At 49.9% G+C, this 139,209-nt stretch overlaps 5 protein-coding genes across 7 annotated transcripts; 2 read left to right on the top strand and 3 right to left on the bottom strand.

Moving 5' to 3' along the window:
* Positions 1–13,453: 13,453 nt before the first annotated feature.
* On the bottom strand, positions 13,454–23,568 carry LOC311591120 (cell adhesion molecule CEACAM3-like; the record flags this gene model as incomplete). The annotated part of the gene is made up of 5 exons (XM_084770488.1): positions 13,454–13,737; positions 14,778–15,125; positions 18,134–18,490; positions 19,887–20,246; positions 23,217–23,568. 5 exons carry the CDS (start codon positions 23,566–23,568, stop codon positions 13,454–13,456), a joined length of 1,701 nt encoding a protein of 566 aa, XP_084626614.1.
* Positions 23,569–52,343: 28,775 nt separating this feature from the next.
* HIF3A (hypoxia inducible factor 3 subunit alpha) lies at positions 52,344–83,406 on the top strand. 3 transcript variants are annotated; one of them, XM_084770755.1, is made up of 15 exons: positions 52,344–52,412; positions 59,068–59,258; positions 61,570–61,715; positions 64,350–64,434; positions 65,293–65,405; positions 65,764–65,972; positions 66,936–67,042; positions 67,284–67,431; positions 70,760–70,872; positions 71,545–71,735; positions 73,610–73,711; positions 75,344–75,615; positions 77,851–77,962; positions 79,762–79,843; positions 81,179–83,406. In XM_084770755.1, exons 1-15 carry the CDS (start codon positions 52,387–52,389, stop codon positions 81,274–81,276), a joined length of 1,995 nt encoding a protein of 664 aa, XP_084626881.1. In that variant the 5' UTR covers positions 52,344–52,386; the 3' UTR covers positions 81,277–83,406. The 3 variants fall into 3 exon arrangements, with proteins under 3 accessions (XP_084626881.1, XP_084626880.1, XP_084626882.1); XM_084770754.1 differs by lacking the exon at positions 52,344–52,412 and adding an exon at positions 58,669–58,938; XM_084770756.1 differs by lacking the exons at positions 52,344–52,412; positions 59,068–59,258 and having other exon boundaries at positions 61,625–62,525.
* A 6,828-nt stretch (positions 83,407–90,234) lies between these two features.
* Positions 90,235–115,219, top strand: PPP5C (protein phosphatase 5 catalytic subunit). The gene is made up of 13 exons (XM_084770757.1): positions 90,235–90,449; positions 95,883–96,124; positions 102,790–102,937; positions 108,397–108,518; positions 111,044–111,109; positions 111,401–111,499; positions 112,328–112,433; positions 112,839–112,981; positions 113,071–113,158; positions 113,819–113,859; positions 113,955–114,133; positions 114,518–114,599; positions 114,688–115,219. Exons 1-13 carry the CDS (start codon positions 90,329–90,331, stop codon positions 114,748–114,750), a joined length of 1,500 nt encoding a protein of 499 aa, XP_084626883.1. The 5' UTR covers positions 90,235–90,328; the 3' UTR covers positions 114,751–115,219.
* Positions 115,220–122,996: 7,777 nt separating this feature from the next.
* Positions 122,997–126,230, bottom strand: CCDC8 (coiled-coil domain containing 8). Its single transcript, XM_084770859.1, has one exon. It carries the CDS (start codon positions 125,396–125,398, stop codon positions 123,263–123,265), a length of 2,136 nt encoding a protein of 711 aa, XP_084626985.1. The 5' UTR covers positions 125,399–126,230; the 3' UTR covers positions 122,997–123,262.
* On the bottom strand, positions 125,813–138,153 carry PNMA8C (PNMA family member 8C; the record flags this gene model as incomplete). Its single annotated transcript, XM_084770487.1, is given in 6 exon segments — positions 125,813–126,085; positions 137,587–137,682; positions 137,686–137,766; positions 137,768–137,888; positions 137,890–138,005; positions 138,009–138,153. Coding segments are annotated over 6 exon segments (789 nt in total). The 5' UTR covers positions 138,111–138,153.
* Between the last annotated feature and the right edge of the window lie 1,056 nt (positions 138,154–139,209).

Below are 139,209 nucleotides of genomic sequence, written 5' to 3'. Positions count from 1 at the left end.
AAGACGTTGGTTAATGACATTATTTCTTGACTTAGTTTCTGTTTCAATGAGCTATCCTTCAGTGAAAGTGGGGTATTGAAGTCTCCCACTATTAATGTGTGGGGATCGATGAGTGGTTTAAGATTGTTAATAGTTCTTTTACAAATGTGGGTGCCCTTGTACTGGGAGCGTAGATGTACAGAATTGTGATGTTATCTTGGCTGACTTTACTTTTGATGAGTATGAAGTGTCCTTCCTCATCTCTTTTGAATAATTTTGGTTGAAAGTCTATTTTATTAGATATTAGAATGGCTACACCAGCTTGTTTCTTGTGTCCATTTGCTTGGAATATCTTTTCCCAGCCTTTTACCCTGAGGTAATGTCTATCCTTGTGGCTGAGATGTGTTTCTTGAATGCAGAAGAACATTGGATCTTGTTTATGCACCCATTCAGTTAGTCTGTGTCTTTTTATTGGAGAATTGAGACTATTAATGTTGAGAGATATTAGTGACCAGTGACTGTTAAGTCCCTTGATTTTGATGCTGGTTGCAATAGAGTGCTTGTGTGGTTATATTTTTGTGATGGTATAGTTATCTATTTCCCGAGTAGTTTTGGTTGTTTGGAGCTTGTAGATATCAGAAGCGGGTGTTTTGTGTTCTGGATCTGGAGTTACAGATAGTTGTGAGGCACTATTTGTCTGTTGGGAATCAAATTATACTGCCCTTGCTCTTAACTACTAAGCCATCTCATTGGTCCTCTAACAGATCTTTGAAAACAACAAAAACCAATTATTCTCAAGTTATTCTATAACCTAGACAAATTTTCTCCAAAGCTAGCATCATAGTGATAGCAAAGCCAGAAAGATACACAATAAAAATAAAATTATAGATTTAACTTCCTGATGAACACAGCCAAATCTTTGCAGTAAGACACTTTTACATGTATTTTAGTAAATACATCAACATGTGCCAATTTTACAAAAAGTGATGGACTGTGAAGAAGTGCCTAGATGTTTAGAGTAAAATAGACAAGCGTGTACAGAGTCAGTAGAAGTAGTTAAATCTGCACATTTGATATCACCGTAATTCAAAGTGTGGTTTCATACACTGACTGAAAAATGGTTTTTCTGGTTGACATTTGGTTATAAGATGAAGTCCTAAGTTCTCAGTAACTTAGGATGCAGCTCATTATGCATTGAACTGGTATACAATAATCTTCAAAGAAGGTTACATCAAATGCAAAGAAATTATAGCTCTTCAGAATAAAAATAAATATCAAAAGCAAGCATGACAAATTTGTGAAAGTTTAAGGACTTCAGAAACAAAATGATATATTGACACAAATTTGGCTCTATCGAACATCAAATTTACAAAACGTTCAGAAAAACCTTAAACTTTACACTTAGGACTCTTGAATTTCTTCATCAGAACACGTAATTGATAGAGGAAATAAATTTTCTTGGAATCTAGTTTTCAAATTAATATAGTATGTGAGTGATCCAAGTGGAAGAACTCACAAATTAGGATTTCATCATCAAACTATATCTAACACAAAAGTAATAGTGAATGCCAGAGGAGGACTCAAAATGCAACATATATTTCTTTTTTGTTTTTTTTTTTTTTAATTTCCAAGATGTCAGCACCGATTGCACACTGCATCTGATCAGCAGGAAATACAGGACTGCACAGCGACCTAAAGACCAAACTGAGAACTACAAAACACCAGTGCTTCTGATTCTCAGGTGAGAGGGATCCAAATTGTGTGTGGCATGGGTGGGTCTGACCCTTGCCACCCAGCTAACCCATGGAAAAATCCCTGGGAACACCCCACATTAGCTGCCATCCTGGGAAGGAATGTGGGAAACCCCTGCAGCTTCAGGCCCTCACTGACTACTACCACTTGTGGACCCCAGACCGAAAAACTGTGAGATATACTTACAGCTCTGGGCTCTCACCCCACCCCACCCCCGGCCTCTGTCTGCTGCTTGCTGGATCTGGGATAGGGAGAGAACAGGCAGAGCTTAGTCCTGGCAAGGGACACAATCCACATTAGCTGCCTCCTGAGAAAAGAGTGAGGGATGTGCAAATACCTCTGAGCTCTGAGCTTTCTCAGACCCCCAGCTCCTTGCCAGCCTAGACTGGCTGGCTGGGTCATGGAACAGATAAATATACCTCTGCCAGGCTGGAGAGATGGCTCAGAGGTTAAGGCCACTGACTGCTCCTCCAGAGGTCCTGAGTTCAGTTCCTAGCAACCACATGGTGGCTCACAACCATCTCTAATGTGATCTAATGCCCTCTTCTGGCATACAGGTGTACATGCAGTCAGAGCACCATATATATGATAATAAATAAATAATAAATCATATATATATACCTCTGCCATCCCAAGAGGGTGTATGGAACTTAAGAACAGCTTGGAGACCTGATCTCTTACAACACCCTCACTGCTTACTAGCTGGGAACAAACCTTGTAACTGGCAGAGCTGAATCCAGCTCCGGCCACAATCCACATTAGCCGCCATCCTATGAGCAACTTCAGGCCTTGGTCTGTATAGGCACACCGGCCTGAAGCATACCACTCAGATACAGATAAGACATAAGGCAAGCCCACTGAGCAGAGACCAGCTTGGGCCACATTACTCATTAACTGCAATCCTGCTAGCAGTGTCTGGCCCTGATCTCACCCCACCCACCCCAGCCTATTGGCCAGGTCCACCTAGGTCACAGACCAGAGATATGTGCAGGCCACACCCCACATTTGCTGCTGTTTCATGAGAAGCTTGGAGCTCTAATCTCTCTCCACTGGCCTTACCCAAATAGGGCACAGAGAACCATCTGTAACACAGCAGATAGACAGAGTCTTGCCATCCATAGGGTTCCTGAGCAACTTTGGGCTTAGAAATATGTCAGCTCAATCCTCCCCTGCCTGACCCAAGTGGGATACAGTCAGGGAACCCAGTGGAGCTGACCTGGTGCAGCTTCTAACACCCACTGTCCAACAAACTAATGAGGCTTCTGGGGAGCTTATCAAACAACCTTTGGCTTGGAATTCTCCTTACTTGCTCTCAATCTGCCTGGCCAACCTGGGACAGATATCAACCTCATTGGAGGAACTCCCATGCCTGCTAACACCAGAGACAGCCATATGACTAGAGGACATCACAAGAAGACTAGCAACAAAACTGAGAGCCTTATAACAACACAGGAAACCAGTGATCCTAACGCAACAAGTCCTGGAGATATGAACATCCAAGAAACACAAAAAGAAGACTTTAAATCCGAGGTGATGAAAATGATAGAAGCTTTGAAAGAGGAAAATAAATCACTCAAAGAAACACAGGAAAATACACCCAATCAGATGAAGGAGTTGAATAAATCCTATAAAGAACTACAGAAAAATGCATCCAAAGAGATCAAAGAGATGAAAGAATTGAATAAATCCTATAAAGAATTACAGGGAAGTACATCCAAACAGATGAAGGAATTTAATAAATCCCATAAAGAACTACAGGAAAATACATCCAAAGAGATGAAGGAATTGAATAAACCCCATCAAGAATTACAGGAAAATTCAGTCAAACGGGAGAAAGGAATGATTAAGACTATTCAAGACCTAAACAGGAAATTAGAAGCAACAAAGAAAGCACCATCTGAGGCAATCTCAGAGTTGGAAAACATAGGGAAGAGGACAGGAACCATGGACATAAGCCACACCAACCAAATCCAAGAAATGGAAGAGAGAATCTCAAGTGTGGAAGATATGATCGAAGTTATCGATACATCAGTCAAAGAAAATGTTAAAACTAAAAAGCTCCTGACACAAAACACCCAAGAAATCTGGCACACTATAAAAATCCCAAATCTCAGAATAATAGGAATAGAAGAAGGAGAAGACTCCAAGTTCCAAGGCCCAGAAAACATTTTTAACAAAATCATAGGAGAAAACTTCCCCATCCTAAAGAAAGAAATTCCCATTAGCATACAAGAAGCCTACAGAACTCCAAATAGATTCGACCAAAAAGGAAAATCTTTCCACCACATAATCATCAAAACATTAAATGTACAGAACAATACTAAAGCTGCAAGAGGAAAAGGTCATGTCATATATAAAGGCAAACCCATCAGAATTACACCTGACTTCTCAACAGAGACTAGGAAAGCTACAAGGTCCTGGACAGAAGTCATGCAAACATTGAGAGACCACAGATGCCAACCCAGACTACCATACCCAGCAAAACTTTCAGTCACCATAGATGGTGAAAACAAGATATTCCATGACAACACCAAGTTGAATCAGTACCAAACCAAAAATCCAACCCTACAGAAGGTACTAGAAGGAAAACTCCAACCCAAGAAGACTAACTAAACCCAGGAAATAAATAACTCCACATCCACAAATCCAAAACACAGAAACACACACACTCTATCACCATCATTATCAAAACAAAAGGAACTAACAAACACAGGTCATTAATATCTCTTAACATCAATGGCCTCAATTCCCCAGTAAAAAGACACAGGCTGACAGAATGGATGCAAAAACAGGATGCATCATTCTGCTTCATACAGGAAACACACCTCATCAATAAAGATAAACATTACCTCAGAGTAAAGGGTTGGAAAACTGTATTCCAAGTAAATGGACCTAAGAAACAAGCTCTAGTATCTGACAAATTAGACTTTCAACCAAAACTAATCAAAAGAGATAGGGAAGGTCACTACATCCTGATCAAAGGAAAATATGCCAAGATCATTTCTCAATTCTGAATATCTATGCCCCAAACGCAGGAGCACCCACATTTGTAAAAGAAACATTACTAAAACTTAGCCACACATTGAATTCTGCACATTAATAGTAGGAGACTTCAACACCCGACTCTCACCAATAGACAGATCATCAGGATAGAAACTAAATAGAGAAACAAGGAAACTAACAGACATCATGAAACAAATGGACGTACCTGATGTCTACAGAACAATTCACCCAAACACAAAAGATTATACCTTCTTTTCTGCACCTCACGGAACCTTCTCCAAAATTGACCACATACTTGACCACAAAGCAAACCTCAACAGATACAAAAAAATAGAAACAATCTCTTGCATCTTATCAGACCACCATGGATTAAAGATGGAACTCAACAACCAAAGAAACAATTGAAAGCCTACAAACTCATGGAAACTGAACAACTCCCTACTCAATGACATCTGGGTAAGGGAGAAAAGAAAAAGAGAAATTTAAAAACTTCCTAGAATTCAATGAAACAGAAGACACAACATACCAAAACCAATGGGACATAATGAAAGCAGTGCTAAGAGGAAAGCACAAGGCACTAAGTGCCTTTATAAATAAAATGGAGAGATCTCATACTAGCAACTTAACAACACACCTGAAAGTTTTAGAACAAAAGGAAGCAGACACACCCAAGAGTAGTAGATGGCTGGAAATCATCAAACTCAGGGCTCAAATCAATAAATTGGAAAGAAAGAAAACAATTCAAAGAATCAATTAAACCAAGAACTGGTTCTTCGAGAAAATCAACAAGATTGACAAACCTTTAGCCAAACTAACTAAAAGGCAGAAGGAGAGTATTCAAATCAACCAAATCAGAAATGAAAAGGGAGAGATAAGGACAGACACTGAGGAAATCCAAAGAATCATCAGGTCTTACTTCAAAAGCCTATATGCCACAAAATTCAAAAACCTAAATGAAATGGACAATTTTCTTGATAGAGACCAACTACTAAAATTGAATAAAGATCAGGTAAACAAATTGAATCATCCTATCACACCTGGGGAAATAGAAGCAGTCATCAAAAGTCTCTCAACAAAAAAAATGCCCAGGACCAGATGGATTCAGCGCAGAATTCTTCCAAACCTTCAGAGAAGAGCTAAAACCAATTTTCTTCAAACCATTCCATAAAATAGAAACAGAAGGAACATTACCAATCTCATTCTATGAGGCCACAGTCACCTTGATACATAAGCCACAGAAAGACTCGGCAAAGAGAGAGAATTTCACACCAGTTTCTCTTATGAACATTGATGCAAAAATACTCAATAAGATACTCACAAACTGAATTCAAGAACACATCAAAATTCACCATGACCAAGTACGCTTCATCCCAAGCATGCAGAGGTGGTTTAATATGTGGAAATCCAGCAATGCAATTCATCATATCAACAAACCGAAAGAAAAAACCCACATGATCATCTCCTTAGATGCTGAAAAAGCATTTGACAAAATTTAATCACGTTAAAAGTCCTAGAGAAAGCAGGGATACAAGGCCCATAATAAAGGCAATATACAGCAAGCTTAAAGCCAACATAAAACTAAATGGAGAGAAACTTAAATCAATCCCACTGAAATCAGGGAGAAGACAACGCTGTCTGCTCTCTCCATATCTCTTCAATATAGTACTTGAAATTCTAGCTAGAGCAATAAGACAAAGGAGATCAAGGGGATACAAATCAGAAAAGAAGAAGTTAAACTATCACTATTTGCAGATGACATGATAGTTTCCATAAGTAACCTCAAAAATCTATCAAGGAACTCCTACAGCTGATAAACACCTTCAGCAAAGTGTCTGGATACAAAATAAACTAAAAAAAAATCAGTAGCCCTCCTGTATACAAGTGACAAGCAGGTGGAGAAAGAAGTTAGGGAAACAATACCCTTAAAAATAGCCACAAAAAATCTAAGAATCTTGGTATAACTCTAACCAAGAAAGTGAAAGACTTGTATGAAAAAAAAACTTCAAATCTCTGAAGAAAGATTTTGAAGAATATTTTAGAACATGGAGAGATCTCCCATGCTCATGGCTCTGGAGAATCAACATAGTAAAAATGGCCATCTTACCAAAAGCAATCTACAGATTCAATGCAATTCCCGTCAAATACCCACACAATTCGTTACTGATCTTGAAAGAGCAATTCTCAACTTCATATGGAAAAACAGAAGACTCAGACTAGCTAAAATGATCCCATACAATAAAAAAAAATCTGGAAGAATCTCAATCCCGGATCTCAAGATATACTATATAGCAACAGTAGTAAAAACAGCATGGTACTTGCATAGAAATAGTCTGGTTGCTCCATGGAATTGAATTAAAAACCCAGAAATAAGCCCACATACCTATGGACACTTGATTTTTTGACAAAGAAGCCAAATCCATACAATAGAAAAATGATAGCATCTTCAACAAATGGTGCTGGTCTAACTGGATGTCTACATGTAGAAAAATAAAAATAGATATATATCTATCACCATGCACATACTGAAGTCCAAATGGATTAAAGACCTCAACATAAAACCAGACACACTAAATCTGTTAGAAGAAAAAGTAGGGAAGACCCTTAAGCTCATCAGCACAGGAAACAACTTCCTGAACAGAACATCAACAGCTCAGGCCCTAAGATCAACCATCAAGAAATAGGACCTTATGAACCTGAAATGCTTCTGTAAGGTGAAGGGCACTGTCAACAGAACAAAATGACAGCCTATAGACTTGAAAAAGTTCTTCACCAACCTGACATGAGACATAGGGCTAATATCCAAAATATATAAAGAACTGAAGAAATTAAATACCATCAAACCAAATAATCCAATTTTTTAAAAATGAGGTAGAGAACTAAACAGTGAATTCTCTATAAAGGAATATAGAAGGGTCAAGAAACAGTTAAAGAAATGCTCAACATCCCTAGTTACCAGGGAAATGCAACCCAAAACAACTCTGAGATTCCATCTTACACCCATCTGAATGGCTAGGATCAAAAACTCAGGTGACGGTACATGCTGGCGAGGATGTGGAGGAAGGGGAACACTCCTCCATTGATGGTGGGAGTGCAAAGTTGTACAACCACTTTGGAAATCAATCTGGTCCTTTCTTGGGAAATTGAGAATAACTCTACCTCAGGACCCAGCCATACCACTCTTGGGAATATACCCAAATGATGCTACACCATACAACAAGGACATTTGTTCAACAATGCTCATAGCAGCTGTGTTTGTAATAGCCAGAATCTGGAAGCAACCTAAGCCCCTCAACCTAAGAATGGATAAAGAAACTGCGGTACATCTACACAATGCAATACTATTCAGCTCTTAAAAACAAGAAAATTTTGATATTCGCAGGCAAATGGATGAAACTGGAAAAGATCATCCTGAGTGAGGCAACCCGGACCCAGAAAGACACATATGGTATATACTCATTCATAATCAGGCATTAGCCACATAATACAGGATAACTGCACTACAGAACAGAGTCAGAAACATCAACCAAGGACCAGGTATGATGTGGACCTAGACCCACTGCTCGGACGTAGCAGCACAGTCTCGTTGTGGATCCCATATCTGGTGAGTAGGGACTACTTCAGGCATGCTCTCTGGCCACCGAACTTAGATCACTTCCCCCTGGCAAGATGGCCATGTCAGGCTACAGAGGAAGAGGCTACAGCTAATATAGATGAGACCTGATAGGCTGAGGTCAGATATTAGGGGTAGAGGGCTCCCCTGTCTGAGTACTATGGAAAGGAGGGAGAAGGGATGAGGGAGGGAATGAGGGAGGGGGCTACAATCAGGACGTGAAGAATTTAAACTGCAGAAGAAGCAGGTGACTTATGTTGCTAATTCAGCCACATGGGAGTAGCTCTGAGACTGGCTGGAACGTGACTGTCTAGGCATAGACAATGGTTCTTGTTGACTAAAGAACCCCTATGAGTTACTATCAGATGCCATTCTTCATATGGCAAGAATGAAAATGTACAGATATTTTCTTTTCCTGCTCATCCAAAGAGCAGAAACCCAGCCTTGATTGTTCCATGCATCACGCACACCTTTTATATGCTTGTCATTTTAGGACTGTAAAATGCTTGTGAGACATTACAGGCTTTCAGAACAAAAGAGGCAGACACTGACATTCGCCAGCGCTGACAGGACGCATTCCTCGCAGCATACTGGACATTGACATCCTGATTGGAGAAAGTGGTTGAAAAGAAAGAAGAGGTTAATATAGAAATGTACAGGAAAGATAGAACAAAAAAAAATAGATTAGTGAATCTACTCCTCAACTTAATGCCTCAATTGTCACTCACAAGATATTTTTAATTCACTGATATAGAATTTTGTATATAGATGCCAATAAGTTGTAGATAGAGTGGTATAGAATTCAAATGTAAGATTATATACATTATATATATATACATACATACATATATATATTCTAATATGAGCTATTGTACCCATATATCTAAATTATAATACAAGATTTACTTCCAATGCTTTGAAAGTGCTATCAAGCTGTTTAGAGGAAATGTTAATGCAAGTTAAATGGTAGAAGGTTAAATCATGGTCATGTCAATTGCTAGTCTACTTTTATCAAAAGAACATACATCTTAGGTATAGCAGATAGATATGACTCTATAGAAAGACAAGGTCTTCAAAAACCCCAGAGACATGCAGAATATGGCATTTTTAAAATGTTTTATTACATTAAAGATTCATTGACAATGAGACAGGTTAACTTCTGGCAACACCCAGCCTACCTCAAAGAAGATGATGAACATCAAAGAACCTCCTTATGGAGATGGCTTCAAATGTGGCAAACTAGCATTGGGTAAATGGTCCTCATTTCTACCACAGACAAAATTCTGCCTAAATATAGGGCAAGTTTGGATGCAGGCAGAGTTGATGGCCAAACTCTGCCAAGACAGAGTAAGCAAGTCCTCAATAGTTCCTGCCTCACAAATATGTCTATCAGATATATTGGGCCAGAAGGCTGAAGAAGATGCTACAACATTATAGAGAGTTTTGGGTGATTATTCAGGTAGAAAATTATCTCTGTCATCTTTTTATGTGGAAAACTACTAACCTGCACTCCCAGCATACTCAGATAATCAAGTTTACTCCTTCTCAAGTCTCTGAGGGAGTTGAAGACCAGGTAGTTTAATTTTACAATGAAGCTTAATTGTTTATGGTTTAAGATGTTTTTAGGTCTAGATGGGTGATCTAAGTTGATAATGACAATACGTGCTAGAGATTGATTTACATTCAGAAATTTAGATGCACCAAGATAGGAAAGATGTCTTCTTCAAGGCTGTCAAATACAAATAGCCAAAACACTAAGAATGCAAAATTTATATAATTCCTGATTGTGTCATAATGTGAATCTATAAGTACAAAAATCAAATAATTAAGAAAATTTATTCTTCATTTATATATTCACTTTATATCCTGATCATAGCTCTCTTCCTCTTCTCTTCTGCAGGACCAAGGACCCAGACATGACCCCCAGGGGCAGTACAGGCCAGGACCCCATGATTGTCCCAAGTGGCATCACTACCTACTCACATCAGTCTGGTTCTCTCTACTTGAGTCTCTGGTTTTGCCTCTCTTTCATTGCGTCTACATCCTTCTGTTTCTCTATCTCTTCCATTTCTCCACTAAGCAGAGCCAGGGTCTCTGAGTGTCTGAGGTCATCTCAGGAGTGGCCTTACCAGTACTATGTCCCACTGCAATGGCAGCAGGTAGGGGTCATCTCATGCAACATCTTCCCTGCCAGGTCTATGGAGGCATTGGACTGGTGGTCATCTTAGGCTAGCTCCATGTCCAGGCCTGCTGGCAATGGTGTGGTCATCATATAGGGCTTGCTCCTTGCTAATCACACCCAGTTACCCCATTCAAGGATATTCTGTCTCACACTCACTCCTACCCAGGTCCAAAGTCTCAGGTGGGGTTCCTCTAGTCTACAGCCTTCTCCCTATCCTGGGAGCTTGCCTGGGCCTGTGAAGTAATGGACTCAGTTGCCTCGGGGTAGTTTCCTATCTGGGGCCCCTGGCAAAGAACTGGTGATCATCTCAAGCTTGCTTCTTCATGGAATGTTAGGCTACTGATCATTCAGATGTTAACAGGTCAGAGCACTGAGCATAGAGATAGCTTCACTGCTCTCTGCTTTACTTTGACTTCTTCCTTTCCAGTTTGTGTCCCCTTTATCTCCTTTAGTTGTCCTAAAACTACAAGTACTATACTAAACGGACATGAACAGAGCGGACAGTTTTGTCTTGTTCCTGATTTTAATTGAATTCCTTCAAGTGTCTCTCCATTTAATTTGATGTTGACTCTTGGCTTGCTTTTTATTATGTTTAGGTACCCGCCGTGTATCCCCGATCTCTCCAACACATTTTTAATCATGAAGAGGTGTTAAATTTTTGTCGAAGGTTTTTCTCAGTATCTGGTGAGATATGGTTGTGTGTGTTTTCCCTGCCAGTTTGTTTATATTGTGGGTTACATTGATGGATTTTCTTTTTTTCTCTCCTTTATTAATTTATTCTTGTTACATCTCAATGGTTATCCCATCCCTTGTATCTTCCCATTCTTCCCTCCCTCCCATTTTCCCCTTATTCCCCTCCCCTATGACTGTTCCGATGGATTTTCATATATTTAACTGTGCCTGCATCTCTGGAAGGAAGCCTACTTGGTCATGGTGGGTGATGTTTATGGTTATGTTCTTTTATTTGGTTTGGGAGTATTTTATTGAATATCATTGCATCGATGTTTATAAGGAAATGGGTCTGAAATTCTCTTTCATTACTCCGTCTTTGTATGGTTTAGTCTCAGTCACATGGTGACTGTGACCTCACAAAACAAATTTAGCAATGTTCCTTCTGGTTTTTTTTTTGTGTGTGGAATAATTTGAGGAGCATTGGTATTAGCTCTTCTTTGAAAGTCTGGCAGAATTTTGTTCTAAAATCATCTGGCCCAGGGCTTTTCGGGGGAGATTTTAATGACTACTTCCACTTCCGGGGAGTTTATAGGACTATTGAAATAGTTTGTCCGATCTTGATTTAACTTTGGTAAGTGGCATCTATCAAGAAAATTCAGGTTTTCTAATTTTGTGGGGGACATTTTTTTAAGGAAGACCTAATGATTCTTTGGATTTCCTCAATGTCTGCTATTATACTTCCCCTTTCATTTCTGATTTTGTTAATCTTGATACTGTCTCTCTGCCTTTTATTTAGCTTGGCTAAGGGATTGTCAATCTTGTTGATTTTTCTCAAAGAACCAGCTCTTCGTTTTGTTGATTCTTTGTGTTGTATTATTTGTATTCCTTTTGTTCCTATTTTATTAATTTCAGCAGCAAGTTTGATTATTTTCTGCCATCTACTCCTCTAGTGTGTGTTTGATTTTTTTATGTACTATAGCTGTCGGGTGTACTGTTTAGTCATTAGAATGCGATCTCACTTATGTCTTTATGAAGGCACTTAGTCCTATGAAGTTTCCCCTTAGTGCTGCTTTCATTGTCTCTCATAAGCTTGTGTATGTTGTGCCTTCATTTTCATTGCATTCTAGAAAGTCATTAATTTCTTTTCTTATTTCCTCATTGACCCAGCGGTCATTCATAGAGAATTGTTCCATTTCCATGGGCTTGTAGGCTTTCTATTGTTTCTATTGCTGTTGAAGTCCAGCTTTAATCCATGGTGGTCTGATAAGATATGGGGGATTATTTCAGTTTTCTTGCATCTATTGAGACTTTCTTTGAGACCAAATGTATAGTCAGTTTTGGAGAAGGGCCCATGAGGTGCTGAGAAGGTACATTCTTTTGTGTTTGGGTAAAATTATCTGCAGACAGCCGTTAGGTCCATTAGAGTCATAAGTTCCATTATATCTCTGCTTAATTTCTGTCTTGATATCCTGTCAATTGGTGAGAGCGAGGTGTTGAAGTCTCCCACTATAAATGTGAGGGGATCGATACGTGATTTAGGCTTTACTAATGTTTCTTTTATGAATGTTAGTGCCCTTGTATATGGGGAACAGATATTCAGAATTGAGATGTCACATGGACAAGATTTTCCTTTGATGCATATGCAGTTTTCTTCTCCATATCTTTTCATTAATTTTGGTTGACCGCCTACTTTATTAGATATCATAATAACTACACTATCTTGCTTCTTAGGCCCATTTGCTGGGAAAATCTTTTTCCGGCCCTTTTCTCTGAGGTAATGTTTTCCTTTGTCACTGAGGTGTTTTTCTTGTGTGCTGCAGGAGGATGGATTCTACTTCATGCCTTCAGTTAGCCTGTGCCTTTTTATTAGGGAACTGAGTCCACTGATGTTGAGGAATACTAATGACCACTGATTGTTAATTCCTGTTACTTTGACATTGGTGGTGTTTTTTGCATGTGTGTGTGCGTGTGTGTGTGTGTGTGTGTGTGTGTGTGTGTGTGTGTGTGTGTGCTTTTTTTTGGTTTATCTGCTGTGAAATTACTTATTTCCTGTGTTTTCTTGGTTGTAGTTAACCTCCTTGGGTGCAGTTTTCCTTCTAGTGTCTACTGTGAGAATGGATTTGGGGATAGATATTAATTTTGGTTTTGTCTTGGAATATCCTGTTTTCTCCATCTCTACCATGTAACCTTTTTCCAATTTTTGTATCCAATAGATAGAGAAATGCTCCCAGTCTACTGTAGGATGAGAGGAGGGGTCACTCATTCATAATGGTCAGGCTGACTCGGAGACTGGTCTGCAAACTGACTGGGTTGGAGACCTCACACTGATACTCTCCAGCATCCTCCATCCTCACAGGATCTATGGTGAGCTGGCACTTTGTCGGGGACAGCGTCATCCTCTCTGTGAGCTGCAGATTCTGGTTATTGAAGAACCACTGGATGGAGATTCCAATATCGGATGAGACACAAGTGAGGACCACAGAGCTCTGGACTCTGACTGTGGTGTTGGTGACCTGAATAGTGGGCTGTGTCACGGGCTCTGTGAAGAAACAGAGGAGGGCAGCAGATGACAGTCATCCTTCAGAGAGCTCAACCATCCCCTGTGTAGTCAACAGACACCTCAAAGAGCCTCCAGGGTGGAGACATTAGGACTGTGAGAACAGACAAATTTCTTCTGCTTTGGACCTGCCACCCACAGCCTGTGTGACCCTGATTCTGACACAGAGTCTGATGTGCCTCAGTTTACCTATACTTGGGCACATGGTATATAATCATTGCTGTGCCCACGAGTTACATTTAGATATGAGCAACAGCCTAACCTTGGGATGGGGTAGCTGCTCATATGAACAACGTCCATTACCATTTACCTGCAGAAAAGAATTCGCTGGTCTGGACCCATGAGGACAAGGAGCCTCCTGGAGAACCATCTCCTCTGTCCCTCTCCTTGAGAACATGTCCTTCTTATAAGTCTCCTAAGCCCATCAGATCAGTTGGCTTATGACCTGTTACCTCTCCACTGCGACTCAAGAAAAAGAGATACCCAGCTGACCTACCTAACTGCAGCTGTCAGGGCAGTGCACAGCTGCTCCCACACTCTATGGGACTTGGACAGTCAATAAAGCCCTGTTCCCTGTCAGCTCTAGCAGGAAGTCTTCTAGCTCTGAAGTGGTGATCACTAGGGACAGTTAGAGTTGAGTCTGGGACAGAAACCTGGACCCGTGACTTCCTGATAGTCACCTCATAATAATGAAACCATTGTTCTTGCATCTAGTCCCTGCCTGACTTCTGTAGAATCTTTCTCAGGGCCATGTTTGTGGTGAGAGCCCCAAGGGTCTGAGGCTAACTGGCATCCTTGGGCTGAGATACCCAACACATGTCGTCCTGTGCAAATGGAGTCAGGTGAGGGATTCTTATCTATTTCAGTATTTCCACTCGGTGTGTGTCCTTCAATGAGTGCTCAAACACCAATGTAGAGACACAAAATAGAGGGGAGCCAGGCATAGTCCACACTTGACAGTCCTGTGTGTGTAAAGGGAAATCAACCCCACCAGCACCCAGATATCACTGAGAGTCACTTACTGTATATGTGGAGCTGCACGTGTGTCTCCTGGTCTTCATACTGCATGTTTAAGGTCCGTAAGGTATAGAATCCAGTGTCCTCCTGGGTGACATTGTGCAGTAGCAGTGACCCATTGGGGTACACTGTCTCTCTACCACTGTATGCAGGTCCCAGCATTCTTCTATTTGTGGTTATTACATCCCCTGAAATTAAACTTTTGTAGAGAATGCCTACCCATTTGTACCAGTAAAAGGCATGAAGTTTCTCTGGCATGTTATGAACAAGCAGGAGAGCGTTGCTCCCGTCAACAATGTTGAGAGGCACAGGTTCGATAATGAGCTGCCCAGTGGTGGAAGGGTGAATGCAGTCTAAAAGGGAGGATAGAAGGGAAAACACATAGGTTTTATCAATATTGAGACATTTATCATTGGTGAAAAGATGGGCCCTGGGTCCCGAAAGCCTACATCCATCAGTCAGAGGAGGTTGTTGGGAGTGTCTGGCCACTCAGAGGAAGTGAGCAAATAACGTTTTGATGCAGCTGATCATGTCACTTCCTCTATGTTGAAATCTCTCCTAATGAAGTGTCTAACCCTCAGTGTCCTCACATGCCTGCTCACACTAGGGAAATGTGGGAGGGGGCGCCTTCCCTGACCTCTTATTCCTCTACAGACCCCCAGGCTTCACCTTTTGACCTCTTCCACTTTCTGCTTTCCTTGTTTCAACCAACCCCTGACTTCCCTACAATGAGGAATTTATTCTCTGTCTTCCAGTCCACTAGAGCTAGGGTCTTGTTAGGAAAAACTAGTTTGATGTTTCTGGATGGTCCAGAGGTTGGACAGGCTCAGACACATGGGGGTGGTGAGAGGGCATGGGTGGTGCACACCTTTAATCCCAGCACTCAAGAGGCAAAGGTAGGCAGGTCTTTGTGAGTTCAAGGCCATCATGGACAGCCAGGGCTACAAAGAGAATCCCTGCTTCAAAAAAACAAAAGTGAATTCGGAGGAAGCCTGGGGACTCTGGTACAGAAGCCTGACGGACATGTTCACCATCCCACCTTCAACCAGGATGGCTCTATTTCCCTGTGTTTTAGATGGAAACTTCCCCATGAAATTTCATAAGCAAAAAAAAATTAAAAAGTTTTATACTGAAAACAAAAAAAAAACTCAAAAAAACAAAAAACAAAAGTGGGTGGTGAATGAAAGTCCTTGGCCTTTGCAAGTGCAGGTGTTAATGAAATTCTCTTATCTGGAAGTACTGACACTGCTTAAGCCTCCTGCTCACATTAACTTATTTTTCCTGTGGGGAGTGGGTGTGTGGGTGTGGGTGGGTAGGAGTAAATGTGTTTGCTAAGGTATAGGCAAAATTGTGTGTTGGGTCGGTGCTTGTCACTGAACCTAGATGGAGGTCAGAGAACAACTTAAGGGAGCTTTCCTTATCCTTCCCCCAGGCTCTGAGCACCCCTCCCCCTCCTCCCCTACCATCTGGCAGTGTTATCTGGGTTGGGAGGTCAGCTGAAGCCACTACCAGAAGCTGTACCCTTTGCAAGGAAGTACACAGTGGGGCCACATGTCCCCTGCTGCTTGCCCTGCCCTCCCTCTGTGGAGAACAGCATTTGATCTAGCTCTATCCCCAAGCTCTGCTGTCTTTCTCCCTCGGAGCTCAGCTCAGCCTCCTCCCAGGTAGGAGCCCTTCCCAGGGTAATGCTGGCTGTTGTCAAGGATGGTGTCCTAGGTACATCTCTGTTCCTTCCACACATATTTCTGCCTTGTTTCCTATTTGGTAGATAGAAAGAAAGAAAGAAAGATGATAGATGGATAGATAGATAGATAGATAGATAGATAGATAGATAGATGAGGGAGAGAGAGAGAGAGAGAGAGAGAGAGAGAGAGAGAGAGAGAGAGAGAGGTTTCAGTCCTCCAGACCACACTTAAGCAACAAGGCTGATGGCCATCGCTGTGCCATAGGACAACAACAGCTCACCAGAGAGATGCCCTCTCTGTGTTCTCCTAACGTGTCCTTTCAAACACAGGATGCTACCTGAGCACCTAGTCTGCCCTGTGTTCCCAAGGACCTGCAGGAAGGTGACATGACTGGAAAGAGAACAAGCCGAGTGCTGCCATGGGAAAGGGACAGAGCTGTTCTCCCTGGAGTAACCAGTCAGAGTGCATTGTAATGAAGCCCAGGAGCTTCATGAGTCCAGGAATTTTGCATGTGCGTGGGAAGCCAGAGACTTGAGTCTTGAAGAGAGGACACTGACTCTATCTGACTAGGAAAGACTTTCAGAGGGGACTCTCCATCTTCCTGTGCTTGCTGAGCCATGCAATGGGTCTGCCCATGCCCTTCCTGGGATGCAGACATCCTCTGTCTAGATTTCCCCATGGGAGGTGCCAGGAGAGAGGTGTGACTACACAGGATCCTCTGGCAGAGTGCTGCTTAGAAATCCAGGAGCAGCCAGTAGGTCTGAGAAGGTTGGGCCCGAGGCCTCAGGTCTGTAGGGATAGAAGTGGGAGCCAGGCTACAGTTAATCTCCTGGCTCCTGGAAATAATTTTCTAGGTGGTGAGTGTGTTTCCTTCTATAGCCACCTAGTGAATACTGGGGGAACTGCACCTCAGGTCGGGGAGCTGTCCGCATCAGCACCTCTGTTACCAGCTGCCTGCAGGAGAGAATTCCAGAGCTGGACCCCTAGAACAATCACTTGCAAGGAGGACTTTTACCTTTTATCCCTCCCCTTGGTGAACCTGACTTTTCTGTGGGGTCTCATGAGTCCATCAAGACAGTTAGTTTATGGCTTGGGCACCTGTCCAGCTAATTTCCCTGCTGAGTCACTGGAGAAGATGACCAGAGGACCCACCTCAACCATGGCTCTCATGGCAGTGTGCTGGCAGGTTCCACAGGCCAATAAAGGTTTGTCCCATGTCCTCTCTAATAGAAAGGCAAGACCAAGCAGGGAGATAAGGCTTCTAATGTCATCTGGAGTCCAGCCAAGGATAGAGATTTGCTCTTTATGGGGACCCAGAGGCTTTCTCGGCCAGATCCTGCCTGACTTCCATAGACGTTTTCAGGTCCATGGGCACAGTGAGGGACCCAAGTGTGTGGGCTGAGTCTGAAAACCTTGGCCTGAGTTTACCCCAGGACAGGTGAGGGGTCCTGATCTAATGCTGTTGGTCGACCCCATGTGTGTCCTGTACTAAGTGCCCAGTCCTCAGTGTGGAGACATGTGCTGAGAGAGAGAGAGAGAGAGAGAGAGAGAGAGAAGGATGGAGGGAGGGAGAGAGGGAGGAAAGGAGGGAGGGAGGAAGAGCAGGCAGTGCCCATCCCTCACAGTTTGGTGTATAAAGCAGGATACAACATACCCATATACTAGAAGCCACTTACTTATATGAAGTTGCGTGTGCGTTGTTGCAATTTTGAACCCACTGTTTTCCGTTTCTAGTGTGTAGAATCCTGCATCTTTCTCAGTGACATTTTGGAGCAGCAGGGATCCGTTGGTGTACACTGTCATTCTTCTGCTAAGTGCAGGGCCCCTGATGATGGAATTCGTGGCTCTGCTGTATTGTACAATTTTTAAAAGGTGGCTTCTATATGCAGATTTGTACCAGGAAAAGGCTCGCAGATCTTGTGGCAGATTATGAACTTGGAGAAAAACGCTTTCCCCTTTAGCAACATTCTGCGGCACTTGATCGATCATGAGTCGGGCAGAGGTGAGATGGTTACAGCAGGTAGAAAGGGAGGCTGGTATGGAAAGGAGAAAAACACATAACATGGGTTCATTGTATTTGGTGGAAAGATGGCCATCTCCATCCTGACCAGATGGATTGACTCATCACTCAGCCTAGAGATACAAGTGTGGATGAGTCTATCTCACATGGTGGAGGTCAGCAACAGGACGTCCTCCATTCCCTCAGTGACCTGGAATGTGTCATCTCCTCTGCATGGAGGTCTCTCCTCAGGTGTCTCCATGGCTGCCAGACACTGCACACATTCATGGACACTTTAGGTTGGGATTATGCCTCCCCAGAATTTTTCTCTACAGACCCATCTTCATTCTCTGACTTTTTTTTTTTTTTTGAGTTTCCTTTGTGGCTCCAGTCAACCCCTGATTCCACCTTATAGATGTTTTTGTTGCTCTGCTCTGGAGCTCACAGGTTGGGATGGGTGAAGGCAGGGAGCAGTCTGGTTTGTGGCAGGTTCAATTATTTGAAAAAGCTCAGGGACTATGCTGGCTGGCTTTATGAGAGCTTCACACTAGCAAGAGTAGGTCTAAAGCTCGGCAAAGTGACACACACCTGTAATCCCAGCACTCAGGGAGGCAGAGCCAGGCAGATCTCTGTGAATTTGAGGCCAACCTGGTCTACAAAATGAGGGCAGGAAAGCCAAGGCTACAAGGAGAACTGTCTAGAAATGCCAAAACTTAAAAGAAAAAAAGTAGATTTCAAAGATGGTGCATCAATTAAAAATGCCACTACTGATTGATATGGGAGGGTCCAGTCCACTGCAAGGAGTTTCACTCCTATCCTAATGGATGCTGGGACTACAAGAATCAATAATCAAGGTTAAACATGTAATGAGGAGCAAGCCAGTAAGCAGCACTCCTCCACACTTTCTGAAACAGTTCATAGTTTTGATTTATGACCCTCACATTTGAAGAATATAAACACATCAGTCTGACATGGACATCCAACACCATTGTCCCCTGTCAATGCCAAGAGGTATTAACTAATAGTCCAGCCCCAGCAAAATCCTCCCTAGAATCACTAGAAATTGAACCTAGCGTGGATGAGTACAGCCAGGGTTTCCTGGTGGCCACCTCTCTTAGGATGCCATAGTTTCCCCCCAACCAGCCCCTTCCTGATGCCCACAGGGTCTTTCTTAGCAAAACATGCATTGAGATTCCCACAAGACTGGATAGTGTCTGACATTCTAGGCTGTGTTACTTTCCACGAAGATCATATTTAATGCAAGAGGGAGCCAAACAATGGAGTCTGGTCTATGCCCATTTGTCTCCACCATCTGCGTCTTGCTCTAAGTACTCACACCTCAACATGGAGATGGTATTCAAATACCAGAAGACACAGTACTGTGTTTCTGAGCCCCACCCAGCACTGGCTGATCACAGACAATCACTTACCATCCACCTGGAGTAGCACATGCCTCACTCGAGCTTTCGGATCTGTGCTCAGAGTGCGCAGGGTGTAGAACCCACTGTCTTCCCAGGTGACATTGTGGATCAGCAGAGACCCATTGCTGTACACTGTCTCTCTACCGCTGTGTGCAGGTCCCTCCACACTTGAATTTGTGGCTATAACATACCGAGAAACCTCTCCTTTCTTGAACACAACCAGCCCTTTGTACCAGAAGAGCATTTGAAGATTGCTTGGGAGATTGCGAACGAGTAGAAGAACACTTCCCCCTTCAGCAACATGGGGTGGCACTGACTCAATACTGAGCTCAGTAGAGGTGGGAAGGTGTCCACAGGGCAAAAAGGAGGCTAGAAGGGAAGAGAGACATCCATCAATATTACGACCTTTTTATTTGCCTAAGATGGTACCCTGTGTCTTGAGCAGAGGTATCCATTGCTCTGCAGAAGTATGTGGGCAAGCATCTTGTCCTTTGCAGTGGAGGTCAGCACAATACCTGCACTTGTCATTTACCTTGTATGGCACTATCTCCTCAGGTGTCAACATGGCCCTGGCTCACTGCACTTTAATCCCTGTTCACACTCAGTGTAAATTGGTGGAGGGGTGATGCCTCACTGACTTCCTTCCCCTTGGACTTTGTGTCTGGGGTCTCTAAATCTTGTTGTTGTTGTTGTGGTGGTGGTGGTGGTGGTGGTTGTTGTTGTTGTTTTCCTTTAATGGCTACAGTACCCACATGACTTCAGCTTCTAGCTTCCTCCACTGGCTTCGCTTCCGGTCTACTTGGAATAGAGTCTTGTGAGGATCAGTCTCTGTCTTAAATATTCTTGTGGGGGGAAAAAATGGTGCCTAGAAAAAAAACTCAGATACCTCTTAGGAATGAATGAGAGAATGAATGGAAATTCATGAGAGACTGATGGTCCTAAACTCCAGCTTGTCAAGGGTTTTACTTATGAAAGGGCTCAGCTTTGGGATGGGTGAATACCCCACTTTGATTTAATTCTTTTACTTTTATATCTATTACGTATGTGTGTGAATACATGCAGGAGTGAACCACATGCATTCCTGCATAGACGTATATATGGCTGGGTGGACGCACCAGTATCTCTGTGTGTGGCAAGGGACAACCGTGAGGGATCAGAGAGTTCTCTCCTTCTATCATGTGGGAGCTGAGGATTTACCTCAGGTCCTCTGGCCTGGCAGATTTGCCTTCACTCTTTGAGACACCTCACCAGCCTATTCTGGCCAATTTTTTTTTTCTGAGTCACTCCATCATAGTCAGGAACAGCACTCTGCAGGATGTAGTGGCCAATGTGATTGACTTTGAATAGAGAACAATCTGGTTTTTGTGCACACCCCTTACTATTTCCTGTTCACTGAGAACTTCCTGCTGCTGAACCTCTGTCCACCTCTGTGTCAACTCCACTCATGGGCAAGCAGACACCTTGAATTCCTTCAGACTCTAGTCCTCCTTGGAGACTCCATCCAGGGCCTGAGGTCTACCCTACCACACGCTGTCAGGGAATTCTCTCTTCACTTAGAGTACCAGCCCTTGCCCATGGTGCCCCTTGGAGGGAGGAACAGTAAGTGCTCCACAGTCTCTGGTACATGTGCCATTGCCACACAATATAGAGGAGCTTCTGATTCAGCACCTCTGTGGTCCTGCCTCCATCTGAGCTGAGTCTGCACTAAGGCAAAAATCTCTCCCAGAGTCACATGGCTGAGGGTGGGGTGCTTGTCTGAGGCACTGCTGTCTCCCCCCCCCCCCTCCCGCTCAGTGTTGCCAGATGTTTCTCTCCCTCTCTCCCTCTCTTTATGTTTCAGTCTCCAGACTACATAGTGAGCAATAGGCTGATAAGCAACCCTGTGAGCCAGAATCAAACATCTCACCCTAGGACAGTCCTCTTGTTTGTGCTGGCCTTGTCTCCCTCACCACCAAGAAGGGGACCCTGTGCTCCCTATGCATCCTTGGTGACACAGAAACGCCATTAAGAACCAAGTAATCTCCATGTCCTCAAATCTGGGAAAGTGGAATTTATACATAGCCAGAAGGTGGTGCAGATGTCTGTGAGGGCTGAAAAGGGACCAGCTGGGTGACACCAGGGATAGGACACTCATCAATAATCACTAGTGTTACCATTCAGGGTCTGATCCAGGACAAACATTCAGGATCAGTTAGTTGTATCAGGAGATCCATGTTCTTCGTGTGCAGCAGAAGGTCACCTGAGGCCTGGTGAGGAGTGAGCTCACTCTGAGGTGGAGGATTTCAGTGAGGAACCTGAGTTCCAGTCTCCTATGTTGGCTGAGACATTGTTTAGATCTGCTCACATCCACCCTGACTTTTTAGGGATGCATCTGTCCTTAGATTGGCAATTCCACTGTCGTCACTCTCCCCAACTCAAGATGCTAGAGGGGAGAATGTGGGACAGGGTCCCCTAGCACTTTTCTGGGATACAGGAAACAGCCTAGATCAAACTGTCCTTGTGGGATGGAGCTCCATGTCTGTTGGGACAGAAGTGGAAACCATTTCTTTCATCTTCTCCAGGAAGCCAGCTTCTCAGTGTTTGACTGTGAGATAATACTGCCTCCCTGTTACAATTTGGCTACAGGAGGGAATTTCCTGGGCTGGACCTCAGAGGACAAGCACTTGCCAGGAGGACTTATGTCCTCTGTTTCTCCCCTTCAGTACCCTGAACTTCCTGTAAGGTCTCATAAGCCGATGTGGACAGTTGGCTCATGGCCTGGTGACCTGGTCAGCTCTGCTGTTAATGCCAAGTCTCAGGAGGTGCCTAGGTGACCTTGCTCAGCTGAGGCTCTCAAATCAGTACACTGGTTTCCTATGAAAGATGGATGGTCAAAAACCATTGATCCCTGTCAGCTGCTACAGTAAGACTCCAGCCCTGGCAAAATACTTTTCAGGATCATTTGTAGTCCAAGCTAGAACAGAGGGCTGGAGCCAAGGATTCCTGGTGCTCAATCTCTGTGAGGATACAAAATCTGCCTGATGCCAACAGGATCTCTCAATGCCGTGTTCATGGTGAGAACCTCAAGAAACTAGACTGAGTCCAATGTTCCTTGAATAAGGCCCCTTTCCTATTATTCTATCTATCTGTCTGTCTGTCTGTCTGTCTATCTATCTATCTATTTATCTCTATCTCTATCTGTCATCTATGAAAGGGGAATCAGAAACGGAGTCTAATCTATGTCATTTTTCTCCACCATGTGTGTCCAGCACTAAGCGCTCAAACTCCAACATAGAGACACAGTACAGAGGAAGAGATGGTCACCCACGCAGCACTGACTGATCACAGACAATCACTTACCACCCACCAGGAGTTGCACATGCACCACTTCCTCTTTCAGATCTGTGATCAGAGTTCGTAGGGTATAGAATCCAGTGTCCTTCCCGGTAACATTGTGGATCAGCAAGGACCCATCGCTGTACACGGTCTCTCTACCGCTGTGTGCAGGTCCATCCACACTTGCATCCTTGGCTATTACATACCGAGAAACCTCTTCGTTCTTGAACACGCCTACCCCCTTGTACCAGAAAATTTCTTGAATCTTCTCTGGGAGGTTGTGAACGCGTAGAAGAACACTTCCTCCTTTAGCAACATTGGGAGGCACTAATTCAATGGTGGGCTGAGCAGAGGTGGGAGGGCATCCACTTGTCATAAGGGAAGCTAGAAGGAAAGACAGAGATCCGTCTTAGCACTTTATTATTTGGTTAAGCTGGAGCCCCGTGTCCTGAGATGTGTTCATTCCTCAGGCAAACTGTGTGGGTGAGCATCTCCCTGCCCTACTTTATGGATGTCTGCGAATTACTTCCATGAGCTCAGTGTCCCTGCACTTGGTGTTTCATGTACATGGAGCTCTCACTGGTGTATAGGTATCACTATAGCTCTAGCTCAGGGCCCTCATTTCCCTGCTCACACTCCATGTAGATTGATATTAGGTGATTCCTCCACTGATTCCTTCCCTACAAGATCTGGAACTTCACTCTCTAACTCTTATTTTTTGTTATTCTGTTCCTCTTGTAGTTTTTGTCAACACCTCACCTCACCTTTTAGCTTCATTTACCTTAAGCTAATTATGATTAAGTTACTGTGAGAACTGAGATCTGTCTACTTTTTTTTAAAACGCTGCTCTTAAGAATTCAGGCATTCTACTGGCCATTAAGGAGATGAAAAGGAACAAAACGTGATGTCTCGCAGTACATACAATTATCAGCATGTCATTTTACTAAGACCCAGCTCAACCTTCATTTCCAGGGGTGGCAGTCACTAGGTACTACCAAGACAGCAGCCACTTTCTTTTGGGACTACCAGAGGCCTGCATCCATCACAGACTTCCAGATCTACCTGCAATCCCAGAGGCCAACTTCCATCAGGTTCCACCTGGCCTGCCAACACCAGAGAAAGCCATATGGCTAAAGACCAGTGTAAGAACACAGTCAACAAAATCCAGTGCGCTATGTAATCACCAGAACCCAGTTATCCTACTAAAACTAGCCATAGATATCCTAACACAGCAAAAGAGCAAGAAAACCTCCTTAAATCTAATCTTATAAAGATGATGGAGGTTTTAAAGAGGAAATGAATAAATCCCTCAAAGAAATTCAGGAAAATATAATCAAACAGATGAAAGAAATGAATAAATCCTTTAAAGAAATACAGGAAAAATAAAAAATTAATTTAAAAATATTTTTAAAGAAATACAGGAAAAATACAAGTAAGCAGGAGAAGAAAATTAATAAATCTGTCCAAAACATGAAAATGAAAATAGAAGCAATAAAGGAAACAAACTGAGGCAATCCTAGAAATGGAAACCTAGGAAAGAGAACAAGAACTACAGACACAAGCATCACCAACAGAATAGAAAAGATGGGAGAGAATATTAGGATTAGAAGATTTGATATAAGAAACTGATACATCAGTCAAAGAAAATGCTAGAATTTTCTAGAATTCAATGGAAATGAGGACACAGCATACCCAAATCTATGGGACGCATTAAAGCAGCTATAACAGGAATGCTCATAGCACTAAGTGCCTTCATAAAGACAGTGGAGAGATCCAAAACTAATGACTTAACAGCACACCTGAAAACAAGAACAACAACAACAAAAAACACAACCAAGAGGGGTAGGTGGCAGTTAATAATCAAACTCAAGGCTGAAATCAATAAATTAGAAACAAAGAAAAGAATACAAAGAATCAACGCTAACAAAAGATGGTTCTTTGAGAAAATCAACAAGATAGATAAACCCTTAGCCCAACTAATTAAGAGGCAAAGAGACAGTATCCAAATTAACAAAATAAGAAATGAAAAGGGGGACATAAAACAAACACTGAGGAAATCCAGAGAATCATTAGGTCTTATGTCAAAACCCTGTAATTCACAAAATTGGAAAATCTGAACAAAATGGACAAATTTCTAGATAGATACCACTTACCAAAGTTAAATCAAGATCAGGCAAAACATTTAAATAGTCCTATGACACCTAAGGAAATAGAAGTGGTTATTAAAATATCTCCCAACCAAAATAAAAGCCCAGGTACAGATGTGTTTAGAGCAAAATTCTTTCAGATTTTAAAAACAATAATGCACAAAATATTCCACAAGATAAAAACAGAAGGAACATTTCCAGATTCATCCTAAGAAGTTGTAGTCACCCTGATAACTAAACCATACAAAGATTCAAATAAGAAAGAAAATCCCAGACCAATGTCTCTCATGAACCTTGATGCAAAAATACTCACTAAAATACTTGCAAACAAAATCCAAGAATACATCAAAGATATCATACACCACGATCAACTAAGGTTCATCTCAGGGATGCAGGTGGGTTACAACATATGAAAATCCATCAATGTCATCCACTATATAAACAAACTAAAAGAAAAAAAGCACATAATCATCTCACTAGATTCTGAAAAATCCTTTGACAAAATCCAACAACACTTCATGATAAAAATCTTAAAGGGATCAGGGATAGAGGTACCTAAACACAAGAAAGACAAAAACTAGCATCAAATTAAGTGGAGAGAAACTTAAAACAATCCCACTATAACCAAGGACAAGTCTGCCCACACTCTCCATAGCTATTCGACATAGTACTTAAATTTCTAGCTAGAGCAGTAGACAACTAAAGGAGATCAGGGGATACAAACTGGAAAAAAAGGAGTCAAAGTATCACTATTCACAGATGATATGACAGTACACATAAGTGACCCCATAATTCTACCAGACAACTCCTACAGATGATAAACACCTTCAGCAAAGTGGCTGGATGCAAATGTAACTCAAAAAAATCAGTACCCCTCCTTTATGCAAATAATAAAAGGACTGAGAAAGAAGCAGGGGAAGGGGCTGGAGAGATGGCTCCATGGTTAAGAGCATTGACTGCCCTTCCAGAAGTCCTGAGTTCAATACCCAGCAACCACATCGTGGCTCACAACCATCTATAATGTGATCTGATCTACTGTAAAAATAAATAAATCTTTTTTTAAAAAAAAAAGCAGCTGGGGAAACAACATCCTTCACAATAGCCAGGAAAAATACAAAATATCTTGGTGTAACTCTAACCAAGCAAGTGAAAAACCCATATGATGAAACCTTCAAGACTTGAGAGAAGAAATTGAAGAAGATATCAGAAAATGCAAAAATCTCCTATGCTCATGGACTGATAGGATTAACATAGTAAAAATGGCCATCTTAACAAGAGACATCTGTATATTCAATACAATTCCCATCAACATACCAACACAATTCTTGGTAGACCTCAAAAGAGAAATTCTCAACTTCATATGGAAAAATAAATAACCCAGGATAGCTGAAACAATCCTTCACAATAAAAGATCTTCTGGAGGTATCACCATCCCAATTTCAAGTGGTTTGACAAAGGAATAGTAATAAAAAAACTGCATAGTATTAGCATGAAAACAGACACATATATCAACTGAATCAAATCAAAGACCCAGAAATAAAGCCCACACACCAATTGACACCTGACTTTAGACAAAGAAGCCAAAAACATACAATGGAAAAAAAGAAAGAATCTTCAACAAATGGTGCTGTTCTAACACTGGATGTCGGCATGTAGAAGACTGCAAATAGACCCATATCTGTGACTATGACTCTGAACAAACTCAAGTCCAAGTGGATCAGAGACCTCAACATAAAAACAGATGCACTAAATCTATTAGAATGGGAAGTGGGGAATAGTATTGAACTCATTAGTACAAGAGACAACTGTCTGAACAGAACACCAACAGCTTAAGCACTAAGATCAACAATTAATAAGTGGGACCTCATGAAACTGAAAAGGTTCTGCAAGGCAAAGGGCATGGTCAATAGGGAAAAATGACAGCTTACAGAATGAGAAAAGATCTTCACCAACCCTACATCTGACAGATGGCTAATATCCAAGATATAAAAAAAATTTTCAAGAAATTAAACACCAACAAACCAAATAACCGAATTTGAAAATGGGATACAAAGCCAAACAGGATTTTCAACAGAGGAATCCCTAATGACTGAGAAGCGCTTTTTTAAAAATGTTCAATATCCTTAATTGTCAGGGAAATGCAAATCAAAACAACTCCAAGAATCCGTCTTATACCTGTCAGAATAGCCAAGATCGGAAACTCAAGGGACAGCACATGTTGGTGAAGATGTAGAGCAAAGGGTACACTCCTCCATTGTGAGTACAAGTGCAAACTTGTACAGCCACTGTGGAAATCAGTATGGCACTTTCTCAGAAAAGTGGGTATAGATCTACCTCAAGACCCAGCTATCCAATTCCTGGGCATATAGCCAAAAGATGCTCCACCATACCACAAGTACACTTGCTCAACAATGCTCATAACAGCTTTATTCATAATAGCCAGAAACTAGAAACAACCTAGATGGTTCTCCACTGAAAAAAATGGATAAAGAAAATGTAGCACATTTGTCCAATGCAATACCACCCAGCTATTCAAAACAAAGATATCATGCAATTTGCAGGCAAATACATGGAACTAGAAAAGATCATCCTGAGTGTGGTAACCCAAATCCAGAAAGACGTGCATGGAATGTGCTCACTTGTAAGTGGATATTAGCCATAAAGTACAGGATAACCATGATACTATCCACAGACAAAAAAAAATGAAAAGCCCTAGGGAAGATGCTGAATCTCACTCAGACAAGGAAATAAAACAAACATCTGAAGTAGATGGGGGAGGAAACTACGTGGAAGAAGGGGCCAGGAGGGTAACTGGATGGGAATCATGGGCTCAGAGAGTGGAAGGAGGACTGGGAGAGAGAACAAAAATGGGGGGAGGCATCTCTGGGACATGGGAGGGTCCCAGGAATCTATGGTCTTTGCTGAGACTTCTAGCACCGAGGGTTAAGGATCCTAAAGTAGCCAGCTCCTGTAGCCAGGTGGGACTTGCAGTGGAGGGAGAAGGATAGCATCCCACCCATAAAAACCTTTGACCCAAAATTTGTCTCACTTACATGATGTGTTAGGCATAAAGATGGAGCGGAGATTGAGGGAATGGCAAACCAATGACAGACCCAACGTGAGATCCACCCTACGGGAGAGAGCCAGCCCCTGAAACTATTAGTGACACTTGTGGAAAGGATTGTAAGCTTTGTCACAGGTGAAAGCAGTCTTGGCAGGCTTTGCCCTTGGAAACACCATGGATACTCCCTGAGATTAACCTTGAGATAAACTGGGTGGAGCCGTCCTGGGCCTGGAATTCAAGAAGCGACCTGGGGATTCGACCTGGACTATTGTGCTTTAATCGACCCTCAATGGGAGAGGGAGACCGCCCCTTGCATGTGACAGACAGGCAGGCAGAGAGGACAGAGAGGAGCAGCAGGTGGAGACCAGGCTTGAGTTCATGTGGAACACGAAGAGGATCAATGAACAGGCTGGACCAGCGCGCAGGTCAGAGACACCAAGGGACCCGTCCCATGGAACAGACACAGAAAGGTGCACTCTTTTTTTCCCTTTAACATTTTTTTCCCTCTTGGGTAAGCTAGTTGGGTTGTGTAATAAAGTTTAATTGTTAAGAAACAGAGCCAACAGACACTCTCCTATGCCTGCAGTCAGGAGCCTAGAATAATCAGTCTTCTGAGAGGCTTCATCCAGCATTGGATGGAAACATATGCAGAGACTCACAGGCAAACAATAGGCGGTGCTCAGGGACTTTTGGGGGAAGAGTGGGAAGAAGAACAGAGTGAGCTGAATGGGTCAAGGACACCACAAAAAAAGACCTACAGAGTCAACTAATCTGGGCCCACAGGGGCTCACAGAGACTGAGCCACCAACCACAGAGTATGCATGGGCTGGACCTAGACCCCTTACACATATGCAGCTGATGTGCTGCGTGGTCAACATATGGGTTCCCTAACAGTGAGCATCGAGGCTGTCCCTGACTCTTTTGCTTGCCTTTGGATCCCACTCCCCTAGCTGTGCTGCCTTGTCAGGCTACAGTGGGAGAGGATTTGCTTCCTCTAACTGCCCTTTGAAGTGCCTGGGTGAGTTATTGCCCCTTGGGTTCCCCCCACCCACTTTTCTGGTAAAAAGGAAAAGGGGAGCTAGAAAGATGGCTCAGAGGTTAGGAGCACAGGCTGCTCTTCCAAAAGTCCTGAGTTCAATTCCCAGCAACCATGTGGTGGCTCACAACCATCTGTAATAAGAGCTGGTGCCCTACTCTGGTGTACAGGTGTACGTGCAGACACAACATTGTGTACATAATAAAGAAAGATAGAAAGAATGAAAAAAAGAAACAAGAAAGAAAGAAAGAAAAGAAAGAGGAGCGGAGGGGGCATGAGGATGGGACTGGGAGAAAAAGAGGAAGGGGGCTAGGATAGATCTGTAAAGAGATTAAATAAGCACATTAATGAAAAAAATCATTTCTCTTTTTAAAAAAAAGGTAGATGCACATGGAAAATGAATGAATGAAGATGAAAGGAAGAAAGGAAGGAAGGAAGGAAAAAAGAAAGAAGAAAGGAAGAAGGAAGAAAGGAAGGAAGGAAGAAGGAAGGAAGAAGGAAGGAAGTCAGCCTCAGGACCATGCATGTCCATGGATTTATATATAAGAAATGCATCCATTTGGGGATATAGTTTAGAATGCTTCCATGTGTGTTGTTGTTTTTTTTTTCTCCTTTATTAATTTATTCTTGTTACATCTCAATGGTTATCCCATCCCTTGTATCCTCCCATTCTTCCCTCCCTCCCATTTTCCCCTTATTCCCCTCCCCTATGACTGTTCCTGAGGGGGATTACCTCCCCCTGTATATGTTCATAGGGTATCAAGTCTCTTCTTGGTAAAACCTGCTGTCCTTCCTCTGAGTGCCACCAGGTCTCCCCCTCCAGGGGACATGATCAAAGGTGAGGCACCAGAGTATGTGAGAAAGTAATATCCCACTCTCCACTCTACTGTGGAGAGTGTTCTGTCCATTGGCTAGATCTGGGTAGGGGTTTAAGGTTTACCGCCTGTATTGTCCTTGGCTGGTGCCTTAGTTTGAGCAGGACCCCTGTGCCCAAATCTGCCTATCCTAATGTTCTACTTGTAGGCTTCTAGGACCCTCTGGATCCTTCTACTTTGCCATTCTCCCATGCTTCTCTCATCTAGAGTCCCACTAGAATGTCCTCCCCTCTGTCTCAGTTTCCTGGTAAGTGAAGGCTTTCGTGGGACATGCCCCTTGGGCTAATACGCAGATATAAGTGAGTATATACCATTTGAGTCTTTCTGCTTCTGGGTTAACTCACTCATTATGATCCTTTCGTGTTGTTGTTTTTACATTTATTTACACGTTATATTTGTGTGTGAGTTTGTGTGCAAGAATATAGCTCAGGGTGTGGGGGTGGGTACACAACACCCTCCCTAGGTAGAGGGCAGAGGACAACTTGTGTTCGTTGGTCCTCAAGTTATCAGACATTGAAGAAAGTGCCTATCAGCTGAGCTGTCTCACTCATCAGCACCAGCTTGGTTCTTGTTTGTTTGGGATGTCACAGCTGAGAGCATCAGTCTTCAGGATACTGTGCTCAGCTGATTAACTTTGGGTAAGAACAATCTCTCCCTCTGTGTTAGTTTTTCTCCCTGAGTTTCCATGGCTTTGGGGGGGGGGAGGTCTCTATTCAAAGCACTGCTCCCCACCACCACCACTATCCACACTGTTCTTCTCCCTTCTGTCTTGACTCTTCAGTCCTGGGGACCACGGGATAAGCTACAAACTGCTTAAGCATCCGTGTGACCTGAGAGAACAACCACTCAACCCAGGACTGCGCTGCGCTGTGTCCTGGACTTGGTCTGTCAGCAACAACGTGGGACCCTCGGCGTTCCCAGTGTGACACAGGAAACCAGCTGTGCACCCAGTCTGACCTGTGTTCTCAATGCTCTGGAAACACGGAGTTTGCTCTCAGCAAGCATTTGCCAAAAACGCCTGTGACGTTATCAAAAAGAACCAGATAAGAAAGCCGGGCGGTGGTGGCGCACGCCTTTAATCCCAGCACTCGGGAGGCAGAGGCAGGCGGATCACTGTGAGTTCGAAGCCAGCCTGGTCTACAAAGTGAGTCCAGGACAGCCAAGGCTACACAGAGAAACTCTGTCTCAAAAATAATAATAATAATAATAATAATAATAATAATAATAATAATAATATGAGATATGCGTGGGGGAGAGGACTCACCCATTCTCACTGCAAAAACCAGTCATGGTTCTGACACAGAACAAAAGTCCAGGAGCAGATGTATCGGGAGCCTCTCAAACCCTCGGTGTGTGGGAGGAGGTGACCTGAGTCCCTGAAAGACGGCTCTGGGCTCCACCATCCCATGCAAGGCTTTCTCAGTTATGTTGGGTCTGCCCATGTGCTCCCTGGGCCTTCCTGAAATGCCTTGGACCTCTCTCTGTCTAGGTAATTCCCTTAGGATAACCCCTCTTTCCCAAAGGAAAGACATAAAGGGGGGAAGTGAACGTAATCCCTCGGCCACGTGAGTGTGTAGTGGAATAAACCCCACCCAGCAGCCAGGGTGAACCACTTACTGTACACACGGAGGTATATGGGTGTTGATACAATTTCTCCTAGCCAATTAAGGGTTTGTAGAATGTAGAATCCTGTGTCCTCCCAGGTGACGTTGCGGATCTGCAGAGATCCATCGCTGTAGATTGTCTCTCTGCCGCTGTATGTGCGCCCCGTCATATTTCTATTAGCAGAAACCGCATACACTGCAATCGCATGGCTCTCTTGTGTCATCCTTTTGAACCATGAAAAGGCTGAAAGATTGGCTGGCAGATTGTTAGGACGGAGAAGGATGTTTGTTCCTTCAAACACATGGGGAGGCACTACTTTAATGGTGACGTAGGTAGTGGTAGACAGGTGCCAGCAGCTTAAAAGGGAGGCTAAAAGGGAAGAGAGAGAGAGAAACAATCAATATTGAGCCGGTGTGATCATCGCTCAAGCGTGTGGGTAGGGGTGCGCCTACCCACCTTAATGGAAGTCAGCAATATGACCACCATTCCCTCGGAGTCTCTCACTGTGGACTTACCTCTCTTGGAAATTCTCTGCTCAAGCGTCTGCCTGGCTCGCCCTTCAGTGTCCCTATATTTGGTGTGAGGATGCTTCACTGACCTCTTTCTCTAGAAGGTCTTCACTGTCTGACTTTTTTCTTTTCCCTTTGTGGTACCAGGCAGCCCGTGATGTCATCTTGAAGATACTCTGACTTCTGGTCCACTATGACCAGGGCTATGTGAGGACAGGGGTTAGTCTGCCATATTAAGATGATTAAGTTCCTGGAAAAGGCTCAGACATGAATGGAGGAAGGAAGAAAGGAAGGAAGAAAAGAAGGAAGGAAGAGTGTGTCCATGGGTTAATCTACATAGTTCCCAGGTTTGTAGCTAACAGCAAATAAGTAAACTCAACGGTAATTTAAATATTCTTATACTACTTATGTATTGTATGTGTGGCTTTTGGAAGACTCGCATCTCAGTGTGTGCACGTCGGAGTGCATAGCACAGCAAGTGTGTAAAGGGCAGAGAAGAGCCTACGTGAGTCCGTTCTCTCATCAGCCTCGTGGGAGCTGCAGATTGAATTCAGGTTGTCATGGCCTCCACACACTGAGCCATTTCGATGGACACTCCTGCTTGATTTCTTTTTTTTTTTTTTTTTGGTTTTTTCGAGACAGGGTTTCTCTGTGTAGTCTTGGCTGTCCTAGACTCGCTTTGTAGTCCAGGCTGGCCTCGAACTCACAGCGATCCGCCTATCTCTGCCTCCCGAGTGCTGGGATTAAAGGCGTGCGCCACCACGCCCGGCCCTCCTGCTTGATTTCTATTTGGAGCGTCCCCCGGTCATGGTTGGGAGCATCGGTCTTCAGAACAGAGCAGCCAACGTGATGTGGTTTGAGTAGAGAGCATTGGGGCTCTTCTCTCCTCATCACTACCTGTCCCCCAGAGAGCTTTAGGATGCTGAATCGATTCCCTCTCTGTATCTTTTGCCCTATAACTTCAAGCAGAAAGCCCGAGTCTCTCCTTGGGTTCCTGTCCTCTTTAGACAACTCACGTCTGACTTGGAGTTCCCCTCCACCCACACACAGTCAGGGATTGGGGACCCTTACCCATGAGCAGGAGCCCCTGCCAGGGGTTACACTCTTTGAAGGAAAGCACGGAGGACGCCGCCATTGCTCTCCTCGCTGTGACGTCGTCTGGGGAGAAGAGCTTCAGCTCCAGCAAGGCCCACAGCCTCTGCTGTCCTTCTGACCTCTGAGCTGTTTGTCTTCTCGGGAAGGAGCACTTCACAGAATCCCACGGACTGTGAGTGGTGGGGTCTGTGTCTAAGGAGCTGCTCTGTCCCTTCCACCCTCAGTGCTGCCTCCGCATCCTTCTCAACTTTTCTCTTTGCCTTTCTCCCCCAAGCAACACATTGAGCAACAAAGCTGATGAGCATCCCCGTGACCTCAGAGAACAGCAGCTGATCCCAGGGCTGACATCTGCCATGTCCTGGCCTTGGGTCTGTCAATTTTAAAGTGGGAGACGCTATCATGTCTGTGTGTCCCGGTGACACAGAGACAAAGCAGAGCACCCAGTCTGCCCTGGGTCCCCATTGCTCTGGAAATGTGGGATTTCCCAGCAGGAAGGTGACAGGTGCCTCTGAGGGCTTGGAAGAGACCAGCTGAGTAAAGACCAAGGATGGAGATCAATCATTTATCACTAATGTCACCAGACAAATTCCTGATCCAGGAGAGAGGCCCCGGGACATTTGTGTGAGGAGTTTCACTTCCTCAGGGTTGAGGAAGACGTTGTCAGTGTGTCCTGGAAAGGACTGTGGGATCTCTCTTCCTATGGAGGGTTTCAAGGCAGCCTTCCAGCATTGTGTGTTGGCTGAGCTGTGTGCTGGAAGACCCTAGGTTCTCTCTAATCTTTCTGGGTCTCCTCTGCCCTTGGTCTAAATGATTCCCATTAATAAATCCTGCATTCCAAAATGGAAGGTGCTGGGAAGGAGGGGACTTCAAGGTTCCCCAGACTGGGGTGTTCTCAGCCAAAAGGAACTGAGCAAGGTCTTGGGAGGGAGCTCCAGGTTAGTAGGGACAGGATGGATACCAGTCTCCCAGGCAAGGTCATGGCTCAGGGAAACAATTTTTCTGAGTGTTAAGTGTGTGTCCTGATATTGTCCCCTGGAGATCCCTGGGAGAACTGCAACCTCATGTCTAGGCCAACAGCAGGGAGGGTCCACAAGTCAAATGTGACCTGCCCTGGTCCTTTCAGCACAGGTGGGATGTATATCCTGTCATCCTGCCTACTGTGCACTCCAGAGTTCCTGTTTCCATCTACTGTAGGGTGGATCTAGGCAAGGTTCCAGATTTTTCCTGGGAAGCCCTGGACTAAAGGTGGAATAAGACTTTATCCAGAGGAGGAGCCCTTGTGCTCAGAAAATTTCAAAGAAAAGTTCTAGAACATTGACTATGTGTTCAAAGGAGTGGGGACTAACAGCAGGTCTACACCTCCACTTGCTGGCTAGTCTCTAGTGTCTAAATAGTTCCTTCTCTTTGCCCACAGGGTTCTTAGGGGTCTGCTATTGACTACATAGAACATTGATTCAAATGGATGTGTCCTCTGCTCTACCCTACACACTGTTCTAGGTCTCTTTTTGTTGCTGTGATTAAAAAACACCCACAGGAGAGAGTAAAGGATACATTTCCCTTCTGGGTCTGGATCATTTTTTAGCACTGAAAGAAATCAAGACAGAAAACAGGATTTTTTTCTGGCTGGCTCATCATCCACTGGCTGGATCTCTGGCTCACGCTTAGCTGGCTAGCTTTCTTATTCAACCAGGGATAATCTGCCTAGGGATAGTGCTGCCCACAGAGGCATGGCGCCCCCCCCCCCCCCCCCCGCCATCAATTAAGACAATCCCTCAAGCCAGGCGTGATGGTACACACCTTTAATCCCAGCACTCGGGAGGCAGAAGCAGGCAGATCGCTGTGAGTTCGAGGCCAGCCTGGTCTACAAAGTGAGTCTAGGACAGCCAAGGCTAATATAGAAAGACCCTGTCTCAAAAAAACAAAAACAAAAAAACAAAAAAACAAAGAAGCAAGCAAAGACAACCCCTCACAAACATGTCCATAGCCCAACCTCATAAGGAAGTTATTCAGCTGAAACTCTTTTCCCCCAAGACAACTCTGTGCTGTGTCAACTAGGCTCACTACCACACTGTTTCAGACTGTTAAAGCTTCCTTGTCCACTGGGAGACTCCAAAAGAAGGTCCCCATACTCCAAGTAAAAGTCCCTCTCCGTTCCATGCAGTCATCACAAACACTGCTGTCCACAGCACTTAACAGTCGGACAGTCAGAGGTAAGATGCAGCTCAGGACATCAACCCTGGGTTTCGCTTTTCCCACTTCCCTAATGCTGAACTCAGATACCCTGATGTCCACCACTGACATTGTGAGGAGTAACTGAAACAGCATCACCAAAGCCCTGCTTTCATCCTGACTCAGGACAAGCTTCCCAGGCACATACATCACCTCCCTCTTCTGGCTCCAATTGAATCAGAGCAGAAGCCAATCACCACCTGAGACAAGTCAGGAGATGTGAGCATGTGTGGTAAAAGAGCATGAGCAAGGTTCAAGGCTCTGATTGGTCCTTCTGTGTCTTCAAGAACAAAAACCATAAAATCAAATACAGGGGACAGGAAAGCATGAATGAATGACTGAAAGAAATACCTACTTGAGCTAAAGTACATTGTTCCCAGTGGGTGGGTGCTCCTCCTTGGAAAAATACCCCGACTCATATTAAAGTTCAATCCAGGGATAACCAGAAGAAATCAGAGATACAGGGAGAGAAGAAAGAAATGGAGCTGGTATCTCATGAGAGTATTTGAAACTTTTTATGCCCATGAGCATGGGTGGGTAATTTCCTTCTTTATCTATTCACATGGCTTCACCCTGAAGCTCAGTGCTGGTATTTCAGAAATCCACTTACCAGGACTGTATTTCTTTCTTTTTTTTTTAAGATTTATTTATTTATTATTATGTAGACAGTGTTCTGCCTACACACACACACCTGCAGGCCAGAAGAGGGCATCAGATCACTTTACAGATGGTTGTGAGCCACCATGTGGTTGCTGGGAATTGAACTCAGGACCTTCGGAAGAGCAGACAGCGTTCTTAACCTCTGAGCCATCTCTCCAGCCCAGGACTGTATTTCTTGACTGTGGTCCCATTGAGGCCAGTGACAGAGTTAGAGACGAGGCAGATATAGGTTCCGCTATTATTAGTAGAGATGTTTGGGATAAAGAGACCTCGAAAGTATGACTGGGACTTCCCATTGAAAAGCCAAGAGTACTGTGGCGGTGGGTTAGAGGCTGCGTGGCAGGAGAGGTTGAAGTTTGCCCCTAGATGGAAGTAGATATCTGAGGGGGCTATAACCAGAGCATCCACCATCTGGAGAGAACAGAATAAAGCCACATGCCATGTCAGAACAGAGAAGGGGGAAATCCTGGTCTGTGGGAGGCTATGGTATTTGTGCTACAACCTCAGGTAAGCATAGTTATTCTTGGCTGCATATGTATCTGTCTACCACAAACATGCCTGGTGTCCACAGTAGCCAGAAGGGGGCACTGGATCCCCTGAACCTCAAGCTATGGATGGTGGTGAGCTGCTGTATGTGTGCTGGGAACTGAACTCGGGTCCTCTATAAGAGCATCCAGGGCTCTTCATCACTGAGCCATCGCGCCAGCACTCCCAGGTAGATGTTTTCAGAGGCGGATCTGACTGGTTAAGGGTGCAGAGCTACAACTTGTGAAACCATGGCAGGAAGGGACATGTGACTTTGGCAGATCTGGGCTAGGGATTTAGGACACTAACTTTCTCCATATGAGACCATTGCTTCTAATACCCAGGGTCTAAGGACAATCCATGCAGGATTACCTCTCTCCAAAACGCACAGTAAGGTATGATGAGAGGCAGACAGTAAAGTTGTTTGAAATCAGTGACTCCTTAGGCAGAGAGAGTCCCTGTGTTAGAGACAGGATCTACTGAAGGACTAAGCAAAGCCTTACTTTCCAGGAGTAGAGACATCAGCCCACCAGAGAACACATGATATCCTGTCTAGTATATGACCTTTGGATTCCTGGAATTCTGCAGAAACGCTCCATCCTGAGGTGGCTTAGTTCTGGAGTCAAATCTAACTGTCTGTTTGTTCTCACTTCCTGGACCAGGTGTCCTGTCAATCTGCTGATCACCAAGATTAACATCAGCTTCTCTCCATTCCAGACACCTGAGAAGGCCTCCAGGGTGGAGACACTGAATACGTGACTGCAGACAGACAGCTTCTGCTTTTTCACATGTACCACTGAGACTGTTCAAGCCTAATGTGGTCACTGTATTGGCCGTGTCACCTTTCCCCAATGACACTACATGTCTTGGGGTGCGGGGAGAGGCGATTTCCTCTGTAATCCGTGTTACTGCTCTTTTAGCTGGCCTGCCAGTACCAAACCAGGTGGCAGTGGGGATCTCGTGGCACCAAGCCCGAGCCAGGTGGCTACAGAGGCACCAGCAAACAGCAGGCAGCTCACTCCCTCAGGTCAACACTGCAGTAGGCACCAGAGCAGGCGAGCTCTAGTGGTGCCCAGGGTGGTTCTGTGGTGACTGCCTGGCCAGAAGTTGAAGATCGGAGTCCAGCAATGACTTCTTCGGGGAGAAAGGAGGTCCTTCTTTCTGAAGTGCTACAGCTCAGAATAAAAAGCCAGTCTGAGGGCCGGAGAGATGGCTCAGCGGTTAAGAGCCCTGTCTGCTCTTCTAGAGGTCCTGAGTTCAATTCCCAGCAACCACATGGTAGCTCACAACCATCTGTAATGTGATCTGATCCCTTCTTCTGGCCTGTAGGTGTATACACAGGCAGAGTACTTTATACGTAATAATAAATAAATCTTTTTTTTTTTAAAGCCAGTCTGAGACATCCTTAGGTGAAGTAGATGGTGCTCACAGCAATAGTTCATGAGAGACAAGGACTTACACACCTTGGGCAGTGAGGAGGGATTTTGAGAATGAACGTGTCTCATTGCTAAGGCACTGGCAACCTTCTGTTTACATGGGGAACAATAACAGGTGACAAGCTCACACCTGTACCCTCCTGGGGGTTGTGTCATGTGCTCCTGAGGCAGGCATGGAAACAAAGAGAGAGCTTTGCCCCACACCTTCTGTTCTTAGGGGATTTTAAATCTCAAATTTCAGATTGTCAGGATTTGAACACTCTTCAGCTCACTAGTCACCGGCCAATCCCCCTGGAGACAGGAATCCAACAGACAAGGAAAACCAACAAAATCCAACATACAGAGGGGAGAATCTCAGGGGCTACAAATACAATAGAAGAAATTGATACATCTCTCAAAGAAAATATTAAAACAGAAAAATTTGTGCTACAAAGCATCCAAGGAATCAAGGACACCATGAGAAGACATAACCTCTGGATGGCTCAGAGGTTAAGAGCAGTGACTGCTCTTCCAGAGGTCCTGAGTTCAATTCCTAGCAACCACATGGTGGCTCACAACCATCTATAATGTGATCTGATGCCCTCTTCTGGCCTGCAGGCATACATGCAGGCAGAGCACTGTATACATAATAAATAAATAAATATTCCTTTTTTAAAAAGTTTAAAAAAAAAAAAAAAGAAAGAAAAGAAGGATGCAAAGTCCTAAGGACCAGAAAATGTTTTCAAGAAAATTTCCACAATCTAAAGAAAGAGATACCCTTGAACATACAAGAGGTCTACAGAACACCAAATAGGCTAGACCAGAAAAGAAATGTCTCCTGCCACATAATAATCAAAACACTAAATCTGCAAAAGAAGGAAAAGATATTAAAGGCAGCAAGGGAAAAAAGACAAGTCATATATAAAGGCAGACCCATCAGAATTACACCTGTCTTCTCAACAGAGACCATGAAAGCCAGAAGGCCCTGGGCTGAGGTCATCCAGACACTAAGAGACCACAGATGCCAGCCCAGACTACTATATCCAGCAAAACTCTCAATCACCATAGATGGAGAAAACAAGATATTCCATGACAAAACCAAATTTACACAATATCTAAACACAAACCCAGCTCTACAGAAGCTAGTAGAAGGAAAACTTCATCACAACAAGATCAACCACATCCAAGAAAATACAGTGTCTAGATAATCTCACAACAGCAAAACCAAAACAGACACTGCCACGCACAATCACCAACAACTCCACGACAAACAGATCCAATAAACATTGGTCGCTGCTATCTCTCAACATCAATGGCCTTAACTCTCCAGTAAAAAGACACAGGCTAGCAAAACGGAAGCAAAAGCAAGATGCAGGTTTCTGTGTAGGCAGGCCTGGTGCTGGAGGAGCCAAGAGTTCTGTGTCCTAACCCACAGGCAGGAGAGGGGGGCTGCCACACTGGTTATGAGCCCACCCCACACTGATACACTTCTTCCAACAAGGCCACACTTCCTAACAGCGCACCCTCCTTATGAGCCAAGCATTCCACCCATGAGTCTTTGGAGGCTCTACTTCTTCAACCCACCACATTCCACTCTCTGTCCCCCGCAGGCTTGTAGCCATGACATAACGCAAAATGCGTTTCGTCCAGCTTCCAAAGTCCCCATAGTCCATCACGCTCCCAACGATCTTCAAAAGTTCAAAGTCCCTTCTGAGACTCGGGCAACCTCCTAATTATAATCCCCTATATAAAAATCAAAAAAGTGGATCAAATGCTTCCCATGCATAATGGCACAGGATACACATTACTGTCCCAAAACGTAGGGAAGGGAGCACAGTGGGGAAATACTGGACCAAAGCAAGATTGAAAACCAGCTGGGCAAACTCCAAACTCCACGTCAGCTTTGTCGACCGCAACAAACTTCTCTCTCTTGGGCTGGTTCCAGTCCCTGTTAGCAGCTCTCCTCAGCAACATATCCCACGGCTCCGGCATCTCTAACCTCTTGGTGTCTCCAAGACAGTGCAGGTTTCACCTTCATAGCTTCATAGCAATGATGTCTCTAGTTCTCCATGCAAGGACACCCCTGCCACAACCTAGAGCCTCAGCGGCTTGCCCTGGTCTCAGAGGGAGATCCCATGACCCCCTTTCGAAAGCCAGAACCACACAGATGAAGCTGCCAAGTGATTGCAAAGCACTCCCTGCTCTTGCAGAGGACCAGATCTCAGTATCAACATGGTAGCTCCCACCTCTCTGTAGCATGTTTCCATAGAATTCCCCAAGCTCCGCCTGCCTAGTGTTAGGCTGTGGGTCTCTGCATCTGTTTCCATCAGGTGCTGGGTGAAGCCTCTCTGAACACAGCTGTGCCAGGCGCCTGTCTGCAAGTATAGCAGAGAATATCCTTAGCCTTGTCAGGGTGGGCTCCCTCTCACGGCATGGGTCTCAAGCTGGGCCAGGCACTGGGTGGCCGCTTGCCTTCATTTCTGCTCCGTCGTTACCCCCTGCGCATCTTGTTGGCAGGACAAATTGTGGCTCTGAGGTTTTGTGGCTTGGGTTGGTGTCCCAGTCCCTCCATTGGAAGGATTTTTCTGGTTAAAGGAGATGTTCATTTTAGGGTCCGTATGCCCTCCATTGTCACGAGTCTTAGCTAGGGCCACCCTCACAGATTGCTGGGAGTTGATTAATGAGGTGGTTTTGTTGTTGTTGTTGTTGTTGTTGTTGTTGTTGTTGTTGTTTTTGTGTGTGTGTTTTTTTCATGTATTTATTTTTGGTTTTTCAAGACAGGGTCTTTCTGTGTAGCCCTGGCTGTCCTGGAGTCGCTTCGTAGACCAGGCTGACCTCAAACTCACAGCGATCCACCTGCCTCTGCCTCCCGAGTGCTGGGGTTAAAGGCCTGTGCCACCATGCCCGGCTGTGTTTTGTTTTGTTTTGTTTTGTTTTGTTTTGTTTTGTTTTGTTTTTGAGACAGGGTTTCTCTGTGTAGCCTTGGCTGTCCTGGACTTGCTTTGTAGACCAGGCTGGCCTCGAACTCACAGAGATCCACCTGCCTCTGCCTCCCGAGTGCTGGGATTAAAGCATGCACTACCACCGCCGGGCTGAGACCCTTTTTTTAAATTCACTTTACATCCAGATCATAGCCCCTTCCCTCCTCTCTTCTCAGTCCCAACCCCTCCCCCACTTATTCCTCAGAAAACGGAAGCCACCACCCACCCACCTACCCCAGCTCAAGTCACATCAACACTGGTCACGCTCTCTTCACCTGTGGCTGGCAATGCAGCCCCACCAGAAGGGAGTGATAAAAAAATAAAAATAAAACAGGCAACTGAGTCTATGTCAGAGGTATGGACGCACATGAAGCCTGAGCTGCCCATCAGCTACATCTGTGTGGAGGATCTAGGTCCAGTCTGTGCACGATCCTTGGTTAGTGCTTCAGTCTCTGCGAGCCGCTCTGGGCCCCGGTTAGTTGGCTCTGTTGGTCTTCTTGTGGAGTGCCTGTCGCTTCCAGAACCTTCTATCCATCTCCCACCCCACCCCGCCCCCACCCCGCGGGCCCCCCCCACCCCCGCGCACTTTTCCATGAGCCTCCCTACCCTTTGCCCAATGTTTGGCTGCGAGTCTCCACATCTGTTTGGATCTGCTGCTGGGCGTGGCGGTTAATGAGGGCCTCAGTGGGAGTTGACGATGGCTACCTTTCAAGTGTGTGACCAAATGCAAGCTGCAGTTTGCAGCTGCACTAGACAAATAAACAGCTGCTGCAGCTGCAACAGGGCTCACATGCTTCCTTAGTTACAGTCTCCAACTCAGAGCACAAGCCCTCCCCTTGCCCACAGCATCCATGCTGTATACAAACCCACCAGCCAGTCACTTGCTAGTATCTCGACCGTCAGATGATCAGAGCCAAGAAGTCACCAAGCCCTTGCCCGGCTTTTCATAGCTTCTCTGTGTTTAAAACAGAGGTCAGGTGGAACCAGTGAACACTCCCTGGTCCCTGGAGCTGGACCAGGGACGTCATAGACGTCCCTGCTTTCTATTGGTCACCCTGTCCCAGCCCCTCTGCATAGGGAACCTGCAAGGGCCAAGACCCTAAATTGCCCTCACTGTTTAAGCCTCCACACACGAGGGCTCAGCTTCTGGAATAAGCTCGCCACCTAGTGGACACTCTGTGCTATGACTGACGTGACGCAAATAGGAGATGAGAGGGCCACAGCCAGTGCGGGGCAAACACCAAGAGCACCTTAAAAGCAGGCCCACCTTTCAGGTGTCTTGTTTTTGTTTTGTTTTTCGAGACAGGGTCTCTCTGTGTAGCCTTGGCTGTCCTGGACTCACTTTGTAGACCAGGCTGGCCTCAAACTCATAGCGATCCACCTGCCTCTGCCTCCCGAGTGCTTTAAGATTTATTTATGTATTATTTGTACAGTATTCTGCCCACATGTGCGCCTGCAGGCCAGAAGAGGGCACCAGATCTCATTATAGATGGTTGTGAGCCACCATGTGGTTGCCGGGAATTGAACTCAGGACCTTTGGAAGAACAGTCAGTGCTCTCAACCTCTGAGCCATCTCTCCAGCCCACCCCCCAAATAGCCTCTTACAGACTGCCGCATGCCCAAGTGCATAGTTTGAGAAGTGGGTATTATAAAAATGAGCAAAATCGTGCCATTCATTATGAATTACTACTATAATCAGTAGTAGTTGGCAGACGAGACAGGGGGAGGTTCAGGAGTTCGAGGCCAGCATGGACTACCTGACACCGCCCTGTCTCACTAAAAAAAAAAAAAAAATTTAATGAGGCCAAGAATGTAGCTCAGTTGCCAGCATGCTTGCCAGGCATACACTAAGCCTTGGGTTTGACCCTGAGTATGGCATAAAACCTGCTGTAGTTGTGTTCATCTGTCATCCAAGCACTTGGGAAGTAGAGACAGGGGGAACTCAAGGTCATCCTCAGCTGTAGAGCAAGTTTGAAGGCAGCCGGGCCTACACGAAACTTTTCTTTTAATTTTTTTTTATTATTATTAATTCTCTGATAATCTCATCCAGTGTATTTGCCTACAGGTCACCCAATGATGGCATGTTCTCAATGGAAGTTCTCTCTTCCCAGATGACCCTCGCCTGTATTAAGTTGACAAAAATAAAATAAAATAAAATAAAACAAACAGCCAGTACTGAAGGAGAGAAATCTGTTCTTTAGGATCCTAAGTGTGGGATCGGAACAGTCTAGTGAGAGAACAAGTGATGTTAATTCACTAGAAGAGCAACCACCTCATGCAGGAGCTTCCTTGCTGCCAGCTGAAAAAGATCCTGTGAACAGACTCTGGAAGGAGATACATCAATGAGCCCAGAACTGGCGGCAGTGGGGATTGGAGACTTGGGATAGAATTGGCTGTCCATCGCTGCCCTTCAAGACACTCCTAGAGAAAACTGCTCGAGGGAAGGCTTTAGAGCTCCGGCTCCTGCTGAGGCTCTGGGGTCTGGTTACCCCCGGTTCCAGTGGAAGAAATCCTGCGGCTCCCGACGGGAGAATCGTTCCTCGGGACTGATATCCTTAAGGTTTTGTTGTTGTGTCAATTAATCCTCATTTCCTACTGTTTTGGTTAACTGGGTTAAAGTTGACGTAGGCTCGGTCAATAAGTTGTTAATAAAATATTTTGGTTAAGAAAACTGAGTCTACACAGTACAGTGGGGTTAGACACAGACACTGCATCGCATCTTTTGGCCTTGGGCATCAGTGGATTATGGCCTCCGTGGGTTGCTGAAGTCAATTCCCTGCAGTTTCCAAGAAAAAACTTCATGAGAACCTGTGAGAGACAGGTGTGCTGGACTCATCTGTGAAACCTGTACCTGTGTGGGACCAACCCTCTCACTGCACTGCTATGGCTTGAAATGAACTTTTTTTTTCTTTTTTTAATGTACACAGTGCTCTGCCTGCATTACACCTATATACCACAAGGCGGCGCCAGATCACATTAAAGATGGTTGTGAGCCACCTTGTGGTTGCTGGGAATTAACCTCTCAGCCATCTTGACAGCCCTCTAAATGAACTATTCTGTGCTAATGGGGAGGAAACAAAACAAAAGAAAGTCCTAGGACTTAAGAAGCTGACGATCTCCAGGAGGAAGCCACGAAAGCTGAAATGTGTTCAAACGAGCAAGCATCGTCCACAGTTCTGTGTGAACGGATGCCAGCTGCACGGGGGAGCAAACTGTGTATCTAATACGCTTAGTTAGCTCCATGCGTGTGTATGCTGCGGTCTGGATATCCTCTCCCTCTCCCCACTTTCCTCCTTCCCATCCCTCCCGGACCCCTGACACTTCCTCAGATTCAGGACTTTGGGTTTTGCCGTGTGGCCCGTTTCGTTTAACCAGGACCATCGGTGTGACTTCTGCACATCATCCACTGGCGCCTGGGGTGGTACACAACTAAAGGCAATGGTCCCCTCCCCCACTTCCCTACCAATAGGAAATAGTCCAGCAAGTGAACTGTTACCTAGAAGTGTAAGTCAAATAAACCCTTTCTTCCCGACTTGCTTTGGTCATGGATTTCCACAGTGACCCTAACTAGGATGAGCATTCACTGGAAGGGGAGGTGTTGTTTTTAAAAGCATGAAAATCCTGGGCTGGAGAGATAGCTCAGCCACTAAAGACTAGGCTCACATCCAAAAATAGAAAAATGAATAATCCCAAATGTCTGATTTTACCAATAAAGACCCAAGAGGCAGAGAAAGCACACAGCTGACCGTCCTACTCTGCTCACATCCCAGAAGAGAAACCCGAAAGCTCCTCCTCTTTCCTCTTCCTCTTCTTCCTTTTTCATCTTCCTCCTCCTTCCTTTTCTTCTTCTTCTTCTTCTTCTTCCTCTTCATCTCCACACTGTCTGAAATACCCTTCTCTCAGTGTCCCTCCTTTCAGTTTAATCTCTGTCCGCTGGTTTCTTGCTCTTAGCCCAAGATTAACTTGAATAAATCCTGTGTACAGAAAGCTCATTAAACTGGGCGGTGGTGGCGCACGCCTTTAATCCCAGCACTCGGAAGGCAGAGGCAGGCTGATCACTGTGAGTTCGAGGCCAGCCTGGTCTACAACGCTACTCCAGGACAGCCAAGGCTACACAGAGAAACCCTGTCTCTCACAGGGGAGTGTTCAGGGGCTGTTGATACACCTCAGCTGGTGAGGCACCTGACGCCGAGCCTGAAGGGGCGACCTGGATCCCTGCAACCCACATGGTAGGAAGACAGAACCAACCCCCTAATGTTGTCCTCTGACCTCCATGTGTGTGTTGGGATGTGCAAGCTTGTGTGTGTGTGTGTGTGTGTGTATAAAGAGACTTAAGGTCGGGCGTGGTGGTGCATGCCTTTAAGCCCAGCACTCAGGAGGCAGAGGCAGGTGGATCGCTGTGAGTTCGAGGCCAGCCTGGTCTACAAAGAGAGTCCAGGACAGCCAAGGCTACACAGAGAAACCCTGTCTCGCAAAACCAGGGGAAAAAAAGAGGCTTAATAAATATATAAGGAGCTGGAGAGATGGCTCAGCGGTTAAGAGCACTGACTGCTCTTCCAGAGGTCCTGAGTTCAATTCCCAGCAACCACATGGTGGCCCACAACCATCTATAATGTGATCTAATGTGCACTGTATACATAATAAGTAATAAATAAATCTTTTTTAAAATTATTAAAAAATAAAAATAAAATAAATAAATAAATATATAAGGTGTAATATAAATTTTTCCAGCTAGCCATAATAGTGTGTGCCTTTAACATCAGCACTCGGGAGGCTGAGGCAGGAGGATTTCTGTGGGTTCCAGGCCAACTTGAGCTACAGAATGAAACTGACTCATAACCTTTAAAAATGTTTAAAAACTGTTCAGGATCAAGACGGTGTGATGCTTTGTCACCACTTATTCTCAGGTGGTTCAGACACCATAATGACGATCACAGCTCCCTCAGGGAGAAATGTGAGGTTAAATCACACGAAAAGAGTTCTCGTGCTGTAATGGGTCAGTGGATTCACTAAGATATGAAGTGAGCCAAGGTGTGATGGTGCATGGCCGTAACCCTAGCTCTCAGGAGGCAGAGGCTGGGGGACCGAGAGATGCAGGCTAGGGCTGGAGAGACGGCTCAGTGGTTAGAGCACTGGCTGCTCCTCCAGAGGTCCTGAGTTCAACTCCCAGCAACCACATGGTGGCTCACAACCATCAGTAATGGGATCTGGTGCCCTTTACTGGCCTGAAAGTATACATGCAAGCAGACCACTGTACACATAATAAATAAATGTATTTTTAAGAGCTTTAGGCCTCTCTCTCTCTCTCTCTCTCTCTCTCTCTCTCTCTCTCTCACACACACACACACACACACACACACACACACACACACACACACACACATACAGCGAGAGAGGGAGAAGGAGAGAGAGGCTGGAGATCTGGAGATTAAGAGCATTGGCTGCTCTTGCTGGGGACCCAGACTCACTTCTCAGCACTCACAGTTTTTTGCAACTCCAGTTCCAGGAGATCCGTCCTGCTCTCCTGACCTCCACAGGCGCTGCATAAACATAGTGCACAGATATCCATGCAGGTCAAAGACCCAGACACACAAAATAAACACACTTGTTTTTTAAAATTGGAAATTTAATCAGGGAATGGTGGCGCATGACTGTAATCCCAGCACTCGAGAGGCAGAGGCAGGCAGATCGATGTGAGTTCAAGACCAACCTGGTCTACAAAGTGAGTCCAGGACAGCCAAGGCTACACAGAGAAACCCTGTCTCAAAAAACAACGACAAAAAAGTGGACATTTTTTTTTTTTTTTTGGTTTTTCGAGACAGGGTCTCTCTGTGTAGCCTTGGCTGTCCTGGACTTACTTTGTAGACCAGGCTGGCCTCGAACTCACAGTGATCCACCTGCCTCTGCCTCCCAAGTGCTGGGACTAAAGGCGTGCACCACCACGCCCAGCTAAAGTGGACATTTTAAATTACATTTATTTGTGTGTGTGTGTGTGTGAGAGAGAGAGAGAGAGAGAGAGAGAGAGAGAGAGAGAGAGAGGGAGGGAGGGAGGGAGGGAGGGAGGGAGGGAGGGAGGGAGGGAGGGAGAGAGGGAGAGAGGGAGAGACAGACAGAGAGACAGGTCCTGTAAAAGTCAGAAGACAAATTGCAGGAGACTGTTCTTTCCTGTGCCCCGTCCAAAAAAAAATTTTTTTTAAGATGTTAAAACCAATCCACTAAAAACATGTAACTGTTGCGAAGGGATCTGTTATCTTTTTCTTCAGAACAGGCACAGGCATAGGCAGAGTCCTCCCAACTCCCACCGCCAGAGGGCGCGCCACGCTCAGTCAAACCTCCTTTGACTATAGATTTGGCTCCACAACTCCGACCACCAGAGGGCGCGCCACACTCAGTTAAGCCTCCATTGCCTATAGATTTGGCTCCACCAAACTCCCTTTCCATCCCGTCAAAGTACTGAGGGCTCCTAAAGTGCGGCATATGAAATGGGGACGCTGCGTGCGGTGGCCCACGCCCAGCACTTGAGGGTCAAAGGCAGGAGAATCCACCTCTTTTCAGCTGGTTCTCCTATAACTGGGCACTGCCTCTCACAAGGGTCCCATATCAGAGAGCCTGCATTTCAGTATTTATGCTACGATTAATAACAGTATCAAAATTACAGCGAGGAAGCAGCAACAAAAATAGTTGTACGGTTGGAGATCACCACATGAGGAACTAAATTAAAGGGGCACAGCATTAGGAAGGTTAAGGACCATCAGTTTACAACTTGGTGAGTTCAAGACCAGCCTGGGCCAAAGTGACACTACTCCAATCCTCCCAAAAAGAAGCTTAAACAGAGATGCCCCGCGTAGTGGGCCATGCTGCTTCCAGACGTCACAGGGATTTTTTTTTTTTTTAATGAAAATCCCCATGCCGGGTGCAGGACACTTCCCTAGGAGTTGCTGACCTTGGGTCGCCTACAATCTCCCAAAATGATAGCGACTTGTCGCTGCTCTTAGCCACGAGTCAGAATTAAACAGTTAAAGCCCTGCTGCCGAAGATGCAGAGAAATCGAGCTGAAAGTGATCTGGAAGCTTCTTTACCTGCTAGCTAGTGTTGGAAGGTGATGTACGCAAAGCTAAGGGGGAAAGTTGTCCACGCTCTCACGCCGCCGTGGGCCCCGCACGCGATGATACTGGCGCACAAGGCAAGGCATGCGCACTGGTGTAGCAGTGCCACAAATGTCCCAGGTGTAACCAACTGCTTTCTAATTGGACCTGAGGCCTGATCCACACCAGGGGACTCACACCTGGTACTGTAAACCTGGGCAAAAATCTATAACTAAGGAGGTCCTGGGCCCTTCGAGGGAATCTACCATTGACGGTCTCCTAGATAAGCGTGTGGTCAAACTGCCTTCTAAACATTTCTTTTTTAAAAAAAAATTTATTTATATTTTATGTATACAGTGCTCTTCCTGCATGTACACCTGCAGGCCAGAAGAGGGCATCAGATCACATTATAGATGGTTGTGAGCCACCATGTGGTTGCTAGGAATTGAACTCACGACCTCTGGAAGAGCAGTCAGTGATCCTAGCCACTGAGCCATCTCTTCGGCCCTAAACATTTCTGGTTATAGCCACGGCCTCATGCAGCTCTCAGCCTTGGCCAGGTAAGCGTCGTCTAGAAGAGGCAACAGTGAAAACAGAAATGCATAAGCGGCCAAAGAGCTGGGAATGAGGGACCGTTTAGTGCTCAGACCCAAGCAAGTCATCTCTATCATTTCTCCAAGATCAAGGGAACATCAAAAAAAAAAAAAAAAAGGCAAGAAACATCGATGAAAGGCTATGAGAAGCAGAACACAGGGAAGGGAGCCCCAAAATGCTGTCTTCCGGATGTGGCATGCCATCGCAATCATGAACACACAGAAGTCATGGCCACTTGCACAAGACCTGCCCCCCACGACCTCTTCCCACACACACACACACACACACAAAAAAAAGTATTACAGTTGGAAGGGGGACAGTTGGGAAAGGACTAGGAGTCAGCACGCACAGGGAGGGATAAGAAGAGTTAAACCGGAGCTGGGTGGTGGTGGCACACGCCTTTAACCCCAGCCCTCGGGAGGCAGAGGCAGGCGGATCTCTGTGAGTTCAAGACCAGCCTGGTCTACAAAGGGAGTTCCAAGACAGCCAGGACTACACAGAAAAAACCCTGTCTCAAAGAAACAAAAAAGAAAAGTTAAAAGGAAGCAAGTATGACCCTAATGCAGTGTAAAAAAAAAATGAAACTATTTTAAAAAGTAAGTTACTGGGGCTGGAGAGATGGCTCAGAGGTTAAGAGCACTGATTGTTCTTCCAGAGGTCCTGAGTTCAAGTCCCAGCAACCGCATGGTGGTGATCTGGTGCCCTCTTCTGGCATGCAGGTGTACATGCAGGCAGAGCACGGTATACATAATAATAAACAAACATTTAAAAAAATATAAAATTACTATAATAAAATATAACAAGTCCCTTGCCAACAGAACAATTCCACCATCACATACCCTGTGACCATTGGAGGCTCTCAGAGTAGGTCAGAGAGAAGAGTGAGGCAACAGTATCTTACTACAGTCATGAAAACAGCTTTGCCCTTGGAGAGCAATAGAAAAAAAAAATTCCCCAGAGTACATGCAAATTCTATTCCTGCTCTCTGCCTTCAGTTATTACCTCCAGTCAACTCAGAGCTCCTCAATGACAGCTGCCTTGTCAAACTCTTTTTATTTTTTTTATTTTTTATATATTTATTTATTTGTTTGTTTTTGGTTTTTCAAGACAGGGTCTCTCTGTGTAGCCTTGGCTGTCCTGGACTCACTTTGTAGACCAGGCTGGCCTTGAACTCACAGCAATCCACCTGCCTCTGCCTCCCAAGTGCTGGGACTAAAGGCGTGCGCCACCACGCCCGGCTCAAACTCTTTTTATTATTGTGAAAGATAATATACACATAAGGTAGATGCTCTGTGAGCCAGATTGCTAAAGAGAACAATGGAGCCCAGGCTTGATGGCAGAGCCCCTGCCTAGAATCCCCCAGTGAGGGGCTGGGCCATGGCTCAGTGGTAGAGCCCCTGCCTAGAATCCCCCAGTGAGGGGCTGGGCCGTGGCTCAGTGGTAGAGCCCCTGCCTAGAATCCCCCAGTGAGGGGCTGGGCTGTGGCTCAGTGGTAGAGCCCCTGCCTAGAATCCCCCAGTGAGGGGCTAGGGGTGTGGCTCTACTTGGGTTGGGCCCTAAATTAAACCCTCCATGCTGTAAATGCAATAAAACAATTAAAGAAGAAACTCTCTCCCTTTCCTGACAGATGCAGCAAAGTCCGTAGAGTTGGTCCTCACTGGACTAGGTTGGTCACATGTCTTCCTCAAAGCAATAATCACTGTGACCAAGAAAATACTACAATGATTGGCTCCATTTGGGTTTTGTCTTCTTCCGTGGAGTTGCTGAGAGCAGGGAAATAGTCACCCTTTTGTTCAAATAAAATCGACTGAAGCAAAATTGCATAGGAACTGGGCATGGTGGTACACACTTGTAATCCACTTGGAAGGTAAAGGCAGCAGAATAGAAATGCAAGGCCTTTAATCCGAGCACTCGGGAGGCAGAGGCAGGCGGATCGCTGTGAGTTCGAGGCCAGCCTGGTCTACAAAGTGAGATCAGAACAGTCAAGGCTAACAGAGAAACCTTGTCTCGATAAAAAGAAGAAGAAGAAGAGGAGGAGGAAGGTCCATGCTTGCTATGTAGTGAGTTCAAGGCCAGTCTGGTTTACATGAGACCCTGTCTCAAAAAAGAAAAAAAAAATAGAGGAAGACGAAGGAAGGAGAAGAGAAGAGGAAGATTAAGGAGAAGTGGACGGAGGAGGAGCAGGCAGCTGAGTAGTTTCCTGGGTTGAGGTGGGGAGCCATGCGGATTTCCAGAGGAAAATCATTCTTTTTAAATTAGTTTTAACATGTATGTGCGTGTGGGGCGGGAGGTCAAAGGACGATTTTCTGGAGTTTGTTTTCTCGGGTCCTAGGATTTGAACGCTGGTTCTGGGGCTTGGCAGCAAGCGCCTCTCACCCCTGAAGCAACCCTCTACCCTGAAGGGAGAACACTCTAAGGGGGACGTGCAGCGTGTGTGTGCACACGTCCTGAGATGGAGGTTGCCCGATAATGCAAAAATAGTAAAGCCCGTTTCTGCCGCAGTGTAGAGTGTACCCAAGCTCCTGCACTCCTGTCAAACTAGTGTGTCCCACCCCTCCCCCTCCAACCCACACAGGAACTTCCTTCCTTACCCAGATGTACTGCCCTTCCACCTGTCCATGGTCACTCCGCACGTTTCTCCCGTCCGTTCTGTGTTCCCTTCACAAGTGGGTGTGATGGAGCTAAAAGCATATTTACTTGACAGAAGCTTAATTATTCATCCACAGGAACCTGCACAGGGAGTTAAGAGAGGCCACGGGGTCAGGGTTGGGTGGTGACGGGTGGACGAGGAGGGACAGGGGAGGCGGGGTCCAGAGTGGGACCACACAGAGGTGGGACATGGGGTATGCCTAAGCGAGGGGTTTGCGGCACGCGGGTGGAGTTGAGAGTTCGGGGTGGAGAGAAGCGGGGACCTGGTACATTAAGAAAAGGACAGAGGGAAAAAAGGGGGGGGGGGGTTGTCGGGTGGAGAACGGGAGTGGAGGGGACGGACGGTAGCTGGACCGAGGGAGAGAGACCGAGGTGGGAGCCGGACTGCAGAGAACGGAATGAATCGGATGGTTCCGTAGGAATGGGAGTTCAGAGACGGGAGGAAAATCACGCCCTGCGGGCTCCGGCAGTGCTAAGGAAGTCTGCGGCAGGGGCGTGGCTGGGGGTGTGTGTTACTCTGGATTCCCCCACCCCTTGGAGTTCCAAGTCTTGTCTTTTTAGTCCCGCCTCCTCCTCGGGAGTAACAAGCCTACCTTCCAATCAGAGCCGCGGGCTGGGCAAGGAGCAGCCAATGGAGTGGCAGGGGCGGAGCTGGGGAGGGGGCTCACACGGCCAGGGGAGGGGGCTCCGGGCACCGAGGGCTCTGGAACTGCGAAGGGCGAGCCATGGCGTTGGGGCTGCAGCGCGTGAGGTACAGGGCTTCGGGAATAGGTTAATGGGGGACTGGGGGGCTCTCCTTGCTGGAGTTTGGGGGAACCCCTCATCTGTGGGGTGTGGCTGAAGTTGAGGACAGCCTGGGGCGCGTGACTGGGAGCACATCCCCGACGCACCGTCCACTCTAGAGGGCTGAAGGGGATCTGGGATTTACCTCCAGAGCTCTGGCTGTCCCGCCCCCCTACCCTGAACCGGCTTTGGGGGTTGTGAGCTGCGATTTCCTGATATATTTCCATCTGGCTGGGCTTCAAACTCCAAGTTCCTATGGATTGGAGGTGGTTGCGTTTGAGCGGTGGCTTCTCTTCCGAGAAAGGCTGAACTCCAAGCCTGAACTGAGCCTGTCTTGGCCGGCTAACTCTTTGTAATGGCAAAAAAAAAAGGGGGGGGGGGATTCCCCCAAAGTGAGGTTCCCCAGACACAGGGGGAGTCCCTGAAAAAGACTCCACTTCTGAGTTCCAGGCTAGAGGTTACTTTTATCATGCCCTTCCTAACAACCCCCCCCCCAAGTTTCCAGTTGCCCTAGAAATGACCAGAGAGAATTTCTCCTTAGAAACTGTGTGGGACCCAACCAAGGAGTGGTGCCTGGAGGGAAGGGGTTCGCTCCTGTAAAAAATCAGCGCTGGGAAAGTTATAGGAGAATAAGAGAGAGAGAGAGATAACTTGCCTCAAAAAGCAGAAATTTAAAAAAAAAAAAAAAAAAGTAGGGTCCCGTGGTAACGAACGCCTTGAATCTCAGCAGCACTCAGGAGGCAGAAGCAGGTGGATCGCTGTGAGTTCGAGGCCAGCCTGGTCTACAAAGCGAGTCCAGGGCAGCCAAGGCTACACAGAGAAACCCTGTCTTGAAAAACCAAAACCAAACAAACAAAAAAAAGAGTAGGGTCATCCCCTTTTCATTACCAACGGAACAAGCCTGACCCACTTCCCAAAGCGTGGTTCTGTGTCTCATTCATCTGCCCCCACCCACTGTGTAATTGAGGGGAGGAGGGCCCCACCCAAACCTTATTTGAGGGACATCCTTAGGAGAGATGCCCTTGGGTGATCAAGCGAGGGAGGCAGCGCCCTCCAGTGGCCGGACCCAGCTGGGGTCGTCCTAGGAAGAGGTGGGCTCTGTCTTCACCTCGCAACAGGTGCTAATGGCTTTGGGACCATGGGCTGTGGACCTCATTTGGCCAGGTTGCCACAGGAGACCCCAGAAAATTTCCCTAGACTCCTTGGCGCGTTCCGTGTGTAAACTGAGGCAATTCCTCGAGCCTCACCTCGGTCCCTCCCTGGCTTCCTAGGTCTGACTGGTTTTCTGTCCACCCTGTTTTTACCCCCACCTAAACCCACCCAGGCTCCTCTTCTCTATCCCACCCCCTCTAGGCCACCCTTGGCACTGCCCGTCACAGCGCTCCCTTACGGTTGTATGAGGGGCCCCTCCTAACTAAAACTAGGGTGCTCCCCCCTCGACAGCCAAAGCCAGCCCTTTCCTGTGGTGTCATCCCTCGCCGGCGCCGCCGCCGCACACCCACTCGTAACTCGCACCCGCCTCCCCGCTGAGCTCCGGTCCCCTCCTGCACCCCCAGCATGGCACTTGGCATCAAAGGGGGCTTGGGTGATGGTGAGTGGGTTCCCTCCGGTGCCCCCCCCCCCGTGCGTCCCCTCCTTTCTTCAGGCTTTTACCTCCCCGCTATCTCACCCTTTGTGGGGGGTGGGGGAGGAGGCAGGGGCTACTCCTAGGAAATCCAGAATAAGTACACTGCCCTGGGTACGCACCTGAAAGCAGGGTTTCCCGGGGGGGGGGGGGGGGCGGGGAATATATATATAAATAGGACCAATGACTGGCACCCCAACTGAATAAGAACTAGTTGGACCAAGGTCAGAGAGACTCCCCCATTGGCCCCTACCTCCAGGCCTTTCTCCACGCCAAACCATGCCCTTCCTGCCTGGCCTCTTAGGGCACCTCCAGGCGGTACCAAAGGGGTCTTGGCTTTACCTCCTCCCCCCCCCCACCTCAAATCTTCTACAGTTTTTTCAAGCCAGGCCCCCCACTCACTACCCAGCTGGGAGTCAGAGGGAAGCCCATGCTGTGAGAAAGGGACTCTCTTAATTCCCTAAGCCTTTCACGGTATGGAAGACATGAGGTCTTTTCTCTCTTGGCTAAGAGGCCACTGGGCCCCCGAGTTCCCCCTTCCCAGGCCTCACCCTGGGCCTCTCGGCCCCACCCTCTGTTCTCAGCTAGAACACGGAGTAAAGGTGGCACCGTTCCAGGCGCACGTCCCAGGCTGGGCACACTGCCAAGGGGTTGGACCAAAGAGCTGGGCCAGCTAGGGAGATCTGCCCCCCACCCCCACCCCCCACGCCTCGGTGCCGGTGGACGGGACAAGAGGAAAGGACTTAGGCCACCAGGCAGAAAGAAAGGAACAGGCTGGGCTCCCTTAGGTGGTGGACACACCCTCCTGAAGAACACAGGCTCCGAAAGCCAGGGTTCAAATCCCCAAGCTCCCACTTCCTGGCTTATGTGAGATCTTGGCCCAGGGATTTCCCTCCCTTGGATAATGGGAGTGAGTCAACACACACACACACACACACACACACACACACACACACACCACATACACACACTGAGGTGGTGGAAGTCAACAAACCAGGCTCTCCTAGAGATCACTGTGTGGCCTTAGGCAATTTCTCTCACCTCTCTAGTGGCTTCCTAAGCCGGAAGACAATCATGGGTATAAGGTATAAGGTGGGTACGAGGCTTAACTAAGAAGCAGCTGAGCAGGGCTGACTGGACTAGGGATGAGCGGCTAGGGATCTCCGCCTGAGCCGCACAGGCCCAGCTGTGTCACTGCTCTGAACCTCAGGCTCTGCCTGAGACAAGCTAACCTCCAACTCACTTCATTTGTGCGTGACCACAAACCCCTGCCCCTCCTGCCCTGACCTCCTTAGTGCTAGGAATCACAAGCGGGTACCACCACACCCTGTGTATGAAAAGCTGCTAGGCAAATGTTTCACCAACTGAGCTACATACCTCAGGCCCCGTTTCTACCTTTAAAAAAAAAATTTTTTTTTTCCATGTGGGCCAGGCGGTGGTGGTGCCCACACCTTTAATCTCAGCACTCGGGAGATAGAGGCAGGTGGATCGCTGTGAGTTCGAGGCCAGCCTGGTCTACAAAGTGAGTCCAGGACAGCCAAGGCTACACAGGTGAAAAGAAAGAAAGAAAGAAATGCCGGGCGTGGTGGCGCACGCCTTTAATCCTAGCACTCGGGAGGCAGAGGCAGGCGGATCGCTGTGAGTTCGAGGCCAGCCTGGACTACAAAAGCGAGTCTAGGGCAGCTAGGGCTACACAGAGAAACCCTGTCTTGAAAAACCAAAAAAAAAAAAAAAAAAAAAAAAGAAAGAAAGAAAGAAAGAAAGGAAGGAAGGAAGGAAGGAAGAAAGAAAGAAAGAGAGAGAAAAGAAAAAAACCTGTCTCGAAAAACAAACAAAACAAAATTGCATGTTTATTTATTTCTGTACCTGTGTGTATAGGGGAGGGGGTGTGCGGGCTTGCCTTTGCGCGTGCGTGAAGGTCAGAGGACACTTCACAGGGGTCAGATCCCTCCTCCCCCAGGATGTGAGTTCCAGGGATTGAACCCAGGGTCAGGTGTGGCCCGGTTTCTATCTTCTCAAAAGGGAGCTATTCCCTCCTGTCCGGTAGGGGTCGCTGTAAGGCAGGAACGCGGTCTCTAAGTCTCTAAACGTGCAGCACCCACCACTGCTCTTTCCTTCCTCCGAGGTGTTTGTGGGAAAAGCTGGGCATGTAATCACACACCCATAATCATACACACACATACTTGCGTGCGTGCGTGCGTGCGTGCGTGCGTGCGTGCGTGCGTGCGTGCGTGACTAACGGCAGGCATGTAATTGCACATTCAGAGGCCCATAGCTTCCGCCTGTCATTACCGCCACTAGCCAATCAATCGCCAAGCCTTGCTTCCTATGACATGTATTAACTTACTTAATCTTCAATCCACTAGAGAAATCCATCATGACGAGGCAATCTCGTGAGCCTAGCACTCAAGAGAAGAGGCTGAGGCAGGAGGATCATGAGTTTGGAGCCTGTCTGAGCTACACCTCACCCGCCCTTCCTCCCTCACCCCCTCCCCCAAAAAACAAACAAACAAACAAAAATCACCCTTTGAGGAGCTGGGGGCTATTACTGTGCCCAGGGAGGTTAAGCGACCTGCCCAGAGTCACACAGCTAAATGAGCAACGGCCGCAATGTTGTCAGAACTGGAACTCTGACCCGGAACAGGCAGCCCCCACTCTGTTGCACTGAGAGGCCAGAAAAAGCCAAGCGAGAGGCCCAGACTTCCGGTCAGAACATCCGGAGAGCAGACTTGAGAGGGAAGGAGGGTCCCTCTACAGCCACCAGCTGGCTCCGTCTATGGAGAAAGAAACTGCCACCCTAGCCTTGGAGAGTAAGATTACAGAGAGCTCAGCTGCCTGGGAGGTGGGGCGCCGCCCCCCCCCCGCCCCCGCCCCCATTCCCCTCCCCACCTCCCTCTCTCACTCTCTCGGTTCCCTCTGTCCCAGGGCCCCCAGCTCAGGGCGGCCCGCCCACCCCCCACCCTCTGGGCAGGAAGACAAACAGGGCTGGAACAGTACAGTACAGGACGGAATGTCCTCTGGGCAGGCAGGACAGAGGCCCCTGCCCCCACCAGCCAAGAGGGAGTTCATGGGGGCGCCCTCTTGGCTCCTCCAATACTAGGCCAGCCTGCCCCCTTCCGGGCCTCTCACCGCCTCGCACTAATGGCTCCCCCACCCCCGCATCCAGACTAGAACATTTTTGTAGCCCTCCCACCCCACAGAAGTGGCCTCTGCTGCCTCAATTAAAGACTTTGAGGAATGAGCAACCTCCTTACTATCCCAGAGTCGGCTTCCTGGCGGTAACTCACACGGGGTTGGTTGGAGAATGGCTTGAAAATTTAGGAGCGTCCCTGACCAGCCTTTGCCAGGTGCTGGTTCTGTGACCACGTCTTGGGGGCAATGACTTCACCTTTCGGAGCCTCCCCTTTGCAAAGTGGGTTTAAAATTCGCCCCCTCCGCCGTTGAGGCCAGGCATGGTGACATGCCTCTAGATTTGGAATCCGAGCACTCAAGAGGTGGAGGCAAAATCAGAAACCTAGGATCATTCCCTGCCTTGGGCTACCTAAAGACCCTGTCTCAAATAATAACCGGGTGCGGTGGTACACACCTTTAATCTCAGCTCTCGGAAGGCAGAGACGGTGGATTTCTGAGTTCCAGGACAGCCAGGGCTACACAGAGAAACCTTGTCTCGACAAATCAAATAAATGCATACATAAAAATAAATAATAGTAGTAGTAATAATAATAAAGTCCCCTTTGAAATCAAATAAATACATACATAAAAATAAATAATAGTAGCAATAATAATAATAATAATAATAATAATATCCCCCTCTGGCCTCCCGAGGGTCAGATGAATGCTCAGTCACAATGTGTGACAAACACATAGGGCTGATCAACTACTGTCTTATGGGTTAGAAATATTGTAAGCATCACTAATGCTGAATATAAGACTAGATACAATAAACCTTTTTTTTTAACACTCAAAAACAAACATGAGTGTAGTGTAGAGAGGTCCATGCCTATAATCCTGGCACTCATGGGCTGGCAGCACAAGGATCAGACATTTATGACCAGCCTGAGTTACACAGGGAGACCCTGTCAAATAGACTTTGGGGTCATATAAACATCAAGTTTAGGGTTTTGTTTGGCTAGTTGCTTGTTTGTTTTTGAGACAGGGTCTCTGACTAGCCTGGACCTGATTTATGTAGACTAGGCTGGCCTGGAATTCAGAAATCTGCCTCCCAAGTGCTGGGATTAAAGGCTTGCGCCACTATATCCGGAGTTTTAAGTGGGTTTGGTACTTGGTGAGGGAAAATAACCTAATAGTAAAAAGGGGTAATTGATACATACTAATATTACTGAGTTCTCTCTCTCTCTCTCTCTCTCTCTCTCTCTCTCTCTCTCTCTCTCTCTCTCTCTCTCTCTCTCTCTCTTTCTCTCTCTCTCACACACACACACACACACACACACATACACTCGGAAAAGTCAGGCATTTGGAGTGTATTAAAGGGTAGAGGTGCTGGGCAGAACTCAGGGGTTGGTTTGCTGTGTCACACTTGGTGGGGCCCTGCCCCCTTGAAGGCCCCTTTGGTGAGTCCTTAGACTTTGAGATATCTCTGTCGGCTGACGACAAACCCCGGAGGGAAGCGGGCCTGGGAGGCTTCGCGTTTTCAGTGCCGCATCTCTTCTATTGGACTCCGGCCAGCTCTACCACCCCCTCCCACAGGGAGGCCTCCCTGTCCCCCTAAGGCGGTGTCTCTAGCTCGGGAAATGAGCTACACTACAGCTAAGTCCCCGGAGAGGACAGAGGGCCTTAGACACACATCTTGGGGGAGAAGCCTGAAGCGAGGTCCTGCAGGGTGGGGCCACATGGACTGGGACCAAGACAGGTAAAATTTGGGGCAAGCAGAAGGGAATCCAAGGGGAGGAGAAGATGCCAGGCCCAGAGATGTCGCCGGAACCCCAAGTGGAGGAGGTGTCCCACGTACAATTTGTCACGGGCAACTTCCTTTCCACAGGTCGAGCACCGAGCTGCGGAAGGAGAAGTCGCGGGATGCGGCACGCAGCCGGCGCAGCCAGGAGACGGAGGTGCTGTACCAGCTGGCTCACACGCTGCCCTTTGCGCGGGGCGTCAGCGCGCACCTGGACAAGGCCTCCATCATGCGCCTCACCATCAGCTACCTGCGCATGCACCGCCTCTGCGCTGCAGGTGAGCCGGAACGCCCCGCCTCTCACGCTGCCCTGGGTGGAGGCCCCGCCCCCCGGAAGCCTTTCCCGCCTCCCTGGCCATGGAATCAGGGCTCTTGGCCACCCAGCCCCTTCGAGTGACAGACCATAGAAACACTTGGTTCAGGAAGAGAGATTCCCCCATCGCCCCCGCCTTTGGGAGGCCCCACCCTTTAGAATCTAAGGAAGGCCCCTTGAGGCATCAGGCTTGGTGTGTGTGTATATATATATATATATTTTGTTGTTGTTGTTGTTGTTGTTGTTGGTTGGTTGGCTGGGTTTTTGGTTTGCTTTTGAGACAGGATGTCACTGTGCAGCTCTGACAGGCCAGGCCTGGAACGTGCTATGTAGACCAAGCTGGCCTGGAGCACACACAGATCTGCCAGGGCCTCTACTCACCCGTCCCCACCCACCAACTCACCCTGCTGGGATTAAAAGATTACGCCACCACATCAGCAATTTATGTGTTTCTTTTCTTTTTTGCCATAGTGGAGATTGAGCCCAAATCCAAGGAGCAATGCATTGCCCAAGCACTCCACCACTGAGCCACACCCCAGCCCCTCACTGGGGGATTCTAGGCAGGGGCTCTACCACTGAGCCACACCCACAGCCCCTCACTGGGGGATTCTAGGCAGGGCCTCTACCACTGAGCCACGCCCCCAGCCCCTCACTGGGGGATTCTAGGCAGGGCCTCTACCACTGAACCACACCCCCAGCCCCTCACTGGGGGATTCTAGGCAGGGGCTCTACCACTGAGCCACGCCCCCAGCCCCTCACTGGGGGATTCTAGGCAGGGGCTCTACCACTGAACCACACCCCCAGCCCCTCACTGGGGGATTCTAGGCAGGGCCTCTACCACTGAGCCACACCCCCAGCCCCTCACTGGGGGATTCTAGGCAGGGGCTCTACCACTGAGCCATGCCCCCAGCCCCTCACTGGGGGATTCTAGGCAGGGGCTCTACCACTGAGCTACACCCACAGCCACTCACTGGGGGATTCTAGGCAGGGGCTCTACCACTGAGCCACACCCCCAGCCCCTCACTGGGGGATTCTAGGCAGGGGCTCTACCACTGAGCCACGCCCCCAGCCCCTCACTGGGGGATTCTAGGCAGGGGCTCTACCGCTGAACTACATACCCAGCCCTCTTTTTACTGTTTTATTTTGACATAGGGTCTTACTAAGTTGTTCAAAGTGGCCTTGAACTGGCTTGGTAGGCCAAGCAAGACTTGAATTTTTCATCCTCTGCCTCAGCTTCACACAGTGACCAGGCTCAGCTACTCCTTGCCCACCCCAGGAAGCTTTACAACCTTTTCTTCTTTTTTCCCTCAAAATTTGTTGAAAGTCTCTCTTCATCCTCTTCCCTCTCCTCTAGTTCTATTTCTTATTCTCTTGGCAGCCACACAAAGAAGCGATTACACTCTCCCCACCCCTACCTACACACACACACACACACACATGCACACACACACATATACACACATATACACACATACATACACACACACATACACACATACATACACACACACATACACACATGCATACACACACATACACACACACCTACCTTAGAATCCTAGAAACTTGGCACGCTTTTATTGTGGAGGCTCTGCCCGATAAATTCCCTTACCCTATAGAATTCTGGGAGAGACTTTGCCTCTTTAGAATTCTGTCAGTTGCCAGGCATGGTGGCGCACACCTTTAATCCCCACACTCAGGAGGCAAAGGCTGTGAGTTCAAGGCCAGCCTGGTCTACGGAGTGAGTTCCAGGACAGCTAGAGCTGTTACACAGAGAAACCCTATCTCGAAAAACCCAAAAAATAAAAAAATTTAAAAAAAGAGTTCTGTCAATTGTCCTCTGACCTCCCCGTGCACAGGAAACAGCCAGACAAGCAAATGAAATGAAATGGAATTCTGGAATTCTGTCTTCTGGCAAGCCATCCATATCCTCCCCCAATGAATTCTAGAAAACTCACGCACAACTCTGGAGCGAGTTTGTGGTCACCAGGCCACTTTGAATTGCAGCTCCTCAGAGTTCAGTCTTAGCTTCTTTGGGAGAGTCTGTCCCATCTGGGAGTCCATGTTCCTGTTTCCAAAGCTTAGCGGCGCCTTGCTTTCTCCCTTGGGACTTCAAGGCCCCTAGAATTTCCTCCCACTGACCTGGGCGTTTCTATGACTTCATCTGGTTGAGAAAAGACAGAGGGGAAGGTAGCTAGAGTAGACGCATGACCTGACCACAGCTGCCCCATCCTCCCCCCCTCCCTCCCCCCCCCCCCCCGCGGCTTGGACACCAGGGGAGTGGAACCAGGTGGCGACAGGGGGAGAGCCGCTGGACGCCTGCTACCTGAAGGCCCTTGAGGGCTTCGTCATGGTGCTCACCGCCGAGGGAGACATGGCTTACCTGTCGGAAAACGTCAGCAAGCACCTGGGCCTCAGTCAGGTGAGCTGCCTGCTCTGTTCCTGCCCTACCTCCCTGCCCCCCACCCACCACTTCTGATGCAGGGGAAGAGGGGGAGGGGGGGGAGGGGTGACTCATGACAGTGGTTTCCCTCACAATCTTAGTTCTTCCTTTGAGGGCACAAGAAAGGAGCCAGGGCGGTGGTGGCGCACGCCTTTCATCCCAGCACTCGGGAGGCAGAGGCAGGCGGATCGCTGTGAGTTCAAGGCCAGCCTGGTCTACGAAGCGAGTCCAGGACAGCCAGGGCTACACAGAGAAACCCTGTCTCGAAAAACCAAGAGAAAAAGAAAAAGAAAGAAAGAAAGAAAGAAAGAAAGGCAATAGACTTAGAAAGATTAGACATTAGGGGATCAGCAGAGAGTGGACACCAGTCTCAGGCAGGAGAAGAGGAGGTGGGCAAGACATTTTGGGGACTAGAACTAACGTTAATTCATCCTTAAAGTAATCCTTGTGTGAGAAAGTCTGTGTTCTTTTTTTCTCTTTCATGTAAATGGCTGTGCAGTGGACCTCTGTTCCTCCTCCCTGATACATAACCCCACTCCCGGTACCAATTTCTCTGTGAGTGTGAGCTCTCAGAGTCAGTGACTGCCCCAAAATGCCAAACTCTAAAGTGGTAGAGCCAACCATCAAACCCTAGCTACACGTGTTATTGGAAGAACGATGTGTCCTCTAGACACCAATGGGTTGGATCCCACTGTGGGCACCTTTCCATCTGTGTCCCTCTCCCTCCCACTACCAAGCCCACTTCCTAAACTGAAACGACAGACAGATTCTTGGACCTGCCCAGGAGGTGTGAGTTAGGGCCTTTTGCCTTTGTAACTCCTGTTTTTATTTTTGTTTTTTATTACTGGTAAAGGATTTATTTGTCTATTTTATGTGTATGTGGGGGGGAGGGGGGGCGGCCCTGAGTGTGTGTGTGTGTGTGCATGTGTATGTGTGTGTGTTCACGAGTGCACGTGTGTACATGTGTGTGTACGTGCAGTGCGTGCATTGTGGGTAGATCTTGAATATACAAGTGTGTGTCACGTGCATTGCAGGTGCGCTCAGAGACTGGAAGAGGGCATTGGATTCCCTGGAACTGGAGTTACAGGCAGTTGTGAGCCACCTGCCTGATATGGGTCCTGGGAATTGAACCCAGGTCCTCTGTAAGAGCAGCGAGCGCTCTTAACTAAGGACCTATCTCTCTTGCTTCACCCCCCTCTTTTTTTTTTTTGGAAACAGGGTCTTACTATGTAGCCCTAGCTTGCCCAGAACTCCATATGTAGATCAGGCTGGCCTGGAACTCTCAGAGATCGACCTGGTTCTGCCTCCTGAGTGTTGGGATTAAAGGCATGGGTCACCCCTACTCTGCACAACAACCATTTTTAAAGAATTCTCTGCCTGGCAGATCTCTGTGAGTTTGAGGCCAGCTTGGTATACAAAGTGAGTCTAGGACAGCCAGGGCTACATAGAGAAACCCTGTCTCAAAAAAAAAAAAAGAAAGAAAGAAAAAAGAAAAAGAAAAGAAAAGAAAGAAAGAAAAGAAAAAAGAAAAAAAGAAAAGAAAAAAGTCTCTTACTCTGGAGAGCTGCAGACTTACTTCAGTTGCTTTGTTGAAGACCCCCCTCCCCCACTCCCCACCCTTATACCCCCCACCCCATTGACACAGCATCTCATATAGCCCAGGCTAGCCTCAAACCCACTATGGAGCAAAGGATGACCGTGAACTTCTGATCCTCCTGCCTCCATGTTCCCACTTCTGGGATTATAGGCACTTGACACAATGCCCAGATGCTGGGTCTGGTGTCCCATCCAGGGCCTGGTATGCAAGCACTCTACCAACTTAGCCGTATCTCCAGCTCAACAGTTTTGTTCAAATGTCACCTCCTCAAAGAAACTATTCAGGGCACTGTTCTTAAATTAGTCTCATTATGTGACCATACCAAGAAGGATATACGCGTACACACACACACACACACACACACCTCCTCCTCCGCATCATCCAGGCGATGGTAGCTCATGCCTTTAATCTCAGCATTTAGGAGGCAGAGGCAGGAGGATCTCTGTGAGTTTGAGGCCAGCCTTGTCTACAGAGAGAGTGGGACAGCTAGAGCTGTTACACAGAGAAACCCTCTCTCGAAAAACCAAAAAAAACCCCAACAACAACAAAAACCACCTCCTCCGCCCCCCTGCAAGTGAGCTCTGAAAGGCAAGGATCCATCTATGATCTGTCCAATCATTTAGAAAGGGTCCAAGTAGGACTGGGAGAGATGGCTCAGAGGTTAAGAGGACTGCCCTGCTCTTCCAAAGGCCTTGAGTTCAATTCCCAGCAATGACATGGTGGCTCACAAACATCTATAATGAGATCTGGCGCCCTCTTCTGGCAGGGAGGTGTACATGCAGGCAGAGCACTGTATACATAACAAATAAATTTTTTTTTAAAAGAAGGGATCCGACTAAATATTAAGTGCTGATAAATGGTTAATGAGTGAATGAGTGACGGAGGAGGCTGATGGCATCACCCACACTCCTGATTTGGGGCAGAAGTGATAGCAGAAACAGGAGGAACCCAGGGGTCCTATTAAATGTGTTTTCTCTCCCCTGCACACTCTACCCCACCCCCTACCCATCCCCCAGCTGGAGCTCATCGGACACAGTATCTTTGATTTTATCCATCCCTGCGACCAAGAAGAACTCCAGGACGCGCTGACCCCCAGGCCAAGTGAGTGCCCATCTTTCAGGGTGGGAAACTGACCCAGGCCGCCGCTCCCTGGTCTGGAACATCTGCATCGAGAAAAGTGGGGAGAACTAGCTACAACATGGGACACCCTTTCCTGGGGGGCTCTCTTTTCTGGGACTCCCTTTCCTGGGGGATCCTTTCCCCAGGGGATCCCTTTCCTAGGAATCTCTTTCCCAGGGGCTTCTTTTCCCGGGGGCTCCCTTTCCTGGGGGCTCCCTTTCCGGGGCTCCCTTTCCTTGGGGGATCCCTTCCCTGGTTCCCTATCCCAAATCTGGGGATGAGGCTGGGGAAACTTTAAAATTTTGTTTTTGCCAGAGGTAGTGGCACACACCAGCACTCAAGAGGCAGAGGCAGGTGGATCACTGCGAGTTCAAGGCTAGCCTGGTCTACAGAGTGAGTTCCAGGACAGCTAGGACTACATAGTGAGGCCCTGTCTCAAAAACAAAAAAACAGGTCGAGGCGGGCGTGGTGGCTCACGCCTGCCTTTAACACCTGCACTCCGGAGGCAGAGGCAGGTGGATCACTGCGACTTCAAGGCCAGCCTGGTCTACAGAATGAGTCCAGGATAGCCAAGGCTAGAGAAACCCTGTCTCAAAAAAAAAAAAAAAGAGTTTATTTTATTGTAAGTGGGGGAGGGAGGGAGGCGTGGGGGATGACTATACATGACGTCAGAGGCCAGAAGTGAGTTTTGGAGTTACAGATGGTTGTGAGCATAGATTCTGGGACCCAAACTCGGATCCTCTAAAAGAGTAGTACCCTCTCGTAACGGCTAAGCTGTCTCTGAGACTGGGAGACTTCAACGATTACTTAGTGGCCTGTCCCTTCTCCGTGTCTTGTCAGCCCTGTCCAAGAAGAAGCTAGAAGCCCCCACAGAGCGCCACTTTTCCTTGCGTATGAAGAGCACACTCACCAGCAGGGGGCGCACGCTCAACCTCAAAGCTGCCACTTGGAAGGTGGGCTGGACGTGGTCTCAGTGGGGTGGGGTCAGGCCCCTGAAAGCCTCCCTCCCTATTGGATCTGGGGTCTCCCAGGCTCAAGCTGAGTCCAGTAAGGCATTAGAGCACCTAGGAAATGGAATATCCCCGGGGCCAGGCTGTGAGGATGAAAAGGCTCTCAGCCTTCTGAATTAAGTCCCAAGTTTCCCTGAGGGTTGGAGTGAAGATCCCGGAGCTCCTCGCAACTTTCAAGAATAATGAAGAATCCTTTCTCACCAGTTCCCTATGGGACCCAGACACAGGCCTCCCAAACCGCGTGGGTAGCCCAGGGCTAAGATGGGTATTCACAACACCCCCCCACCTTCACTGCTCCAAGGTGCTGTACTGCTCAGGACATATGAGGGCCTACAAGCCCCCTGCACAGACTTCCCCTGCCGGGAGCCCTCGCTCCGAGCCTCCCCTGCAATGCCTGGTGCTTATCTGTGAAGCCATCCCCCACCCAGCCAGTCTGGAGCCCCCCCTGGGCAGAGGGGCGTTTCTCAGTCGCCACAGCCTGGACATGAAGTTCACGTACTGCGATGAGAGGTGGGCAGTGGCTTTGTGCGGCACCACACCCAGCCAACATCTCCTCTCATTGGTTCTGCCCAAGTCTCTCTCTCTCTCTCTCTCTCTCTCTCTCTCTCTCTCTCTCTCTCTCTCTCTCTCTCTCTCTCTCTCTCTCTCCCTCTCCCTCTCTCTCTCTCTCTCTCTCTCCTCACCCCCACATTCTTTCTTTATCTCCTTTCCTCCTTCCCTCCCTCCCCCTCTCTGTCTTCAGCTGTGTCTCTGTCCCTGTAACCACTGAGCCACGCCCCCAGCCCCTCGCTGGGGGATTCTAGGCAGGGGCTCTACCACTGAGCCACACCCCCAGCCCCTCACTGGGGGATTCTAGGCAGGGGCTCTACCACTGAGCCACGCCTCCAGCCCCTCACTGGGGGATTCTAGGCAGGGGCTCTACCACTGAGCCACGCCTCCAGCCCCTCACTGGGGGATTCTAAGCAGATGCTCTACCACTGAGCCACACCCCAGCCCCTCACTGGGGGATTCTAAGCAGATGCTCTACCACTGAGCCAAACCCCCAGCCTCTCACTAGGGGATTCTAGGCAGGACCTCTACCACTGAGCCAAACCTCCAGCCCCTCACTGGGGGATTCTAGGCAGGGGCTCTACCACTGACCCATGCCCCCAGCCCCTCACTGGGGGATTCTAGGCAGGGGCTCTACCACTGAGCCACACCCCCAGCTCCTCACTGGGAGATATTAGGCTCTACCACTAAGCCATGCCCTGAGCCCTTTGTTTTTTGGGATAGAACCTTGTTGTATCCCAAGCCTCAAATTCACAAGCCTGCCTCAGCGTCCTGAGCTGCCACCCTCTATTTTCTTTATCTATTTCTTACCCTCCTCTTGCCTTTTTGTTGCTGCCTATCTCTCATCTTGCCGGGGTTGTCTGTGACGTCTGCCCCCTGCCCTCCGTCTGGACCTTGACCGGCACCTCTTCATTTTACCCCCAGGATCGCAGAAGTCGCTGGCTACAGCCCTGATGACCTCATTGGATGTTCTGCCTATGAATATATCCACGCCCTGGACTCTGATGCAGTCAGCAGGAGCATCCACACGTGTACGTCACCAACGTGTCCCCTGGCCAGGGCAAGCTGCTGCATGGCCTCTGCTGACAGCAATTCCTGGTCCCCTGAGCAAAAAGCCCAGGGCTTTGTGGGACTCCTGTCTCCCCCTGAACCCCTTGCACAGCCCGCAGAACTTCTACCTTTCTGTGACCCATTCGTAATCCCAGCTTTCCTGAGCTTTGTGTCCCCAGGTGTCCCTGCTTTGGCCCTGACCCCTAACCACCCTCTCCACAGTGCTGAGCAAGGGCCAGGCAGTGACGGGGCAGTATCGCTTCCTGGCCCGGACCGGAGGCTATCTGTGGACTCAGACTCAGGCAACAGTGGTGTCAGGGGGGCGGGGCCCCCAATCTGAAAGTATCATCTGCGTCCACTTTTTGATCAGGTGAGCAGAAAAGTGTAAGGTAACTCTGTGTGTGTGTGTGTGTGTGTGTGTGTGTATTACACAGGCAGACCTATGTGTTATGCATGCATATGTGCTTGTATGTGCTATATGTAGAACACATATGGTCATACGAATATACATGTGTGTCCGTGTCCATATGGGTACTTTTTGGTGCTTTATTGTTTTGCTGTTGTTTGTTTTGTTTTTGTTTTGAGACAGAGTTTCCCTGTGTAGCCTTGGCTGCCCTGGAACTGACTCTGTAGACCAGGCTGTCCTTGAACTCAGAGATCTACCTGCCTCTGCCTCCTGAGTGCTGGGATTAAAGGGGTGTGCCACCACTACCAGGCTGCTAATTTTAAATTTTAATTTAAAAAAAATTTTTTTTTATTCCCAGCACTCGGGAGGCAGAGACAGGCGTATCGCTGTGAGTTCAAGGCCAGCCTGGTCTACAGAGTGATCCCAGGACAGTCAAGGCTACACAGAGAAACCCGTCTAAAAAAAAAAAAAACCTTTGGACCCTTTGGAGACAGGACCTAACTATGTAGTCTCAGCTATCTTGGAACTTTATGTAGACCAGGATGGCTTCCAACTCACAGACATATACTTACCTCTGCTCCCAAATGTTAGGATTAAAGATGTGCACTACCAGGGCCCTTTGCTAATTTTGTAAAAATTTTATTGGTATTTTGATAGGGTCTCTCATGTAGGCTAGGCTGGCCCCAAAACTCACTTTGTAGCTGAGGATGACCTTGAAGTCCTAATCTTCCTGTCCCAAGTACTGGGATTCCTGGCAGATACCACAATACCTGGCTGATACTGATGACTGAAATTAACACTGATGTGACCTCAGACAAGATGGAGGGGGCTGCTTGCTCCTCCCTCATCTACTAGGGACCTCGGCATTGAACCAGGGCTTGTATAACAGGCTGTTTGTCCACTGAGCCATCTCAATGGCCTCTCTTCTTTGTTTTGTGTGTGTGTGTGTGTGTGTTTGTTTGTTTGTTTGTGACAACGTATCTTGTAGCCCAGGCTGATCTCAAACTCATAGCACAGGTGGTGGCGGCACAAGCCTTTAATCCCAGCACTTGGGAGACAGAGGCAGGGGGATCTCCGTGAGTTCGAGGCCAGCCTGGACTACAAAGCAAGTTCCAGGTCAACCAGAGAGCTATTACACAGAGAAACCCTGTCTCAAAAAACAACAACAACAACAAAAATCAAACTCATAGCAATCCTCCTGCCTGGGACTCCTCCCAGGTGCTGAGATTACAAACAGGAGCCACTCGGTCCAAACCAACAGTTCCTTTCCCATGCTGACGAGTAGCCACTGGAGAAAATAGACCATCCATGCATTGGCTGGCCGGGGGACTTTGGCTGTTTCCTATTTTGGGGACTTACACAAACAGCCAGTGTAAACATTCCCATTTGAGATTTTGTGAGAATGCACATTTTCATTTCTCCTGCATAAACATCCAGGAGTGGAATGGGGGGGGGGGGTATCGTACCCTTCCATACAGTTTAACGTTCTAAGGGGCTGACAAACCGTTTCCGCAGTGCCGCGCCATTTTTGCATTCCCTTCAGCAGCCTATGGGAATCGCCGGGGTCCGCACGCTTGCCAACATGTTCCCCTGCTGCGTGTTTTTTATTTTTAGTAATTCAGATCAGTAACATCTGGATTAGAGCTCCTGCTTCGAGTGGCCCAGTGAGGGGCTGGAGGAACGGCTGGGGTCGAGCTCCTGCGTGGGAGAGAACAGCTGGCGGGGGGGGGGGGGGGGGGGCGTTAGCTCAGTGGGAGGACAGCAGTCCCGAGCCCGTGACCCACACGGCTCAGAAATGGCCGAGCTGAGACTTGAACCCAAGCTGCTGGCTTCAGAGCCCTTGCTATCAAGCCCTGGGTGGTGCAGGTGAGCTGCGAGGTGTGCGTAGGATGAAAAAAAATGAACGGGTTCACGTAGCCTGTATGCATTATGTATGACACCAAGTGCTTAGGGGGTTTTGTGGGTGTTCGGTGTCAGCAGGCGTTCCCCCGTGTCTGCGTGTACCGAATGTGTGCCTGTGTCACTGTGTCTACTGCGTCTTTCAAGGGGATAAAGGCAGCTGGCTTACACGGATGTCTCCAGGGCAGGTTTAGCGAGGGTAAAGATTCTACTACTAACTTCTCCATGAGCTCCTGAGAACACCGGCCGCACCTGCGTTCGGCGTTCAGGGAGGCTTATGCTAATGAGATGCAAATGAATGCACGGTTCTCAACCTCAGACCCACTCCCCCAAAGCCGGTTTACCCAGGCAGCGTTTGGGTTGACTCCAGACCCCAGAAACTGTGGGATGGAAGGTGCGGGGGAGGGAAGAAGGGTCTATTTATAAACCCGTTCCCTTGAGGAAGATGCTGTCTATGAATAGAAACTTCTTAAATAAATGCTTATTCATAGAAATATAGCTATGAGTTCTTCATATTTGGAAATGTAATGAAGAATATGTTAAATTTTTTTTAAGTTTTTTTTTTCGGAGACAGTCTTTTTTTTTTTTTAACCGAGTCTTTTTTTTTTTTTTTTTTTTTTTTTTGGTTTTTCGAGGCAGGGTTTCTCTGTGTAGCCTTGGCTGTCCTGGACTCACTTTGTAGACCAGGCTGGCCTCAAACTCACAACGATCCGCCTGCCTCTGCCTCCCAAGTGCTGGGATTAAAGGCGTGCGCCACCACGCCGGGCTAACCCAGTCTTTAATAGACCAGATCAACACTAAATTAGCTAAGACTAATCTTGAGCCCCTGACCCCCTTGCCTCAGCCTCCCAAGTCTTGAGGTTACAGGCAGTGGCACTGAGTGTTATGCTATGTTCTGTTTCGTCTTGTCCAGACAGGGTCTCCTAGTGGCAGTTCCAGCCAGCCCTGTAACTCTCAAACTTCCTGCCTCGGCCTTGCAAGTACTAAAATGTATGTTGGCTCCACCACTCCAGGCTTATAATTTCCTTTCAACCTCATTAGAGGAGCTAGGGGCGTAGCTCAGTAGAAGTGAGTTTGCCTAGCATGCTTGAGCTCCTAGGTTCAATCCCCAGCACAGTAAACAAACAAACCGACAAATAAATACCAATACAGGTTGAGTCTCCCTTAGCTGAGGCCAGCCTGGGCTACGTGAGACTCATCTCAAATAAAACAAAATAAATCCTGGTGAGACTGCAGTGTGGGAAATTTGTTGTCTGGCAAATTCTCTTTAGCCCCTGGGTGAAATGGCCTCTGTAGAAGACACTGGAAGCAACTGGGGGTGGGGGCACGAAAAAGGACCCTCTCTGACTCCCGCTCTTTTTTCTGCCTTGCCCCTCCCCCCCCCCCCTCCCAGCCGCGTTGAAGAGACGGGAGTGGTGCTGTCCCTGGAACAGACAGAGCAACACACTCGCAGACCCCCTCAGCGGGGTACCTCCTCGCAGAAGGGTAACCCTGGCAACGGTCTAGGTATGGGTCCAGGCCATTGGGTCCTTAAGACTCCTAGAAGAAAGGTCAAAGGCATTCACAGGGGCTCAGCAGGCCCCCTGTGGACGTGTCTGCTGCCTCTCTTCCCCTTGTCTTCCCCTTGCTCCAGCCAGAGCACACCGACTTCCTCTGGGGGGGGGAGGGGGGGAGAGAAGGCGGGGGGGGGGGGGGGGGGAGAGGGGGATGCTGCTTCTCCCTCCAGTTCCCCCCCTTATGTCCACCAGTGAGATGATTGCTTGAGTTTCCTGTCCCCCTTCCCCTCCTCCCACTGTGGTCCCCTGCAGCTCACACTTTCCTACTCCTTGGGTGGGGGGCGGGGGGAGGCGATAAGGCGTTGAGGTGGGGGTTATGTCGTCAATCTCAACACCCAGGAACTGAATGGCCAGGCGCTGTGGGCAGTCACTGGGCCCTTCTCCCCACCCCCACCCCCACCCCAACCCCAACCCCCCCAAGGACCCCACAGCAACCTGGCTGTGAAATGGCCCAGAATAAGGCCTTTCTGCTTGCTACTCCTGTCCAGCAGCAAACGCAATGGCCAGCCTGGTGTGCTGCTGTAAAGGTCGCCAGCATCCTCTAGGCTTAGCCCAACCGGACCGGGTGTGTCTGGCCTTCAGCCCTGTGTAACCACGCCGCTGTGTTCCGTTCATCCTGCAGACCCTCCTGCTCCCCGGATCCTGGCGTTCCTGCACCCTCCGGCCCTGACCGAGGCCTCCCTGGCTGCTGACCCTCGCCGGTTCTGTAGTCCAGACTTGCGCCGCCTTATGGCACCCATCCTGGATGGGCCTCCCATAGCCGCCACCCCCAGCACCCCACAAGCTACACGGAGATCCCGAAGTCCTCTTCCGGTAAACAGTTGTCACCTGTCTGAGCACGCAGAACCCCGTGCTGCTTGGGGCCTCTGGCTTAGACCTTACTGTTCTCTGTTCTCAATTTCTGCGTCTTAGGGAGGAGATAGACTTTCTCTAGGACGCGGGTTACAAGACAGATATAGTGACACATACTTGGGCAGCCGAGGCAGGAGGGATGCGTTTAGGAACAGCCTAAGCTACACAATAAAACCTTGTCTCGCCTGGCGGTGGTGGCACTTGGGAGGCAGAGGCAGGTGGATCGCTGTGAGTTCGAGGCCAGCCTGGTCTACGAAGTGAGTCCAGGACAGCCAAGGCTGCAAGGAGAAAGACTGTCTCGAAAAACAAACAAACAAAACAAAACCTTGTCTCAAAAAATCAAACAGCCAGGCATGGAGGTGCACACCTGCAATACCAGTAGTTTGGGAGACTGAACCCCTAAGAGTTCAAGGTCAGCCTTAGCTATATAGTGAGCTCCAGAGCAGCCTGGAATGAGACCTCGTTGCTGTGACAAACTGTCCTGACAAAGGGGCCTGGAGAGGTGGCTCAGTGGTTAAGGGTGCTTGCTCGGGAAGATCACAAGAGTTTGGTTCCCAGCATCCATCCTGGGTGGCGCATAACCACCTGTTAATTCCAGCTCCGGAGGATCCAACAGCACCCTCTTCTGGACCCTGTGGGCACGCTTGTGTGCTCTCTCTAGCAGTGCTCTTTCTCTCTTCTCTTCTCTTCTCTCTCTCTCTCTCTCTCTCTCTCTCTCTCTCTCTCTCTCTGTGTGTGTGTGTGTGTGTGTGTGTGTGTGTGTGTGTCAGGAGAGAAAGGGTTTATTTTGACTTGCAGTTCCAGGTTTTATTTTACCGTTGCAAGGAGGTCACAGTGACAAGAGCTTGAGACAATGGGTCACACCACATCCGCGGTCAGGGCAGAGAGAAATGAGTGGGTGTTTGCTCTCTTGTGCACAGAATCGTTTCTCCATCATACAGTTCAGGACCCCTGACAAAGGAATGGTGTCACCCACAGTAGCTGGGGTCTTCTCACATCAATTAAGTTTAAAGTGTGATTGTGTGTATGATCTGCATGTGTATGTGTGCACCAGATGTGTGCCTGATACCTGTAGCAGTTGAATTTTTTTCTGTTTTGTTTTGTTTTTCGAGACAGGATTTCTCTGTAGCCTTGGCTATCCTGGGCTCACTTTGTAGACCAGGCTGGCCTTGAACTCACAGTGATCCGCCTGCCTCTGCCTCCCGAGTGCTGGGATTAAAGGCGTGCGCCACCGCCCAGCCTTCCTGTGGCAGGTGTGAATGGGGCATCAGATCCCCCAGAACTGGAGTTGTGGCTGGTTTTGAGCCACCACGTGGCTGCTAGGAATCAAACCTGGATCCTCTGGGAAAGCAACAAAAAAAGTTTAACTACCAAGCAATATCTCCAACCCCTACCTCAATTACCACAAGAACAACACCCACTTACATATCCGCAGGCCAACTCAGCATAATCTCTCTTCCTAGGTGACTCCAGGTTGTGGCAGGCTGACAATAACAGCTAACCATCACAGACCCTGCCTTAAAATAACAAACAAACAAACAAACAAACAAATAAGCTCAGAATGAAGGGGTACCATCTGTAATGCCAGAATTTGGGAACTGGAGGCGGGGGAAGATCCAGTGTTCTAAATCCTCCTCAGCTGCATTGTGACACCTTGAACTGCAGGAGATAATGTCTCAAAAAAACAAACAAACAAACAAGCAAACAAATAAATCACAAAGGTTTGCATTGCCATCTGAGCCTGTGCAAGCTCCAGCTTAAGAGCACTGCCTCAGCCCAAGCTCTTCCTGTCAGCTCCTCCTCAGACTCGGTGACTCTGCTCTGTTTCCCTCCAGGCTGATCTCCCAGATCAGTTGCTTGCGGGCTTGGAGAATGCACACAGATTCTCCACCGCCCGGAAAAACAAGACTTCCGAGAAGGATCAAGATACAGCTCAGGTGAGGACCGGCGTGGAGGGGTCAGCTTATCTGGCTTTACAGAAGGCTGGATGGATGCGGGGATAGATAAAAGGATGGATGGGTGATGGATGTTTGTGTGGGTGGCTGGATGGATAAAGGCATGGATGGATGGATGGATGGATGGATGGATGGATAGGTAGATAGATGATAGATACATAGATAGATAGACAGATAGAGAGATAGATGATAGATGACAGAGAGATAGAGAGACAGACAGATGATAGAGAGATAGGTAGATAGATAGATAGATGATAGATAGATCACTGTTTCATTGGATGGGGATGGGAACAGGAAGACAAAAGAGCAGAGAGGGAGACATAAAGAGAGACAGGCCTTGCAAAAGGTGGCGCACGCCTTTAAGTCCAGCACTTGGGAGGCAGAGGCAGGCAGATCTCTGAGTTCAAGGCCAGCCTGGTCTACAGAGTGAGTTCCAGGACAACCAGGGCCACACAGAAACCCTGTCTCAAGAAAAGAGAAAGAGGGGGGGGGGAGGGAGAGAGAAAGAGGGAGAGAGAGAGAGAGAAAGAATATGATAGAGACAGTGAAGGTATGAGACGGGGCAGGGCCAGAGAAAGAGACACAGAACCAAGCATCCACACAGAGACAGAGACTTGGAAAGACCCAGAGACAAGAAGAGGAAAGATGGAAAGAGATGAGGAGAGGGAGAGACAAGACGAAGAGATGAGTTAAGAAGAGACAGAGACAGCCAGGTGTGGTGGCGCACGACTTTAATCTCAGCACTTGGGAAGCAAATCTCCCAGGCAGATCAATGGGAGGCGGATCTCTGTGAGTTTGAGACCAGCCTAGTCTACAAAGTGAGTCCAGCACAGCCAGGGCTGTTACACAGAGAGACCCTGTTTCAAAACTCCAAAAGGAGGAGGAGGAGGAGGAGGAGGGGATGGGGGGCAGAGAGGAGGAGACAGAGATGAAGAAGGGGGAGAGAGACACACACACAGCAAGGGGAGATTGGCAGAGAGCGAGAGACAGACATAGAAATAGATACAGAGAGAAGAAGAGATAAAGAACAAAGCAATAGAAAGACAGGGACAGGCCGGGTGGTGGTGGCGCACGCCTTTAACCCCAGCACTAGGGAGGCAGAGGCAGGTGGATCTCTGTGAGTTCGAGGCCAGCCTGGTCTACAAAGTGAGTCCAGGACAGCCAAGGCTACACAGAGAGATTCTGTCTCAAAAAAAAAACAAAAAACAAAAACAAAAAGAAAGAAAGAAAGAGGAAAAAAGAAAGAAAGACAGGATCAGAGGCAGAGACACGAAGACACAGAAAGAGAGAGACACACAGAGGCGAACAGTGACACAAATGACAGCTATCACAGTTATCCTGTCTTACAGCTCAAGGCAAAAGACACGGCAGAGTCATGTCCTTTTATACCCAGGCCACCTGCTCTCTGGAAGGGGCCTGTACCCAGAGAGCATCCTGAGGCACCTTGGGAACTGACTACCACAGTCCTTGTACCCATTTGAGAGATAAAGAAAAGGTTCACCCTTCAGGCGAACACCTCAGAAGAGTGAGCACCCAGAAACCAGCCTAGGACACCGCCCCCTAAACCCCCAGGCCATGGGTCCTGCTGTAAACTCCCTCCTGCCCCACTTACAGGACCCTGACACTCTGGACTTGGAGATGCTGGCTCCCTACATCTCCATGGATGATGACTTCCAGCTCAACTCCAGCGAGCAACTGCCCAGAGCCCACCGCAGACCTCCTAGGGTGGCCCGCAGGCCCCGCGCTCGGAGTTTCCATGGCCTGTCGCCCCTCCTCCCTGAGCCCTCCCTGCTGCCCCGCTGGGGGAGTGACCCACGACTGAACTGTTCCAGCCCCTCCAGGAGGGATCCCCCCACAGCCTCCTTGATGCCTGGAACTCGGAAGAGGTGAGACACAGCGAAAGGGAGACAGAACACAGGTATATAGCATGTCCCTGCATGGGCTGGAGAGATGGCTCAGGGGTTAAGAGCACTGCCCTGCTCTTCCAAAGGTCCTGAGTTCAATTTCCAGCAACCACATGGTGGCTCACAACCATCTATAATGAGATCTGGTGCCTGCTTCTGGTGTGCAGATGTACATGCAAGCAAAAAACTATATAGTTAATAAATAAATAAATCTTTAGAATGTCCCTGCATCAGCTCCATCCCTCAGGGTGTGTCCAGTCCCCATCTCTCCAGCCAGGCCCTCCATGCTCCCAGCATATGGCAGGTCTGTAGCCCTTTACCTGGCTGGCCTCCCTACTGGAGCCCCCTCCACTGCTCTCCTCTTTTACCCAAGTCCCATGGCAGTGAAGAGTCCAGCATTAGGACAGACTGACTTAGTGACTGGTTTTGTTACAATGAGAAGAAATTGGGGCTGGAAATATAGCCCCACAGTAGAGATCTTGCCTAGGATCCCCCAGTGAGGAACTGGGGGCATGGCTCAGTGGTAGAGCCCCTGCCTAGAATCCCCCAGTGAGGGGCTGGGGGCATGGCTCAGTGGTAGAGCCCCTGCCTAGAATCCCCCAGTGAGGGGCTGGGGGCGTGGCTCAGTGGTAGAGCCCCTGCCTAGAATCCCCCAGTGAGGGGCTGGGGTGTGGCTCAGTGGTAGAGCCCCTGCCTAGAATCCCCCAGTGAGGAACTGGGGGCGTGGCTCAGTGGTAGAACCCCTGCCTAGAATCCCCCAGGGAGGGGCTGGGTGTATGGTTCGGTGGTAGAGCCCCTACCTAGAATCCCCCAGTGAGGAACTGGGGGCGTAGCTTAGTGGTAGAGCCCCTGCCTAGGATCCCCCAGTGAGGAGCTGGGGGTGTGGCTCAGTGGTAGAGCCCCTGCCTAGGATCCCCCAGTGAGGGGCTGGGGGGTGTGGCTCAGTGGTAGAGCCCCTGCCTAGGATCCCCCAGTGAGGGGCTGGGGGGTGTGGCTCAGTGGTAGAGCCCCTGCCTAGAATCCCCCAGTGAGGGGCTGGGGGCGTGGCTCAGTGGTAGAGCGCTTACCTAGAATCCACAAGTTCAGAGACCTTCAGTCACATGTTTAAGGTGACATAACTCAGCCACTCACTAGGAGACTCTAGGTAGGTGTTCAACTATTAAGCCATACTCCTATCCCCCTCACTGATGGGTTCTTGGCAAGTTCTCTAGTGCTGAGCACTATTGTCACTGTGAGGAGGTGCATGGATAGATGGGTAATTAGAAAGATGGGGGGGAGACTTAGTGAATGGGCAGGTGGGTAGGCAAATGGTAAATGGATGAATGGGTAGATTAAAAAGTATCAATAGCCGGGCGTGGTGGCGCACGCCTTTAATCCTAGCACTTGGGAGGCAGAGGCAGGCGGATCACTGTGAGTTCGAGGCCAGCCTGGTCTACAAAGCGAGTCCAGGACAGCCAGGGATATACAGAGAAACCCTGTCTCAAAAAGCCCAAAAAAAGCTGGGCGTGGTGGCGCACGCCTTTAATCCCACCACTCGGGAGGCAGAGGCAGGCGGATCGCTGTGAGTTCGAGGCCAGCCTGGTCTACAAAGTGAGTCCAGGACAGTCAAGGCTACACAGAGAAACCCTGTCTCGAAAAACCAAAAAAAAAAAAAAAAAGGCCAAAAAAAAAAAAAAGTATCAATAGATAAGTGGATGGGGGCTGGAAGGTGAAGGGGAGGTTAGCTGGATGAGTGGGCAGGTGGATAAATGGAAGGGCTCCCTGGATAGATGAATGGATGTCCACACGGATCTTCAAAGAATGCACGAATCAGATGGGTGAATGGAGGGATAGATGGACCACCAGAGGGATGAGTAAGAGGACAGAATGCTGGATGAGTGAGCAATTGAATAAAAGCTTTCACGAGTGAACGGGTGAGCGGCTGGATGAATGGAGCGAGTGAGTAGCTGGGGAACAGAATGGAGAGATGGGCGAGTGGATGGACAGGCAGGGGTAGGAGGGAAACAGGGTGGGGCAGGTTCATTGCGAAGAAAGTGACAGGTCCCGCCGTGCAGATGAATGAGAGGACGCTCGGTAGGTGGACGGGGGGACTGGTAGGCATGCGTGTAAAGGAATCAACAGGTGTGCGGGGAAGGGCATCATTGGCGTCCGAGACACAGGTGCCCCACCCCTGCCTGGGTTTGCTGTGCTGGGAGAGCCTTGCCTGTTTCTCTACAGGGCCTTGGCCCAGAGCACAGAGGACAAAGGGGTGGAGCTGCTGGAAACCAAGCCCCCCAAGCGGACCCCCAGACTAGAACCTGGAAGCCTCCTGCTGCCTCCCCTCAGCCTGGTAGGTTTATAGACTTGGGGTTGTGGTGGCCGGCGGGGGAGGGGAGGGCTTCTCCAACCCTCTTGTAGCCAGCAGATTTCAAACCTCCTGTTTTATAAAACGGGAAAACCATCCAGGGCCAGGGGCTGGCTGAAGGTCAGATGGGAGATCAATGGTCCAGCTAGAGACAGGACCTTGATCCTCTAAGGGCTGCCAATGGGCATGAAATGACTTTGCAAATCCATGGCTAATGCCAAGAAGAGCCATGGAGTAGGTCGAGGGGAGTGAGGCAGTTCGTCACACGAGCCACCATATGGTTGCTGGGAATTGAACTCAGGACGTCTGGAAGAACGGCCAGTGCTCTTAACCACTGAGCCATCTCTCCAGCCCTGGCTTATTTCTTTTTTCTTTTTTTGGTTTTTCGAGACAGGGTCTCTGTGTAGCCTTGGCTGTCCTGGACTCACTTTGTAGACCAGGCTGGCCTCAAATTCACAGCGATCTGCCTGCCTCTGCCTCCCAAGTGCTGCCTGGCTTATTTATTAAAGCCCCCCCCCCGGCTTATATGACTTCCACAATGCCTCCCTGTCTCCCACAGACTTTCTCAGCAGCAAGAACTAGTTGAATGTGAAGGGCGTGGCCAATAACACCAGTAACTCACATTTACTGTGTGCTGATTAACTTATTTAATCCTCGAGAGTACAGCTCGGTAGTATTTACTAATGATGATAATAAATATGACTGTGGTGAGACAATTACATGGGAGAATTAAAACCGCCATTATCAGTCAGCCTAGATAGCACGCTTAGGTGGGCTGCTGAGAGGAATTTACCGGTGGCAAGGTCGATGGTGTGAGTACAGCGTGTGTGGTCCAGAGGGCTGCCGTGGCATTGCAGCAGGGACTACCCCTCGCCATTCTGGGCTAGCACCTTCCAGAATGTTCCTCAGCCAACCCACAGCAGGCCAACAGGGAAGCAGGTAGAATGCTGCCTTCTTCTTCCCACCTGCACGGGTCGCCCCTTGTCTGCCGAATCCAGCAGGAAAAACATAGCACAATTGTGCAGTAGTGAGCTCAGCGTACTGGGGCACAAGAGGCAAAGAAAGGAGGAAGGACCACCCAGAGGATGCCCAGAACAGTGATTTCTCCCAAAGTCTCTCAAATGACTGGTACCCACCAGACTCCGATGAACCACTGCACCATACTGTCTTGTAGGAAATTTGATGATGATGATGGTGATGATGATAATGGTGGTGGTGGTGGTCGTTGTGGTAGTGATGATGATGGTGGTGGTGATGATGATGACTATGATGATGACAACAAGAACAATGGAGTTTATGATGTTAAGGATGCTGATGATGGGCTGGAGAGATGGCTCAGTGGTTAAGAGCGCCGCCTGCTCTTCCGAAGGTCCTGAGTTCAATTCCCAGCAACCACATGGTGGCTCACAGCCATCTGTAATGTGATCTGGCGTCCTCTTCTGGCTTGCAGGAGTACATGCAGGCAGAGCACTGTATACATAATAATAAACAAATAGCTCTTTTAAAAAAAGGATGCTGATGATGTTGATTTTAATAATGGTAACAAAGACGATGATGATGATGATGGTAATGATGGTGGTGACGATAGTTGTGGTGTTGGTGCTGCTGATAGAGTTGAAATGCTGATGCCAACAGAGCTAATGGGACAATGAGGCCGATGATGATGATGATGATGATGATGATGGTGGTCGTGGTACTGATGATGACATTAACGGTGACACACTGATACTGAACCCTGATTGATGATGGCAATGGTGACAACTCTTGTCTCCCTCACTCCCCAGAGTTTCCTCCTGCAAGGTCGACAACTCCCAGGGAACCAGCAGGATCCCAGGACCCCACTGCTGGATTCGCGTGAGTCCTTGGGTGAGTCATACAGCCTGGGTATACAGAAGCTTCAGGCTGCTTCCTCCCTGATGGTTCCATAAATGATTGAGAGAAGGACGGGGCCGCCTTAGAGGAGGGTGAAGGAGAGCAACGTAGTTAGGGTGTTTTTTTTTTTAAGATTTATTTATTTATTTATTTAATATACCAGAGGGCACCAGATCTCATTATAGATGGTTGTGAGCCACCATGTGGTTGCTGGGAATTGAACTCAGGACCTCTGGAAGAGCAGTCAGTGCCCTTAACCTCTGAGCCATCTCTCCAGCCCCCTAGTTAGGGTTTTTTGTTTTGTTTTGTTTTGTTTTTTCTGTGATAAAACACCATGAGCAAAAGCAAGTTGGAGAGGAAAGGGTTTATTTCACTTACACGTTCACTCCCCATCACTGAGGGAAGGCAAGGCAAAAAGGAACCTGGAGGCAGGAACTGACGCAGAGGCCATGGAGGGGTGCTGCTGCTTACTGGCTTGCTTCTCCTGGCTTGCTCAGCCTGCTTTCTTCTACAACTCAGGACCCCCGCCCCGCTGCCCAGCCCAGGGATGGCCCCACCCACACTGGGCTGGCCTCTTCCCCATCAATCACTAATTGAGAAAATGCCCTCCAGGTCTGCCTACAGCCCAGTCTTATGGAGGCATTTCTCTCAAGAGAGGTTCCCTACTGTCAGGTGGCTCTAGCTTGCGTCAAGGTGACACAAAACTATCCAATGCAAAGAGTGCCCACAGCCCTGTGGAGAGAAAGAGAGACCTTAAGGAGGGTAAGAACTTACCAAGGCTACCCCTTGGGGTGGAAGCCAAGGTCTCCTGGACCCAGACAGGGCTCCACTTCGGAACTTGGCCAAGTTGAAATAACTCCACAGGGCAATTCCCAAGCCATGTGGCTTTGGGACGGCTGCTTGTGGAACCTCGGCTCCCCCCTATGCGTACGTGGGGACCTATGACTGCAGTTCTCACGCGGAGGGCCTGTTTGGAGAAATGAATTGTGGAGGCACTGCATGGGCAGAATTCACATAGTACCCGCTCAAGAAACAAAAACACCTCCCCCTTGCAGCTGCGCGGGGTGGGGGAGGGGCTGTGCTGGTTCTGTAACCTTTCCAGGCGGTTGTCTTTTTATATGGTGATCATCCTCCTGCAGCCACCAAAAGCCTTGGCTTTCCTTGAAGCCTCAGGTGGGGCGCTCTGGGGCTCGAACTCAGATTGTCAGGGTTTGCAGCAAGCGCCTCTCTACCCACTGAGCCACCTTGCCAGCCTGCCTTCCTGCTTTTAGATGCAAGTGCATATATGGGTGCTAATTCTCTCCTGATTGGTCTTTCCTCTCTCTGCAGGCCTAGCTCCCTCGCTGCTCGCTCTCTACCAGCGTGAGGAAACTATGCAAGCCAAGAACCACTTTCCACCAGCAGCAGGCTTAGCCCAGGCCCACTGAGTCAGCCCTTCTCTCGGCTCCCTTCTTCTACCCCAGAAAGAACTCAGCCACACTCCACACCGGCAGCCCACACCCAGGATGGGGCCTCTCTCCTCTGAGTGCGCCCCCCCCAAGCCAGCCTCAGTCCTACCTCAGTTGCCTCCCCCCCGCCCCAACCGTCTGCCTTCACCTAGTTGGAGGCTTCTTAGGTGCTTTCAGCTCAGTGACCTCCGGGAGGGGGTGTGGGACCCCCCCTCTACCTCCTCAGGACTTCCTTCCGGGTTCTCCATAATTGGTTACCTCACCAGCCCTTTCTCTGACTCTCTTTGCTTTATTTGGGGAGATGAGGGGATGGGGGGGTCAGGGATCTGTCTCTGATCCTGGTTTTATGGAGCTTGGACAACTGTAATCACACTTACATCACCCCACCCCCATCCCTCTTTTTCACTTCTCTTTGTCCTCTTCACAACAAGGTGGTCAGTCACTCTGAATTGCACAGGGTCCACAGCAATGTGGGACTCCGATCTTTGCCTTCCTCGGTGACAACTGCAGGGAGACTCTGAGCCAGATCTCACCCCAAGCAACTTGCAGAGTCTCAGCCTCCCAGCTCGGCCTGCCCTTTTTGCCTCTGGCTTCTTGCGAGGCCCGGCCCTGCCTCAGTAATGATTGCATTTGTCATCTTCCTATTTGAGGGGGAGCCAGCAACTTCCTCCACTCAACAGACCGGTAACCTCAGACCTCTGGACCTAGGATGCTTGACGCCCGCCTTCACTGTTTTTAGACCACACAACCCCTGGCCTTCCCTCATCCTAGGCTATACCACTTTCTCTCTTCCCTGATTCTGGACAACAAGACCCAGGACCTTCCTTGCATGCAGCCCCTGATCTTTGTTGGTTCTAGATTTTGTGCCCTTGGGTCTTCCCTGGTTCTGGAGGCCTGTGGGCTCTCTGGGTCTAGATTCTCTGCTTTTCTGGTTCTAAAACATACAACCCTTGGCTTTTCCATAGCTCTTCGACTCCATCTTTTTCTGTTTCTAGACTGTGAGGCCTGTGACCCTCTTTGGGCTCTGGACTATGTCACCAGCAGTCTTCTCGAGTTCTAGGCTTATGAACCTGGCCTTCCCTTGTCCTAGACACTGTGGTCTCTGGCTACCACGGTTCTAAAATATGTTATAACTGCCTTTGGTTCTAGACTGTGTGACCTCTGACCTCTGGTTCTAGTCTGTATGTTCTCCAGACTCTTGCCTGATTCTGGACCGCATGCTTTGTGACCCTGCTGTGGTTCTAGACCGTGCCACTTTTCTAGCCTTTTCTCTAATTCTAGACCATAGGCCCCTCTGGCCTTCTGTGTTTCTCAAGCTTCCTAATGCTGCAACCCTTTAATACAGCTCCTCATGTTGTGGTGACCCCCCCCCACTGTAAAATTATTTCATTACCACTGCATAACTGTAATTTTGCTTCTACTATGAATCATAATGTAAAATCTGATATGCAATCCCCAAAGGGGTCACAATCTGCCAATTGAGAACTGCTGTTCTAGACTATACAGCCCATGATCTTCTTTGATTCTAGGCTGTGCTGCCCCTGGTCTTCACTGGTTGCAGACTATATGACCACTAGCCATCTTGGGCTCATCCTGGTTCTAGACTGTGCTATGCTTGACCTCCCCCAGGCTCTAGACTCCATCACCTCTGACATGGTTTGCTACAGACCTCAGTTTCTTCAAACCCCTCTAATTTCCAGATCTCACAGTCTCAGCTCTTTCTTGGCAGGCTCTCACAACCCCCGGATTCTGCTGGTTTAAAGCGGGGGTTTGAATTAAGTCATCCATAAGGCTCTCTGGCTCTAAAGCCCACAACCACCAGAATCCTCTGGCTTCAGAATTCATTCTGTAATTTCCTCTGGTTCTCAGGTCCTCTGTTCCCTGTCACTGCAAAGTGCTTGTGAGTGTGTGTGTGTGTGTGTGTGTGTGTGTGTGTGTGTGTGTGTGTGTCTGTGTGTGGTACCGAGGACTAAAGTCCAGAGCCTTGCACATGCTAAGCAAGCACTCTACTGCTGAGTTAAATCCTCAGTCTTTTCTTCTTCTTCTTCTTCTTCTTCTTCTTCTTCTTCTTCTTCTTCTTCTTCTTCTTCTTCTTCTTCCTTCTCCTCCTCCTCCTCCTCCTCCTCCTCCTCTTCTTCTTCTTCTTCTTCTTTAGTAGATTTTGTATCCAGCCACTTTGCTATAGCTGTTTATCACAGGCAGGAGTTCCTTGGTAGGATTTTTTTTTAAAGATTGATTTATTTGTTATTATGTAGACAGCGCTCTGCCTGCATGTACATCTGCAGGCCACAGGAGGGCATCAGATCACACTATAGATGGTTGTGAGTCACCACATGGTTGCTGGGAACTGAACTCACGAACTCTGGAAGAGCAGTCAGGGCTCTTAACCACTGAGCCATCTCTCCAGCCCCTCCTCAGTCTTTTCTTTCTTTCTTTTTTTTTTATTTTGAGACAGAATCTTTATCGCTTTCTCAGACTAACCTTGAACTCAACACTGTAAGCCTAGGCAGGCCGTGAACTCCCATTCTCCTGCCTTAGCCTCCCAAGGAGCTGGGAATTGCAGGCCTTTGAGACTGAGCCCAGCTGATGTTACTGTTGATGATTCCTGTTTCTGGATCCCACAACCCCCAGCTTCCTATTGGTTCCAGTCTTCCTGACCTGTAAGGTATTTGGTTTCAGATCCAGACCTCATTCCTAGATCATCTTGGTTCCAACCCTCATGATGTTTAGGTGTCTGCAGTCAAGAATTCAAGAATTGCTTTCCCCCAGTAGGGAGGGGAAAAGCGAGATTTATGTCTTGAACGGGGATCTGGCCCTTCTGAAGCCAGACACCATGTGCCCCTTCTCTTGAATTCTAGATTTCAAGGCCGGGTGGTGGTGGCGCACGCCTTTACTCCCAGCACTCGGGAGGCAGAGGCAGCCGGATCACTGTGAGTTCGAGGCCAGCCTGGTCTACAAAGTGAGTCCAGGACAGCCAGGGCTACACAGAGAAACCCTGTCTTGAAAAAACAAAAAACAAAAAAAACCAAAGAAACCAACTGATAATATCTTGCCTTATATATTTCTCTAGTTCCAAACCTAGATTTTTTTTCCCCACCCCTAATTCTAGATTTTAAGATTCTAAAATCCCTGTGGATTCTAGAATTTGGTGTGGGCTTTTTTTTTTTCCCCCCAGGGAGGAGGAGGTAGGGTCTCATGTAGCTCAGGCTAGCATCCAACTTACTATGTAGCCAAGAATGACCCTCCACCTCTCGAGTGCTGGGATTCAGAGCACTCACCAGCGTGCTCACTCTTCAGTGTGTTGCCAAGAAGGAAACCCAGCTTTGCCCAGGACAAACTAGCACTCTACCAACTGAGACACATCCCCTGCCCTAGGCTTTTTCTAATTCTGTCACTACTCAGGAATCACTGGGGCTCTAGGCCTCATCCTTTCCAGCCGCCTCTGGCTTCCGATCCTACTTCCGGTTCTAGAGTGCAGCCTCCGGATGGTTCTTATTGTAGAATCTAGACCTCGTCACGTAGACTCCCTTGACCTAAGATCTCACACCTCTTTGACTCCCTGGCTCCAAGGCTAATCCTCCTAGCTCCATCCTGGGCTTCCCAGCCCTCCAGGAACTTGTCTCAGTTCTTTCCTTTTCTGTTTTGTTTTTTGTTTTTTGAGACAGGGTTTCTCTGTGTAGCCTTGGCTGTCCTGGACTCGCTTTGTAGAACAGGCTGGTCTCGAACTCACAGCAATCCGCCTGCCTCTGCCTCCCGAGTGCTGGGGTTAAAGGCGTGCGCCACCGCCGCCCGGGGCCCTCAGTTCTTTCTATAGCCTTCAAGTCTTCCCATCCCGGATCCTCTGTTCATGTTCATGAATTTCACGCTCAAGTCCCTTCAGTCTCATGGCCTTAAAAATGCTCTACCCTCAAATCTCTTTCACACCCACCCCAAGCCTTCAGGCATGCATTTAACCTGTACTAGGGACCTGGGGCACTGCTCCCCTCCCCAGAGGGGAATCACTAATTCAGCCGCACAGGCACACGCACAGCCCTATCTGCATTTCTTGGGGGTGGGGAAAGAGGGCAGGACCCCTCCATTGGCTCCCACTAGCTATGCGTCTTCCTAACCCCCAGCCTCCCCTTCTACAATGGTGCTATTGTTGGTCTTCCACAGGAAAAAGTTCCCCTCTCTCTTCCCCCCTGTTTACCCCTCTCTGAAAGGCACTACTCAATTTGTCTTGTCAAGTGGCGGCCTGTCCAGGTGCTATCCTGAACCCTCTCTCCCCTCATCGGTGTTATGGACCTTCCATGGAAGCTACTGTCCTGGCCTAGGAGAGAGGGAAGGACATGGCCCAGTCATAGCTTGGCCCAGAAACCCACAAATGTCTGTCTCCAAAACCACCATAAAGACCTCGCCTTGGTAGGCACCAGAGAGAACGTGTGCTGGCTCATCTGTGGGGTGGCTTTGGCGGTTGTGGGTGTATTGTGTACCTGATATTCCTTGCTTGTTTGTGGAACATGAGACAGAGCCTATTGTAGGCCAGGCTAGCCGCAAACTCACGATGTAGCCAAGGATGACCTTCAGCTTTGATCCTTCTGCCTCCACCTCTTTGTTGTTGTTGTTGTGTTTTGTTTTGTTTTGTTTTGTTTTGTTTTTGAGACAGGGTTTCTCTGTGTAACCCTGACTGTCCTGGACTTACGTTGTAGACCAGGCTGGCCTTGAACTCACAACGATCCGCCTGCCTCTGCCTCCCAAGTGCTGGGATTAAAGGTGTGAGCCACCACGCCCAGCTGCCTCCACCTCTTCAGTGCAGGGTTGCACCACCACATTTGGCTTCCATATTATTTTATGAGTGTGTGTGTGTGTGTGTGTGTGTGTGTGTGTGTGTGTGTGTGTGTTGGAGCATGGGTCTGTTTGTATGCTGATATTGTTATTTTGGGTAAACATGTGGGTCTTTGTGTAATACTTCTGTGTTGGGAAGATGCATGATTCCTTCTACATGTCCATTATTTGTGTAGCCTTGTTTTTTGGTTTTTTGAGACAGGGTTTCTCTGTGTAGCCTTAGCTGTCTTGGACTCGCTTTGTAGACCAGGCTGGCCTCAAACTCACAGTGATCCACCTGCCTCTGCCTCCCAGAGTGCTGGGGAATCTCACAGCTCCCGGCTTACTTGTGTACATTTTTGAATCGTGGTTTTCCTTTTCCTTTTATTTGTTTTGTGTGCGCTGAGTTGGGGTGTGCATGCATGCCATACATGTGGGACATCAAAGGACATCTTGTAGGAGTTGGGTCCTGAGCATCAAAATCTCAGGCCCTCAGGCTTGGTGTTGGCATCTCTATTTGCTGATGCTTCTCTGTAGCCTGTGGGGTCTGTTTATGTTTGTTTGTTTAATGCAAGGTCTTACATATCCCTGGCCGGCCTTTAACTCACTATGCAGCCAAGAACAACTGATCATGCCGCCTCTATCTCCCGAGTGCTGGGATTACAGGCAGGCTTCACCACACCGGTTTTATTCGGTCCTGAGGACTGAACCCAGGAGCCAGTCAAAGGTTCTACCAATTCTACCTTTAATCCCAGCACTCCGGAGGCAGAGGCAGAAGGATTTCTTTAAGTTCGAGATCAGCCTGGTCTACAAAGCGAGTCCAGGATAGCCAAGATTACACAGAGAAACCCTGTCTTGAAAAACAAAACAAAAAAAAAAAAAATTTTTTTTTTTGATCGACATCTCCAGCATGGCACTGAGATTTTTTTTTTAAATGTCTGTGTGAAGTTGTGATACTGCATATGTGTGTGGGACTGTTTAGCACAGTGACTCCAAAAGTGTGTGTGTGTGTCTGTGTGGGAGATTGTGAGTCTGAAGACTCCTGTGTAGGAGGGTGTGTCTGTACGTGTCACTCTTTTCCCTCTCTCTCTCTCTCTCTCTCTCTCTCTCTCTCTCTCTCTCTCTCTCTCGCTCCCTCTCTCCCTCTCTCTCTCTCCCATGTTCCACACAGGAACCCAGGCAAGAAAACCACTTTCAAGTTGCTGCACACGCGGTGCCTTCTGCTTTAAGTGTCTTTCCTGAGGATGTGCTTCAGTTAGCAGAATGACTGCCTAGCGTGCTTGGAGGCCCTTGGGTTCCATCCCCGGAGTCACATAAAAATGAGTGCAGTGGCCGGGACCTGTAATGCCAGTGTGCCCTAGCTGAAGGCAGTTCAAGGTGGTCCCCAGCTACACACTGAGTTTAAGGCCAGCCGAGGCTACGTAGGACCCTGTCCAAAAAAAAAAAAAAAAAAAAAATTAGTCCTTCCTCCTCTGCTCTGGTTTGCTTGAGTCCTACTTCAAGTTTCGGTTCTAACACTCCTCCGGGAAGCCGTTGTTGCCTCCCCCAGTTGGACAAGGACCTCCTGAACCCCCTAAACTCCTTTCTTCGTTCCAGCTTTATTCACTCTGTTGTCCTGTAAGGTACACTATATGGAGCATATGTTTGTCTGGCTCTCAGTTAAACACCGTAACTCATATGGACTTTTTGTTCCGTTAGGTGAGAAGAGGGGGGTGGGAGGGGGGGAGGAGAGAGAGAAGAGAGGAGAGGAGAGGAGAGAGAGAGAGAGGGTCTTACACTATAACCATCCAGGCTGCCCTGCTGGCCTCAAAACTCATGGCAGTCCTCCTCCTCAGCCTTGCTGGGACTACAAGTGTGAGCCACCAGGCCAGGGTTCTCTTAAAGCTCTTCTACACTTGTATGCTGCCCTAGTCATGGCTTCCTCTCCTGTAAAGAGGAAATAATAGACAGGAAGGTGACTTGCCCAAGGTCATACAGCCTCAGGGGAAGTCTTAGCTGGATTCAGATCTATTAGAGCAGATAACTGCCTTTAAAAAAGAAAGAAAGAAAGAAAGAAAGAAAAGAAAAAAAGAGCCAGGTGTGGTGGCACACGCCTTTAATCCCAGCACTCAGGAGGCAGAGGCAGGCAAATTACTATCAGTTAAAGGTCAGCCTGAGTCCAGGACAGCTAAGGCACAGAGAAACCCTGTCTCAAAAAACCCAAAAACCAAGCTGGGCGTGGTGGCGCACGCCTTTAATCCCAGCACTCGGGAGGCATAGGCAGGCGGATCGCTGTGAGTTCAAGGCCAGCCTGGTCTACAAAGCGAGTCCAGGACAGCCAAGGCTACACAGAGAAACCCTGTCTCAAAAAAAAAAAAAAAAAAAAAAAAAAAAAAAACCAAAAACCAAACAAACAAACAAAAGAAAAGTCACTATCCTACATGATCCCACCGGCCCTGACAGAGGCAGTCATATAGGTACTGTGCCTAGAAATTAGATTCAAAGCCCCGTGCAGTGGTCCACACTTGTAATCCCAGCACTCTGCGAGACAGAGGCAGGTGGATCCCTGTGAGTTCAAGGCCCAGCCTGGTCTACAAAGGGAGTCCAGGACCACCAGGGCGCTACATAGAGAAAACCTGCCCCCCCCCCAAAAAAAAAGAAAGAAAGAAAAAGAAAAGAAAGAAACTAGGTTCAGATTCCCACTTGCAGTGTGATTTTTCAACCTGTGAATTTCAGTGCCCTTATATGTAAAAAGGACAAGGTACCAGGGTGATTGTTGGTTGGGGTGGAGGTAAGGGGGGGAGGGTCAGGGGTCAAGGGTCAGGCTGCCACACAGCCTAAAAGCACTTAAGTGTTTGTGTCTAGCCTGGGAAGGACTTAAGCTAGACTAGGAAGTTACACAACACTTGGGGTCTAAAGGGAGCAGTGGGGTCTGGAGATGTTGCTGGCGGCTAGACTAGTCACGGCTTCTCATCAGAAAAGAGTTTGGCTTTTTCTCCTAAGGGAGTTGGGGAGCCATGGAAGGCAGGGGCGGGTGCCAGTCTTACAGTGTTCCCGCAAGACGCCTTTAACTGCCATATGGAAGGTAAACCGGAGGAGGGAGGAAGGATGCAAGCATCAGAGGAAGCTGAAGCTCTCTTGATCCAGGCAAGGGAAGCGCAGGCAGCAGCAGAGGTGGTCCTTTAAGAGACTCCACCGGTGTGGTTGTCTGTGTTGGCGACGGGGTCTCACGTATCCCAGTCTGGACTCTGCACTTGACACTCTGATCCTCTTGGCCTCTCTACCTACCAAGCGTTCAAGTTACAGCAGCGCATCTTTCGGCCTGGTTTATTTGGTACCCGGGGATGGAACTCGGTCAAGCATGGAGCATGCTAGACAGGTACTCTACCAACCAAGAGCTACAACCATGGCCCTTTAAAAAGATTTTTGTTGGGCCCTGACATGATGGGATGGAGCGAGGCTTTAATCTCAACACTTTGAGGAGGGTGAGCTCCGTCAGCCTGGTCTACATAGCGAGTTCCAGGCTGGCCGGGGCTGCATAATGAAATTAAAAGTTAAAAAGAAAAAAAAAAAAAAAGATCCTGTCGGACCCGGAGCAAACACAGTACAACTGATACTTGCTCAAGTCTCTAAACTCCAGGTGCCCTATTTATAATTCAGAAAGAACTTTGACTTGCCAAGTCCAAGTTTTATTTTGTTTGCTTGAGAAACTCCCCCATTTTCCAGAAGGGTCACTGGGGCACAGGAGAAAAGACTTGTTCAAGGTTACACGGGTAACTGGCAGCACCCAGCTCCAGAGCAGGTTCATGGTTTAGAGTTTAGGGCAGGGTACGAACTGTAGCCCCACCCGCCGGAGGCATCACAATCAAATCACCAACCCTAAGCGAACCCTGGGTCTCTAAGACACAAGAAACTTTGGCAGCTTCAGAAACTTCAGGAGCAAGCTCCCTCCGGGTCCCTTCCCCGCTATTCCCAGCGCCCCCCTATCTCATTTCTGATTGGTTCCTTTCACCCTCTTTGGTCTGGACACCCTCTTGGTCACCTTGTCCTCCGGGCTCTCAGAGGCGGGGGGAAGGGGGGGTGGGGGCGGAGGAAAGGGGGTGCGCCGCGCAGGCGCGTCAGGAGAGCCTTTGGGGCCCGCGCTTTACGACACTTGTGCGGCAGCGGCGGCGGTCACTCGGCGCTCCTTCGCGACGGTTCGGCCTGGTGCCGCGAGCGGCCGTTGCCAGGGTGGGGGTCGCTTTGCGGCATGGCGATGGCGGAGGGCGAGCGGACTGAGTGTGCTGAGCCCCCCCGGGACGAGCCTCCAGCCGATGGCGCTCTGAAGCGGGCAGAGGAGCTCAAGACACAGGCCAACGACTACTTCAAAGGTGCGTCCGGCCCGGACCGGGGTGAGGGAGGCTGGACAGCGGCTCAGGCCGTGGAGGTGGTGGGGGTGGGGGGGTGGTGCCAGGCCCCGCGGGGAACCATGGCAACGCGGAGCGGCAGCCTGGGCGCTCGGCAGGCACTACCGAGTAAGCCCGGCACGAGGAGGAGGAGGAGGAGGAGGAGGCTCAGGATGGACGACAGACCAGGGGTTAGCCATCGAGAAGTGGAGCACAGAGCAGAAGCTTCTCACTGGGGAGACTGAGGCAGGCGCTGTTAAACGATAGGGGCCAAGCGGGGGGCCGACATGTGAGTGCTAGCGAATGTTGAGACCTGGCCAGAGGTGCTAGGTGGTGGTCAGACCTGAAGAGGGCGCTACCAAATAGTGACATGTGTTTAGGGCTGTGATGGCGCTGCCGAGCCGGGAGACCTGAGGTGAGTATTGTGACCAACCGAGGAAAGAAGGGAATTGTGGGCACGGAGATATAGATCCTTATGTTGGAAGGCTGTTTTGGAGAGGGCGGTGATTCGAGGAAAGGAGGAGGGCGTAGAGGTGGCGCGGGAAAGAATAGCGGATCTCGGGTTAAGAGTCAGGAGGTGTGGGGAACAAGTGTCCGTCCGTTCATTCATTCTTTGAGTACGTTTGTATTGAACGACTTCCATGTGCCACGGCCATGGGCTTGGCTCTCAGGCTGTAGCAATGAATGGAACTTGGGTTTTAAGCAGAGCCAGGCATTGCCAAGTTGTCATGGTCACTTTGGATCAAGGTGACCAAGTAGGGAATGGTCAGGAAGTGACTGGAGAAAGAGACTCTTTAAGAATTGGGAAGGGGTTTTTTTTTTTACACGGTGGGTCCGTTGGCCTAGTGCAAAGACCCTGGGGGTGGAGAATGAAGGAAAATAGACTGGTTTAGTTGGAGCTTGAGCAAGCCGGAAGGGGAAGACTGGTACCATATAAGATTAGGCTATGGAGATTAGAGCATGCAAAAATCTGTGAAGCCATTCCAAAGTTTGGGTTTCCTCCGCTGTCCCAAGAAAAGGGACGTTGGTAGATGGGCCAGTCTAGGCTGGAGAAAATGTTGGGTGTGACCAGCCTGTGATTGGAGGTGCCCTGGGAGTGGATGAAGTCACCTAAGAGCGGGACCTACAGGGAAACCTAGAATGGAATTTTCACCTTTAAAAAACGGGAAAGGGGCCGCTTAGGAGGAGAAGTGGGAGAGATGGAAGGAAAACCAAGAAAGGTGCCACAGGCTAAGCGAGCGGAGTTCTTCCAGAAAGAAAGCCACGTGCCTGATCGCCTAGCCCCAGGCATTGACCATCAGAGGTCTGGCTCACAGATGAAGATAATGCTGGTGACAGAGCACTGGGTGATAAAGAGGCCGCCAGCCCCAGAAGCTCCTGCCTGGTGACTGGGTGTGAGGAACTGGAGACCCCCCAGGGCCAGCGTCTCGGTTCTGAAGGGGACCGGAGAATTGAGGGTAGATGGCAAGAGGGAGTAAGTGGGGTCTCTAGGAATGCTGCTTCAGGTATGGCCCAAAAGAGATGCAGACCCAGCAAAACGGATCTAAAAGAGGTGGGAGAGTGTGAGAAGGGTCTAGAATCTCAGGAAAGAGTGGGCCCATGTCTATGGAGGTAAGCCCAGACCTTGTGATGCTTGCCTGTCAACCTAGCTCTGGGGAGGCTGAGGCAGGAGACTTGTGAGCTCGGTGACAGCCTGGAACACACAGCAAGATATCTCAAACAAAATAAAACGGATTAGGAGGGAGGAAGGGACCAGAGAGAGATGAGGCCAGAGTTAGAGCCTTAGAGGGCCAGGTGGGTTTATAGATGTCATCCTTAGGGTGGCAGAGAGCTGTAGAGGGTGTTGGTTTATTTTGGTTTTTTGAGACAGGGTTTCTCTGTGTAGCCTTGGCTGTCCTGGACTCACTTTGTAGACCAGGCTGGCCTCGAACTCACAGCGATCCACCTGCCTCTGCCTCCCGAGAGCTGGGATTAAAGGCGTGCACCACCACGCCTGGCCTGCTGTAGAGGATTTTAAAGAGAGGGGTCCAGTTACTTTGGGTACAGATACTGCTGTTCTCCCTGCTGTTGAAAGACTGCATTCAAAGGCCAAACAGAAGAGTGGAGGCTGGAAAGGGAGGACAGGTGAGGGGGTGCAGCCTCTGACCAGGCAGGAGGGAGGACTTGAGGCTAGCTAGCTGCCTGGAGAGAGGGAGGGTAGCAGATGGCCAAGGCCCAAAGGGGAGTGGAGCCTGGCATCTAGGTGAATGTGGCAGGCGTGGGGGATAGGTGATAAGGGGCTCGGGTGAAAGTACAGACCGCTGGGGACTTGAACTGCCTGTCAGCCGAGGCTCTGGAGAGCTAACCGCTGCTTCAGATTTGTGCCATCTGAAGCCTTGGGGGGGGGGCGGGTGGAGGCAGGAAGCTGGGCAGCCGAGGTAGAGGCTAGAGCTGACTAGGACTCTGCAAGGGAGGGCAGAGTTTAGGGCAGGGTGGGCCTGTTAGAGTGGGAGGGGAGTTAATGGGTGTGAGAGATGCTATCCCAACAGTCATGCAGAGCTTGCGGGGTTTTCGAAGGCTGGAGGCTGCCAGCACCAGGTGACCAGGCCCAGCTATGAAATTGGTTGGAAGGCGCGGCCATCCTTCATTGGGTCCTGAAAAGAGCAACCAGAAACTGGACTGCTGCTGCTGCTCCTGCTGCTGCTGCTGCTGCTCCTGCTGAGGACAAGTGAGGGAAGGAGTTAGCCAGGGGGAGGGACCCTTCACCCCTCACCCCCTCCTCCCAGGGCCTGAGATTTAGGCTCTTGGGAACCTTGGGCTGGGCAGGCAGCCAGAGGGGCCTGGCTTGGAGCTGCCTTGAAGGAGCACCCATCCTGGTCCAGGCCTCCCACTACTGTGGGCAGGCAGTGGCAAGCACAGAACCCCAGGCTCAGACTATAAGAATACCAATAAAAATAATAATTGCAGCTGGCTTTCACTGCACCCCCGGTGGTGGCCAGATAATCCTGAGCTGAACCCTGCCTGGGGCATAGGGGATGGCTGGGAGCAGCCACTTTGGTTTATAGAGGAAGCAGACTCAGAGTGAAACTTCTTGCCCAGGGTCAGAGTGTGTGAGCAGAAGGCGGATATCCCGTTCCTCCCCATGTGCTCAGCTCTCCCTAGCGGACTCATCTGGCCTCTGTGGAGGAGAAAAAGGGGTACCCTGTGGAGGAAAGGGGGGATCTCAGGGACTCAGAAGACCCCCCCCCAAATCCCAATCTTGGAGGGCTCCTCGGTGAGCTCAGCCCCACTGTAAAGGTTGTGGGGAACAGAGCCTAGTCCCCAGCTTAGTCTGAGTTCAAGAGAAGCAAGCCTTTGCTCTTTCCCGTGGTCCCTGAGGAAGGAGGAAGTGCTCACCCAGGGGTCTTCATGGACTGGTGGGGGATGGGGGTGGAGGGGAGTACTCTGTCATGGTTCGGGGTGCTCCTCTGTGAAGTGACAAGCAGTCGAACCTAGAGGGTGGTACCGTTCCAGATGGAGGGTGGCAGCTGGTGGGGGGGCCTCCTGCCCCTGTGCTCTCCTAACCTCCTGCATGGGGCTATGTGTGAGGCTCAGCCCATCCTGGTTCTCAGGTGCAGACAAGTGGCCTGAGGGTGAGAGGCTCTCTGCTTGCTCTCTCGTGTCAGGGATCTGCACCACCCAGTGCCAGGCTTCATGCCCTCTGCCACTTGATGGAGTCCCGCCTTGGGGACAGGAGTGCTAAGCAGTGTGTTCTGGAGTCAGACCAGGTCAGCCACGAAGCCCTCAAAGGCACTTGACATTCCAGGGAGGGTCCCCTCTGAGCTGTGCTGCCCGCTGTGCCTTTCTGGCCTTGGTGGCTTCTGGGGACTTCTAGGTGTTGCCGGCTCAGGGCTTACAGGCCTGGGAGACAACCAGAATGGCAGAGCTGGGACAGTGAGGCTGCGGGAGGTGAAAAAGGGCTTCCTGAGAGGGGGACATTTGGACCTGGTGGCTGAAGTCCAGGAAACACTGCTGAGCTGCGCCCCTAGGAGCAGCTGTCCCACCGCTGGTCTCCGGCCCCCTTCACGGTCCCCTTCCCCTCTCCTCCTGGGCCATTTCCTTCCTTCCCCATTCATGAAGCCACATCTATTACTTCAGGCTCACATTTCTCCCTCGGGCCTTGACTCGGGGCCCTGAGCACTTTGTCACTGTTATCTGGGGTCAGATCTTTCTCCTCGATACACCAGCTGTCCCTGGAGGGCATAACTGTCCCCAGACAAGGCAGGCGCTCCAGGAAAGGAGCCGGACACTCAACCCTCACAGTGTGCGGGTTCAGCAAACGCAACATGAAGGTCACTGTGAGTGCTCTACAGGGCAGCAAAGTGGGGTCAGGGCAGGAACCCTCACTCCAGGCTGAGCCGTAGGAAAAAACGCTGAAACTCAGGCACAGAGGGTGTAAGCTGTCAGAGTACACCGGGCCTAAAAGAAGCAGAGCCAGGCTACCTGCCCAGGGTCTGAGCCTGCAGCTGTGCCACCAGGGCACATGGCAGTGGGGTGGGGCATTGGAGGCATTGCCATTTCCGCCTGCCTCAGAATCCCCACCTGCCACTAGATGTGTGACATCCAGCACCGGCTTTCAGACCTCTCTGAACTTGAGCTGGGCTAATAATAAGGCTTTCTCCCTCAGGTTCCTTGAAGGCATGCGTGTCCTAGGGTTCCGTGTGGCCCTGCCACATGGTCCCCCAGCCTGGGCAGGTCCCAGAGGCAGCTCAGGCCATGGCTGTGCTGTTTATCTAGTGAGTCCTTGGGAGGAGGGGTCAGGCCTACCTCTGCCAGCCCAGGCTGGGACTCTGACCTTGAACTAGGCCTCTGGCTCGTGTCAGGTGAGCTCCAGATGGTACTTGTGCTGTGGAGCTGGGGGATCCCACAGGTTGATGGAGAGCTCAGGGCCCAGCTGTGGCTCCCTTCACAGTAAAGTCTGACCTTTTGCCCTTGGCTGGGAGTTAACTTTTGTCTCTCCACCACTTAGAGCCCCACCCTCTAGGCCTACTGTGGTGTCCCGCCCTCCCCAGCTCCTGCCCTGCTACACCAGCAGGTCTTGGTCCTCTGCAGCTGCTGTACCTCTCTCTTCTTGGCAGCCTAAGGAGCTTTCCTCCCTTTATTCTCCTGCCGGTCCCCCCTCTCTGGATTGCCTGGCTCAGATCACAGCCCTGGCACTCCCTGGCATGTCCCTCTGATCATGGCGAGACTCCAACCTCCTGGGCATTGCTGGACTTGTGTGTGGAGTTGATTCAGGCGCTGGAGGCTGAGACCTGAGCCACAAGGCCTGGGCAGTGGTCAGACATCTGGGACAGATTCCATGCTGAACCCCAGGCTCCCCACCTGTAACTTAGGACCACCAGCCTGGGGTGGATTTCTGCCCGCGGCAGTAAGGCTTCAATGCCCCCTTCTCCTTCACAGCCAAGGACTACGAGAACGCCATCAAGTTCTACAGTCAGGCCATCGAGTTGAACCCCAACAATGCTATCTACTATGGCAATCGCAGCCTGGCCTACCTGCGCACCGAGTGCTACGGCTATGCACTGGGCGACGCCACGCGGGCCATCGAGCTCGACAAGAAGTACATCAAAGGCTACTACCGCCGGGCCGCCAGCAACATGGCACTGGGCAAGTTCCGGGCTGCCCTACGTGACTACGAGACGGTGAGCCGGGCCTCGGGTATGGGCCAGCTCCCGGCGTCTTAGGCAGGTGGATGTAGGGGTGGGGGCACCAAGGGTGGGGAGTGGAGGGGGCAGCCATTCTGTGTCTCCTCTAAAAGGCACACCCAGATAATGGCTTTGAGGCCTCTAACCTGTTCCTGTTCCGCCTCTCAACGGCCACGTGCTCTGTGACCCCTGGGGAAATCACCTGGCTTCCCTGACTTCCTGTGTCCCTCTGTGTGTTGAGAGCAGGCCCAGCCTCAGATGCTGCAGGAGAGTTTTTGCTGTGTGCATGCTTGGCGCAGGGCTGACACATAGTCTGTGGTCAATAATAGCTCAGCCTTGTGACTGGTGGGGCTGTCACTAGTGATGGCGATTAGTAGCTGTCATCAGCAAGGACTGCACAGACCATTGACAGCGGAGGTTCTGGCACAGGTGGCAGTCCCCTGTCACTGAGCAGCCAAGGAAAATGACACTAGGTGCAGAATAGTGCTTCCAAGGAAACAGAGTGGGACACATTTGTAGAGGGGCAGCCTCTAGGGCCATGCTCCCTGTGTATATGAGAGAGGGGACCTAGAGGACAGTCCCTTATCCACTGCTGTCTACTGCTGATGTGCTGTGACAGCCTTGATGACTGTAGTAGGGACTGCCGAAGCATCCACTTGGGACAGGTGTGCTCTGTGCCCCTCACAAAGACTGGCTGGCTGAGTCACTGTGGCCACCCAGAGAGGGGACCAAGATTGTCCCTGTCATCCAGGTGAGGTGGCAGAAGCCACAGTTGGTAAGTGCCAGTGCTGGAAGTGGAGCCTGTGTGGCCCCTGACTGCATCTCTTTCCTCCAGTTAGCTCCCTGCCCAGGGCCTCTGAGTGCAGAAGCGATCGCTGCTTACCTTGAGATAGGTAACCCTTGACTGTGGACCCTTTCTGTTGTGTGCACGGAGCCCCAAGAGGGCCGAGGAGCCATGCCGGAGAGAGCTGGCCACTTAGCCTGGCTTAGTGTCACACCAAGTGAAGGCTCAGGCCAAGGCCAAGGGACACTTAGCAAAGGGCAGGTGCGGGAAAGGAAGAAGGGAGTGGATGAGAAATGCGGGGAGCGGGGTGTAGCAAAGTGTGGTCCTTGGCCTTGAGCTAGAAGATGCTAGAGTTCATAGAGGACATGCTCAGGCCCTGGCCTCTGGGTTGGAACTGCATGATGGCCTTGCTTGGAGCAAGTGAACCCATGGCTCTACCTCTCCAGCCTATTAAGCCTGTTTCCTCATCTGCGTGCTCGTGGAGGGCTCACCACCACTGTGAGCACTGTCCAGGTGTGAATTTATCTCCTGCATAGAAAGGAGACACAGAGCCAGGCATAGTGGCGCATGCCTTTAATCTCAGCACTCAGGAGGCAGAGGCAGGTGGATCGCTGTGAGTTCAAGGCCAGCCTGGTCGACAAAGCGAGTCCAGGACAGCCAAGGCTACACAGAGAAACCCTGTCTCGAAAAACCAAAAAAAGAAAAAGAAAGGAGACACCCTCCTCCAAGGCTGCCTGGAAGGAATGACAGCTGAGACTGGAACCCATCTTCATAGTTGGGGCCAAGTGGGGCTGAGTCAGCAGGAGAAAAGGCAGCTTATTCTGTGAAAAGCCGTGTGGACGTGCATGTGCCCAGGTGCTGTCCAGGCCGCCAGCGTGTTTCTCCTGGTGGACTAGAGGCAGGTGTGCAGCCACTGGCGCAGAGTGTGGAGGCACAGGCTCCAAGGTCTCGACGTCTCCATTTGTGGCCAGCTCAGCTCACACCTAGGCATGGGACTTCAAATGCCTGGGGGCCTCGCCTGTAACCAGGGCACACATGGGCCTGCCTTGACGTGTCGCTGAGGGTTTAGTGAGTGGGTACGGTTGCATAGGGCCTGCCTTTGGCTCTGCATCAGCCATGCCCTCCAGGTGTCCTCCGAAGCCAGCCCGTGGTGAAGGGGCCTCTGGCCTCTGGCTTATGCTGCTGCCAGAACATTGCAGGGGCACAAGGACCTAGGCATGTCTCTCTTTGCCTTCCCACTTGGGGCCACACCTTGGACTCTTTTTTTTTTTTTTTAATATTTTATTTAATTTTAATATATGTCCGTTCATGTGGGAGTGTCAGAACTTGTTTTTGTTTTTTGGTTTTTCGAGACAGGGTTTCCCTGTGTAGCCCTAGCTGTCCTAGACTCGCTTTGTAGACCAGGCTGGCCTCAAACTCACAGCAATCCTCCTGCCTCTGCTTCCTGAGTGCTGGGATTAAAGGCGTGGGCCACCATGCCCAGGAAGGGAGTGTCAATCTTGGAGTTACAGACAGTTGTGAACTGCCATGTGGGTGCTGGGAATTGAACCCGGGTCCTTTGGAAGAGCAGGCAGTGCTCTTAACCACTGAGCCATCTCTCCAGCCCACACCTTGGACTCTTAAATGGCACCCAGTCTCCCTCCCCACAGGGCCATGTTGCACCCCTGCACACAGCCCTCCCTCTTCTCTAGCTACCTCTGGGCCCCACCCCTTCCAGGGTCCCTTCTCAATTGCTATCCCTTGTGATCTTTCCTGTGCGCCTGGAACACAGTCAGCCATGCAAGCCCCAGGTGGGTCATCCTGTACTCTCCGCCTGCCTGAGGATCCTGCGGGGGTTGTTTGGTTTATGATATACTTTACCTTTGTGTTTCTTAGAAGTACATCCTGACGACACCCCCACCCCCCCACCCCCGGCAGAGCGAGACAAAAGAAACAGCAACAGTCAGAGTTGGTCTTTAGCTCAGCACTCACGTGCTGGCCACCCTCATACTTTGAAAGTCACTTCATCTCCATGTCCCCTGCAAAGAAGGGACCACTGTTATCCCCGATTTATAGGTGAGGAAGCTGAGGTTCCGAGGGGAGGTGGTGGCCTGTTCGCAGAGTCAAGCTCCTAACCATGGCATAGGCATCATGCAAGTCGCCAGCACCGGGCCATCCCTGCCTGCTGCCTTCTCATGTGGGTGCTGGGTGTGTCGTGGTAGATTCAGTTTCTAGAGAAAGGGTGTGTTGTGTGTAAGGCTGCCCCCTCACGGGCTCCCTGCCGGAAGTCTGCCTTGCTCCCAAATGGAGGGGCTGTAGTTGTTGTTGCCAACAGAGCAGCGCGGCTGATAGTAAACTGCCTCGGGTCTGCTTGCGAGTGTCATGGTGGAGGGAGCGTGCCCTGAATGGCCTCTGCAGTTCCAGCGAGTCCAAGTTTCCAAACACATGTCCCAGGGCTTATAGCTGTGACCACCAGTGCACTATGACAGCTGACAGCGCCATTTGTCCTCAGCACTGAGGATGAAACTTGGGGTGGGCGAGTGCTTTAGGCTGGGCCACTGGGGGATTCTAGGCAGATGCTCTACCACGGAGCCAGACTCTCTTCTATTCTCTTTATTTTGATAAAGCCCCTAATCCTATGAAGGGGACCTAACCTTACGACCTCATCTAATCCTAATTACCTCCTAAATATCAAGCACTAGGCCGCAGAGGTGTACCTTCAGCCCCTGAGGGTGATAGATTTAAAGACATCTCATTTCTTTGAAAGCACAGTAGGTCATGTGCCCCTTGCATAGATCTTAGTTTCCTTTACTGACGTGTGAAAGAACCGTGTGGATGTCACAGAACCCTGCCACAAAGGCAGTCCACATAGAATCTTTTGTTTGTTGCTTGTTTTTGTCTTTTGAGAGGGTCTTGCTTGCTATGTTACCCAGGCTGGCCTTGAACTCCTAGGGTCAAGCCATCCCCTTGCCTGCCTGGGCTTCCAGAATCACTGGAATATTGGGCACACTGCTACGCCTGGCTTCAGATGCCACTTTTTAAAGATGCATCTATGGCCCAGGTGTGGTGGTGCATGCCTTTAACCCCAGATCTTGGGAGACAGAAGTTTCAAACTAGCAAATCTCTATGAGTTCAAAGTCTTCCCAGGCTACATAGTGAGACCCTGTCTCAAAAGGAAGGAAGGAAAGAAGGAAGGAAGGAAGAAAAGAAAGAAAGAAAGGCAGGCCTAGTGCTAGCATTAAGTTTTGATGCAATGGATCTCAGGGTGTGAAAGAAACACCCTTTCCTGGGGGAAGAACATGACAGCGCCATCTTTGTGTCAGTCAGACCTAACACATGCCACAACACCAGCGCGTAGCGGGCCTTGGATTGGGTGCTTGCTTGCCACAGCTGGGTCAGGGATGGGCCGGGCAGTGAACTCTCCAGCCAGCCTTCTGTGGAGTGCTAGCACTGCTTTCAATTTTCTAGATACTGGGGGTCCTGGGGTGGGCTTTGAGTCATTTGTCCTTGAAGGCAAGAACCCAGAACCCAGAAAACTATTACCTCTCTGCCTTTCTCCTGGGGGTGGGGGGGAGGGGGGTGGCATTCAGGAGCCTGCGCTTTGACACACACTTTCCAGGAGTACACAGAGCCCCCCAGCTTTGAGGGGATAACTACCGTGCTCTTATCTAGTGGGGATAGAGCTGTACAGAGGACACAGTGAGCAGAGCCACTCACCACCTTGGCAGCACCCAGCTCCATCTTTCTGCTTAGCTTGCAGCCCACCTGAAGACAGGCCTGGCTCCTAGGAATCGCCTGTCGCCCTTTCTTCCTTTAGGAGCCGTTCATTTCCCTGCTGAGGACATAGCTCTGTCCCCATGTGTCACTTTGAGTTGGAAGGACACTGTCCCCAGGCTGGGGGCTTCCTGGGGGAGATGAGTAGAAAAGGAAGTTGGCATTCTAAATGCAGTGTATGGGGCGAGGCCTGAGCTGCAGGGGGAGAGCTGGCATCCCTGGGGACCCATGAGAGGCAGCCCAGGCTGCAGACAAGATTAGGGTGGGCCTTCAGGGCCAAGCCTGGAGCCATGGGGAATGGAGAGAGCCTGGTCTCCCTGCCTCTCCTTGGGAAAAGCTCCCAGGGGCTGCCTGAAGCTGGCAGCCCCCAAGCTTGACACCACACCCACACCTCAGTGGAGCTTCTGGCAGGTGGCCCAGCCTGCTGCTGGCCAAGCACCTGCAGGGAGTAGCGGTAGGCTTTGCCCAGACTCTGACTCACTCAGCCAGCTAGCTTTGGGGGAGGGGGAGCAGTCTAAAGACTTGCCCTAGGACTTCCTTTTCTGTCTAATACGCAGACACTATGGGGAGCCCAATCTTAGGATGGCTGTGTGTGTCAGCAGGCGTGTGACAGAACTTTCTTGGGCAAGGTGCAACACTTAACCTCAGATAGAGATCCCACAACAGACCAAAGTACACCAACGTCCTGCATGGTGACCCAGTGGCGTTTATTGGAGTTACTTACAGTAGGAACAGAAATGACTCAAAGCCCAGCCCAGCCTGGGTGACAGCTCACAAAGCTGGGAGCCTGGAGTACACTGTCCAGCTTGCAGGGAGCTGAGCGTGGTGAAGAGTGTCCGAGTGACTCAGTTGGTCTATTCCTCTTACAGGCGCTTTGACTTGCTTCTGTTTCTTCCAGCCAGCTGGTCTGGTCTCAGCCTGCCTTGTAGCTTGGCTTCTCTTAGCAGTCTTATTGCTTACTCTGGCAGGGAGGGGCCTAGTGAGTTTGGTCCATTTCAGGGACTTCCTGACACTATTTTGAGTTGATTACCTCTCCTTAAAGAGCTTCCCTATAGGATGGAATGTTTCAATCTCGGGAGAAACTGTTAGATTTACAGCAGGTCAGCCTGGGTCCAGTTACAGTTCTGGTAGCCAGGCATCGGCTCAGAGAGGTCTGTTCCCTGGGGTCTCACTCTGTAGCTCCGAGCAGCCTGTTGTTCCCAGTCCTGCTTCCATCTCCCAAGTGCTGAGATAGCAGACGTGCACCACCAGGCCCAGCTCTGTCTTCCAAGCTCCTGGGATTGGGGTTTGCAGGAAGCAGGTCAGAGCAGAGCAGGCAGAGCTCCTATAACTATTGTGGCCCAGAGTGCCCACCCACAACTGACTGTGTTCCCTCAGCCAGGTGCGGTGGTGCACTCCTGTAATCCCAGCACTCAGGGAGGCAGAGGCAGGCTGAGCTCTGTGAGTTCGAGGCCAGCCTGGTCTACAAATGAGTCCAGGACAGCCAAGGCTACACAGAGAAACCCTGTCTCAGGAAATAAACAAGAAATAAACAAAATACTTGTTCGCTCATTCATTCTTACAGCTTTCTCTGAGATGACTCTGTTACAAGCATCCCTTCCCAGAGGGGAAACTGAGGCCCACACAGCTACTCCAGGTTCTCCCCCCTCCCCCATCATCACTGGCTAAGCTGGACTTGAGCTGTGCCTACTTTTACCTTGTATCCCTGGTCTCTCAAGAAGCCCCAAGGGAAGCAAGCTGCTGAGTGCCACCTGCACAGTCCCTCTTGTGTACCGAGCATGTCTTCCTCAGTCCTTCCAGCAGACCCCCCCTCACAGATGGGGACACTGCTCTAAGACTCTAGTCTCCCCCACCATCTGCACTGTGAACCTGAGACCTTGCCGCAGCTAGACATCTGTTTGCTTGTAACAGGTTCTGGGTTGCTTAGTGGACACCTGCACAGGCTAACTCCCTGGTCTCTAAAGCCGCCCTGGGGGGGGGGGGGGGGCGGGTGTAAACACTGAGTCCAGGCTGACAGGTCCAAGCTTGCCTGCCAGCAGGTGCTGGCCCCTGGGTGGTCTGACCCTGGGCCAGGTGGCTGGCCCTCCAGAGTGTGACAGCTCTTCCCCTCTCCCTGTCTGGCCAGGTGGTGAAGGTGAAGCCTAATGACAAGGACGCCAAGATGAAGTACCAGGAGTGCAGCAAGATTGTGAAGCAGAAGGCCTTTGAGCGCGCCATTGCGGGCGACGAGCACAGGCGCTCTGTCGTGGACTCACTGGACATCGAGAGCATGAGTGAGTGGGCCCGGCTGTACACCCCACACACTCAGCCCTGCCACACTTAGTGGGTAAAGGCAAGCTTTCAGAGGGCATTGGGGACGTAGGTGTCACCTGCAGCTTCTAACTGTCCTCCTTAGCCCTCTCCCTCCATCTTAGTCTTAGGGGTGGGAGCCCTTACGATTAAGCTTGGGGTGTCTGAGGATTTTTCTTTTGTTGAGCCTAACAGGCACCTTGCTCTAGGCCATTTCCCTCCTGTGAGGCTCAGGGTACGTGGTGCCAAGCAGATGTTGCTTCCGTGTCCCCCACCATGTCTTGTGGGTGAGGCGGCCTTATTCACTTTCACCCTTGATTTTGCCTGATGGGGTGTGGACATCAGGTCCCGAGGAATTCAAACATAACCACAAGTAGCGCCATGCCTAAGAACCCCATGCTTCCAGTACTCTGTGACAGTGCCTGGGCGCTAGGAGGGGAGAAAGGGAGCTGGAGTGGGGAAGACAAATAGGAAGAAATAGTGGGATCATTGTGGTGTCTTCTCTCTTTGACAAGACTTGTGTGCTCACAGCACCCTCTCCGCCCCCTCTTCCTGACAACAGAGGCGGATCCGTTCACATACTCCTTTAGTTTTTCCTCAGGTGTTCACGTGAGTCCAGGGTTCTGTGTGTATGGGGGCAGGGACAGAAAGGGTCTCCTTCTAATCCAGGCAGGCCTCAGACTCACGGTACTCCTCCTGCCTCGGTTTCCCAAGTGCTGGGCTTACACGGGGGAGTCACCATGCCCAGGCTCTGCCCTCCTCCTAGCCAGCCAGTCCTTGGGGTCCTTGCTCACTTCTCTGGTGAACTGGCTCTAAGGAGCACGGCTCCCTACCTGCCCCGGGTTAGATGTTATGAGCTGTACTGTCACTTTGCCTGAGAATCTCTGGAGACAGTGTCAGTGTTGTCTTGTCACAACCCCCTTTGGAGCCCCCTGAGGCCACCAGCATCACCCTGACTCACTGCTGCTAGTCAGGGTGTTCGCCCACAGGACTCCCATCCCACAGCTACCAGCAGTCGAGCTGTACCTGCAGGGACGTGTCTAGATTGAGCCATCTTCGCAGTGCTGCAGCTCCCTTGGCCGGTCACTTCCTGGAGCATGGGCCTTGTATCACGAGTGCTGGGGATATCCGGAAACTACTGGTGGGCATTGACCATTCTTGCTTTAGTGGGCTTCTCTAGCCTCCCCGGTCTCTGCTCCACACACACAGCCGTTTATTTACCAGGCCGGCTTGCATTGGCCTCTTGTGTGACTCTGTCAGCACAGGGCAGACAAAGGCCTTAACCCCATCCAGCTTATGTACTGCTGAGCCACCAAGCAGAGCTGTTCCCTTGCGTCCATGGGAGGGCCACTATCCAAGTGTCAGGAAGTACCCAGCGTTTCAGAGTCAGCCTTTAAGAGGGAAGGGTCCCCTGCTCCTGAGGGTTCCCCTCCACCTTCCTCAGGTGGCCCCACCCTCTGTAGACACTTAGGAGTCCCAGGAGTGACTCACCTAGACGTCGAGGATCCTTGGGTTATGTGTGCCCTTCAGCACAGGGACAGCTTCAGGCAGTGTCCCACAGCAAGGTAGAGAAAGCCCCCACATTGAATTTGCCTGGCTGAGTTGTTGCTGTAAGCGCCTGTCAAGGCTGTGCCTGGGGCTGCTGCACAGAAACGTGCCCGGGCCAGCCCTCCTTCCTTACCACACACGGCGTGGGCTTGGGGAGCTTGGGCAGCAGCCCTGTTCCAGATTCACACGTCCACTTAGTCCTGCCAGAAAGTGGAGTCCACACTTGTGTTTTAACGGGAGACAGTGCCTAGTGAGACGCGCTGTGCGTCACTACATACATCACCATGCATTCAGATACAGCGGCCCCTGTGAACCTTTAAGATACCTGTCAGCCCTCCAACTCACAGTGCTGTCAGCTCTCGACACGCATTACTTTTATTTCAATGTGGGTGGGTATTTTGCCTGCTTGTATATCTGTACATCACTTCAGAGGCCAGAGAGGGCATCTGATCCTCTGGACCTGGAGTAACAGGCCGTTGTAAGCCACCTGTGGATGCTTATAATGGCACCAGGGCCTCTGCAAGAGCCACAACTCCAAGCTTCATATTCTTTAGGCACCACAGTGCATGTGGCTCTCTTATCAAGGGGTCTTGCGAATTTCTCTTCACCATCCTCTAGCCCTTCGGTCTACTGTTTGCAGTTGCAGGGGTAGATTGGGGGCGTTGAACGGAGACACCTATGCTTTATTTTAAAATCTTGATTCTTGTTGCCTTTTATTGCTGTCAGAATGCCTGCTGCTCCAGGCACTGTCTGACCAAATTTCTCACTATAATCTCTGTCTTAGAAATTTTAAACATGGACTGGAGAGATACCTCAAGTTAAGAGCACTGACTGCTCCTCCAGAGGTCCTGAGTTCAATTCCCAGCAACTACATGGTGGCTCACAGCCTTCTATGTGATCTGATGCCCTCTTCTGGCCTGTAGATGTATGGGTGGCCAGAGCACTGTATACATAATAATAAACGAATAAATCTTAAAAAGAAAGAAAGAAATATTAAACATTAACAGAGTGTGGTGGCACAAGCCTATAACCCCAGCACTCAGGGAGGCAGATCTTTGTGAGTTCAAGGCCAGCCTGGTCTACAAAGCAAGTCCAGGATAGCTAAGCTACACATAGAAACCCTGTCTCGAAAAACCAAGAAGAAAAGAAACGTTAAACATTTCTAAACAAGGTTAAATATAGCAAATTTTTGTGGCCTCCCTTAATGTTTGGGCTCTGGCAGGGGCTTTCTTGCCCATCCCAGGTGTGCTGGCATGTTGTAATTAGACCTTTTTTCTTTTGGCTTTTCTGTGTGCTCACATGAGCACATGTGGGTGGGGGGTGGGGGGTGTAGGGGTGTTTGTGTGTGCATGGTGAGGGTACACACCGTGGCATGTGGGTGGAAGCCAGAGAGCACCTTGGAAGACCGGCTCTCTCCAGTTCCCTTCCGCTCTGTGGGTGCTCGGGACCAAACTCAGGTTGTCAGGTTCTGTGACAAGATCCTTTCCCCGCTGAGCCATCTGGCCACGCCCCTCCACTTCACTGTCCTTGCTCATCTTTTCTCACTATAATGCTCAAGAAGGCCTCAGCCTCAGAATCCTCCTGCTTCAGCCTTGCAGGTTTGGGGATTACATGCATGCACCAGCACACCTGGCCTTGCCTTATATTTTCAATAACCCTAAGTGCTTCTCCCTTCCCGAGATGAACTAACTCTTCTTCTTTCCCCGTGTTCTTGTTCACCGGTTTGATGTTTCTAGTAGCGTCTCCCAGACGCGCAAGGGGAAGTGGGCACTCCAGATCTAGCAGGACTTCTGAACTGATTTTGGTTTTGTGGCAGTTAAGCTCCGTGGAGCAGGAAGGGTCCACAGCCCTGTATGGCTTGCACAAGAAACAAATCAGATGCTCCTTTGGGGTGTCCTTCCCCTCAGTACTGAGGCAGGCACCCCGTGTAAGGCAAGCAGACATTTCAGTAGCTTCTGGGCAGTCCACCAGGTGAGCTGTTCCCTGCAGAGTGGCCCTGCCATGTCTGGGGTGTGTGCAGCCATCTGCAGTGCATGGAAGTCTTAAGTCTGTCTTAGTGTTTTGTTTTGTTTTGTTTTTCCCCCTGTTGCTGTGATATAATATCTTGAAGGAGTAAAGGTAAAGGACTCTGTCCAGGTGACATCTAACCCTGACCACCACCCAGCTCCGTGTGACCCTCTGCTCTGCAGCATTCTGAGCCTAAGCCGAGGTCTCAGCTTTTGGTCCTTCAGAACCCTCATTGGGAAGCTGAGAATGGGGTCACGGAGAACTCCTGCACCCCAGGCTCTCTGCCCTCAGAAGTGTCTTGGTCTTCCCTCCTGCCCTTTCTTTGACTTTTGGTGAGGGAGGTCCTGCAGGTGCTGTCTGCTGTCCCTGTGTGACTCCCCACCACCCCTATGCCGCTGAAGGTCAGCTCAGACCCAACACTGCTGCAGTTGTAGCCATCTGCTCTGGCTAAGAGATTAAGACGTTCACATTTTCCTAGTAGAATATGGAGCTGGCACCTTCAATGAGAGCACAGCACAACTAAGGCCCTGTACAGTGGGGTGACCACATGGCCACCCAGGAGTCATGGTCCCTCCTTTCCCCTCTTAACTTTTTTCTCCCTTCCCCGACTATGTTTCTGTGAGCCAGGGCCGACCTAGCAAATCCCACTTGTAACACTAGTGCTGACAGTATGTCACAGCAGAGTGCACTGTCTTTCCTCATCTCGCTCAGCAGTCAGCACAGCCTCCTCCTGGTCACCGAGACCGAATGCAGATTTCTCCCACCACTAACCAGACCCCCCAGTCTGCGGTGGGTACCATCTGCAGACTGCTCTGACTCAAATCAGTTTTGACAACTGGAGACCCAGCCCCAAGCTTCCTCCCACACACACCCTTTTGAAAAACGTTCATTGATTATCATGTTGTGAGTGTGCAGGAGTGTGCCGTGGTGCTTGTGCAGAACCTGCCACCTGCACACTATTGCTTGTTCCAAGTCCCAGATTTGTTTTGACCATGCCGCTGACCCACTGGGTGTGAACTAGGGCTCCCACAATCTGCTCTTGAGGCTTCCTTACTTTGCCGAGTGACTCACAGAACCCACAGGGCACTTACCAGTCTGTCCCACAGTCTACAGATGAAGAGCTGCAAGGGACAGCTCATGGGCATGTGAGCCGCCCTCCAGCAGCCTCCACGGCCCCGCTGTCTAGGAGCTCCCGCAGCCTTGCCTTTGCCTCGGGCTCTCCACAGAGACCTCGCTCCACAGACATAGACTGAGTTAAGCCATCAGCCATTGTGCCACCAGACTCAAGTCATCCACTCAGGAGTTGGTAGGGGGACCAGCTTTATTTGGGGACCTGCCTCCTGAGAGCGTGGCAGGAGCTAGCACAGCATGTAGACCCCCTCCCTCCCAGACACACCCTCTCGGGGAACTTGGGCTTACAAGGGGCTGACCTAGGGAAGGAGGCCACGTGCAGGGCGGGGTCTTCATCATTCAGGCTTTGTGTCATCTTTTCTTCTGCACCTTTAAACTGCACCTCAGCCCCGCAGTCCCCATGCTGTGTGTTACTGGTGCACAGGGCCAGGAGGAGGGTTGGCCCATAGCCCGATGTTACCTGAGGGTCACAGGCTCTGAATCTGAAGAGATTATTTGGCAGCCACCCTCTTAGCCACTGCTAGTTGACTTATAATGTGGGGCAGAGGGAAGGGAAACACTCGCCACAGGACAGTCGCCACAGGAGGAAGCCGCTGCTTAGAACTGGCCAGAGGTTCCAGGGATCGCAGGAGCACCGAGGCACCATGGGAAACTCCATTGCTCCATCTCTCCTTACCCCATTAGTAGGGACCTGGTTCCCTTCCCTGCCCCTCCATGGTTGAAGTCACTCACTCTAATCTCCTTGTCCGTACACCAGCCATCGAAGATGAGTACAGCGGGCCCAAGCTTGAGGACGGCAAAGTGACAATCACCTTCATGAAGGAGCTCATGCAGTGGTACAAGGAACAGAAGAAACTGCACCGGAAGTGTGCCTACCAGGTAACACACCCTCCCGTGCCACACACGCCTGGGGCCTGGGAGTGGACCTGCCCCTGCCAGCCCTCCTAGGACAGAGCCTTGTGCTGCTGTGCCGCACCATGCTGAGGGCCACCATGTGTCCTCATCCAATACCAAAGCACTCTGAGTGTGCCGGGCAGCCATTACACACGTGCAGAGTTCAGAAGCCTGCCCAGGCTCAGATGTGAAACCTTCCGGAAGGCAGTGGAAAGGGGAATTGAATTCTTTTTTTGTTTGTTTGGGTTTTTGTTGTTGTTGTTGTTGTTTTGTTTTGTTTTTCGAGACAGGGTTTCTCTGTGTAGCCTTGGCTGTCCTGGACTCACTTTGTAGACCAGGCTGGCCTCGAACTCACAGCGATCTCCCTGCCTCTGCCTCCCTAGTGCTGGGATTTATAGGCCTGTGCCACAGCATCTGGCTTTTAGTAATTTAATTTTATGTACATTGGTATTTCAACTGTGTGCGTGTCTGTGTAAGGGAATCGGAAAGGGGAATTCTTGCAGAGCATGCCTGGCTTAAGTTGTGGGGCATGAGTAGGAGAGGACCTGCATGCTTGGGACAAGTCTCAGGTAATCGAAGTCATTTCTGTGACAGCTAGCCACACATGACGTGATGTGGTCTCTCCAGAGATGAGGTCGCAGCCTGCACAGTGGTCACTGCCTTCCCCTGGTGCCTAGCCCTAACAGAAGCCGCCTTCCCTGCCACCAGCCTGAGCAGCCTCAACCCCACCGTCCCTGTGGAGGGCTGCTTGTCACTTTCCTGCAGGGTGTTTGCACTGTGGATCCGTTGGCTTTCTTTTGGGATGTGATGTTGGCTCTCGGGCTTGTTCCTGTCTTTAGAGCAGCGAGGGAACAGTCCTCAGCTTCTACCCCCTGACCAGAGCGGCCACCTCCCATATTTTTATGACACTTATCTTCTCCCCACAACTTTTCAACCTGCATGGAAGTTGAAAAAGGAGCAGTTAACAGCCACGTACTTGCCACAGGTGCGGGCACTCCACTCCTTACTTTTTCCAGAACCATCTGAGAGTAGTTGTAACCATCATAGCCTGTATCCTAAAACAGGGACATCCACCTATGTACAGGACTGTCTCCCTAATGAGACGCTATTAAGGATCAAGTCATGTAGACAGCCACAGGCTGCCCATAAGACCTAAACACACTTGACTTTTTCTCAAGGTCATGTTCAGTGTGTGCAAGCAGTATCGTCAAAGGTTCTAGTGTTTTCCTTTCTCCTGAAGCTTCCCAGAATGTTAAAGGTGATTGACGGGGTTGCTGAGATAAGGCCTTACTATGCAGGGCGTGGTGGCACACACCTTTAATCCCAGCCCTTGGGAGGCAGAGGCAGATGCCTCTCTTGAGTTCAAGACTAGCCTGGTATTTATAGGAAGTTCTAGACCAGCCAGGGATACCCAGTGAGTGAGTGAGACCCTGTGTGAAAAATGAAAAGAGCAAAACTATGTACCCTAGACTGGCCTTAACCTGCCAGGATTAGAGGTGTGGCCTAGCATACCCACTTAAGTAGATTCCCAAAACACCAATACCCACTGCAGAATTGAAGGTCTTCTCTGTAGTTAGAGAGACTTACGTTTAAGGACCTTTATGACCATGGCATTTACATGTGTGTAGGCTAGCTCTGTAGGTGTGTGTATGCACCCACATGTACTGCACGCATGTGAGTTTGCAGTTATGAGCATTCCTCTACATACCTGCAGGTGCCAGGGGAGGGTAGGTGGCAGGGCCTTAGCTGCAAGCTCTGCAGTTCATTTGGGCTTGCTAGGCCACAAGCTCCAGGGATCTGCCCGTCTCTGCCCCCTCAGTGCTGGGACTGCAAGCGCACGTGCACACACACACAAGTGCTGGGGATTTGAACTCTTAACCCACTGAGCCATCTCCCTGGCTTTAGGCTGGTTCTTTTTTTTTGTTTTTGTTTTTGTTTTTTTGGGTTTTGTTTTGTTTTGTTTTGTTTTTCCAGACAGAGTCTCTCTGTGTAGCCTTGGCTGTCCTGGACTCACTTTGTAGACCAGGCTGGCCTCGAACTCACAAAGATCCACCTGTCTCTGCCTCCTGAGTGCTGGGATTAAAGGCGTGCGCCACCATGCCCGGCCCTCTAAGCTGGTTCTTTTAGGTTTTCTATACCGTGAACACATTTTGTTTCCTAACGCTGGTAAACTTTAAAAGATGGACCAAAACCCTGTGAAATGACGGTGATGTGTGGAATGCTTGTGTGTGTGTGTGTGTGTGTGTGCGCGCGCGCGTACACTGCTTGTGTGCAGCATCTGTGGAGGTCAGAAACGGACACCTGGCCCTGAGAGACTGAAGATGTAGACAGTTGTGAGCTACCATGTGGGTGCTGGAAATCCAACCCTGGTCTTCTGGAAGAGCAGCAGCCGGTGCTCTTAACTGCTGAGCTATCTTTCAAGCCTCCATCATGGTGTTTAAATGGCACAGGCCAATCAGAGGGCCACCCTCACCCAGCCAGCCCCGCTTACAGGCTGCCCTGTCTTCCAGATCCTTGTACAGGTGAAAGAAGTCCTCTGCAAGCTGAGCACGCTGGTGGAGACGACGCTGAAAGAGGTGCGCCTCGTGCTGTGGGTGCAGGGGGAGGGGGGTGCATGTGGTGAAGACAGGGTGAGCCGTCGGGAGGTCCCCCAGTCAGGACCTCAGAAACTCATCCTTTTCTCAGCCTTCCCTTCTCTCTGTACCCAGTCCCCCTCCTGTGTGTCCTCCTCAGTGCTGTGTCCCCTGCCCTTGGCATTGCATGGGTTTTCTTGGTCTGTTATGACCTCTGACCCCTCATTTCCCCTCTGCCCCCTCCCCACATCTCTCTCTGGGCCCCTCCCTCTCCGGTGGCCTCTTTTCTTCCAGACAGAGAAGATTACAGTGTGCGGGGACACCCATGGCCAGTTCTATGACCTCCTCAACATATTTGAGCTCAATGGCCTACCCTCAGAGACCAACCCCTATGTATCCTTAGTGCTGCCCATGTGGAGAGGGCGGGGCCCCACCAGGAAGAGCATCAGGCCCTCGCCTTACCGCAGTCACCACGGCCGGCTGCAGGTCCAGGCCCTACTTCTTTCTCACTTACTACAAGGTGACGTTGGCAGCATCCAGCCCTGATACTGCAGCAAGCCATCTCTTCTGTTTTCATCCCCCTATCTGTACAGTGGGGTGAAAAGGCCTTCCTCACTGTATTTGGGGGTTGGGGGGGTGATGAGCAGGGTGCTACTTTAAAAGCAGAACCAGCCTCTGGGTGTTTGTTGCACTTTGTTTTGTTTTGTTTGGGGTTTTTCTGAGGTGTGGTGTCATGTGTGGGTTCTGCTGGCCTTGATCCCTTGAGCTTTCAGACTCCCATTTCCCTTCCAGATGCTAGGATGGTAGACATGCAGCACCGCACCCAGTTTATATAACCCTCGCCACGAAACTGAGGCCTTTTGTCATGGTCCACGTGCTCTGTCCCCACTGAGCCCCATCCCCAGCCTGTCCTCACATGTTTGACAAGGATAGTTTCCTGGTGCTTAGCCGCTGTATAGAGTCCCTAGGCTTTTGGGAGGAAGGGCCTGTCCCGTCTTCTGTGGTTTGAGGATTGGTCTCAGGGAACAGCTCGCTGCCTCGGGTCTGCCGTTGGCTTCCTCAGGACAGGTGAGGTTGGGTCCTTGGTGCTGTCCTGGGGACCTTCAATCCAAAGGCAGGCCAGGGGTACGCTCCCTTCAGAGGAACTGAAGAGAAGAGGACAGGAAGGACTGCCCTCCTGGCCCATCAGCCATCCACTCCACGGTTTCCTTAACAAGAAAGATATTTAACGGTGACTTTGTGGACCGTGGCTCCTTCTCGGTTGAAGTGATCCTCACCCTCTTCGGCTTTAAACTCCTGTACCCAGACCACTTTCACCTACTTCGAGGTAAGGAGGGTTCCATTTCATAAATCAAGCAAGCTCGGGAGGGTGGGGGGCGGCCCACAGGTAAAGTGAGTAGGTTGCACAGTGCCTCAGCAGCACTCGCGTGGACAGCTCAGTGTGGGTATTCGCCGTGCCCTTTGCTGGCAGGTGCCAGACAAGAGGCTCAAGGAAGCAGTGTCTTTTTCTAGTGACACACGCAGCAGATGTGAACAGCCTCCCTGGGGACACTAATGTAGCACAAAAGTCAGGCTGAGTAGTGAGCTGAACACTCATTTGCAAAGCTCAGTGCCAGCCTGCCGTCATTGGGCAGTGCCATCTTGTCCCCGTGTCTGTACCTGAAATTGCCAGGCAGGTATATGATCAAGAAACTGGAGGCTGAGGTCCTCTCTGTCTCTTTGTTGTGGCCAGGTAACCACGAGACAGACAACATGAACCAGATCTACGGGTTCGAGGGCGAGGTCAAGGCCAAGTACACAGCTCAGATGTATGAGCTCTTCAGCGAGGTGTTCGAGTGGCTCCCCCTGGCCCAGTGCATCAATGGCAAAGTGCTGGTGAGGAGCCGCAGGGCTTCGGAAACATGCTGAAGAGGGAGGGCAGGGAGGGGGCTCCTTCCCTTCACAGAAACAAATGTCTCCCCTAGATCATGCACGGAGGCCTGTTTAGTGAGGATGGTGTCACCCTGGATGACATCAGGAAGATCGAACGGAATCGGCAGCCCCCGGACTCAGGTGAGCAGTGCCTGGCTCACACAGACCGTAAGCCATTGGCAGGCACGGGGCCCGCTCTCCCACCTGCAGCCTGAATTGAGTGGGACCGTGCTTGCTGGGGAACGTCAGAGTCTTTGAACACGTACCTGTCACTCATGGATTCCCCTCGCCCTAGAGTGAGACCTTAAGGCACCTGTTAAAGTCCCAGGGACTGTGTCAATAGGAACATGGATGATGTGGGTGGCCTCTGACACTAGAGGCAGCAGTGTGGCTGGTGCAGGAGGACAGCAGGGAGTGATATGGGGTGTCTAGGGCTGGCCCTCAGAGGTTCCTGCTACACATAAGGCCTGAGGCTACATCCTGAGAGCTACAGCCCTTGGTGGGAACACAGGCTTTGCTGCTGGGGCAGTGGGGAGCCACAGGAGGTTTGGGGCTGAAAGAAGGCCTGCTCTGAATTAGCGTAGTAAAAGTTCCATCCAGCTGTAGGCTTATGGTGTATCAAATGAGAGATACCAAGAAACCTGGGGCCAGCTCAGATCTAGCGTGCATGCCCAAGGCCCTGGTCACAGTGTTGTCCCTGCCAGACCCCACTACCATCACCACCAAGCGATGCTGTGGGTAGGCACCTGTCTGATGCAGCTTGGGAGACAAGCAAGTCTGACACTCCTCCCCTCCCCGCAGGTCCCATGTGCGACCTGCTCTGGTCAGATCCCCAGCCACAGGTGAGCTGGGTGTGTGGCTGTGGGTGTGGGCTGAGTGGTGGGGTTGAGACAGGCCACCAGTCACCCAGAGTCTCCCGTTCCCTTGCTCCTACCAGAACGGGCGCTCTGTCAGCAAACGGGGTGTGAGTTGCCAGTTTGGGCCTGATGTCACCAAGGCGTTCCTGGAGGAGAACCAACTGGACTACATCATCCGCAGCCATGAAGTCAAAGCTGAGGGCTACGAGGTGGCCCATGGCGGCCGCTGTGTCACTGTCTTCTCTGCCCCCAACTATTGGTGCGTCTTACCCTCCCGCCCTTTGCCCAGGCCACCGGGTTTATTCTGTGTCGATTATGTTAGGTCTTCTTCCCTTGGAGTAAGGCCTTTCTGTCCTAGTCCACTCTCCGCCTCTGGTGCTGTGGAGGAAGCCAGGACGGTCTGCGTGGGTTCTGACCCCTGTGCTCTAGAGGCTAGGGTCCCCAGACTCCCTGCACCTTGCCATGGCTTTCCTCCTCCAGCCCTCCTCAATTGGGTCGCTTCTCTGCCACCACCATCTTTGTCCATGGCAAGTGTGTCTCCCTCTTTTCTCCTCCTCAGCGAACCGTCCTGTTTGACTTCCTCCCTCCCTCCCTCCCTGGTCTGTTTCCCACCACACAAGCCCCTTTGCTCCTGTCCCTACAGTGACCAGATGGGAAACAAAGCCTCCTACATTCACCTCCAGGGCTCAGACCTGCGGCCTCAGTTCCATCAATTCACAGCAGTGGTGAGTGGCCTGGGATGGGCCCTGCCTGGGCAGGTGCTGCGTGTGGGCGGGTCCTCTAACTGTCCCTCTCCTTCTGCCCCTGCTGCAGCCTCACCCCAACGTCAAGCCCATGGCATACGCCAACACGCTGCTGCAGCTAGGAATGATGTGAGGCTGTCCTCAGCAGTGAGCCAGGGCCTGCCCAGCTGGATGGCCCTGCCTTCGGCCTGCTGCCCCGCCCCAGGGCAACGTTGGACCCCCTTTTACTTTGTAAAGTTTGTATTTATTCCCCTTTAGGTTTCAGAGGGGGTGGGGGCAGCGTGGGGCAGCGGACGACAGGCTCCTGGTCAGAAGAAGGAGGAGTTGAGACTAGGGGTAGGGCACAGCCTGGGCATTCAGAGGAAGGCCAACCTGGGTAGGGGCGGGGCCAAAAGGAGGTCCTGCCCCCTTATCTGCATGGCTCCTCCCCTGGTAAAGCAATAGGACCCTGCCATAGGAAGACCCCCAAAAGAGGGTCATCAGGGAGGCCTCCTCCTGGTAGCCTCAGGGTGGGGCGAGGCTGGGGCCCACCCCCCAGCTATTTTATGTTCTGTAATTAAATATGTTAAAAAAATAAAATAAAGTCATTATTGTAAGTCAAAGTTCATCTCAGACCCACATCAGCAGGTGCCCACCACACACAGACCCCTCCAGGGTAGATCCAGTTTGGTTCTGCATTCACAATGAGGTGGCCGTTGCAGGGGCCAAGAGTGTCCAAGAAGCATCGTCCAGCTCCCAAGACCTGGGCAGGCTGTGATCTCAGCTGAGCTTTGCAAGGAAACTGTGAAGTGGGTGGAGCCCAGAGAGTCTTCTGAACCCTGATTTCCCTGCAGTGTTGCAAAGCTGACATGGTCAGTGCTATGGGCTCCTGGCGCTGTTCACAGCCCCTGCTCTGCTGGTGAGAAAAGCAAGGGTGGGACCGCAGGAGAAGCCATCCTGCCTGAGAAGATGCTGTTTCTCTGGCCTGGGGAGACCCCGGGGCCCCTCAGTTCAGTAGTACGATGTTGGCTCTGTTTCTTAACAATTAAACTTTATCATTACAACCCAACTAGCATACACAAGAAGGAAAAAAAGGTTAAAGGGACAAAAGAGTAAACCTTTTGGTATCCTTTGGGACGGGTCCTTAGGTGTCTCTCTGGCCCGTGTGCTCGCCCGGCCTGGTCGCTGCTCTTCACAGGCTCTCGCCTGGGCTCAACTTGTTCTTTCCTCACCACCTCCCTCAGTCACATGGAAAGGGCGGTCTCCTTCTCCCGTTGAGGGTCAATTAGGAAAACAATAGCCCAGGTGGGGTTCCCAGGTCTGCTTCCTGAATTCCAGGCCCAGGATGGCTCCACTCAGTTTATTGCAAGGTATTCATGGGGTGCCCCAAGGGTAAAGCCCGCCAAGACTGCTTCCACCTGTGACAAAGCTTAATCTTTCCCACAGTACTGGAAGGATTTAAGAGTCCTGCAGCTGAGAATGTGGCTAGTGGCTGTGGTCGGTGTTTTCTTTCCAAGCTGGAGGGTGGGTAATACTCAGCCTTCCCACACTCAACCCTGGGGCGCAGGACTTCACCCCATGCTAGGTGAGAGAGCAGTTTCAGAATGGAGCTGGCGAGGAGTGTGAGGACGTGGAAGCAAGTTCAGGCCAGCCTGCTTGTACAAGACCCTAATTCAAAATTTGCCAAGGGCCCCCCCCACTCAGGCAGGAGACGCCAGGGCTGGCTCACCATCGCCCTCTGCTGTTGGTGGCCAAGTAAATGACCACTAGAGGCCAAGCTGTAGGAAGCAGACCCCTACCCATCCATGTGCAGTAGCTAACCATGTCAGGACCCTTTGGTCACTCAGAGAAACACACTCCCAGTTCTTCCGGGTGTGTGACGAGGGCCTAGAACCACTCATGCAGAGGAATGAAAGGTCGTGGGGACAGGAGGCAGCCTGTGTCCCTCAGCCTCTGCCATGCAACACCAGAACCTACCACCAGGTGGTGCCCCAGGACCACAATTAAATACTCACCAGTGTGCAGGGTGGAGCAACAACACATCCAATCCGTCCACCTTTGAGATGTGTGTGGTTTGTGCCAGTCACAACAACCACAAAAGCTAATACTTGTGTTTCACTAGTGACGTAACACTCTCTGTTTAAAGCCTAGCACAGACAGACAGGGTATCATGTAGCTGGGCTGGGCAGGGCAGAAACTTCCCGTGTAGCAGAGGATGTCTTTAAACTTGTGATCCTGTTTACCTGAGAGCTGGTATTTCAGGCACGCACCACCAAGCCTGGATCCTGGTCGCAGTGGAACCCGGGGCCTCCTGTAAGGTAGTAAGAGCCAGACTACATCCCCAGCCCTAGACACTTACTGTGAGCATTTTTTTTTCACATGATGAGATTGGCTCAGAGAGGGTGGATGGCTCACCAAGAGCCACGGGAACCCAGTTAATTCGCCTCATCTGATGGATGGCCCTCCTTGCTGCCCCCAAACTTGAGATGGGGAAATGTGGTTGTGGGGTATACGAGCCCGAAAGGAGTCAGGTGAGGAGGGGTGCATCCTGCTGTAAAATCTTTAAGTGGTCTCTGCACCCTCTCTCCCTATGGCAGCCATGGGTCAAGGGTGATGTGGTAAGAAAAAAGTTGCTGGTTAATCTTTGCTGGGCAGGGGCAGCGAAGGACCGGAGAGTGCTGGGTGCTGCTCCACTCCACAGCATCCCCATCTTTCTTGAGGATGACTAAGAGACTGATTTCAGGTGTGTGCAAGCCTCAGAAAGAGCATAGGCATGGGGCCAGGTGGCAGGAGTGAGGCCAGGAAACTCCTCCAAAGACCCCTCCGCCTCCTGACCCCTATCTCTCCATCTCTTGTCAGCCTCCTTCCTTCCTCAGCCCAAGCCTAGGAGCCTGAGCTCTTTCCACTGCATTTTTCTGACAATGAGTGGCCACTGAACTGGTCCAGATGAAAACTATTTGAAGAACTTGGAGCTATACCCCTGAAATGGAGCCCCTGCCTAGAATCCCCCAGTGAGGAGCTGGTAGAGCCCCTGCCTAGAATCCCCCAGTGAGGGGCTGGGGGGTGTGGCTCAGTAGTAGAGCCCCTGCCTAGAATCCCCCAGTGAGGAGCTGGTAGAGCCCCTGCCTAGAATCCCCCAGTGAGGGGCTGGGGGGTGTGGCTCAGTAGTAGAGTCCCTGCCTAGAATCCCCCAGTGAGGAGCTGGTAGAGCCCCTGCCTAGAATCCCCTAGTGAGGGGCTGGGGTGTGGCTCAGTGGTAGAGCCCCTGCCTAGAATCCCCCAGTGAGGGGCTGGGGGCGTGGCTCAGTGGTAGAGCCCCTGCCTAGAATCCCCCAGTGAGGGGCTGGGTGTGTGGCTCAGTGGTAGAGCCCCTGCCTAGAATCCCCCAGTGAGGTGCTGGGGGCGTGGCTCAGTAGTAGAGCCTCTGTCTAGAATTTACCAAGTGAGACCCTAAGGTGTGGTTTCATGATAGAGCGCTAGTCTGGCACACACAAGGAGCCAATAACTTTATCTTTTAAAAAGCGAGTTCAGGCCGGGCGTGGTGGCGCACGCCTTTAATCCCAGCACTTGGGAGGCAGAGGCGGGCGGATCGCTGTGAGTTCGAGGCCAGCCTAGTCTACAAAGTGAATCCAGGACAGCCAAGGCTACAAAGAGAAACCCTGTCTCGAAAAACCAAAAAAAAAAGCGAGTTCAGGAAGACCACAGGGAAGTGCAATTAGATGTGTAATCAGTCTTAGGATAATGTGCAGAAATGGGTAGTATAATGTGTTTTTAATGCCAGATATTCTGCCATTTATATATTTACTCATTCATTTTGACAGTGTCTCATGTAGCCCAGGCTGGCCCTAATCTCTATATAGTCTTTCCTGAAATCCTAATCCTCCTGCCTCTTTCTCTTGGAAGCTGCTGTTTCATGCATTTGCCACCATACCAGAAAGGTTTCCCCCATCATGGTCTTGGCCAAGCCTACATGAGAGCCAGTGGTTTCAATTAGTCTGAGACCTCTGAGACCCTGCATCCTATTTGCTCATCACGAGCGCCTACTCCCTAAAGGCACCATCAACAGCAGCGCAAGGCGGGAACAATCGTACACTACTTAATCTGTGGCCTCCAAAGTGTGGTTTCACCTCTGACCCTCTTTGCCCCCCCCCCCAATTCTTTTGTTTCTTTTTGTAAAATCACGGGTGCACACACACTCTAGCACACACTCGTGTAATAGGTGTCAGGTGCCTGGGAGGCCAATGTGTAAAGCATGTAGCATCTCCAGGTAGTCATGAGCCTCTAGATGTGGGTGCTGCCAGGTGTGGTGGTGCACGCCTTTAATCCCAGCACTCAGGAGACAGAAGCAGGTGGGTTGATGTGAGTTCGAGGCCAGCCTGTTCTACAAAGCAAGTCCAGGACCACCAGGACACAGAAACCCTGTCTCGGAAAAAAATCTATTAAAAAAAAGGGGGGAGGGGGCTGGAGAGATGGCTCAGTGGTTAAGAGCGCCGCCTGCTCTTCCAAGGGTCCTGAGTTCAATTCCCAGCAACTACATGGCGGCTCATAACCATCTGTAATGTGATATGGCGCCCTCTTCTGGCTTGCAGGAGTACATGCAAGCAGAGCACTGTATACATAATAATAAATAAATCTTAAAAAAAAAAAATTAGATGTGGGTGCTAGTAACTGAATTTAGGTCTCTCCAGGAGCCGCCATCTCTCCTGTCCCCCCACCCCCGCAGCCTGGTGCCAGGATCACAGGGCCATGGGACTGAGTTTTGTCTGTTCACTTATCTCTTTGTCTATGTATCTATCTATGCATGATCTCACCTGTGACCCAGGCTGGCCTCCTGCCTCGGTCCCTAGAGTAGCTGACACTACGAGCAGGTACCACCTTGCTAGCTAAAACGTGACTTTTAAAAACAAGGAAAAGAAAGTGAGGGCTGGTTGCTCAGGTTCTGGGGTCGCTTTCATGCCTGTTGTTACTTAGCTCCATAAGGGATAGCAGACATATTGTGACAAAGCTTAGAGTGGCCAGGGGTACTCCAAGGCCCCAGGCATGACCATCCCAGCAGCAAAGACGATTTGGATGGTACCTGCAAGGCCCAGTCCCCAAATTCACAGTTTGGGATTGTGGCTTCACCTCCACCTGGTCCTGACTCCTGGTCACAGGACACTGAGATGCTGGCATGTGAGGAGCCTGTTTCTGCCCTCAGTGTGCCCAGGAGTGTGGCCATGTTCTAGACCTGTCTAGAATGGGGTGCAGAGATGGCCCTCCACTCCCCAGCCAGCCTGTCTAAGCTGCAGTTCCCACCGTGACCACCAGGAGGTGCTTCCACCCCATGGTTTAAACAACCCAGGTGACTATGCTCCTTGCCTGGGCTGAGCGCCCCAGGCATACACCTAATAGTGCAAAAGCTACGACTGACCTCTGGGCATTCCAGGCTGCATTTAGGAACTGGCCTAGCAGAAAACCCTTGTAGAGGGGCTGAGGATGTGGCTCAGTTGGTAGAGCATTTGCCTGGCATGCTTAAAGCCCTGCATTTGATGCCCAGCACGATACAACCCTGGCGTGGTCGTGCACACCTGCCATCTCAGCACACGAGAGGCAAAGCTTGGAGGATCCAGAGTTTAAGGCCGTCTTCTGCAACATAGGGAGCTCTAGGCAAGCCAGGGCTGTGTGAGATCCTGTCTTTAAAACATCAAGAACCGTGGGTTGAGGTCTAGGGCAGGGCAAGGGTTCTCCTTGCACTGGGTCCCTTCTGGATGCTTCTGCTGGATAAGGGAGGGAAGAGAAACTCCTGTCCACGCCAGGGAGGGACACGCTGACGCTCCAGCTGACCCAGGGTTGCCCAAGTTTCAAGGCTAATTCAGAAAGACTGTGAAAACAACTCCTAGGAAAACGGGTTTTTTTTTATTTTGGTTTTTGTTTGGTTTGGTTTGGGTTTTTGTTTTGTTTTTGCTTTGGGGTTTGTGTTTTATAGTGTTCTTCGAGGCCATGACTGTCCTCTGGGTTTCGGAGGCATTACATGCATCTACAGTGTAGTCTACAGTGTATCTAGCAGCACGGAGATCCAACGCTAAGATTTCTGAGTATGGCGGAGTGCGTGTGGCACAGGGCGGAGGGTTTCCTGGCATGTGCAGGAGTCTGGTGGGTCTGAGCCAGAGTGTGAATGAATTACCGTGTATGTGTGTCCATGAACTTATGAACATTTCTGGGGGGCTACCAGTGCATTTGTATGGGAGCCTCCCATTTGTGCCTATACCTCTGTCTGTGTGGGTTAGGGGTGTGTGTGTGTGTGTGTGTGTGTGTGTGTGTGTGTGTGTGTGTGTGTGTGTGCACGCATGCACGTGCAATGTGTACAAGCCAATGAGGCATATAACCCAGTGTCAAAAAGAACAACTGAGTCTGTGAAGGGCACTGGCCTGTGTCCTGCTTCTGTTGTAAAGTCCCTGTTTGGGACTCCAATACCGTCCCTAAAGACTACTGAGCTCCAGGTTAAGCACCACAGAGAGAGACACTTCCACCCCTGCAGGGTCCTTAGCAGCCCAGTGTCTGGTTATAAGAAGCAGCTGCGCACACTGCTTCCCACGTTGAGCATGCTTCTAACAGCTTCTTAGTGCATCCAGCGGTGAGACCACACCCAGATGTTGGTGGCTCGGTCAAAACACCTTGGAGGGGGTGGTAAGGTGGCTCAACAGGTGAAGGTGATTGCTGGCGAGACCTGAGTTTGAGCCCCAGAACCCACATAGTAGGAGAGAACCAATTGCAGCAAGTTTTCTTCTAACTTACACACACACACACACACACACACACACAGAGAGAGAGAGAGAGAGAGAGAGAGAGAGAGAGAGACAGACAGACAGACAGACAGACAGACAGACAGAGACGGGCGGGGGGGGGGCAGACAGACAGACGGACAGGCAGACAGACAGAGGAAGAGGTGGGAGGCTGAGCAGGAACCCCAACATTCAGAAAGCAGAAGGACCATACATTTGAGGCTATATATAATGAGATCTTGTCTCAGAAAATAGACAACGAAAGAATTCTTCATGCTCAGGGCCCACAGCCATAGAAGATGACGCCACATCTGTAACACTATGGGCCCAGACTCAGCACTCCCAGTGCATTTCCCTGGTGGCTCTACATTTTAAAAATTATTTTTCAATTATTATTTACGTGTCTGGGTGTTTAGGCAGCATGTCTGTCTGTGCATCCTGTTCGCGCCTGGTGACTGAAGACCAGGAAAGGGTGTCAGATCGCCTGGAGCTGGAGCTACACGTGGTCGTGAGCCACCATGCTGGGAATCAAACCCCCAGTCCTCAGCAAGAGCGGCCGGTGCGCTCATCCACTAAGCCATCTCTTCTGCACCCCACTCCTTCTTTCTCTGACCGTTTCCCCAACATCAGTGTGGTGTGCAAAGTCCACCGGACCCTGGAGCCTCCGATCCTCCACCACTTAGCAGCTCAAACATGGCAGGCAAAGTAACAGTTCAAACCCAGGGCCGTCGTGCTTGAGGAGCAGCCAAATCACCCCAACCTTGTCCACTGCCGCCTTGGAAACAAGAAGCCACCTTGTACGCATTTTTATTGGCATATCAACTTGAGCCGTCTCCTTAAGTACAAAGAGGCTGTCAATCAAAATTAGTTGTAGACAGGAGAAAAAGGACAGATTAATCCCCTCTTCCCTTTGCCAGGCTGTGAGCACGTATGATACATAGTAAGAAGTTAAAACATCACTCAGGCAACCAGGCTTCATAGGCTTTCTTTCTTTACATTCTTTGAGATGCTATAATCAGTATTTTTTTAATCAACATATAAAAAATTAGAAGTGTGTCTACAGCCATATTACCATGAACACAGGATCTCATCAGATAAAAATCAAATGATAAAGGCCACCAGAAGGCGGACATGGTGGCACGTACTTTTAGTCCTAGCAGAGGCAGGCATCCAGATCTCTGAGTTCCAGGCCAGCCAGGGCTACGTAGAGGGACCCTGTCTCAAACAAAACAAAGATGGGTCGCTGGAGCCAGATGCAATGGCAGACACCTGTCACTCTTTTGCTCAGGACACTAAGGTAAAAGACTAGTGGGTGGACTCCAAACCAAGGCTCTGTCCCAAAAATAAAACAAAATAAAATAAAATAAATTGGGAGGCAGAGGCAGGCGGATCGCTGTGAGTTCGAGGCCAGCCTGGTCTACAAAAGCGAGTCCAGGGCAGCCAAGGCTACACAGAGAAACCCTGTCTCAAAAAACCAACCCCCCCCCAAAACAAAAAACAAAAGAAAGAAGGGGGGGGTGGAGGGAGAGTGAGAAAAAGAGACCAGAAAGGAAGGAAGAGAAGAGGATGGAGAAAGGGGAAAGGAAGGAAGGAAGCAAAGGAGGCTGCAGCCTCCATTTTCTTTCTTTCTTTCTTTCTTTCTTTCTTTCTTTCTTTTTTTTGTGAGACAAGGTTTCTCTGTGTTAGCCTTGCCTGTCCTGGACTCACTTTGTAGACCAGGCTGGACCTGAACTCACAGCGATCCGCCTGCCTCTGCCTCCCGAGTGCTGGGATTAAAGGCGTGCGCCACCGCCACCCAGCGCAGCCTCCATTTTCAAACATGGAGGTAAAAGGAGCCTGCAAGCGGGGGAGGCATCCTAGCAGCTAACACGGGGCAGGCAGGGCACAGGGGCACTGGGCTGCCCCTCACAGCTGTTCTTCTTGCTCTCCGGGCTCCATCTCTGCTCTAGCTTGAGCCCTCAGCACCCTGAGGCTCCTAGCCTCGCCTGCCTTGGGGACTCTCTTCGGCAGGGTTGGCAAGCGGGGAGCATGCCAGAGGGCTCTCCTGCGCTTTCGAAACCACAGGAAGCGTCCTGGGGTCTGGAACCTCACTGTCTTTACCTGTTTCTGGACCCTAGCTGAGGATCCAGAACCATCCGAGGCTTCTGGCATAGCCTGAGGTCCAGCCTCCTCCCTCTGGTCATGGAGGACGCCTGCCCTGTGGTCAGCTGGGGCCTCTACCCTCTGATTCTCTGCAGCTCCAGTCCCTTGGTTAGCTGGGCCTTCTGCCCTCTGACTATCTATGGCTTCTGCCCTCTGGTCAGGTAGGGCTTCTGCCCCCTGGTTAGCTGTAGCCTCTGCCCTCTGGGTAGCTACAGCTTCTGCCCTTGGACTAGCTGTAGCCTCTTCCCTTGGATCAGCTGCAGCCTCTGCCCTCAGACTAGCTGCAGCCTCTGCTCTCAGACTAGCTGCAGCCTCTGCTCTCAGACTAGCTGCAATCTCTGCCCTCAGATGAGCTGCAATCTCTGCCCTCTGACTAGCCACAGCCTCTGCCCTCTGACTAGCCACAGCCTCTGCCCTTGGACTAGCTGCAGCCTCTGCCCTTGAACTAGCTGTAGCCTCTGCTCTTGGACTAGCTGCAGCCTCTTCCCTTGGATCAGCTGCAGCTTCTGTCCTCGGACTAGCCACAGCCTCTGCCCTTGGACTAGCTGCAGCCTCTGCCCTTGGACTAGCTGTAGCCTCTTCCCTTGGATCAGCTGCAGCCTCTGTCCTCGGACTAGCCGCAGCCTCTGTCCTCGGACTAGCCGCAGCCTCTGCCCTCGGACTAGCTGCAGCCTCTGCCCTCAGACTAGCCGCAGCCTCTGCCCTCGAACTAGCCGCAGCCTCTGCCCTCGGACTAGCCGAAGCCTCTGCCCTCGGACTAGCCGCAGCCTCTGCCCTCGGATTAGCTGCAGCCTCTGCCCTCGGACTAGCCGAAGCCTCTGCCCTCGGACTAGCCGCAGCCTCTGCCCTCGGACTAGCTGCAGCCCCTGATCTCTGGTTGGCAGCAGCCCCTGCCCTCTGGTTAGGGGCAGCCTCTGCCCTTTGGTTAGCGGCAGCCTCTGCCCTCTGGTTAGCGGCAGCCTCTGCCCCATGTTCGGCTGGAACCTCTGCCCTCTGGTCCTCTGCAGCCTCTGGGGGGCCCCCAGCTGGCATGCCTATCCCCTGAGCTAGGGGTGGCTCTTGCTCCTTCCTGCACCGTCTCAAGGAGGCCCACTTGATCTTGGGCTTCCAGCGTCTGGTACCCAACATCTGCTCACTCCGATCTGCTGAGTTTCTGAAGCTGGCATCTTCCGGGCTGGTGTGGCTGTGCCTCAGTTCTCCAACCCTCTCAGCTGCTAAGGCGGCTTGCTGGGCCTCACCCACGTCGGAGCCTGATCTGGGCGCCCAGCTCTTCACCCTCCGTTTCAGCTTCCCCCAGGACACCTGGCTGACGTACTCCCTCCATCTGCCCGCCTTGGATGGCTGGGGTCCCGGGGTGTTCTCAAACATGGGCACTGGAAGTTTGACCCGGCGACGTTGAGGGGGCGCGCTGGGCTTCTTCTCCCCACGGCGGAGGTAGGCCTCCACGAGCTCCTGATCATCCTCGCTCTCCACGTCGCTGCCCAAGAATTTGCTGCCCAAGTAACTGACAGGCATTTTGCGCACCCTCCTGGTCCTCTGGGAGCCCCGGTTGCCTTTGGCTTTGGAGGTCTCGAAGTCACTCAACTCGCTGTCGCTGGCATTGCTGCTGTCATAGGTGCCTACGACCAGCCGAAGTGGAGGAGTGACCATCTGCGGGACTCTCCTCACTCGGGGTTCGTTGGCTTTTTTGCGGGGCTGGGGTGGGTGCGGAGTGCTCTTTTCGATGATACGGGCCACGTCTTCCAGGGTGCGGCCCTCCTCCTGCAGGAACTGGCTCAGCCGCTCCCGAAACTCAGCTTCCTTGGTGGCAGGTTTGGAGATGACTCTCCACACGCCCCCAGCCAGCCGGACCTCCCGGGGGATGAGCAGATAGTCAACATCCTCCCCGATCTGCAGCATCCCCACCGTGGAGTCCTCCTCTTTGCGGAACACCTTCCCGATCTTCTTAAAGGTGCCCACAGGCCTTAAGGCCTCCACCAACACGTCCAGATCGACATCTTTGCAGACGTCGGGGACACTCCAGAGAATCAGGCAATCGGGGGACGGGAGGTAGCCCCATGGGAACCAGCCTCCCACGTGGCTTTTCTCGAGAGTCTTTAAGATCTCCAGAGTGGACTCTCGGGTTGGGGGCAAGAAGCCCAAACAGATGCTTGGTTTCTAGCCTCGGGGAGGGGGCAGTGGGGGGGGGGGGTGTCCCAGGAACTCTGCAATTTTCTCCGCAGGCGACAAGGCCAAGTCGGGTCCCCCTCCCACACCCGCTGGGAGTTGAGGCAAACAAGTTTTCCAGGAAGCTCACGTGAACTGAGGGGCCGGTCAGTCGCGAGGCTCAAAGTTCGATCCAAACTGGGAACGCCAGGGCTCCAAGCTGTGGGCGCACGGGCTCCAATATCTTTCTCCCTTTGGTCCAGACACCCCGAAAGCCTCCGAAAGTTCGTGGGAGAACTCGGCAGACAAAGACGGCTCGGCGTAGCCGTTCAATATGGCGAGGCGCTTAAAGGCCACCGCCCAGCCCCGAGGAGGGTCTCCCGCCCCTGGGCAGGCTGCCACCCGCTCCAAGCTGACCTCGCTCTCAGTCTGCAGCGGGGGCTGAGAGCGGCAGGAAGTTTCTAGGCGTCCTCCCCTCCTGGGTGAGGCCCACCTTCTCCTTCTCATCTTACACTCTCAGCCTGGGAAGACTGGCAGCAGGGCTGTCCATTCGCTTCAGGGCAGCCTCCCTCTCCTCCCACGGAGGTGTGGCCGCCCCCCGGAGGGGCCTCGCTGAGGCCAGGGCTTCCCTTCTCAGCAGCCAAAACCCACGTCATCTTTCCCCCCCGAAAGGCAGCTGGTCCTCCAACCTGCCATCTTCGACGTTCAAGCCTAAGAGGTGCATTTGTTGACGGCCCAGATCTTTTGAAGGCCATTGCAATTGTGAACTTTTAAAAGTTCGGGGATGGGGTCAGAGAGATAGCTCAGTGGTTAAGGGGAGGGCTGCTCTTGCAGATCTGAGTTGAGTCCTAGCTCACAACCCTCTGTAAGTCCAGTACCAAGGGATCCAACGCCCTCTTCTGATCTCTGTGGGCACTGCATACCCGTGGTGCCGTGGTGCGCATATATAAGCGCGCAGGCAAAACTTTTTTTTTTTTTTTTTTTGGTTTTTCAAGACAGGGTTTCTCTGTGTGGTCTTGGCTGTCCTAGACTCGCTTTGTAGACCAGGCTGGCCTCGAACTCACAGCAATCCACCTGTTGCTCGCCTCCCGAGCGCTGGGATTAAAGGCGTGCGCCACCACGCCCGGCCTCAGACATTTATACACATAAAAAAAGGGGCCCACGCAGCCGGACGCGGTGACACACACCTGTAATTGCCTGTAATCTCAGCACTCGCGGAGGCAGAGGCAAGTGGATCTCTGTGAGTTCAAGGCCAGCCTGGTCTACAAAGTGAGTCCAGGACAGCCAAAGCTACACAGAGAAACCCTGTTTCGAAAAAGCAAAAAACAAAGGGGCGGGGGGTGGGGGGTGGGGGGCTAGATAGCTCAGTGGATAAAAACATTTGCCATGCAAGCCTGATGACTTGAATTCAATCCCCAGAACCCACATAAAGCCAGTTGCTGTCCGATCTCCACATGTGCACCGCTACACAGATTATACATACATAAATACGCACATGAGATAATAAAATGTTTTAAAATAAAATATTTTTTAATTAAGTCTTTTTTCTTTTCTTTCTTTTTTTTTTTTATGTGTGTGTGTGTTTTGTTTTGTTTTGTTTCTGGAGACAGGGTCTCTCTGCGTAATATCCTTGGCTGTCCTGGACTTTCTTTGTAGACTAGGCTGGCCTCGAACGCCTGCCTCTGCCTCCTGAGTGCTGGGATTAAAGGCGTGTGCCACCATACCCAGCAAAAATAAGTCTTTAAGATCACAGAGATGTTGTGGTGCCCTCAGTTCTTAACTTACTGTGTTTCTCACATGCCTCAAGTGTTCAGTGATCCCCCTGCCTCAGAGGTCTCTTTCTACTGGGTTTACAGATGTGGGACACCATTCCAGGACTAAAGATGATGTTCTCAACAAGAACAAAAGCCAGGTAAAGAATGACTTTGAGGGGCTGGAGAGATGGCTCAGTGGTTAAGAGTGCCACCTGCTCTTCCAAAGATCCTGAGTTCAATTCCCAGCAACCACATGGTGGCTCATAACCATCTGTAATGTGATATGGCGCCCTCTTCTGACTTGCAGGAGTACATGCAAGCAGAGCACTGTATACATAATAGTAAATAAATAAATTTTAAAAAGAAATGACTTTGATACTAATATAAAAACATATACCTGGGCTGAGTGTGGCAGAGGCAGGCAGATCTCTGTGAGTTCAAGGATAGCCTGGTCTACAAAGTGAGTCCAGGACAGCCATTACACCAAGAAACCCTGTCTTGAAAATTACACACACACACACACACACACACACACACACACACACACACACACCTTTTTTAAAAATTAAAGTAACAAGCCGGGCGTGGTGGCGCACGCCTTTAATCCCAGCACTCGGGAGGCAGAGGCGGGCAGATCGCTGTGAGTTTGAGGCCATCCTGGTCTACAAAGTGAGTCCAGGACACCCAGGCTAACACAGAGAGACCCTGTCTCGAAAAAAAAAAAATTAAAGTAACATAAACGCTTGTAATTTTATTTAACGCAGGAAGACCTTGGAGGCATATCATTAGCAATGAGGGAAGGAGGAAGGGAGAGAGAGGAAGAAGATGGCCGGCAGGAGAAGCTGTTACAGGTTTGGGGTGTGGAGTTGGGGGGGTGCTCTGTAATGAGTCCTGATCTGGCTGCAGCTTCCCTCTGGGGGTGGGGGTGGGGTGGGGACATTTGTACTGGCTCCGCTGAGGTGACGCATGGCTGCACTCTAGCCGCTGAGCCCTAGGCCTTGAACAGTAGACTAAGCGTCTCCAAGGCAACTGGTAACACCAGGGGCCCTGGCTGAGCACAGGGCAGATGTTGGGAGCTTACAGGGCAGCAAGCACAGAGGCAGCCCCTCCTCCTGCCCCTCCAGCCTTCCTGAGGCCTCTTCCCCAAAGCAGAGGTGCTTTGAAGAGAACCGCCAAGACCACCAAGGGACACCATATGGTAGCCTATGAGTTCTAAATCTTTTTGTTTGGTTGGTTGGTTGGGTTTTTGTTTTTGTGGTTTTTTTGGTTTTTTGGTTTTTGGTTTTTTTTTTTTTTGGTTTTTTTGTTTGTTTGGTTGGTTGGTTTGGTTTTTTGAGACAGGGTTTCTCTGTGTAGCCCTGACTGTCCTGGACTCGATTTGTAGACCAGGCTGACCTCGGACTCCCAGCGATCTACCTGCCTCTGCCTCCTGAGTGCTAGGATTAAAGGGGTGCGCCACCACACCCGGTTTGTTTGGTGTGTGTGTGTGTGTGTGTGTGTGTGTGTGTGTGTGTGTGTTTTGTTTGTTTGTTTGTTTTTGTTTTTTGTTTTTGAGACAGGGTTTCCCTGTGCAGCTCTGGCTGTCCTGGACTCGCTTTGTACATGCTGGCCTGGAACTCACAGCGATCTACCTGTCTCCGCTTCAGGAACGCTAGGTTTAAAGGTGTGCCCCACCATCTCTGGCTTTTTTTTTTTTTCCAAGACAGGGTTTCTCTGTGTAGCCCTGATGATCCTGGAGTTCTGTAGATGAAGCTGGCCTCGAACTCATAGAGATTCGCCGACCTCTGCCTCTGCTGGGATATTAAAGGTGTGCGGCACCACAGCCTGGCTATGAGTTCCAAATCTTTTTTTTTTTGTTTTTTCGAGACAAGGTTTCTCTGTGTAGCCTTGCCTGTCCTGGACTAACTTTGTAGACCAGGCTGGCCTTGAACTCACAGCGATCCACCTGCCTCTGCCTCCCGAGTGCTGGGATTAAAGGCGTGCGCCACCACCGCCCGGCTGAGTTCCAAATCTTGAGGTTGGGGATTTACCTCTGTGGGGTAGCATTTGCCTAGCAAACACGAAATGGGACTTATAAAGAATCCAAATTATGGGGCTGGAAATACTGCTAGGTAGTTTGAGCACTTCTTGCTTTTTGCTGAGGACCAAGTTCAGTTTCCAGCACCAACATGGCGGCTCACAACTATCTTTAACTCCAGTTTCAGGGGATCCAAGGCCACATTCTGACCTCCAAGGGTACCAGGCACACACATGACACGCATGCGTACACACAGGAAAAATACTCACAGACATAAAATAAATAGATCTAACTTTATATTTTTGGTTGAGAGCCTAGCCTTTAACGCCTGAGCCATCTCTCCAGCCCAATAGATTTAATTTTAAAGCCTTCTTAACCCGCGTCTCATAGCTCATCCACGTAATCCAGGCTTCTCAGAAGGCTGAGGCAGGAAGATCAGATGCGTGTGTGTGTGTGTGTGTGTGTGTGTGTGTGTGTGTGTGTGTAATATATATATATATATATATATATATATATATATATATATATGTATCAGAAGTGAAAATCTCAGATGTTTGGTATTCTTATAAAAATTGACAGGCCCTGGTTATTTCTGCTGGGGATGTTTTATATCACCCAGCCTAAGCTGGAACCATAATATACCTAACAACTTTATACTGTTTAAAAGAAATGCCACAACCAGGCATGGTAATGCACACCTTTAATCCCAGGACTCGGGAGGCAGAGGCAAAACGAGTCTGTGTCTCGAAGGAAAAAAAAAAAAGGAATTTTGCTGTTTGGTTTTTTGGGTTGTTTTTTGGGGTGGGGGGTTGTTTGTCTTTTTTTTGTAGCCCTGGTTAGCCTGAAACTCTCTATATAGACCAGGCTGACCTTGAACTCCCAGAGATCCTCTTGCCTCTGCTTCCGAAGTACTGGGATTAAAAGCGTGTGCCACCACACCCCGACTGAAGCATAGGACCTGTCACTGTTTTGTGGTTTGGTTTGTGTTTGCTTGTTTTGGGGGAGAGGTGTTTTGTTTCATTTCCTTTTTAAATTTTTAAACAAAACTTCTTTTATACATTGGGCATTCTGCCTGCATGTATGTATGTGTACGCCTTTTACACATATGTGTGCTCTGCCTACACGTATGTATGCGTAGCCAGGGAGGGCAGAAGAGGGCAATGGTCACCTGGACACGGACTTGCAGACTGTATTACGTCATCATGTACTACTGGGAATCGAACTCGGGTCCTTTGGAAGATCAGTCAGCGCTCTTAACTGCTGAGCCATTGCTCCATCTTGAGCCCTTGAGACGGCACAGCTGAGACTAGCCTTGACTTTCTGACTCTCCAACCTCTTCCCCTCAAGCACCAGAAGGCCAGGTGCCTCTAAGCCTGGTTTTGGCATCACTAAGGATAAAATCCAGGGCTGCCAGCATGACAGCTAGGTAGCAAGCACTTTACAACAGAGCTACATAAACAGCCCTGGTTTTTTTGTGGGGATTTTTGGTTTGGTTTTTGTTTGTTTGGTTGGTTGGTTTGTTTTGTTTTGTTTTTCGAGACAAGGTTTCTCTTGTATCCTTGGCTGTCCTAGACTCACTTTGTAGACCAGGCTGGCCTCGAACTCACAGCGATCCATCTGCCTCTGCCTCCCGAGTGCTGGGATTAAAGGTGTGCGCCACCACCGCCCGACTCAGCCCTGGTTTTTTTTAAAGGTTTTTGAGACAGGGTTTCATGTAGCCAAGGCTAGCCTTTAAACTCATCCTCCAACCGCCTCCCCCCAAGAATGGGAATCAGAGCCCAGCAGACTTCTGTCTCCACCACCTGTTCTTTTTTTTTTTTTTTTTAAGATGGATTTATTTATTTAACCTATATGAGCACCCTATCTGCACGTACACCTGCAGGCCAGAAGAGGTCATTAGATCTCATGATAGATGGTTGTGAGGGGCTGGAGAGATGGCTCAGAGGTTAAAAGCCACTGTCTGCTCTTCTAAAGGTCCTGAGTTGAATTCCCAGCAGCCACACAGTGGCTCGCAACATCTTCTGACAAGCAGGTGTACATGCAGACACAACACTGTGTACATAATAAATAAGTAAATAAATAAATAAATCTTTAGATGGTTGGGAGCCACCTTGTGGTTCCTGGGAATTGAACTCAGGATCTCTGGAAGAGCAGTCAGTGCTCTTAATCTCTGAGCCATCGCTTTACCACCCACCCACCCACCTACCCACCTGTTCTTATTTTAAACAAATTGCCCCACCTTTAACTAGCCTAGGGTCCAGGGAAGCAACCCAGGTAGAAGAAAACTGTGTGCTCCATGTTATAAGTTATAAGACAACTCATCCAAAAACAGAGAGAGAGAGAGAGAGAGAGAGAGAGAGAGAGAGAGAGAGAGAGAGAGAGAGAGAGAGAGAGAGAGAGAGAGAGAGAGAGGCGCACATGTGTGTGTATGTGGACGTCAGAGGACAGCTTGTGAGAGCCTTTGTGAAGGCATCTTTATCTCCTTAACCGTTCTATTGGACCATTTTTTTTTTTGCTTTGGTTTTTTGTTTTCAAAGCAACCAGATCATTTTCCCAAAGGAAGTCTTGTTTGTTTGTTTGTTGTTTGTTTGTTTGTTTTTCAAGACAGGGTTTCTCTGTGTAGCCTTGGCTGTCCTAGACTAACTTTGTAGACCAGGCTGGCCTGGAACTCACAGTGATCCTCCTGCCTCCTGAGTGCTGGGATTAAAGGAGTGCACCACCATGCCAGGCCTCCAAAGGAAGTCTTATGGGGCTCCCCTGCCCCCCAACATACTCAAGATACACTGTGGTTTCATTAGCAACCATTTATTTCATTAGTTCATATTTATACAGTAGAATATCAACCACAAAGAACAAAGAAGGGGTAAGCACACTTCTTAAATGGGGTGTGGGGAGGGCTGTTGTACTTCACTTGGGGTTACCTGACATCTGCCACACGGACGCAGGTAAGTATTTCCAATTGTTCCTGGCCCATGGCAGCCTGCAGTGCAGTGTTAGGAAATGTCACCTGGTCCCAACAATCTTCTAAAGGAAGTGGTTTCATGGACCCATGTTGCCTGTCACAAATTCAGCAGTCATATGAAAAATACAGAAGCAGGGTATGGTGGTGAACACGTTTAATCCCAGCATTCAGGAGGCAGAAGCAGGCGGAGCGCTGTGAGTTCGAGGCCGGCCTGGTCTACAGAGTGAGTCCAGGACAGCCAGGGCTACATAAACAGAGAAGCCCTCTCTCGAAAAAAACAAAACCAAATCAAAATAACAACAACAAGAACAACAACAAAGAAGTACAGAAAACGCATGCAAGTCCGAGGCTGCAAAATGATAAGGAAGGCCATATTGTCCTATATTATGCAGCCATCGTGCCTTGGTGTTAAGCAGAGTGCAGAAGGCAGGCGTGCTGCAGCCTGTGTGCTATCTACATAAGCGCAGACTGATGTAATAATGAACACAGATGCACAGTGTTCTGAGAGTGGCAACACGCGGGGCCAGGACTGCAAAGTTAAATACAGAGCTAAGAATCTCTTCTTTCTCTAAAATTATATTTACTTAGAGTGTTTGAGTGTGTGTGTGGTGTATGAGTGTGGTGTGTGTGGTGGGTGAGTGTGTGGGTGGCGGATTAGTGTGTGTGGGTGTAAGTGTGTGCTGAGTGTGTGTGAGTGTGTGTGTGTGTGGGGTGACTGTGTTTGGTGTGTTGGGGTGAGTGTGTGTGTGGTGGGTGAGCGTGTGTGTGATGTGTTGAGATGAGTGTGTGTGACTGAGTGTGTTGGGGTGAGTGTGTGTGGTGTGAGTGTGGTGTGTGTGGTGTGTGTGGTGGGTGAGTGTGTGGGTAGTGGATTAGTGTGTGGGGGTGTGAGTGTGTGCTGAGTGAGTGTGTGGGTGGGTGACTGTGTGTATGGTGTGTTGGGGTGAGGGTGTGTGTGATGTGTTGAGGTGAGTGTGTGTGACTGTGTGTGTGAGTGTGGGGGGGTGAGTGTGTGCGTGTGTGGTGAGTGAGTGTGTGTGTGTGTGGTAGGTGAGTGTGCGTGTGTGGTGGGTGAGTGTGTGTGTGTGTGTGTGTGTGGTAGGTGAGTATGTGTGAGTGTGTGTGTGTGTTGTGGTGGGGTGAGTGTGTATGTGTGTGTGTGTGTGTGTGTGTGTGTGTGTGTGGTGTTGGGGTGAGTGCCTATACCATGGCTCTCATGGGAAGGACCTAAGGATCAAACTCTGGCCTCATCTCATCATCCTACAGAGCCTAAGGCTTCTTGACCACAGATTTGTAAGAAGTTCAAAAGCGATTGTGGAGACAGTAGGAAAAGCCCTACGCCCTAAAGCACTGACTGTACTAAGGAAAAGGATGCTGAGGCTGATACCAAAAAGAGCTGCTTTGGGAAATGGACTGAAAACCAGTGTCTTAGCACTCGGGAGGCAGAGGTCTGCCTGTGGGTTCAAGGCCAGCCTAGTCTACAAAGTGAGTCCAGGACAGCCAGGACTACAAGAGAAACCCTGTCTCGAAAACGAAACACAGAAAAACAAAACAAAACAAAACAGTGACTTCATTTGAGACTTTAGGTTACGTCAATCAAATGAATTAAAAAAACTCTCTTTGTGTCCCGACACTTGCTGGGGACATAAGGACAGAGACAGATGTTTCTGACAGCTGCCCAGATGGAACTGTAGAGAGAGCCTTGACTCTGGGGCTGGGAGGGGTAAGCAGTAACTTCCAAGAAATCAGACCGGGAATGGGTAGCAATGTCACAGGTACCCCTGTGCACACCTGGGTGTGGTGATGCACACCTTTAGTCCCGTCACTGAAGAGGCTTTTTTTGCAGGTGGATCTCTGATAGTTTTGAGGCTAGTCTGGTCTACATAATGAGTTCCCGGCTTGTCGGGGTTAGTCTTGTCTTGAAACAAAATAAAAAAAATAAGACATATTCAGTGCCCATCGCAGTGTGACACTAAGGGAAAGATGAGGCGAGGACACCCTACCTATAACGCCAGCACTTGGGAGGCTGAGGCCAGAAGATTGAGTGGGTTTGGTGGCAGTAGGGCTACGGTGTGCAAAAATAAGCAAAAAAGATACTTGGGTCTCCACGCTATAAGATAGTAGGCATAGGTGGTGGTGCAAGCCTACAATTACTATCCTGGGGGATTGTGGACTAAATAAAGGGCAGCCTGGGGTACATAGTGAGTTGCAGAGCAACCCAGTCTGCGTAGCAAGACTCCATCTGAAATATTAAATTGCTTTGTGTATACAAGTTACCTCTTGGAGAAATGCAGTTCCCCTGCAGCCCTGGCAGATCCCCTGAAGAAGTGGAAGTTTCTACGTTACATCCCCCAAGGGAGACATTCTCTCCTAACCCTCAACTGGATTTCACCACAACTGTTTCTCTGAAAGGGTCATGCAGGGAAGTGAGCAGCGCAAGGAGATAAGAATAAAAACCCAGTGCAGAACCGGACACGGTGGTGCACGCCTTTAATCCCAGCACTCGGGGAGGCAGAGGCAGGCGGGTCGCTGTGAGTTCGAGGCCAACCTGGTGTACAAAGGGAGGCCAGGACAGCCAAGGCTACATAGTGAAACCTTGTCTCGAAAAGAGAGAGAGAGAGAGAGAGAGAGAGAGAGAGAGAGAGAGAGAGAGAGAGACAGACAGAGAGAGAGAGAGAGAGAGACAGAGACAGAGACAGAGACAGAGACAGAGACAGAGAGAGAAACCCTGGTGCAGATTGACTTCTGGGAGTCTAGTTAACAGGTAGTTTATTCTGGATGTATTTAAAGCCCAGTATGATTTGGGGGGGGGGGAGATTTCCGATGCAACACAACCCCCCCCCTCATTGCACAAGGAAACACAACTACATTGAAACTTGAGTCAGGGTACATGCCATTTCTTCCAAAAAAGATGGGTTCTAGAGGTAGCCTACCTATACTAGTTTAAGGGCCTAAGGGTCTGGCCTGGTCTCAGTCATACAGATAACACAGAGGTCATTTGGGCTATCAGCCACCTCTGGTCCTGGGTGTGGGAGCCCCTGGCTAGAAGGGTCATTTAGATTACTAGCCACATCTGGTCCTGGTTGTAGGAGTCTGATATGGGGCCCAGCCCAGCAGATAACGCAGATCACCTCACTGCTGATCACTTCCAATGCTCAGCTTTCTGGGTGGAAGAACAAGTTTGTTTGTTTTTTTTTTTTCATCTTTCCCTTTGGAAAGAACCCTGTGTGCTTAACATCCCTGGTGTCTCTGGAGATCTGTGGGCATCCGTGCTATGCTTCCAACATTTTTTCCCCTCCTCTCCACCCTCACGTGATACTCGGCTTATAGACTTGAGAACTCAATAATTATTTATTGGGACAGAGTGCCATGCAGCCCAGACCAGCCTCGAACCTGCTACACAGCCAAGGCTGGCCTCGAACCTGCTACACAGCCAAGGCTGGCCTCGAACCTGCTACACAGCCAAGGCTGGCTTCGAACCTGCTACACAGCCAAGGCTGGCCTCGAACCCTTGATCCTCCTGCTTCCACCTCCCAAGTTTTGAGATTCTATGAGCCATCATGGCTGGCTTAGTAACTCTCCCCTGCCCCTCTCAACAAGAAGTCTGCCCCCCTCCCCACCTTTTAAAGAAAAGAGTGTGCCTCTCCCCTCCAAGTCATGATTCCTGGGATTTATTTGAGGAGCGCTACACACTTAACTAGGGTGCCAATCGGGGTTACAATCGGGGTTACCCTCTGACCCTCCCCCCAGTAAGGGAGAGTCACCATGTATTGAACAGCCACAGCTTTTTAGGGCCACATACATAATAGCAAGGCTGTCGATGGACCCCCGCAGGCAGCCCACGTGCCAACCGTGGTTTATGAGCTGTCTTCCTCTGGCGATGGCACAGGAAGGGTAGTAACCCGTTGCAGGCGAGGATCTTCAGGACAGGTTCTTCCGGGGGGGTCAGATCCGGTTTGGGCAAGTCTAGCAAAACACTATCAAAAGCCGGTCGTGAACTTTCTCCTGCCCCCTCTGTCATCTCTATGGCAACAGTCATGCGCACTGTTGTGGATTTGGCTGGTGCTGCTGGCCTCCGCGTTGCTAGAAGTCTTTTTAAAAAGTCTCTGGGACCTTTCTCAATAAGAAGTTACCCTCCTTCCTTCACTCAAGCCCACCAAACCCCACCCCCACACATCTCCACGTTCCCTGCACAGTCTCAAATGTTACCCACAATTCCTCAAATACGGAAGTAGGGCTTTGAGGGAAAGGCTAAAAATCATTGACTGTACGTATGTCCTGTGTCTGGCGCATTGTAGATACTCGGGAAATTTTTGTTGGTTGGATGAATAAAATGTCCACGCTCAATCCTAGGATTCCTCACCTCATCTAAATTTACTTAAACGAAAACTTTGCTCACTTAGAGCTCACTTACTCATGAGTGTCACAGGCAAGGATTCTTGTTGGTTTTTCATCCCTTTTTATTCCAAGATCCAAGTACTGTTCTGGGAGATAGTGGGCATGAAAGCGAGGCAGTGGTGGTGCAGCCTTTTATCCCAGCACTCGGGAGGCAGAGGCAGGCGGATCGCTATGAGTTCGAGGCCAGCCTGGTCTACAAAGTGAGTCCAGGACAGCCAACGCCACACAGAGAAACCCTGTCTCAAAAAAAAAAAAAAAAAAAAAAAACCAAAAAAACAAAAGATGACCCGCGCTCAACCAGATGTTAGCCCCACCCACTCAGCTGTCGCCCAAAAGTTAACTTAGATAAAAGCGCCAGGCTCAGACTGCGGGTATTATAGCTCGTTAACACAGTGTTTGCCCAGAATCGCCCGTGAGGGGCTGTGTGCATGGTTCAGCGATAGCTTGAGCAGCACGCTCAAGGCCCTAGCTCAGTCTTCAGCACTGGCCAGAATAAATACGCTTTCTTTCACAAGTGCCACCCTCGGGTGCTAGTCCTTCCATCATCTCCTATCTTCGCTCACTGTCACTCCCCAAAATGTTATGTAGCCTCCGCCACCCGTCCTTCCTCAGCGTACCTCCAACTTCACCTCACAGTTGTTTGTTGTTGTTGTTGTTGTTGTTTGGTTTTTCGAGACAGGGTTTCTCTGTGTAACCTTGGCTGTCCTGGACTCACTTTGTAGACCAGGCTGGCCTCGAACTCACAGCGATCCACCCGCCTCTGCCTCCCAAGTGCTGGGATTAAAGGCGTGCGCCACCACGCCCGGCTTACCTCACATCTCCTGGGAGGCAGCTCTCTGAGACCTAGTGGGGTAGGACACAACTCCTGCCTGAGGATGCGGGCCACATCCTCTACCATCCTGCCCTCTCACCGCAGGAACAAACTGAGCTTGGTGAGGAATTCCATGTCCTGCCATTTGGGCATGTAGACCACTCTCCATACAGCGCCCTTTGCCCTTGATCTCCCTGGGGACCACGTCGTAATTGAGGTCCTCTGCTAACCTAATGATAGCTGCTTTGGACCTGTCCTCCTCCAAAAAGGCCTTCCCGGCCACTTCGAACTTTGAGGGAGGCCCGTATGATGTCTTCAAATTCTTGGTGGCTACAGTGCTCGGGGATCCCCAGGATCATCAAGGACTTGTAACTGTCCACCTCCAAGGCCCTGCACCCGTGTTCTAACAACGCAATGTCTTAGACTCCGAATACCATCTCGCCCAACTCCTTGAGGCAGCTGTATGCGTGCCGCTGCGCTGCGGAGCCTCCCACGGGAGGATCCAGGATGCTGATGAGAATCATCCGAGGGTGATGAGAAAACGAAGCCTCAATAGTGACGTTATTAAGAGACCCAATTAGTCGAACTCAGTCAAGGGGACCCCAGCCGTCTGCAGCCTGCCCCCTGCAAGCTCACTCTTGGAAGTTCCTAGCGACTCACTCACACTGGCCACAGAATTGGAAGCTGGCTAGTCGCGGCTCCCAGGTCCTAAGCAAGGCTGCGCCAAAGAGAGTTTGAAGATGCAGACTCCCCGCACTGTCGATGACCTTAACAGTCTCTGTGGATCGCTGGTCTGCCCAGCGGCTGCTGCCACCCTAGTGAGTGTTGTGGGTGGCGACTTGGCAGATGGAGTAGGTCCTCTCACTGATGGCCCAGAGGTCGCCCTCACGTGCTCTGTGACAGAGTTAAAGACCAGGATGTGACGCTGGTGGCTGCACTTGCTCCGGCAGTGACGCCATAGCTTCCTTGTGCACAAGAGACCCTGAGGTCCCCATGGCAACCACTAGAGCATCGCCTCTGCCGTTGGCCAGTCCTGCTGCACTGACATCAGAGAAGAAAGCAAGAGAGGGGTCCTTAGGAAGTGAAGGATCAGCTCCTCCCTTTTGGAAGATTGAGACGGGAGAGGATTCCAGACAGACAGGACGTGGCCAGGAGGACAAGGACGATACAAAATAAGTCTGTGATGTCCTTTGAGTTTAGAAAGTCTAAGATTGATGACAAAACTGATAAGGACACAGAAGCCAGCTTGATGGCCAATTCAGAGTTGTTGTTGTTTTGTTTTTCCAGAGTTTCTCTGTGTAGCCTTGGTTGTCCTAGACTCGATTTGTAGACCAGGCTGGCCTCAAACTCACAGCGATCCACCTGCCTCTGCCTCCCGAGTGCTGGGATTAAAGGCGTGCGCCACCACACCTGGCTCAAATTCAGAGGATTTGAGCATCACTACAAGGTTTTTTTCATTTCTTTCTTTTTTTTTTTTTCCTCCCGAGATCTCATCTTAGGCTGGTCTTGAATTTGCTATGTTATCAAAACCTTGGACTTGTTTTTGTTGTTGTTTTTGGTTTTTTCAAGACAAGGTTTCTCTGTGTAGCCTTGGCTGTCCTGGACTTGCTTTGTAGACCAGGC

Source organism: Acomys minous (genome assembly GCF_964271855.1).
Source record: "Acomys minous genome assembly, chromosome: 20".
In the NCBI taxonomy this organism is placed as follows: Eukaryota; Metazoa; Chordata; class Mammalia; order Rodentia; family Muridae; genus Acomys; species Acomys minous.
The sequence above is the reverse complement of the archived record's forward strand: the minus strand, read 5'-3'. Positions and strand labels throughout refer to the sequence as shown.

What these genes read in the sequence shown, in the direction of transcription:
- HIF3A (XM_084770754.1), top strand. Translation starts at nt 58,820, where the DNA reads ATGAGCTACACTACAGCTAAGTCCCCGGAGAGGACAGAGGGCCTTAGA. An exon ending in TAACCCTGGCAACGGTCTAG is followed by an intron (nt 70,873 to 71,544) that starts GTATGGGTCCAG and finishes TTCATCCTGCAG; the next exon opens with ACCCTCCTGCTCCCCGGATC. An exon ending in GATCCCGAAGTCCTCTTCCG is followed by an intron (nt 71,736 to 73,609) that starts GTAAACAGTTGT and finishes GTTTCCCTCCAG; the next exon opens with GCTGATCTCCCAGATCAGTT.
- PPP5C (XM_084770757.1), top strand. Translation starts at nt 90,329, where the DNA reads ATGGCGATGGCGGAGGGCGAGCGGACTGAGTGTGCTGAGCCCCCCCGG. An exon ending in CCACTTTCACCTACTTCGAG is followed by an intron (nt 112,434 to 112,838) that starts GTAAGGAGGGTT and finishes TGTTGTGGCCAG; the next exon opens with GTAACCACGAGACAGACAAC. An exon ending in GCATCAATGGCAAAGTGCTG is followed by an intron (nt 112,982 to 113,070) that starts GTGAGGAGCCGC and finishes TGTCTCCCCTAG; the next exon opens with ATCATGCACGGAGGCCTGTT.
- CCDC8 (XM_084770859.1), bottom strand. Translation starts at nt 125,398, where the DNA reads ATGCTGCAGATCGGGGAGGATGTTGACTATCTGCTCATCCCCCGGGAG.